The sequence below is a fragment of the Lissotriton helveticus genome, chromosome 7, assembly GCF_964261635.1.
Source record: "Lissotriton helveticus chromosome 7, aLisHel1.1, whole genome shotgun sequence".
In the NCBI taxonomy this organism is placed as follows: Eukaryota; Metazoa; Chordata; class Amphibia; order Caudata; family Salamandridae; genus Lissotriton; species Lissotriton helveticus.
This window is the reverse complement of record NC_136068.1, coordinates 1,764,838,405-1,764,982,583: the sequence shown is the minus strand read 5'-3', so window position 1 is coordinate 1,764,982,583 and position 144,179 is coordinate 1,764,838,405. Positions and strand designations below refer to the sequence as shown.

The 144,179-nt window shown below is 46.2% G+C and overlaps 1 protein-coding gene across 3 annotated transcripts; it reads left to right on the top strand.

Moving 5' to 3' along the window:
- The first annotated feature begins 45,384 nt into the window (after positions 1-45,384).
- Positions 45,385-85,226, top strand: LOC144770744 (chemerin-like receptor 1). Of its 3 annotated transcripts, none has more exons than XM_078655487.1 (2): positions 45,385-45,744; positions 81,536-85,226. In XM_078655487.1, exon 2 carries the CDS (start codon positions 81,562-81,564, stop codon positions 82,672-82,674), a length of 1,113 nt encoding a protein of 370 aa, XP_078511613.1. In that variant the 5' UTR covers positions 45,385-45,744; positions 81,536-81,561; the 3' UTR covers positions 82,675-85,226. The 3 variants fall into 3 exon arrangements, with proteins under 3 accessions (XP_078511613.1, XP_078511612.1, XP_078511614.1); XM_078655486.1 differs by having other exon boundaries at positions 45,387-45,661; XM_078655488.1 differs by having other exon boundaries at positions 45,652-45,781.
- The last annotated feature ends 58,953 nt before the right edge of the window (positions 85,227-144,179 follow it).

The following is a 144,179-nucleotide window of genomic DNA, read 5'->3' as shown; positions in this document are numbered from 1 at the left end:
GCGATCAAAGAGATAGCCAAAATGGTGGGGGAGGGATATTTACCCTCCCCCAAGTCCTGGACGCCAGGAAGTGATGCCCCCTCTGCGCCGCTACGAGGCAGGAGAGGGGGGACTCCAACCAGAGTCCCTGTCCCTGAAGAGGGTAGGGGGTATGGGGTGCCCAGGCGACACTAGAGAGCTGACCTCTCTCTTGGCCACCGGTGTGTGTCTCGGCCAGCTGCAAAGGTCCTTGGCAGATGTTGGGGTGAGAATGCCCACTGCCTGGTTGGTGGAGCACAGACCCCTGCCCTTTAACAGGAAGTCCCTGTCGTTTTTTGATGTTTCACCCCAGCGCACGTGAACGTCAGGTGTGGAAGCTCTGGTCCTGTAGAAAAATGGATGGAGTCGGGAGGCCCGAAGTGGAGTGGGAGAGGGGTCTTCTTTGGTGTAAAAGGACACACATGTGCACTTCTCCTTTGCTGAGAATGATCTCTGCCATCCCACAGGACTGAAAAGAATTGACAGATTATGTTAGGAGGAGTCAGCCTTTTCCCCATTAACTTCAATGGGATAGTTGTCTAATGGCATCCACCCTTTAAAAAGGTCTGTGAGTGAATTTCAACCATATAATTCCCTATGTCCAGATGGGACATGCAAGGCACATGCATGTTTGCTATGTAAAGGATTATGTGTTCCATGTTTGTCTGAACAGAGACAGGAATCTGCGGGCCGACTTGTATTTTGCTGTTTCTGTCATTACATCCAGATATATGACACAACAAGTAACATCATACCTACAAGTTAGGACTATTGGCTTTGTCAATGGTTGTTAGAGCGCAACAAGTGATGAATTCAAGAAAAGCAAAAGCGCAACTAGTGACTAATACCAGAAAAGCAAGAGTGCAACAATTGCTGAATACAAGAAAAGCAAGAGCAAAATAGATGATAAATACCAGAAAAGCAAGAGAGGAACACATGATGAATGCAAGAAAAGGAAGAGCGCAACAAGGGATGAGTACAAGAAAAGCAAGAGCGAAATAGTGATGAACACAAGAAACGCACAAATGCAACATTAGGTGAATACAAGAAAAGCAAGAGTGAACAAGTGATGAACACTAGAAAAACAAGAGTACAACAAGTGGTGAATGCAAGCAAAGCAAGAGTGCAGCAAGTAACGAATTCAAGAAAAGCAGGAGAGCAACAAGAGATGATTACAAGAAAAACAAGAGTACTATAAGTGACAAATGACAGAAAAGCAAGAGTGTAACAAGTGGTGGATGCAAGAAAAGCAAGAGTGCAGCAATTGATGAATATTAGAAAAGCAAGAGCACAATAAGTGATGAATACAAGAAAAACAAGAATGTGACAAGTGATGAATGCAAGAAAATCAAGAGAGCAACAAGTGATGAATAAAAGAAAAGCAAGAATGCAATAAGTGATGAATAAAAGAAAAGCAAGATTGCAACAAGTGAAGAATTTCAGAAAAAACAATAGTGCAGCAAGTGACAAATTCAAGAAAAGCAAGAATGCAGCAAGTGGCGAATTCAAGAAAAGCAAGAGTGCAGCAAGTGACAAATTCAAGTAAGACTGCAACAGGTCCTGAACTCAAAAAAATGACGAGCGTAACAAGTGATGAACACAAGATAAGCAAGAGTGCAGCAAGTGTTGAATACAAGAAAAGCAAGAGTGCAATAGGTGATGAATACCAGAAAAGCAAGAGTGCAACAAGTGATGAATGCAAGAAAAGGAAGAGCGCTACAAGTGATGAATACAAGAAAAGCAAGGCGCAACAAGTGATGAGTACAAGAAAAGCAAGAGCAAACAAGTGAAGAATACAAGATAAGCACAAATCCAACAATGGGTGAATACAAGAAAAGCAAGAGTGGACAAGTGATCAGCACAAGAAAAACAAGAGTGCAAGAAAGGCTAGAGTGAACACGTGAAAAATACAAGTAGAGCAAGAGTGCAACAAGTGACAAACACAAGAAAAGCAAGAGTGCTACTGGTGATGAATACAAGAAAAGCAACAGTGCAACAATTGACAAATACGAGAAAAGCAACAATGCAACAAGTGACTAATTCAACAAAAGCAAGAGATCAACCAGTGATGATTAAAAGAAAAGCAAGAGTGCAGCAAGTGACGATTTCAAGAAAAGCGAGTGCAGTAAATGGTGAATTGAAGAAAAGCAAGAGTGCACAAGTGACAAATTGAAGAAAAGCAAGAGTGCAACAAATGACGAATACAAGAAACTAGAGTGCTACAAGTGACAAATTCAAGAAAAGAAAGGGTGCTGCAGGTGATGAATACAAGAAAAGCAAGAGTGCAACTAGTGACGAGTACAACAAAATCAAGATTTCAACAAGTGGCTAATTAAAAAAAGAAAGAGGGCAACAAGTGACGAATAAAAGAAAAGCAAGAGTGCAGTAAAGTGACAAATTCAAGAAAAGAAAGAGTGCAATAAGTGATGATTTACAGAAAAGCAAGAGTGCAACAAGTGCGTAATTCACGTAAGTCTGCAACAAGTGATGAATTTAAGAAAAGCAAGAGAGCAACAAGTGATGAATGAAATAAAAGCAAGAGTGCAACAAATGATGAATGCAAAAAAAGAAAGAGGGCAACAAGTGACGAATAAAAGAAAACCAAGATTGCAGCAATTGAAAAATACAAGAAAAACAATAGTGCAGCAAGTGACGAATTGAAGAAAAGCAAGAGTGCAACAAGTGACAAATAAGAGCAAATGTGCAAAAAGTGCGTAATTCAAGCAAAGCAAGAGGATAACAAGTGATGAATTCAAAAAAAGCAAGAGGGCAACAAGTGATGAATTCAAGAAAAGCAAGAGTGCAACAAGTGCTGAATTCAAGAAAAGCAAGAGTGCAACAAGAGATGAATTCAAGAAAAGCAAGTGCGCAACAAGAGATGAATTCAAGAAAAGCAAGTGCGCAAAGAGTGAAAAATACCAGAAAAGCAAGAGTGCAACGAGTGACGAGTAAAAAGAAAAGCGAGATTGCAACAAGTGACTATTTCAAGTAAATCGAGAGTGCAACAAGTGACGCATAAAAGCAAAGCAAGAATGCAGTAGGTGACAAATTCAAGAAAAGCAAGAGTGCAATATGTGATTAATTAAATAAAAGCAGGGTGTATCAAGTGAGGAATTTAAGAAAGGCAAGAGAGCATCACATGATGAATAAAATAAAAGCAAGAGTGCAGCAATCGATGAATATTAGTAAAAAAAGCGAGAGCACAATAAGTGATGAATACAAGAAAAACAAAGGAGTGCAACAAGTGATGAATGCAAGAAAAGCAAGAGAGCAACAAGTGATGAATAAAGGAAAAGCAAGAATGAAATAAGTGATGAATAAACGAAAAGCAAGAGTGTAACAAGTGAAGAATTCCAGAAAAACAATAGTGCAGCAAGTGACACATTAAAGAAAAGCTAGAGTGCAGCAAGTGACGAATTCAAGAAAAGCAAGAGTGCAGCAAGTGACAAATTCAAGTCAGAGTGCAACAAATGCTGAACTCAAAAAAAGCAAGAGCACAAAAAGTGATGAATTCAAGAAAAGCAAAAGCGGAACTGCAAGAGCAAAATAGATGATAAATACCAGAAAAGCAAGAGAGGAACACATGATGAATGCAAGAAAAGGAAGAGCGCAACAAGGGATGAGTACAAGAAAAGCAAGAGCGAGATAGTGATGAACACAAGAAAAGCACAAATGCAACAATAGGTGAATACAAGAAAAGCAAGAGTGAACAAGTGATGAACACTAGAAAAACAAGAGTGCAACAAGTGGTGAATGCAAAAAAAGCAAGAGTGCAGCAAATGACAAAGGCAAGAAAAGCAGGAGAGCAACGAGAAATGATTACAAGAAAAACAAGAGTGCTACAAGTGACGAATGACAGAAAAGCAAGACTGCAACAAATGGTGAATGCAAGAAAAGCAAGAGTGCAGCAATTGATGAATATTAGAAAAGCAAGAGCAGTATAAGTGATAAATACAAGAAAAGCAAGAGTGCAACAAGTGATGAATGGAAGAAAAGCAAGAGAGCAACAAGTGATGAATAAAAGAAAAGCAAGAATGCAATAAGTGATGAATAAAAGAAAAGAAAGATTGCAACAAGTGAAGAATTCCAGAAAAACAATAGTGCAGCAAGTGACGAATTCAAGAAAAGCAAGAGTGCAGCAAGTGACAAATTCAAGTAAGACTGCAACAAGTCCTGAACTCAAAAAAAGCAAGAGCGCAACAAGTGATGAATTCAAGAAAAGCAAAAGCGCAACTAGTGACAAATACCAGAAAAGCAAGAGTGCAACAATTGCTGAAGACAAGAAAAGCAAGAGCACAATAGATGATGAATACCAGAAATGCAAGAGCGCAACACGTGTTGAATGCAAGAAAAGGAAGAGCGAAAAAGTGATGAACACAAGAAAAGCATGAATGCAAGAATAGGTGAATACAAGAAAAGCAAGAGTGAACAGATGATAAACACTAGAAAAAAAAGAGTGCAACAAGTGGTGAATGCAAGAAAAGCAAGAGTGCAGCAAGTGACAGATACAAGAAAAGCCGGAGAGCAACACGAGATGATTACAAGAAAAACAAGAGTGCAACAAGTGGTGAATGCAAGAAAAGCAAGACTGCAATAGGTGACAAATTCAAATAAGTGGGTGGCAGAGCTTTCATTGCCGTGTACCAGTGGAAGAGTCGCACAGTTTGCCTTGCCAGCAAACAGTTGCAGGATGGCACAGCCAAAAGAGGATTTTTTGCCTCTACATACAAGATCTCACAAATCATGCTATGATTCATGTTTCGAGAAATAGGGATGAGATGGGCAGTCTAGTCAAACCAGGCTTGCTGGCCTGGGTGAGCAGAACACTTACACCAGGACCAGGGACATGAGACGGAGTGGAAGCAGGCACAATGGGCACTGGGACATATATGCATGTGTGTACGTGTGTCTGAGGATTTATAATGTGCAGTCCTAGCTGGGAAGCAGCAGTGCACTGCACATGGGATGGGCCTTGTCTGCCAGATCCCGACTGATGAGCCTGCTGTACGGGGCACAGATTGGTGCTGGAGCCGCTCAAGACCACAGACCTCACCAGCAGCAGAAAAACAGCAAACCACACAAAGAAACTGCCTACTTCCCAAAACATTTATATCGCAGAGGCTCGTTGTGACCACAAAGACAAGCAGAGCTTTGGGCATCAGGCTGGTCCAGGAAAGCAGTTATTCTTAGTGCCCTGAACAAAACAACAACATGGAGAGAAGCAAACAAGGGCCAGGAGAGAAACAGGGGTGGAACCCGCCCACTGCTCCTACTGGTAGACTCGTAATGTTGTTATTGAATATACATGATGTGATGGCACAAAGGGCATTCAGGGTCTGACAACAGCGCACAACAGGGCAGGACATTTACACACTTATTGAAACAACACAATACCGTTACAGCTCTGTACTTTCTATCTCCCAGGCTTCAAAATGTGTCTCAGGCACTGATTAATTTGTGCCAGTGGTTTCAGGTGCTGGGCTCCGGTACTTAATGTCAGCACTGGAGCTTGCCAGACATGCTGCCATAAGGTGGCGCTGTCTGGCTAATTTAAAGATGATCACACTGTTAATTATTAATTCAATGTACATTAAAAATGACTGTTACCTCCCGCCCAAGTCATTCTTATAGGTTTGGAGGCCTAAAATGGACTGAGTTGCCACACTTATAGGAGTGGAACAGTTATTAGTTGTTCTATTACTATCATTGACAGCATAGCTGGGGCAAAGTGTAGTGCAAGTTGCAGTGGTGTCCTGGCGAGACCCCTGGCACTTATTTTTTTCACAAATTAAGCACTGACACCCTGTCTCTAAAATCAAAAGATCCGTCATCTTATGTTGTCAACAAGTATTTGGAAATCCGAAAGGCTTTGCCTTTAAAATGTGAGTGCCTAGCTATTGACTCTGGCAGTTCTTTTGTTCTTTGATATTGCCAAAAATGTAAATTAGAAAATGAACTTTGGCTTCCTTCCGGTGCATTTCGCTGTAGGCACACACATGTGCATCCATCGAAGGCCATCTTGGTACAATAACCCGCTTTTTTGGAATGGGTTCCTCATAGATGGATGCCCGAGCATCTGCATGTGTACACGCATCTTGACAAACTGACTGCAAGTTGTTTGGCACATTTCAATGCTTAATTTACTGTTCTAATATGTCCAACGGTCGTTGTCTATTGGTAACGTGGGGGTCAGCAAAAAGAATAAGCAATGGCACAGCCAATAGGTTTCACCTATGCGAGATCTATTGACTTTGTCAATGTCTTTAGACATGCTATACAGCAGCGTGGCCTGTTGTGCAACATGGCTGAAAGTAAAGAAAATAATAGGGCATGAGGTGGCCAATGTAGGCAGCTTCACACTTGTTTTTATTTACTTTAAGCCAGGTTCCATAGCAACCTGTGCTGCTGTGCAGCATGTGTCAATAATATTGGCAAAGGCAATAGATGTTGCGTAGGAAACACCTGTTGGCTTTGCCAATGCCCGTTTAACTTGTTCCTTGCCACTTCTCAGGTTGAGCATGCACTGAAAGTACCAAAGTACACCAGGGGGCAGATTTTCAAACCTTTTTGCACTAGTTTAGCATCACAAAAGTGTTTTGCTATTTTCTTCCCAGCGCAAAACTTATTTTTGAGCAGGGAAGTACCTTGTAAGTAGCGCAAAGCAGCGCCAAGCAATGCTTTGCGTTCATTTGCGCTGAGGGGGCGACACATGGGTGGTACATCGGCATTCCCATGCATCCACCCATGCCTTTTGAGGCAAAACAATATTTACAAAGATTTGTAAACATGGTTTTGCACCAAAAGTTAACGCCCCTTCAAAGGAGGCACTCGCAGGAGAAATGTTTTCATTTCTCCGTGCTTTTCTGCACTCTGCAGCACGTTTGCAAAGTGGGAAAAGGTTTACATCGTGCCTTGCATAGTGTTTTGTACAGGAAGGGTACCCTTCCTGTACTCAACCTATGCTACACTCATGCACACACCCTAGCGCTGCAGCACTAAGGTGTATGCATGACGCACAGCAGCCCTTGACCCTACAAGGTAGGTTGCTCACCCTGCGCACAGCACCTCCTGTGTGTCCCCTGCCTCAGCTGCCACTGCTGAGGAAGTTCGAGGCCCTCCACCACCCGCAGGCTACCACCTGTGCCTCATCCCTGGTGGCCAGCGGTAGGCCTTAGGTTTGTTTGTCATTTGTCATTCCATTGCATTGCACTCTCTTGTTGTCCATGACTGCTGTTGTCTGTCTCCCCTTCTGAACTTTTTTTCTCCTGTCCCCTTCGCTGCCCCCGTGATTCTGTGCTTTTTAATCCTTCTGTCCCCTTCGCTGCCCCGTGATTCTGTGCCTTTTTTCTGCTTCTGTCCCCTTCGCTGCCCCAGTGATTCTGTGTCTCTTTTCCCCTTCGCTGCCCCCGTGATTCTGTGCCTTTTTTTCTCCTTCTGCCCCATTATTCTGTGCCTTTTTTCTCCTTCTGCCCCCGTAATTCTGTGCCTTTTTTCTCCTTCTACCCCCGTGATTCTGTGCCTTTTTCTCCTTCTGCCCCCGTGATTCTGTGCCTTTTTTCTCCTTCTGCCCCCATGATTCTGTGCTTTTTTCCCCTTTGCTGCCCCCGTGATTCTGTGCCTTTTTTCTCCTTCTGCCCCGTGATTCTGTGCCTTTTTTCTCCTTTTGCCCCTGTGATTCTGTGCCTTTTTTCTCCTTCTGCCCCCGTGATTCTGTGCCTTTTTTTCTCCTTCTATCCCCTTCGTTGCCTCCGTGATTCTGTGCCTTTCTCCATCTCTCCCCATTCGCTGCACCCATGATTCTGTGCCTTTGTCTCCTTCATCCCCTCTGTTGCCCCCGGGATTCTGTGCCCTTGCTTCCATTCCTGCCGCTGTGTCCCCCCGGCCCCACCCCCCTGACTGCCCATTCGCTGCTCCCGCCTCCCAGCTGCTCCTTCCTCCCACCTCCCCATGTAGGCCGGCCGCTGCACGGTGAGGAGAGCAACCCTGTGTGTCCCCTGCCTCAGCTGCGGCTGCTGAGGAATTTTGAGGCCCTCCACCACCCGCAGGCTACCACCTGCGCCTCATCCCTGTTAGCCAGTGGTAGGCCTTATGTTTGTTTGTCATTTGTCATTCCATTGTATTGCACTCTCTTGGTGTCCGTGACTGTTGTTGTCTGTCTCCCCTTCATTTCCCCCGTGATTCTGTGCCTTTTTTCTCCTGTCCCCTTTGCTGCCCCTGTGATTCTGTGCCTTTTTTCTCCTTCTGTCCCCTTCACTGCCCCGTAATTCTGTGCCTTTTTTCTCCTTCTGTGCCCTTCGCTGCCACTGTGATTCTGTGCCTTTTTTCTCCTACTGTCCCCTTTGCTGCTTTCGTAATTCTGTGCCTTTTTTCTCCTTCTGTCCGCTTTGCTGCCCCCGTGATTCTGTGCCTTTTTCTCCTTCTATCCCCTCCGTTGCCCCTGGGATTCTGTGCCCTTGCTTCTGTCCCGCCGCTGCATCCCCCGCAGCCCACCCCCCTGACTGCCCATTCGCTGCCCCCGACTCCTGCCTCCCAGCTGCTCCTCCCTCCCACCTACCCATATATGGCGGCTGCTACTCATCCGCGCTACTGGCGCGCCGAAGGCGTGCCTAAGGCAAGCCCGCCTGTTCCCATCCGCGCCTGGACCGCGCCCAGTGCTAGAACCCCTGATCCCTGCGTCCGCCACGATGACCGCTGCCACTACGATGCCAGCACACTGCACGCCTTCAACCCAGGACGAACCCACACCTGCATCAAGGCCACACCGAAATGCACACATGGTCCCTTCACCTGCCGGAACTGCAGTGACACTAGCCTCAGAGCTGCCAAACCAACTGCCAAGAAAAACCTCAACCACCTCCGATGCATCCTACTGAACACCCGCTCCGCACACAAGCACGTCGTTGAGCTCAGGGACCTGCTTGACACATCATCCCCGGATGTCGCTTTCCTGACAGAGACCTGGATGAATGACTCCTCCGCACCCGACATTGCCATAGCCTTCCCAGACGGCTCCAAGATCGCACGCAGAGATCGCACCAACGGAGTCAGAGGAGGAATCGCCTTCATCCACAAGAACAGTGTCAGGGTCTCGACCAACACCGACGACACTCTCAGCATCGCCAAACACATGCACTTCCAGATCCACACAGACCCCAACACCACCCTCAGAGGTACCCTCATCTACAGACCCCCGGACCCTGACCCCAATTCAGCGACTCCATCGCCGACTTCATCATCATGCACACCCTGACCTCCACCGACTACATCCTCCTCGGAGAACCATCCAGTATACCCCTTACATGTGTAACAATATACAGCAGTTTATCTGATGCCATGAAGAAATCAATAAACAAACACTGGAGAATTATCAACAGCAATAAGAGGATCTGGGAGAAACCACTTTTCTCTTTTAAGAAAGGCAGGAGTCTGAAAGACTCTCTTGTACATACAAGGCCATATTCGACAATGCCCAGCGTACCTACAGATGCTTGGGGCTTACCACCTATCACGGGACACTACCCATGTTCTAATTGTAGTGTGTGTCACTTGACAACACATTCTAAACAACTTTCATTGGAACCTGGTAAGACATGGGTACAAAGGACACACAGTAACTGTAATTCAAACAACATGGTCTACCTGATTACATGCCCTTGCCTAAAAAGATACGTAGGAATGACCACTCGCAAGGTCAAAACACGCATTTGCGAGCATCGTAGTAACATTAGATGTCACAAAACAGTGACAAAAATGAGTGAGCATTTTTTACAACAAAACTACACATCAAATGACCTACACTGGACCATCATTGAAAAAGTTACTACCACTAAAAACACTGCCAGTGTTCTCTTTGAAAAGGAACAGCGTTGGGTCTACAGATTAGGGACCCACCTAACGGGTCTCAACGACCAAATCCCATGGTCTTCCATACTTAAACGCTAGTACCTCTGCCACTCTTTGAACAAATGAACTATTGAGCTTGTCAGCACCAACCTATGTTTAGTCCATCCTCAAGTGTGGCTCATAGGATTGCTAGAATACCATCATTGATCTTTATGAATTTAACTCACACAGCGGACTACAAGTCCAATAGTCATCCTTGTTACACTCAACCTTTGTTATGAACATAGTTCCCATAATTGTTCTTATTGTTCACCCATTTGTAACCTTTTAAACCTAGCCTCTACCATTTAATTGCACCCATCGCACGATGCAACTTGCATCTAGAGAAATGTTTATTATACATTTCTTGTCCGTAACCATGGAAAATCCTAATAAAGCACTTAGGATTCAAGCCTCGCAGCCTTCCGAGACTTTTATAATCCCATACCAGCGCGCATGCGTTCCATGCCTCAGTTTGGCATACGCGAGCATGATTGGCTGTCAATCCAAGCCTCATTCTGGCTCTCTACCGGGATTGGCTGCCGTTTTCCCGACCGCGCCCACGCACCGATCGGCTGCATTCTTTAGCGTTTCCCTACCTGCCGGAGATCATCCACGAGGTCCGGTAGCAGGGAACGCGAGGTGCCAAGCGGGTGCTGGGCGTTGCGGGCGTAAGGACGGCTCCCACATACCTCATAGAGCTAAGTACCCGGTTCTCTCTTTAATAATTGTTAACTCTTTCATATCTCTGTTTCAGGGTGTGCCATTGTCGCCCCACCCACCTCCCGAGACCTATGGGGAGTGGATCGCTTTTCATACAAGTGAGAATTGCCTCATTTTTCAGTGATCTTCTGATACCTGATAAATAGATACCCCTGGGGTATACACTCTCCCACTGGCCCCACCGTTTGGCCGATTGATCGCTATTCACGAGTGCTGTAACCACAGTCTGAATTTTCCTTGCAATCTTGCATGCTCTAAACATCCGCACGGATGATATCAACCAAGCATGCTGTGAGCATAGTCCGATTATCAATCGAACAGTTTTTTCCAGCAACTGTGCATGCTAAAAACATCCTTGTGAGGATATAAACATAGCATGTATGGCACAACGGTCACGCCATCTTGATTAGCCATAAGCACAAATATTCAGAGAGTAATCTTTCAGACAACACCACTGATGAGACTTCTCTAACTCTATGTTTGTCTTTTCTGTTTGTATGTCCCTTTTTTCCAGCCTACACAGGTACCTCTAAACCAGAGGTAATTCCCACTACTTGGTGGTTTGTTAGTTTTTTCTGCACTATTTTACACGACCGATTTTAACTTTCACGTCCTCTGGTAGGGTGGACCTTAGCGCGCCCATACCGCCGAGGTACACATAACATGGTCCTGAAGAAAGCCCAGTAAATCTTACACATAAGGGCTGAAACATGTCGACCCCACTCTAAGTGGAAATAACCAATACATTAATTGGCACATTTCCCTACACATATTTTAAACCTTGTCAGACTGACCATTGAATACATTTTTCTTTCTGGTACAGCTCTTTGACAATTTTAATGCCACATTTTTCACATCACTGTCACAAAAAATCCAGCTCCGCAGTAATCTGGCGTTGTAGCACACCAGGGAGGCATTCGGCTTCTCCTGGTGGGCCCGATGATGAAGCATGTCACCACCCAGGGTGAATTTTACGGGAATATACTGATCTCTGATCATGTGCTAATCTACCTTGTTTTCTTGACACTCTCTTGTTGTTCTACTGAGATAGCCCGGGGACTGAGGGTGTCCCTTTCCCTCTCTCTCATATTGTTACTAAAGCTTTTACTTTTGCCCCAGGCTATTGGCCTTTGCGTGCGTCTTTTTAACACAGACAGCTTGCAATTGGCCAAAGGCAGGCGCATTGCTCCGCCCATGGCCTATTGGTGACGGTTACCTGCAGGGCCGCCATGTGGTTTCAATTATCGTGCCAAGACACAGGCGTGATAATTGAAACCAGATGTCTTGCTGTGGCACGCTAAGCGCACACCACTCACGCACTTGTTTTTTTTTTTATCCGTTTCACAGGTAAGCAACTAAATGAAAGAAGGAAAGAGAGGTTGTGAACCGTTTCTTCAAGTCACGGTTTCTCCACGGAAAAGTTGCGCTCCTACTTTGGTTGCTCACTTGGTCCAACTGGAGGCCAAGATTAATGCTTTCAATCAGCACCAGATACCACTGAAAATAGTTATTTTTCTATGGTGGGTGATTGACTCTCCCCGGGCGGAGCCCACCTGCTTCCTGTCAGCCCCCTCATCAGGCACGTGCGCGCTCGATTCCTCTCTCGCAGCTTATTCCTGCCTGCCTCTGTGTGATCCGCGCTGCATTTTTTTCCCCTCGCAGAAGCTGCCTGGAGAGTCTTTAATGTGCGCAACGAAGGTAAGGTGATATATACAAATAGCCCAAGGTGAGAACAGACAACCTAGTAATGTTTGTGTCAAAACGTAACAGACATCCCTGCTTTACATGTCAGTGTTTTTAGCACAGGTCTCAGACTATTAATTGCCTGGAAAACACAAAAGCATAAGAGGAAACAAGAATGGGATTTGGGTTTTTCTTTTCAGCCTGTTGTATGAGGTATGGGCTATGTGTACCTGAGGAAGTGCAAGTGCTAGTAAAACTCCAGCCTCAATGAAGGGGAGAGCCGGAGAAACAGTGCTCATTGGGGTAAGTCGGGGCATCAATAGTTATATTTCTGAAAAATGGGGTTAACTGCAGTGTTTCTGAACAAGAAATGTGATAAACAGCTCTTCTTACCTGCCTGTTTTCTGTCTCGGGAACTTTACCATTTCTGACACATCCTAACTTGTGGCCGGAAAAAAGCGGCGGGGGTTGCCAGGCGTGTGTTAAGGCTGCTTTGTACAAACCATTCGCAGGACAAGCAGAGCTGCGAAATTGGACACTGCCAGCGTGCAAGCCAACTACAATAAAGGCTGATTTTTAGGTCTCGACCTCTGCCAATGCGCTTGCGCATTGCAGATGCCGAGACATATATAGGTGCAACAGGAAAGCTTACCAAGAGGGCTTTGGCAGGCGGATTACGCATAGTGCATGTGCCCGTGCACGTGCTTGCCATTTGCTCCCAGAGCCGCCTCGCATCATCGCATCAGACCCGCCACAGCAATGCTGAGAGCTTCACACTTCAAAGGAATGCTCCCCCCCGCCCCCCTCTGCGCAATGCCTTGCTCTCATTTGCTCCCCGTCTCTCCGTGCTTACTGCAATGTGTCGCCCCCATAGCGCTGTTTTTGATGCTTCCGACTTCAAAGGCTAACGCTCCCCCGCCCCCCTCTCCCCCGCCACAGCAATGCTGAGGGCTTGTTTTCTCTACCTTCCGGCAATTTGTCTGTTCTCCTTTTTACTGTCTCTTCTTCCTCTTGATGTGCTTTCGCAGGGCCCTGGTCTCTTCTTCTCCTCCTCTGTAAGAGCTCTCAAACTTTCTCTCATGTCTATATTCATGGTCCCTCACCTCTGTCTCTCCCCTTAGGTTTCTTTATCTGTATACTCCCGACTCTTTATTGTTGCTCCCTTTGCATCCGTCCCTTTCACCCCCAGTCTGTTGCTCTTCCTCCCCACCAGGCCCTCTCAATCCCTGGCCTCTCTCCCTGCCGCTCTCTCATCAGTGTATTCCTCCTCCCTCCCTCTCTGTGCCCCTCACACCTCCAGCGCGTTCCCTCCATCTCTATATTTGTTAAGTGAACTAGTAAAGCGCTTACTACAATGTGTTCCCCCCTATCGCGCTGTTTTTGACGCTTCCACAAGTCATTGTTTTTGGTTGTGTTCGAACCCTTACGGTTTAAGGGGGCATCGTATTGGGCTGAGACCCTAAGGTTAGAACCATCTACACCCCACCAATAATTTAAAAACGAGAGAACATCACCCACCTCCGCTAGCTATACTTTCCAACTCGACGTGATACCACCACAAAACTGGGTAACGTAACTAAGGCATTCTTCTGAGGACACACTAAAATCACTATCCAAAAAATACTAACCTTGGTTTCCTGTAGCGTGCTACTCTCCTTAAAGTGCTTCTACGCCTCCTCAGGACAGTAGGCACTATAGAAATGCAATTACACAACAATAGCCAAGTCTATTGTTTCATGATGGGAGTCAGCTTCAGAGTTCCCGACAATCATGCTGCCATATAATGTTAATACATTTAATGCGACCAGCAGGGTGCAAAGAGAGGCTTAAGGGAGAGCGGAGAGGGAAGGAATGTGGATTGGCAGGAGTGCTGGGTGAGAGAAACATAAGATTTTGTAAAATAAACAACTTTTTTGGGGACTTTCAAAAAAGAGATGCGTGTGTGTTTTTGTAGCTTTGTGCATGCACAAATCCCAGGTGAAATCCAACAGGCATCTCACCATAATCGACTGAAAGACCCCTTCCGAAGCTTCGCACTTGGAGATGAATTATACTGGGACACGGGTCGGTTAGATTGTGTTATGAATGACATCCCTCTCTCTGTCCATTTTCTTACCTCCCTGTCCCTATCAGCCTCCCTACCATAGCGCATATTTAATCTATGCCTCTCTCTTCCTCCCTCACCCCTTCACCCTCACCCCCCCGCACCCTCACACCCCCTCACCCTCACACACCCCCTCACCCTCACTCACCCTCTCACCCACCCTCACCCTCTCACCCTCACCCACCCTCTCGCCCTCACCCACACACACCCTCTCACCCACCCTCACAACCCCTCACCCTCACACCCCCTCACACCCCCTCACACACCCCCTCACCCTCACCCCCACACACCCTAACACCCCCACACCCCCCTCAATCTCACACACACCCTCCCCCTCACACCCCCTCACTCCCCCTCACCCTCACTCACCCTCTCACCCTCACACACCCTCTCACCCTCACACCCCCTCACCCTCACATCCCTCACCCTCACACCCCCTCACCCCCTCACCCCTCACACACCCCCTCACACCCCCTCACCCACACCCCCTCACCCTCACTGTCAAACCCCCTCACCCTCACACCCCTCACACCCCCTCACTCACCCTCTCACCCTCACACACCCCCTCACCCTCTCACCTACCTTCACCCACCCTCTCACCCTCACCCACACTCTCACCCTCACCCACCCTCTCACCCTCACACACCCTTTCACCCTCACACACCCTCTCACCCACCCTCACACCCCCTAACTCTCACACCACCTCATCCTCACACCCCCTCACCCTCACACCCCCCCTCACCCTCACACACATCACCCTCACACCCCCTCACCCTCACACACCCTCACCCTCACACACCCTCACACACCCTCACTCACCCTTTCACCCTCACACACCCTCTCACCCTCACACCCCCTCACCCTCACACCCCCTCACCCTCACACCCCCTCACCCTCACACCCCCTCACCCTCACACCCCTCACCCTCACACACCCTCACTCACCCTCACAGACCCTCTCACCCTCACACCACCTCACCCTCACACCCCCTCACCCTCACACACCCCCTCACCCTCACACACATCCCCCTCACACCCCCTCACCCTCACACACCCTCACCCTCACACACCCTCACACACCCTCACTCACCCTTTCACCCTCACACACCCTCTCACCCTCACACCCCCTCACCCTCACACCCCCTCACCCTCACACCCCCTCACCCTCACACCCCCTCACCCTCACACCCCTCACCCTCACACACCCTCACTCACCCTCACAGACCCTCTCACCCTCACACACCCTCTCACTCTCACACCCCCTCCCCCTCACACCGCCTCACACCCCTCACCCTCAAACCCCCTCACACCCTCAACCACCCCCTCACACCCCCTCTCACCATCACACTCTCTCACCCTCACACACCCTCACCCTCACCCTCACACACCCTCACCCCCACACACCCTCTACCCCGTCACCTGCACCCCGTCACCCTCACCCACCTTCACACCCTCACACCCTCACCCTCACACCCCCACACCCTCACAACCCCACACCCTCTCATCACACCCCCTCACCCTCACACCCCCTCACCCTCACTTCCCCTCACCCTCACTCCCCCTCCCCCTCACACACCCCTTCACCCTCACACCCCCTCACCCTCACACACCCTCAACCTCACACACCCTCACCCTCACACACCCTCACACACCCTCACCAGCATAGCATAACAAAACATAGCATAGCATAAAAAAACACAACATAGCATAGCATAACAAAACAAGGCATAGGATAGCAAAACAAAACATAACATAGCATAACAAAACAGCATAACAAAACAAAGCATAGCATAACATAAAGCATAGCAAAACAAAACATAGCATAGTTTACAAAACATAGCATAGCATAACAAAACACAACAAAACATAGCAGAACAAAACATAGCATAACATAACAAAACATAGCATTACATAACATAACATAAAATATAGCATAGCATAACAAAACATAGAATAGCATAACAAAGCATAGCATAGCTAAACACAACTAAACATAGCATAACAAAACACAACAAAACATAGCATAACAAAATAAAGCATAGGATAGGAAAACTAAACATAGTGTTGCATAACAAAACAAAGCATAGGATAGCAAAACACAACAACACATAGCATAACAAAGCATAGCATAGCAAAACACAACAAAACATAGCATAGCAGAACAAAACACAACAAAACATAGCATAGCATAACAAAACACAACAAAACATAGCATAGCATAACAAAATAAACCAAAGGAGAGCAAAACACAACAACACATAGCATAACCATAAATAGCAAACCACATCAAAACATAGCATAGCTTAACAAAACACAACAAAACAGAGCATAGCATAGAAAAACAAAACATAGCATAGCAAAACAAAGCATAGCATAATCAAACACAACAAAACATAGCATAGCATAACAAAAATATATCATAGCATAACCAATCATAGCATAGCAAAACATAGCATAGCATAACAAAACATAGCATAGCATAACAAAACACAGCATAGCATAGCATAACAAATCCAAGCATAGGATAGCAAAACATAGCAAAGCATAACAAAACAAAACATAGGATAGCAAAACAAAACATAGCATAGCATACAGCATCACTCCGCACCACAACAGCATCATTCAGGGGCACCACAGCATCACTATGCACTACCACAGCATCACCGAATGCCACAGCATCACTCGTTCGCCATCACAACATCACTCAGCGCCACCACAGCATCAATCTGTGCAACCATTCAACAACACCTGGTTCAAATATGTTCTCTCAATGTTTCAAGCTTTATTACAAATGTAACAAAAGATGTTATATTTCACTTCTGTTCTTGGATTTTCGTCACAATAAAATACACTGAACATAATCTTCACAAAAGTTATTTACAAAACTTTAAGCTATTGCCATTATAAATTACAATAACTTTTATTTAAGTATTAATTATTGAAAAACAATTAAAAGCCATTGTTATTTGTAATATCAATACATGTAAGTCACTTAAATACAACACATATTGCATTACAAATGCTATAGGTGTCACATTTGCGAAAGTTATAACTATTGACATTGTAAATGTCAAAGCTATTAATTTCGCTATTTTCAAAAACAAAACATAAATAAAAAATGTGTCATTTACAATACCAATAGCTCAAACGTTCCTAATGCGAGACCTATTGCATTGCAAATGCTTGTTATTAGTTAGTGTTTTTTTGGCCTTGCACACTTGTAATGCACAATGGCTGCTCCGGTGCAGGGCCGGACTGGCCGTAGCGGGCACCGGGCAATCCCCCGGTGCACCGCACGGGTGGGGGGCCGGTTTGGGGGTCGTTTTTGTAACAGGGCCGTTTTTGCAGCATAGCTGCAAAATCGGCCCTGTAACAAAATCGGCTGAAAACCAGCCCTGGCAAAGAGCTTGGCGGCACCTCTAACCCTCACCCCCAACCCCCAGTGGGGAGGGGGGGGTCGGCCGAGCACTTTGCCAAGGCCGATGGCTCTCTTCACCTCAGGCCCCCCTCACGCTGGCCCCCCTCTCGCTCCAATCCCCCCTCCCCACTGCCTGGTTCAGCACTCGTGAAATGCTGCATGTAGAAATGGGCTCTAGGATGGCCTTCTTAAGCCACTGGCAATTGTTTTGTGGATATGTGAGCGAGTTAATTGGAAACCGATGGCTCACCCTGGCCCTGGTGAACGCAGCACTTTCACTTCGCTGCAGACCTGGCCACATGCGCCGCGCTTGTCCATCCGTCTTGTTGTCATTTCGAAGACTGGCCAGGACTACCGAAAGATGATACATGGGTTAGATTCAGCATGGTTATGCGCACTTGGAACCTCCACTGCCACTGAAACTTAACTTGCGCCGTCCCCTATTATAGGGTCACAGCCCGCGTGCAAATAAATCATTCCGTCTGCAAAGAAAGCCGAGGCTGGGGCATGTGCACTAGCGCAGACACTTATAAGGTACACTAATTATCGCTACTTGTGGTCACTGTCTGATTGATGTCTCTCCATGAGGCAAGCTCCCTTATTTGCTGGCGTGGTGGGCCACTTGCCTCCAGAGCAATTACTAATTCATCGGCCCCTTCCCGCCAAGGGCTGCCCCTGCGCCCTCGCTCTTCGCCGGCAGCAGTAAGAGCTCCGGCCCGGCTCTTGCCTCTCCAGCCGGGGGTGGAGAGCAGCGGATGAGCAATGAGGGCGCCAGCGCGCGGAGCCACTCCGATATTGTAAGCAAAAACAAAATGGACGAAACTCCAAAGGGCTTTTCAATCACAGCTCTCCGACAAGTCTATGTTTGGTTTACTGCACATTAATCTATGATGAGATGCTAAATTAAATACAACAAACTCCATTGCAGTAATTATTAAAACGACACAGTCAATAAATACCTTCCATTAACGTGATCAATTATGACACCCATCTTGTTTGATCTACGACAGTTTATATCACAACAGAGCCCATCACCTAACTCTGCGGAGCGCCAACCTTCCTGCGCACCTGAGCATACATCGCTGGGCAGTACTGGCACCCCTCCGCCCAGTGCACACGCCCACTTCACTGCTTGACCGCTCCTTTCTGCAGTACGGGGCCTCTCAGCTCCTGCACTGAGTTAAGCTGAGTTTCGGTCCGGACATCCCAGTCTGCTCTTAGGGGCCTATCCGCGTTCACGGATTCTCTTCCCTCAGGTCAGCTGAATGAAGTACAAGCATTTACAATGCAACGGTCTCGCCTTTGCAAAAGTTAGAGCTATTGGCATTGTAAATGACAATATTTTTATTTATGTGTTGGTTTTGAAAACAAATAAATAAAGGGCATTGTCATTTACAATGCCAATAGCTTAATCTCTCGCAAATGCGAGACCTATTGCATTTGCACCCACACACACACACACACACACACACACACAGAGCCACACACACACACACACACACAGAGCCACACACACACACTCATTCTGAGCCACACACACACAGAGCCACACACACACACACACACACACACAGCCACACACAGACACTGCTCTGAGAACAAACACTCTTTATGGGGCATTTATGTCCTCGAACTGAGGTCCTTTAAATAATCCTTAGGCAGGAACGAGGGCATAAATGAAAGCAGATAATCTCCCTTGTTTTAGTACATAGCATGCGTTTTTTCTTGAGCTATTTGATTGTGGACTCCTACTGGGGGCAATGTACTCCAAGATCCCCTTGTCCACAGCACAGGAAGATACCCTTGAACGATATGGGTAAGGGGGCTACACCTGTGAACCAACATTATTCCTGGCATCCATTCCGGACACATATTTTTGACCTCCAATTGCATCTGGACAGAAATAGCAAGATTACTCAAATCACTAGGGGAAACAATTATTATGCACCATTTGTTTTTTTTTCGTTCACCATTTTCAGAGATCTCCTTTGTGACGTTGACTGACAGGAATACAGGCTTCTGGGATTCCATGTCCAAATTGCAGCAGAGGGCAGTTAATTATCTGAATAGATCTTTTAAGTACGGTCTTTTCTGGAACATACATTCACGCCCTAATCCACATTTTCCAGGTTGTCCAGATGGCATTTCTCCCAATTACCGCAGAAGTGTAACACTCATAGTACCAGATGTACACAAGTATTCGCAGATAATCAACCAAACAATGACCCTTCACATTTCCTCAGCCCTATCAATGGAAAAACGCCTCGACTCTCAAACCACCCTAATGTGTTCATATATCATGTTCCCCTTTAAGCAAGTCTTCAAATGACGAGGAGCTAAAATCAACACTTTGCGGACACATCTCAATCATATTCTTAAAAAACCTGTGCAAAAATGAGAAAAAGAAACACCCTGCGAACGATGAGCCTGAAATATCAAACAAGCACAGCCTGGGGGTAGGAGAGCTAGCACAGCCAGGGGGCAGGAGAGCAAGCACAACCAGGGGGCAGGAGAGCAAGCACAGCCAAGGGGTCGGAGAGCAAGCACAGCTAGGGGGCAGGAGAGCAAGCCCTCCGCCGGGCTGGCTCCTCCTGATGGGGCGAGGGAGGCGCCAGTTGGGCCAAGGGAGTGATTACCGGGGCGGTGGGTCTGCGGTCGGGCGGCACTTCCTCCTCCTCCGATGGGGCCGAAGGCTGCGGCCTTTCCGGGGCTTCTTACTCCCAAGACGGCTTCCATTTCATCTCTTCTTCCCAAGCTGGCTTCTTCCCCTCCTCCTCCTTTAAAGACGGTGCTCGGGGCGGCACTTCAGCCCCGGGAAGTAAACTGTGAAGGGCGGGTGTGAGTAGTCACCAGCCCCGCCTGTTAGGTCCAGCACCTCGTTGTCCCCGAAGTCATCCTCCTCCCAGGGCCTTCTCTCGGCCGGGTCCTCGTCCTCCTCATCCTGTGGCTCCCGGTGCACAGGTGGCGGCGGTTGGGCATGCTCCCCGGTGTCAAGGAAGCCGCCGCTGAAGGAAATTGAATGGGGACTCAGTGGGGGGCCGCTCTTCCATGGCCGAGGTGGCGGTTGGAGGGACTCTGAGGCCAGGCGGGTGACTGGAGCCTGCTTCTGCTGCCAGGGCCGGTGGGGGAGTGGTTCCATGCACGACCGGCTCACAGTGCGAAAAGGGAGGGAGAGAGACACTAGGGAGGAGGGAGAGCAATCACGCCCCGGTGACTCAAACAAAACCATGGCAGAGACCAGCTGGGAGGCACCGGGACACCACCAAGTTTCTCCGAGGCGAGGAAAAAATGCCTCGGAGAAACACAGCATCATTTTTGGATTTGGGGGCGTGTTTTCCTTCTCTTCTCTTCCCATTGGCTCGAATGTAAAATTCCAGCTAATGGGAAGAGGAGAGAAAGAAAACAGAAAGAAGCTAAACCCCCCCCCCCCGAATCCGGGCTTGAACGGAGTGATGCCCCTCTCCTCCAATGGCTGGCCTCCGTTTAGGAAGCCAGCCAATGGAGAAGAGGGGCGGGTTCAAGCCGCCACACTGTAAACATAAGATCTCCCCCTGCGAGACTGCGCAAGCGCAGCCTACGCAAGTCTCGACCTAAAAAAACACAAAAATGGCATATGTTGCAGAGCGTGCGTGTTGTGTTGTTACTTTAAGCATTGCTAGGCAACTAGCAATGTTCCATCTTGGAATTTGTTATTGTGTAAAAAATGTACTGTTAAGCGGCACTTGAGGAACCGGTGCAGAACAGCTGGAAGGAGGATTAACTGCTTCAGACATTAAACTTGTGCAAACTCTATCAGCCTTGGGTATTTGTACACAAGAAATTGGCGACGATAGTCTGGAGCTGAGCCTACGTTATTAAGGGAACTCGACTGCCGTCAAGAAACAATTTAAAGGAATTTTGGGAGCTGAGGAGTTGAATACTTCTTCATTCACTGATGAAATCTGTGATGAGACAGGGAAGGTAGATAAGGTAGCTTCCTAGGAGGATGGTGATCTGTGTAGTTTGATGTGTTTAAAGGTTCAGATGCATTGACACGGGAAAGTAGACCTGGGCGGAGTTCGCGGAGTTACGCGAAGTGACCAAAAAAATTAGCCGCGCTACTCGGAGCTTCGCAAGTGTCAGAGTGCTTTAGGGCACGCCATTCATGCTGATTTTTAGTGCTGCTGTTTCTCCTGCGCTGGTAAACCAGCACGAGCGGCACCATGTGCAGCGCAAGAGGGCGCTGCTTCTTTCTGCAGCTCGAGTAGATTGTCTGCTCGAGCAGCAGCTTCCTCAATGCAAACAGATGTTTCTCAATGCGAGCGGACACAACCATACGCAAGCGCCCCCATTGAGAAATATCGTTGGGAGGTGGTCTAGCATGGATTTTGTCTGCTCGCCAACTAAAGGTTGGTGAGCGTGAGCAAGTAAAAAACTCTGCTCCACTTTGCAAGCAGAGTTTTATGGAACTCCACTTGTGCCGCTTACCATGTAAAATGCCACAAACTCCATGAATTGAGCCTAGAGAAAAGACAGATTTTGAACGCAGAGATGCAGGTGCCAACAGTTGCAACTTAGCTGGGTGGCCACATTACCTACAGACGTACAGGCCACCTGTGTCTTCCATTGTAAAATGCTAAAAAAAAAATAGAAATGAAGACAAAAACAAAAATTGATGGATTTGGCAGGTTGTGCAATAATTACACATATCAAGTTGAACTGCAGACATCAGCAGCGCGACCTAACGGATGTATGTGAGTCGCCAGGCATAGTGATCAAGAATTTCTTTCATAAATCATTGTCAGAGCCACCTCATCCCAAATGGTCCAAGTAAGGGGAGCTGAAACAACTCTCATAATTCATGGACTAGAAGTGCATTATCCAGGTGGCATGGAGGTACTGCAGGATGTGTTGTGATGGGGCTCTCGCTACATTGGGACACGTGACAAAATATTTACAAGCCTGTGAAAATTCTAAATTCCTGCAACAAGAATTGTCCAGACACCTTTGAAGTCAAATTGGAGGAGTTCAAGTGCACAGCTGTAGACTGGCCACCGGTCATGAAGGTGGCATGCGGCCCCCCTAAAACTCCACCAGCATCACCACAAAGCTTGCTGGGGCTTGTGGGCACGCAATTGAATAATTAATTTGAAAACAGAAATGACGAGTCCAGGTATGTTTTGAGCTGTTTCCTGAATCCCAGGACTGGTTGAAAGATACTCTTATGACATAGATCAGTTAACAGCTCCAAAGCATTTTCTGCATTCTGCTACCTGTGGTCTTTTATTCAAAAGCAAGACTCATCTATGACAGAATACAGAGTAACCCATAATGGATAGGCTGCTGACGTAAATCCCACATTACTTCTGACTACGGGTTTGTTGAACACCCTTGCATTGATGAAGAACAAAATACATGACAACATCTAAGTTGTTGATCAATACAATTAGTGCTCTATTAGGGCCTGTTTGGAAGAATCAAAGGGTTAAAAATAATAATAATAAATACATACATAAATAGCAGAAGTTTACAGTCTTCAATTTATTTTTAAATCTCAATTCCTCAGAATCATTTTTTAACAGACTTCTTTTACAGGTCTCCCTAATTCCTAATTCCCTCCCTCTACTCCCTGTGGCGAGATGGGAACTCCTACATACAAGCGGCGGGGATTTGTTATATGTTTTACTCTCAAAATGTAACAAGCTCTGGCAAAGCCAATAGGTCTTAATTTATCATTGTTTTTGGCTTCCTGGGCAAGCACTAGTAAAGACAATAACCGCAGGTAGCCATCTTGGATTGTTATTTTTGTTATACTCCAACTTGCAAGATGACCAAAATGCTATGTCATGATGCCATATGGCAACCATCTTGGACGTATAGAAAATAATGATCCAACATTGCCAAACAATATTTTCTATCCACAAGCTACTTCAGGCCCCAGGGACGCTATACCCTTGGGCCTTTGATTTTATTAAGGGGAGAAGGCATAGATCCTCCCTCCCGAGCCAGTAATGGCCCCGGGGATCTCATCTCTGGGACCTATTTGTAGGTCGAGCCTAAGGCATTGCTTAAGCAATGCTTGTTGGTGAGATTATAGTCAGGCTTTCAAAAGTGTACACAAAGTGCGGATTGGGTACAGTGCATGTGAGCACAACCACGTGCATTGTGAACAGTTACCATTTGCTACCAGACACTTCGTGCGCGCGCGCCACGCTCTGCCTCTGCTGCCACTTCAGCTCACCAGGCTGCACACCCCCTCACCTCGCCAATGTCCCTCTCACCCTACCTTTGATCTCCCCTCCCCCGCCCCCACCACGCAATGCCACACCATCAGACTTCAAAGGAAGATGCTCCCCCGTCCCCACCACGCAATGCCGAGAGTTTGTTTCATCTGCCCCCACTCCACCACCCGTGTTCGGTAGCAGCTGCTACTGAGGTGGCCTGCACAGATACACGCAGCGTTCTTGCAGCGTTTTTGTTTTCTTCTAAAGATTAAAGTGTTGTGGCCACTCACATAGTAAAGCGACACTTACCTCTTGCTGTTCACCCTGGCGTCCTCAGTTATTTCTTCCTCATTACCTCGCTCTCATCAACACCATAGAGCGTGAAATCGCTCTCAGAGACAGTATTTCTTATTAAACACTGCCACCCTGAGGCTACCACTGGCATTTAGTTTTCAATTGTTCACCCTATTGCTCTCCAGAGATTTAATCTCAACACTCTTTCCTAATTATTGTTCGCCATTGGCTTTGCACTTCCCTTCAAAATTTAAATGTACATGGATAACATACAGGTGCTTACCCACAAAAACCACTTGCTTGTTTATCCCCAAAACTCTACCTGTCCGGAGAATCCGTCTAGGTTGGCTCGCAGTCAGACTCTGCCTAAATTACAAATCCCCAGACCTAGGATTCTAGCAGTGTTTTTCTCCTATTCTGTTCATCTCCGGCCTAGAACAGTTCAGATTTTGTTAACTGGTAACAACTATTTGTCAGACATTATTTTAAAAGTGATATTTTTAGGGCTTTTGTATTGTTTTATAGTTTTATTGCACTTTAATTTGTGGTCAAATGTAACGCTTTTTCGTACAACTGTTGGAGTTTTAGTGCACAGAATCCCTGCTACCGCTCGAGGGGACAGTGTGCTTTTTGATAGTCATGAATAAAATACCTGAATAAATATGGTGATAGTGAGTATGTAACCGTCAATTTGTACACATGGGCTGGGTGTTTAGCCTTGATCTGCAGCAGAATGGTACAGAGAACTCACCCCTAGTGGACAGGTTACTTCTGGAAACAGGCACATCTGTGAAATGTGTTGCAGTCTTCATATGATGCTAAACTGGGGCTCAAAATGCTGAAGGGATCTTTAGAATATGAAACGCTGTTGGACATCTTTTTCAATCTGGCCCTTTTTAGGTCAGGCTTGTTTCCTTTATTTTCATTCCCCTTCTCCTTTCAGGCCGTCTCATCCATTTTTGCCTCTTCACCATCACTCCTCTATCCTGCTGGTCATTCCTATTTTTCCACTCCCCTCTTTGCTATTTTCTTTCATATTTCTGCCCCCTCTCACTACTGCGTTTACGGTTTCTAGTTGTCCTCTAGCCTCTATTTCAGTTACGCACCTCATCCCCCGCCTCTCCCATATCCCACGCATCCTCCCCTGACGTCTCCCCCTTTTCCTCACATCCCCTTCACACTTCATCCTCTGACTGGCTGTGTCCCCACTATCTATCTATCTATCTATCTATCTATCTATCTATCTATCTATCTATCTATCTATCTATCTATCTATCTATCTATCTATCTATCTATCTATCTATCTATCTATCTATCTATCTATCTATCTATCTATCTATCTATCTATCTATCTATCTGTCTATCTGTCTATCTGTCTATCTGTCTGTCTGTCTGTCTGTCTGTCTGTCTGTCTGTCTGTCTGTCTGTCTGTCTGTCTGTCTGTCTGTCTGTCTGTCTGTCTGTCTATCTGTCTGTCTGTCTGTCTGTCTGTCTGTCTGTCTGTCTGTCTGTCTGTCTGTCTATCTATCTATCTGTCTGTCTGTCTGTCTGTCTGTCTGTCTGTCTGTCTGTCTGTCTGTCTATCTATCTATCTATCTATCTATCTCTCGCCCTCACTCTATCTATCTATCGCATCACCACAGCATCACTCAGCACCACCACAGCATCACTCAGGGGCACCACAACATCTCTATGCGCTACCACTGCATCATTGAATGCCACAGTATCACTCGTCGCCACCACAACATCACTCAGCGCCACCACAGCATCAATCTGTACTACCATTCAACAACAACTGGTTCAAATATGTTCTCTCAATGTTTCAAGCTTTATTACAAATGTCACAAAAAGATGTTAATATTTCACGTCTGTTCTTGGATTTTCGTCACAATAAAATACACTGAACATAATCTTCACAAAAGTTATTTACAAAAGTTTAAGCTATTGCCATTATAAATTACAATAACTTTTCTTTAAGTATTAATTATTTTTAAAAAATAAGTCATTTTTATTTGTAATATCAATACATCTAAGTCGCGTGAATACAACACATATTGCATTACAAATGCTATAGGTGTCACATTTGCGAAAGTTAAAACTATTGGCATTGTAAATGACAAAGCTATTATTTTGCTATTTTCAAAAGCAACACATAAATAAAAAAATTGTCATTTACAATACCAATAGCTCAAACGTTCCTAATGCGAGACCTATTGCATTGCAAATGCGTGTTTATTAAGGGGAGGGTGGGTGCAGGTCCCCTTCCTGAGCCCCCAAGTGGACCCAATCCTCCAGGGCCTTTTTTTTTAATTAAGGGGAGAGGGTTCACAGACCCCATCCCCCAGGGTTAAAAGATTTTTTGTAAGGGTAAGGTGCCCTTGGCCACCCCTCCCCAAGCCTAAAGGGGCGTGGGGACTTTATGGACCAACATCAAGCTGCTTCCCAAAATTAAAGTTCCGTTCAGCAGTTATTGCAGTAGCACTGTTCAAAAAAGCCTGTGCAAAATACATGGGGATTTTGCATTTGGGACCTAGCCTTTTTCTTGACCCCCACTTACCCATTTGCCCCAAAATATTCCACAATTAAACTAGGCAAAAAAGAGAAACATTTTGGAAAGCTTTGGGAAGACATTTTCTATGGAAAAGCTGACCTAACTATAACTACCCTGGGTAGATTGGAGTTGTGTACAGTGGAATGGTGTAAAATTGATTGGCATAGAGTGGAGTGCTGCACAGTAGAGTGGCACAGAATGGAGTGGCATAGACTGGAAAGGCGTAGAGTGGTGTGATGTACAGTAGAGTGGCATAGAGTGGAGAGGCATAGAGTGGAGTGGCTTCAAGTGAAGTGTCATAGAATGCAATAGGGTTCAGTGGAGTGGCAGAAAATAGAGTGATGTAGAGTGGAGTGGCGTACTATGGAGCATTGTATAGTAGAGTGGTGTAGAGTGAAGTGGCTTACAGTGGAATACTGTAGGATGGAGAGGTGTAGAGTGACATATACTGGAGTGGCGTAAAGTTTATTGGCATAGAGTGGAGTGGTGTACAGTAGAGTGGCGTAGAGTTGAATACAGCCAAATACTGTAGAGTGGAGTGGCATAGAGTGGAATAGCATAGAGTGGAGTGGCATATAGTGGAGTGGTGAACGGTGCAGTGGTGTAGAGTAGAGTGACATAGAGTGGAAGAGCATAGAGCGGAGTGGTGGACAGTGGAGTGGTATAGAGTAGAGTGGCATACGGTATAGTGGCACAGTGGAGCGGCGAAGTGTGGAATAGCCTACAGTGGAGTTGTGTAGAGTGGAATGGCATAGAGTGAAATAGTGGGGTGGCACAGAGTGCTATAGCATGGAGTGACGTAGATTGGAGTGGCATATAGTGAAACAGCACAGGGTGGAGTGGCATGGAGTGGTGTAGAATGAGTGGCATAGAGTGGAATGGCTTAAAGTAAAGTAGCACCCTGGAGTGGGGTTTATATAGTGGCATAAAGTCAAGTGCAGTAGAGTGGAATAGATTAGAGTAGAGTGGTATTTAGTGGAGTAGCGTAGAGTGGAGTATAGTGGTATAGAATGGAGTGGCAGTGAGTCAAATATCATAGAGTGGAGTGGCACAGAGTGTAGTGGAGTAAAGTGCAGTTGTGTAGAGTAGAATAGCATGCAGTTGAGTGGCGTAGACTGGAATGGCATACAGTGGAATAGTGTAGAGTGGAGTGGCATAGAGTGGTGTATAGTGGAGTAGCGTACAGTGCGCTAGCTTTGAATGGAGTAGTACCATAGAGTGGAGTGCCATAGAGTGGTATAGGGTCAAGTGTCATAGAGTAGAATTAATTAGAATAGAGAGAGCGAAGTAGCATAGAGTGGAGTGGTGCAGAGTGCAGTGGCTTAGAATGTAGTGGTGTAGAGTAGAGCAGCGTGCAGTGGAGTGTTGTGCAGTGGAATAGCGTAGAGTGGAGTGGCTAGAGTGGCGTACAGTCAAGTGGCATAAAATGGAATAGATTAGAGTACAGTGGTGTATAGTGGAGTGGTGTAGAATACATTTGCATAGTGTTAAGTGGAATATATTAGAATAGCTAAGAGTGGAGTGGCGCAGAGTTGAGTGACGTAGAGTGGAACTGCATACAGTAGAGTGGCGAAGAGTAAAGTGGCCTAGAGTGGAATAGTGTAGAGAGTAGAGTGGGGTAGAGTGGAGTGGTATAGAGTGGAATGGCATAGAGTGTCGAAGAGTGGAGTTGTGTACAGCGGTGGGGCATAGAGTGGGTGGCATACAGTGGAATAGTGTAGAGTGGCATACAGTAGAATGGGGTAGATTTGAGTGGCATAGAATAGACTAGTGTGGAGTGGCATAGAGGGGAGATGCATACAGTATAGTGGTGTAGAGTGAAGTGGTAGAGTTGTGTAGCGTAAAATAAAGTGGCATAGACTTGAGTGGCATAGAGTTGAATAGGGTAGACTGAAGGGGCATTAAGTGGAGTGGTATACAGTAGAGTGAAAAAGAGAGGGGTGGCATTGAGTGAAATTGCATAGAGTGGAGTGGCGTAAAAGGAAATTTCAAAGATGGAGTTGTGTACAGTAGAGTGGCGTATAGTGGAGTGGTATATAGTGGAATAGCGTAGATTGTAGTCACGTAGAGTTAAGTGGGGTAGAGTGGAATTACGTTAAGTGGAGTGGTGTAGAGTGGCATAGAGTGGAGTGGGTATACTGGAATTCCAAGGGGTAATGGAGTGGCGTAGACTGGCATAGAGTGGGGTGGTGTATAGTGGAATAACATAGAGTAGAATAGTGTAGAGGGGTGTGGCATACCATAGAGTGAATTGGTGTAGGGTAGAATGACATAGAGTGTAGTGCCATAGAGTTGTGTGACATAGATTGGAATAGCATAGTGTGGAGTGGCATAAAGTAGAGTGGGGTGGAGTAGAGTAGCGTACTCTAGAGTGGCATAGAGTGGAATAGTGTACAGTGGAGTGGCTTAGAGTGAAATAGTGTAAAGTGAAGAAGCTTACATTGGAGTGGCGTAAAGTGAATTGGTGTACAGTGGAGTTATGTAGAGTAGAGTTATGTAGAGTGACGTGGCATACGGAGGAGTTGCATAGAGTGGAGTGGCATACAGTGGAATAGTGTAGAGTGAAGTGTCATAGAGTGATGTATATTCGAGTGCCATTGAGTGGATTGGCTGTGCTGCAGTGGAGTGGCATGTGGTAGAGAAGAATAGTGATATGTTGTAGATTGCAGGGGCATGTAGTCAGGTGGAGTGACATGGAGCATGATAGAGTGTAGAGCATAGATTGGAGTGGCATAGAGTGGAATAGTGTACATTGGAGTTGAACAGAGTGGTGTGACGTAGAGTGGAGTTGCGTAGACTGGAATAATGTAGAGCAAGGTGGTGTATACTGGAGTAGTGTAAGTGCAATACTGTAGAGTGAAGTGGGGTAGAGAGGCATAGAGTGGTGTAGAGTGGAGTGGCATACAGTACAGTGGTGTAGAGTGAAGTGGCATGGAGTTGAACAGCGTAGAGTGAGTGGCATAGAGCAGAGTACCATAGAGTGTAGTGGCACAGAATTGAATAGTGTACAGTGGAGTGACATAGAGTGGACTGGCAGAGAGTGGAATACCACAGAGTGGAGTGTCATAGATTGGCCTATAGTTGAGTGGAGTAGTGTGGAATAGCGTAGAGTTAAATGGTGTCGAATGAAAAGGTGTAGAGTGGAATGGAGTACCGTATGGTGGTGTAGAATGGAGTGGAGGGGTGTTGAGTCAACTAGCGTAGAGTGTAGTGGCGTAGAGTATAGTGGCATAGAGTAGAATAGTGTGGAGTGGCATAGACTTGAGTGGTCAAGAGTGGAATAAAAGCAAGTGGAGTGGCGTAGAGTGGAGTGGCGTACAGTGGAGTGGCGTACAGTGGAGTGGCATACAGTAGAGTGGAGTAGTGTGTGGTTGACTGCAGTGGCAAGTCATAGAGTGGAGTGGTGTGAGGTGCCATTGAGCTGATTCGACAGTCATAGTGTGGAATGGTATGTATTAGAGTAGAGTGATGTGTGACACAGTGGAGTGGCCTGGAATGCTGTGTCGTGGAGTGTTGTTTAAACAGACATAGTATGAAAATGGCTGAATGGATGTAGATGGAATGTGTCTGGAAAATACATTATTGGTTGTAAAGGGTCGTTTTTGGTAGTAGATGGTAATTTTAAACCCACTTCCCAATTCACCACTGTCTCCATATAGACGGTTGACCTCCAGGAAGAAGGATGGCTTTTCACTTGGAGAACGGGACACTCAAGTGAAGGAGACCCTGTGATGATGCTATCCACGAAATCAACCCCAGCGGAGATAAGCGTACCGATTTGAGGCTGAACACATGGATGAGGGTCTTGAATGAAGTCCTCAGTACACTTACTGAGAACTTCCAGGCAGCCTCATCATAAAAAAATGTTTCTATGGTGCCATAGCTAAAGAGGGGCAAAGGAAGGAAGGAAGGGCTGGACTATCCCCAAGCTATGTGTGTCTTGTACTAGGCTCTACATTCCCAAGACTCGACCCTGGAGGGCCTCGGCGGCTCCTCTGGCAAAGCACCTGTGCTCTTGGGCAGACACTGCTGGAGCCCTTGTGAAGGATACATGGCACATTTTCCCACCTGTTTCCCTCTAGGATTTGCATGAGCCAACAGACTGGGGTATTATTTTAATTGTAATGCTGGTTCTTGGTGGACTGACCCTGCCCCGTCCTGCATGCCTCTGCAGAGCCCCTGCCCGTCATGGAATACTCTGGTTCCCCCCATGGACCAGCCTGCCCTTGGGGGGGGGAGTGTGCGTCTTGCCTCCGGCTGAGATATATAAGCAGAAAGGAGGCAGGTTACAGAGATGGATGGGAGAGCCTGGCTCATGACTCCTACCCTGCTGGCACGGAGTGGGCGTGTGTGGGCACCAGAGCCCTGGCGCCCGGTATTGCTCATCATAGACTCATAGATAAGGGCCAACCTTGGACAAGATGTTTATTTCAACTTTCATCAGAATGGAGTCTTCCTCGTAAGCTTTCCTCCATTCATCTCCTGGTACCAATGGCGCGCTCTGAAGTGCGTCACGTGCCGCTTCCACGCATTCTTCTTCTGTGTCATCTCTTACACCCCGCCACCGCACGGAGGACTGGTTTAAACTTAGTTTACGCGGATGAGAAGAGTTCCGGTGGAAGCTGGGCAACAGTGGGGTGGTGTGATCGGTGCCAGCGCACCGTCGCTGACTTTGGGGGGAGGGGATGGTGGGGGGTGCTGCTGTGTTTTCAAGTACAAAATGGTTTTAAAAGCACCTGCTGTCCAGTTCTTTGCCTCCAGCATTATTCAGGCAACCATAAAAATGTCAAGATAACTCAGGTGATTTATGGATCCGCTGTAGAGAGATCGGAGTTTTGTCCAGTGGAAGTTTTGACTTATCATAAAGTAGTGCAGGGGGTTAAAATGCCCACTGCATATCACGTGTACCATGCCGAGCAGAAAGTACATATAATATAAATAGGTCAGTGTGTTACTGCTTCTGTCAGAGAGCCTCCTTTGTTACTTGCAGTTTATAAGTTTAAATCCTAATATGTGACAGTTTACTATCATCAAAGAGCTGTATGTAAACTGCAAGATATAGATCAAAACGGTATGATTTTATCATTATCTTTCAAAAAGTGTTAACTTGGGTGGAAATCAATTCTTATTAGTAAAGTCAAACCCCAACCATGGTGTTACGTTCTAAATTCTGAGTTTGTGCTTCTTCAGACCAAGCACACTTAAACTAACTATACTGTCTACCAGTAGGGATCACTTGTGACTCCTACACCTTGTAGTTCTGTGTCTGATGTAACATTTCCTATGCACTGCTTTACACACTTATGATTCATTGTCTCTGTGTAATGTGTAGTAAAGTGCTGTGACCTTACACAGGTATGAGTGGCGCTATAAAACAAAAGAAAGGCATGAGAGAGAGAGTGGTTATGGAGACCTGAGGGACACTGTTAAAGGGTGGTAGTGAGGGAATCAGTGGAGAAGGAGGTAATTAGGGCACCAACAAACATTTTCGCACCAGGTGCCACCGGCGCTAAAGCTGGCCCTGGGTGGGGGCACTGAAGAGCAGGGCATCCATGCAGCCAGGAAACTCCCTCTCCAACAGAGAACAGGCTGGAAGTCAAGGCTCCCACAAGATGTCTCTCCCCAGAACATTCATGACACAGAGAATAAACATTCTCACATGTTTTAAATATTTTTTTTTAAGTTAACTTACCTCAGCCCGCCCGCTCCTGCGTCGTCCTGCGTTGTTTCTGCTCCTCACAGGGAGCAGGCAGCCTCCCTCCCTCCCCTAAGCCAATCACATTGCTGCAACGGCAGCGCTGTGATTGGCTGGGACTCCGGCCACACAACGTCTGTGGGGAGGCCACTTTCTCCATGTAGGCTGCATGCTACAGTGGAGTGGCAAAAAGTATTATGACGTAGAGTGGAGTGGCATACAGGGGAGCATTATATAGTAGAGTGGTGTAGAGTGAAGTGTAGTACAGTGGAATACTGTAGGATGGAGAGGTGTAGAGTGACATATATTGGAGTGATGTAAAGTGTATTGGCATAGAGTGGAATGGTGTACACTAGAGTGGCATAGAGTAGAGTGGCATACAGCCAAATACTGTAGAGTAGAGTGGAGCGACACTCCTCCGCCCACATGGAGAAGCCCCCCCTGCCTTGGAGGGGTCCTTTCCATGTGGGTCCAGGGTTTTCTCAGAGGCTGGAATTGGAGTCATCACACAAGGATGTGTTGTGTTTATTGTGTTCTGGCCCCTCCCAAACACAGTGCTCTGTCCAATGTGTTGAGAGAAGCTTTATAGATTACGTCGTCAGTTAAATAATTACTTAAAAACACTTAGCTGGAGTTTTACATATACCCAGTCTCTGACCTCATTCACTTCAGGGGAGTCTCACTCATTCCCCAGTCACTGGTCTCAGACATGTCAGTGAAGTGTCACTCATTCCCATAGCCTGGCCTCATACACTTCAGTGGTTTATCACTCAATCTCACACTCACTACTTGTACACTTCAGTATGGTCTCACTCTTTCCCACACTCTGGACTCCTTCACATTAGTGGAGTCTCACTCTTTCCCACACTCTACACTCATACCCTTCAGTGGAGTCTCACTCATTTCCACACTCTATACTCGAACACTTCAGTGGAGTCTCACTCGTTTCCACACTATGGCTTCAAACACTTCAGTAGGGTATCACTCATCCCCACACTCACTCATTTCCACACTATGGCTTCAAACACTTCAGTGCAGCCTCTCTCATTCCCATAATCTTGTTTCATTCACTTCAGTGGAGCCTCGCTCACCACCAGTCACTGGTCTCAGACACGACAGTGCAGCCACACTCATTCCCACATTTAGGCCTCATACACTTCAGTAGAGTATCACTCATTCCCACACTCGCTACTGGTACACTATAGTACGGTCTCACTCATTCCCACACTCTTGACTCCTTTACATCAGTGGAGTCTCACTCTTTCCCACACTCAGGCCTCATACACTTCAGTGGAGTCTCACTTATTTCCACACTTTCTACTGGTACACTATAGTGTGGTCTCACTCATTCCCACACTCTTGACTCCTACACACCAGTGGAGTCTCACTCTTTCCCACACTCAGGCCTCATACACTTCAGTGGAGTCTCACTCATTTCCACACTTTCTACTGGTACACTATAGTGTGGTCTCACTCATTCCCACACTCTTGACTCCTTTACATCGGTGGAGTCTCACTCTTTCCCACACTCAGGCCTCATACACTTCAGTGGAGTCTCACTCATTTCCACACTTTCTACTGGTACACTATAGTGTGGTCTCACTCATTCCCACACTCTTGGCTCCTTTACATCAGTGGAGTCTCACTCTTTCCCACACTCAGGCCTCATACACTTCAGTGGAGTCTCACTTATTTCCACACTTTCTACTGGTACACTATAGTGTGGTCTCACTCATTCCCACACTTTTGACACCTACACACCAGTGTGGTCTCACTCTTTCCCACACTCAGGCCTCATACACTTCAGTGGAGTCTCACTCATTTCCACACTTTCTACTGGTACACTATAGTACGGTCTCACTCATTCCCACACTCTTGACTCCTTTACATCGGTGGAGTCTCACTCTTTCCCACACTCAGGCCTCATACTCTTCAGTGGAGTCTCACTCATTTCTACACTTTCTACTGGTACACTATAGTGTGGTCTCACTCATTCCCACACTCTTGACTCCTACACACCAGTGGAGTCTCACTCTTTCCCACACTCAGGCCTCATACACTTCAGTGGAGTCTCACTCATTTCCACACTTTCTACTGGTACACTATAGTGTGGTCTCACTCATTCCAACACTCTTGACTCCTTTACATCGGTGGAGTCTCACTCTTTCCCACACTCAGGCCTCATACACTTCAGTGGAGTCTCACTCATTTCCACACTTTCTACTGGTACACTATAGTGTGGTCTCACTCATTCCCACACTCTTGACTCCTTTACATCGGTGGAGTCTCACTCTTTCCCACACTCAGGCCTCATACACTTCAGTGGAGTCTCACTCATTTCCACACTTTCTACTGGTACACTATAGTGTTGTCTCACTCATTCCCACACTCTTGGCTACTTTACATCGGTGGAGTCTCACTCTTTCCCACACTCAGGCCTCATACACTTCAGTGGAGTCTCACTCATTTCCACACTTTCTACTGGTACACTATAGTGTGGTCTCACTCATTCCCACACTCTTGACTCCTTTACATCGGTGGAGTCTCACTCTTTCCCACACTCAGGCCTCATACACTTCAGTGGAGTCTCACTTATTTCCACACTTTCTACTGGTACACTATAGTGTGGTCTCACTCATTCCCACACTCTTGACTCATACACACCAGTGGAGTCTCACTCTTTCCCACACTCAGGCCTCATACACTTCAGTGGAGTCTCACTTATTTCCACACTTTCTACTGGTACACTATAGTGTGGTCTCACTCATTCCCACACTTTTGACTCCTACACACCAGTGTGGTCTCACTCTTTCCCACACTCAGGCCTCATACACTTCAGTGGAGTCTCACTTATTTCCACACTTTCTACTGGTACACTATAGTGTGGTCTCACTCATTCCCACACTCTTGACTCCTACACACCAGTGGAGTCTCACTCTTTCCCACATTCAGGCCTCATACACTTCAGTGGAGTCTCACTCATTTCCACACTTTCTACTGGTACACTATAGTGTGGTCTCACTCATTCCCACACTCTTGACTCCTTTACATCAGTGGAGTCTCACTCTTTCCCACACTCAGGCCTCATACACTTCAGTGGAGTCTCACTCATTTCCACACTTTCTACTGGTACACTATAGTACGGTCTCACTCATTCCCACACTCTTGACTCCTTTACATCAGTGGAGTCTCACTCTTTCCCACACTCAGGCCTCATACACTTCAGTGGAGTCTCACTCATTTCCACACTTTCTACTGGTACACTATAGTGTGGTCTCACTCATTCCCACACTCTTGACTCCTTTACATCGGTGGAGTCTCACTCTTTCCCACACTCAGGCCTCATACACTTCAGTGGAGTCTCACTTATTTCCACACTTTCTACTGGTACACTATAGTGTGGTCTCACTCATTCCCACACTTTTGACTCCTATACACCAGTGTGGTCTCACTCTTTCCCACACTCAGGCCTCATACACTTCAGTGGAGTCTCACTCATTTCCACACTTTCTACTGGTACACTATAGTACGGTCTCACTCATTCCCACACTCTTGACTCCTTTACATCAGTGGAGTCTCACTCTTTCCCACACTCAGGCCTCATACACTTCAGTGGAGTCTCACTCATTTCCACACTTTCTACTGGTACACTATAGTGTGGTCTCACTCATTCCCACACTCTTGACTCCTACACACCAGTGGAGTCTCACTCTTTCCCACACTCAGGCCTCATCCACTTCAGTGGAGTCTCACTCATTTCCACACTTTCTACTGGTACACTATAGTACGGTCTCACTCATTCCCACACTCTTGACTCCTACACACCAGTGGAGTCTCACTCTTTCCCACACTCAGGCCTCATACACTTCAGTGGAGTCTCACTCATTTCCACACTTTCTACTGGTACACTATAGTGTGGTCTCACTCATTCCCACACTCTTGACTCCTTTACATCAGTGAAGTCTCACTCTTTCCCACACTCAGGCCTCATACACTTCAGTGGAGTCTCACTCATTTCCACACTTTCTACTGATACACTATAGTACGGTCTCACTCATTCCCACACTCTTGACTCCTTTACATCAGTGGAGTCTCACTCTTTCCCACACTCAGGCCTCATACACTTCAGTGGAGTCTCACTCATTTCCACACTTTCTACTGGTACACTATAGTGTGGTCTCACTCATTCCCACACTCTTGACTCCTACACACCAGTGGAGTCTCACTCTTTCCCACACTCAGGCCTCATACACTTCAGTGGAGTCTCACTCATTTCCACACTTTCTACTGGTACACTATAGTGTGGTCTCACTCATTCCCACACTCTTGGCTCCTTTACATCAGTGGAGTCTCACTCTTTCCCACACTCAGGCCTCATACACTTCAGTGGAGTTTCACTCATTTCCACACTTTCTACTGGTACACTATAGTGTGGTCTCACTCATTCCCACACTCTTGACTCCTTTACATCGGTGGAGTCTCACTCTTTCCCACACTCAGGCCTCATACACTTCAGTGGAGTCTCACTCATTTCCACACTTTCTACTGGTACACTATAGTACGGTCTCACTCATTCCCACACTCTTGACTCCTTTACATCAGTGGAGTCTCACTCTTTCCCACACTCAGGCCTCATACACTTCAGTGGAGTCTCACTCATTTCCACACTTTCTACTGGTACACTATAGTGTGGTCTCACTCATTCCCACACTCTTGACTCCTACACACCAGTGGAGTCTCACTCTTTCCCACACTCAGGCCTCATACACTTCAGTGGAGTCTCACTCATTTCCACACTTTCTACTGGTACACTATATTGTGGTCTCACTCATTCCCACACTCTTGGCTCCTTTACTTCAGTGGAGTCTCACTCTTTCCCACACTCAGGCCTCATACACTTCAGTGGAGTCTCACTCATTTCCACACTTTCTACTGGTACACTATAGTGTGGTCTCACTCATTCCCACACTCTTGACTCCTTTACATCGGTGGAGTCTCACTCTTTCCCATACTCAGGCCTCATACACTTCAGTGGAGTCTCACTCATTTCCACACTTTCTACTGGTACACTATAGTGTGGTCTCACTCATTCCCACACTCTTGACTCCTTAACATCAGTGGAGTCTCACTCTTTCCCACACTCAGGCCTCATACACTTCAGTGGAGTCTCACTCATTTCCACACTTTCTACTGGTACACTATAGTGTGGTCTCACTCATTCCCACACTCTTGACTCCTACACATCAGTGGAGTCTCACTCTTTCCCACACTCAGGCCTCATACACTTCAGTGGAGTCTCACTTATTTCCACACTTTCTACTGGTACACTATAGTGTGGTCTCACTCATTCCCACACTCTTGACTCCTACACACCAGTGTGGTCTCACTCTTTCCCACACTCAGGCCTCGTACACTTCAGTGGAGTCTCACTTATTTCCACACTTTCTACTGGTACACTATAGTACGGTCTCACTCATTCCCACACTCTTGACTCCTACACACCAGTGGAGTCTCACTCTTTCCCACACTCAGGCCTCATACACTTCAGTGGAGTCTCACTCATTTCCACACTTTCTACTGGTACACTATAGTGTGGTCTCACTCATTCCCACACTCTTGACTCCTTTACATCAGTGGAGTCTCACTCTTTCCCACACTCAGGCCTCATACACTTCAGTGGAGTCTCACTCATTTCCACACTTTCTACTGGTACACTATAGTGTGGTCTCACTCATTCCCACACTCTTGACTCCTTTACATCAGTGGAGTCTCACTCTTTCCCACACTCAGGCCTCATACACTTCAGTGGAGTCTCACTCATTTCCACACTTTCTACTGGTACACTATAGTGTGGTCTCACTCATTCCCACACTTTTGACTCCTTTACATCAGTGGAGTCTCACTCTTTCCCACACTCAGGCCTCATACACTTCAGTGGAGTCTCACTCATTTCCACACTTTCTACTGGTACACTATAGTGTGGTCTCACTCATTCCCACACTCTTGACTCCTTTACATCGGTGGAGTCTCACTCTTTCCCACACTCAGGCCTCATACACTTCAGTGGAGTCTCACTCATTTCCACACTTTCTACTGGTACACTATAGTGTGGTCTCACTCATTCCCACACTCTTGACTCCTTTAAATCAGTGGAGTCTCACTCTTTCCCACACTCAGGCCTCATACACTTCAGTGGAGTCTCACTCATTTCCACACTTTCTACTGGTACACTATAGTGTGGTCTCACTCATTCCCACACTCTTGACTCCTTTACATCGGTGGAGTCTCACTCTTTCCCACACTCAGGCCTCATACACTTCAGTGGAGTCTCACTCATTTCCACACTTTCTACTGGTACACTATAGTGTGGTCTCACTCATTCCCACACTCTTGACTCCTTTACATCAGTGGAGTCTCACTCTTTCCCACACTCAGGCCTCATACACTTCAGTGGAGTCTCACTCATTTCCACACTTTCTACTGGTACACTATAGTTTGGTCTCACTCATTCCCACACTCTTGACTCCTACACACCAGTGGAGTCTCACTCTTTCCCACACTCAGGCCTCATACACTTCAGTGGAGTCTCACTCATTTCCACACTTTCTACTGGTACACTATAGTGTGGTCTCACTCATTCCCACACTCTTGGTTCCTTTACTTCAGTGGAGTCTCACTCTTTCCCACACTCAGGCCTCATACACTTCAGTGGAGTCTCACTCATTTCCACACTTTCTACTGGTACACTATAGTGTGGTCTCACTCATTCCCACACTCTTGACTCCTTTACATCGGTGGAGTCTCACTCTTTCCCATACTCAGGCCTCATACACTTCAGTGGAGTCTCACTTATTTCCACACTTTCTACTGGTACACTATAGTGTGGTCTCACTCATTCCCACACTCTTGGCTCCTTTACATCAGTGGAGTCTCACTCTTTCCCACACTCAGGCCTCATACACTTCAGTGGAGTCTCACTCATTCCCACACTCGCTACTGGTACACAATAGTACGGTCTCACTCATTCCCACACTCTTGACTCCTTTACATCGGTGGAGTCTCACTCTTTCCCACACTCAGGCCTCATACACTTCAGTGGAGTCTCACTCATTTCCACACTTTCTACTGGTACACTATAGTGTGGTCTGACTCATTCCCACACTCTTGACTCCTTTACATCAGTGGAGTCTCACTCTTTCCCACACTCAGGCCTCATACACTTCAGTGGAGTCTCACTTATTTCCACACTTTCTACTGGTACACTATAGTACGGTCTCACTCATTCCCACACTCTTGACTCCTACACACCAGTGGACTCTCACTCTTTCCCACACTCAGGCCTCATACACTTCAGTGGAGTCTCACTCATTCCCACACTCGCTACTGGTACACAATAGTACGGTCTCACTCATTCCCACACTCTTGACTCCTACACACCAGTGGAGTCTCACTCTTTCCCACACTCAGGCCTCATACACTTCAGTGGAGTCTCACTTATTTCCACACTTTCTACTGGTACACTATAGTGTGGTCTCACTCATTCCCACACTCTTGACTCCTACACACCAGTGTGGTCTCACTCTTTCCCACACTCAGGCCTCATACACTTCAGTGGAGTCTCACTCATTTCCACACTTTCTACTGGTACACTATAGTGTGGTCTCACTCATTCCCACACTCTTGACTCCTACACACCAGTGGAGTCTCACTCTTTCCCACACTCAGGCCTCATACACTTCAGTGGAGTCTCACTCATTTCCACACTTTCTACTGGTACACTATAGTGTGGTCTCACTCATTCCCACACTCTTGACTCCTTTACATCAGTGGAGTCTCACTCTTTCCCACACTCAGGCCTCATACACTTCAGTGGAGTCTCACTCATTTCCACACTTTCTACTGGTACACTATAGTGTGGTCTCACTCATTCCCACACTCTTGACTCCTTTACATCAGTGGAGTCTCACTCTTTCCCACACTCAGGCCTCATACACTTCAGTGGAGTCTCACTTATTTCCACACTTTCTACTGGTACACTATAGTGTGGTCTCACTCATTCCCACACTCTTGACTCCTTTACATCGGTGGAGTCTCACTCTTTCCCACACTCAGGCCTCATACACTTCAGTGGAGTCTCACTCATTTCCACACTTTCTACTGGTACACTATAGTGTGGTCTCACTCATTCCCACACTCTTGACTCCTTTACATCAGTGGAGTCTCACTCTTTCCCACACTCAGGCCTCATACACTTCAGTGGAGTCTCACTTATTTCCACACTTTCTACTGGTACACTATAGTGTGGTCTCACTCATTCCCACACTCTTGACTCCTACACACCAGTGGAGTCTCACTCTTTCCCACACTCAGGCCTCATACACTTCAGTGGAGTCTCACTCATTCCCACACTCGCTACTGGTACACAATAGTACGGTCTCACTCATTCCCACACTCTTGACTCCTACACACCAGTGGAGTCTCACTCTTTCCCACACTCAGGCCTCATACACTTCAGTGGAGTCTCACTTATTTCCACACTTTCTACTGGTACACTATAGTGTGGTCTCACTCATTCCCACACTCTTGACTCCTACACACCAGTGTGGTCTCACTCTTTCCCACACTCAGGCCTCATACACTTCAGTGGAGTCTCACTCATTTCCACACTTTCTACTGGTACACTATAGTGTGGTCTCACTCATTCCCACACTCTTGACTCCTTTACATCAGTGGAGTCTCACTCTTTCCCACACTCAGGCCTCATACACTTCAGTGGAGTCTCACTCATTTCCACACTTTCTACTGGTACACTATAGTGTGGTCTCACTCATTCCCACACTCTTGACTCCTACACACCAGTGGAGTCTCACTCTTTCCCACACTCAGGCCTCATACACTTCAGTGGAGTCTCACTCATTTCCACACTTTCTACTGGTACACTATAGTGTGGTCTCACTCATTCCCACACTCTTGACTCCTTTACATCAGTGGAGTCTCACTCTTTCCCACACTCAGGCCTCATACACTTCAGTGGAGTCTCACTCATTTCCACACTTTCTACTGGTACACTATAGTGTGGTCTCACTCATTCCCACACTCTTGACTCCTTTACATCAGTGGAGTCTCACTCTTTCCCACACTCAGGCCTCATACACTTCAGTGGAGTCTCACTCATTTCCACACTTTCTACTGGTACACTATAGTGTGGTCTCACTCTTTCCCACACTCTTGACTCCTTAACACCAGTGGAGTCTCACTCTTTCCCACACTCAGGCCTCATACACTTCAGTGGAGTCTCACTCATTTCCACACTTTCTACTGGTACACTATAGTGTGGTCTCACTCATTCCCACACTCTTGACTCCTTTACATCAGTGGAGTCTCACTCTTTCCCACACTCAGGCCTCATACACTTCAGTGGAGTCTCACTCATTTCCACACTTTCTACTGGTACACTATAGTGTGGTCTCACTCTTTCCCACACTCTTGACTCCTTAACACCAGTGGAGTCTCACTCTTTCCCACACTCAGGCCTCATACACTTCAGTGGAGTCTCACTCATTTCCACACTTTCTACTGGTACACTATAGTGTGGTCTCACTCATTCCCACACTCTTGACTCCTTTACATCAGTGGAGTCTCACTCTTTCCCACACTCAGGCCTCATACACTTCAGTGGAGTCTCACTCATTTCCACACTTTCTACTGGTACACTATAGTGTGGTCTCACTCTTTCCCACACTCTTGACTCCTTAACACCAGTGGAGTCTCATTCTTTCCCACAATCTATACTCATACACTTCAGTGAAGTCTCACACATTCTCACACTCTGACCTCACACAGTTCAATGAAGTTTCCCTTATTCCTCATCGTTAGCATCATACACATCAGTCTGGTCTCACTCATGCCCTCTTCAGTACCCTAGTATGTCTCAACTGATTTCCCTTCAGTCTGTATCACTGTCCTCATGTACGTCTAAGGAGATTCACTCATTCCTTTGACTGACTGAAAACACTTCAATGGTGGCTCACTCACTCACTCACTCACTCACATATAAACGTTTGCAGACTGTTCTCAGCCCCTGTAAGGTGACACTGCTGCAGGCTGACAGTAATCCAGGGAGGGTGCAGCTCTGGTGGACACCCCTTGTGCACCTTATCTGTGCTTCACACATGTCCCCCGGGATTGGGGCTGGGTCAGCTAAGAGGCGTTGGGTGGGGCTGAGCTCTGCAAGGAAAACATAAACACTGGGCCTGATTCACAAACTGCACTTATTAGTCAGTTTACACTTTTGAATACGTTTACTATTTTTCAGGATTCACGAACTGCACTTTTGTAGTAATTTACACTTTTGTAGCAATTGCAGCACTACACATGGCCAACCACTGGTACAGCAACACTGTCCCATAGAAAATGATCGAGGTAGGGACTTTAAATAAAACCCCACAGGAAATAATGTTAAATCAAAATAGTTCATTGTTTAAAATAGGTTAAAATATAAGGAAATATAAATTAATGATATAAAAATATCAAAATAGTACATATTTATTATTTCATTATAAAATATTTAATAGCCTACTGGTTGCTAAATATTTTACAATGAAATAATAAACATGTACTATTTGTATATATTTGGTTTATTGAAGACAACACTCCTGTTTAGAGGTGCACAGCCAACACATGATTCGTTCCGTACAGTCATCAGCTTTGGGGCTTCTTAAGGGCTCCTATTTGAGAATGATTGTATCAGTAGTGGACCGTCATTTTGTAAGAAGGGTTAAGGGAAATGTTCACGGTTTTCATCTTGGCCTGATGTTGTAGCTTGCTTCTCCAGAAGTGAACCTATGAGCTTGTGGGTACCGGTAATCCTACTCTCTGCGGGTGTTAAATACTCTGCGGTCTGGGTCTGGGCCAAGGTGAACAGGGGATGAGGAAAGCAGTTCAAGCACCAACAGGTTTTACAGAATTCAGCTATCCTGACATGTGGTTGACCCGTCCCCATTCCTACTGGCAGTGCTTGAAATGGAATTAAAGAAGTGTGGGTGCACATTGCCCCAAAGTACATGTGTGCTGATGAGAAGTACCAGCACTCTTCTATGAAAAGGATTGAACCTGCACTGAGAAGTGCATGCACTCTCTGGTTAAAATGAAAGAAGTGCAGATACTCAGTACCTGTGAGCACCTGCCCATATAAAGCATTGTCCTACTGGCGTATCAGCGGTGATCCTGAGATGTGACTAGTTCTACCCAAAGTCCACATGCCTTTCAGTTCCAGTGCTCCGGACTGACTCTGCACCAGACCTACCGGTCTTTCAGAAATTATCCTAAAATGTGGCCATCTGTGTCCACCGTCTTCCATCTATTCATATACAGACAAGGCTTGTGACTGACTCAACCCCAGCCTTGACAGCTATTCAGAGGTCAGCTTGAACTACGACTGGTTTCGTTGTGGCCCTCGCCTCTTTCCATAAGTGGGCTTGCCTTGTGACCAACTTCTTCCATCCATTCATATACAGACGTGGCTTGTGACTGACTCAGCCCCGACATTGCCACCCTTTCAAGGGCTGACTCAGCCCCTGGTCCTACCATCTCTTGGACGCAGATCTAGCACTGGTAACCTTTCAGCAGTAGCCCTGACAAGTGGCTGATTCTATCCCAGCCCCACCGACCTCCCAGAGACCCTTGCCCGTTGGAAGGTCTGTAGATAGGACTGTAGTTCAGGTGCCCAGTACCAGGCTCTGGCTGGGCTTGGACTGTGTTTCACAGTGAGGCAGGCTGATGTACACGCCGCCCTCGGCTGCCCGGGTGAAGATGCGCACAGTGCACCGGAGCCTGGGGTGTCAGCCTGGCTGGAATGGGAGTCTGGCCTGTCTGCTGGCAGCGCTGGCATCGGGTGCACCGAGCCCGGGGCGTGAGTCTGCCTGGTAGGGGAGTCTGGCCTCTCTGCTGGCAGCGCTGGCACCGGGTCCACCAGAGCCTGCGGTGTCAGCCTGCCTGGGATGGGAGCCTGGCCTCTCTGCTGACAGCGCAGCGCTGGCATCGGGTGCACCGAGCCCGGGGCGTGAGTCTGCCTGGTAGTGGTAGGGGAGTCTGGCCTCTCTGCTGGCAGCGCTGGCACCGGGTCCACCAGAGCCTGCGGTGTCAGCCTGCCTGGGATGGGAGCCTGGCCTCTCTGCTGACAGCGGGAGCGCTGGCATCGGGTGCACCGAGCCTGGGATGGGAGCCTGTCTGGGATGGGAGCCTGGCCTCTCTGCTGGCAGCGCTGGCATCGGGTGCACCGAGCCTGGGATGGGAGCCTGTCATGGCCTCTCTGTGAGCAGCGCTGGCACCGGGTGCACCAGAGCCTGCGGTGTCAGCCTGCCTGGTATGGGAGCCTGGCCTCTCTGCGGGCAGCGCTGGCAACAAGTGCACCAGAGCCTGTGGTGTGAGTCTGCCTTGTAGGGGAGCCTGGTCTCTCTGCTGGCAGTGCTGGCACTGGGTACACCAGAGCCTGGCGTGTGAGCCTGCCTGGGATGGGGGCCTGGCCTCTCTGCTGGCAGCTCTGGTACTGGGTGCACCGAGCCTGCGGTGTCAGATTGCCTGGGATGGGACCCTGGCCTCACTGCGGGCAGAGCTAGCAACAAGTGAACCAGAGCCTGTGGTGTGAGCCTGGCTGGGATGGGAGCCTGGCCTCTCTGCTGGCAGCGCTGGAACTGAGTGCACCGAGCCTGGGTTGGGGAGCCTGGCCTCTCTGCGAGCAGCGCTGGCACCGGGTGCACCAGTCTGTCTCCGAGTGCACCAGTCTGTCTCCGAGTGAGAGCGCTGGAGGGGCAGCCCTCCCTCCCTCCCACGGCAGGAGGAGGCTCTGCGAGGGCTTTCTCTCGAGAACAGAGTGGACCAGGGAGCTCTGCCCTCCACGCCCACACCACGGCCGGCATCGAGGCACGAGACACGCAACACGAGCCAGCGCCGCCCCGGGCAAGGATCCGGGAGCTAGACCAGTCACCAGGAGGGATCCGCGAGGCAAAGAGAGCCGCGGGCAGTGATCGGGGTCTGGAGACTCCCCCGCCACCGAGTGGGGTCCATAGAGCGCTGGAGTGCAGCGCGGGCAGGTACGAGGCGCTATACAACTCCCACACAGTGCTTTCAGCATTACACTCGAGAGTGCAAGCTGGAATAGACAGTGCACGTGGAAGTAAGTTTATCCTTACTTCTTCCCGGACGTATTGGAGGTTCGATTTTTTTTTACATTTCTTCTTTCACAAGACGGGGTATGGAATTGGCTGTGATTTCTATATATTTCTTCTCAGAGATGTTGCCTTTGGGTATTAATTCGTATTTCTTCTTTTACATGTTGGTATTTTGTGATGTGTCACTATGACCCCAAATTCGTCTCGGGCATGGTGGGGGGGGGGGGGGGTAGATGTCATCTTAGAATTTCGTATTAGTCGTGTATGAATATTAATGACTAGCTGTTTTATAGCGCTTGGTCACCTAAACCTCGAGGCGCTCCAACAGCAGGTATCCCTGTTACCACACTCAATGATACTTCCTTTGAGATACCATGGAGCTCGGGAGTGACATCCGTGGGGTCTTTTCAAACGTCGGAGTTGCTGCACCCCTACCCCCATCTGGGGGGCAGCTGCATTCTGCTTCCCAGGTGTGCTTGGTTCTTCTATTAAAGGGCCATGCTCCATATTTCGTGTCGGCATGTAAGGACTTTCGGTGTCTAGTCAATGTTTCAATGTTTCTTGTCAAGCATGTTGAGGCTGGGTGTAATCTCCTCAATTCTTCTTAGGGTATCTGTTCTTCCCTCCGTTTTCCCTTCTTTCTTTCTTTCTTTCTTTCTTTCTTTCTTTCTTTCTTTCTTTCTTTCTTTCTTTCTTTCTTTCTTTCTTTCTTTCTTTCTTTCTTTCTTTCCTTCTTTCTTTCTTTCTTTCTTTCCTCATTACATTTCTCTTCCACGTCCTTCCATCATTTCACCCTTCCCCCCTGTCGCCCTCTATGTCACCCCCTTCATTCCCACAGCCCTTCTTTTCTCATTCCCCTTAAATTATGTTCTTTATCTTCCTCTCTTTCTCTCCCTTTCCATCTATCCTGCATCACATATTTCTCCTTCTTCTCTTTCTCCCTTCTCCATCCCTTTCTTCTTCCCTCTATGCAGGTTCGTTTAGTATTTATTTAGTGCAATGCTTAGCTGCGGAGTGAATGAACGCTACATATCATGGGACTACGAGGCGCTAGATTATGAACATGTAGCACACTTTTACAGTTTGAAGTGCACAATAACATAACAGCCCCTGTTTGCATTTCACAAACTTGCACGTTTAGGCACAAGGGTGGTTTTCCCAGAATTCTAAGATGCGTAGTCAAGTGCCAAAGAGTGGATTGAAACTCAGGACCGCAGTTCTAGCCTCGCTACAAGAGCACACGTTCTCCTTCGCTTCCCTTCCTTCTGTCAGTCCTTCCTTCCTTCTTTTTACATGCCCTTCTTTCTCTTTAGCTCTCGTCCATCCCCCCATCTTCCTTCCTTTCCTGTCTCTTTTCCTTCCATCCACATGATTCCATTCCTTGTGTTGTTGTTCCTCCTCTTTTTCCCTCCCTTCCTTCCTGTTCTCCGTTCTTGCTTTCTTTAATCCTCCCATTTTCTTATCCCTTTGTTCATTCTTCACCTTCTTTATTTGCCCCCTCTTTCCTTATTCCTTCTCCCCTACTTCCTCTCATCCGACTAGTTCTTCCAGACCTCCTTTCCTCAGTTTATTCACTCTCCACCTCCTGTCCCCACCCTTCATTTCTGCCGACTCTCACTTCTTCCACCAACCTTATTTAATTCCTTCTTTCAGATCCCATTTCCTCAGTCTATTCTTCCTCGACCTCCTGCCGTCCAGCCTTCGTTCTTTCTGCCCCTTACTTCTTCCCTCCGTCCTTATTTCATTCCTCCTTCCAGATCTCCTTCAATCAGTTTGATTCCCTCTCCACCTCCTGCCCTCCACCCTTCATTCCTACTGCTCCTCACGCCTTCCCTCCATCCTTCTTTCATTCCTTTTCCAGACCACCTTCTCTTCCTTTTTCTCTACCACCACCTGCCCTCCACCCTTCTTTCCTTCTGGTCCTCACTTCCACCCCCTGACCTCCTTTCATTCCTTCTCCTGCTTTATTACCTCTTTCATTTCTCAACATCCAACCTTCATTCCTTCTGATCTTCATTTCTTCCTTCCGTCTTTCTTACATCCTTACTTCTAGACCTCCTTCCCTCAGTTTATTCCTTCTCTTCCTCCCACCTGCATTCCTTCTCCGCCGCACTTCTTCCCATTGTCCTTCTTCCAGGCCTCGCTCTCCTCCTCTTTCCTCTGTTTATTCCCTCTCCACGTCCTGCCCTCTGCCTTTCACACCTTCTGCTGTTTCTTCCATGCCTTGTTTTCCTGCTTTACATGCTCTTTCCCTTCCTGTCCTACTCCCTTCATTCCTTCTGCTCCTTATGTCTTCCCTCCGTCCTTCTTTGATTCCGTCTTCCGGTTCTACTTCCCTTGCTTTAATCCTTTTTCCTCCCCTTGCCTTCCACCCTTTATACCATCTGATCCTCACTTCTTCCCTCTCTCCTTCTTCCATTCCTTCTTGCAGACCTCCTTCCCTTTGTTTATTCCATCTCTACCTCATGTCCTCCACCCTTCATTCCTTCTGATCCTCAATTCTTCCTTCTGTCTTTCTTTAATTTTTACTTCTAGCCCCCCTTCCCTCAGTTTATTCCTTCGCTTCCCCCACCCTTCATTGCTTTTGCTCCTCACTTCTTCCCTCCTTCCTTCTTTCATTGCATCTTTCTGTTCTCCTTCACTTGCTTTATTCCTTTTTCCTCCCCCTGCCCTCCACCCTTTTTCGATTAGGACACAATACAACGCAAACTTTTACAACGCATGCCTTTACAATGTGGTTTTTACATCGCAACATCCATTACAACACATGATTTTACAACACATGCTATCACAGCGCATTTTTAGAAACTACACTTACAACGCATTCCATTACAACGTATACCATTAAAACGCATAATACTTTTAGGGCAATAGTAGTGTAAGTGATGGATAGTGTAAGGGTAAACATTTCTATTCCCACTCCAGTGAGTGCAACAGTAGGGTAAGTGTTGGATAGTGGGGGGGTATTAATTTCTATTCCTACTTTAGTGATTGCAACAGTAGGGTAAGTGTTGGATAGTGGAGGGGTATTAATTACTGTTCCTACTTCAGGGATTATAACAGTAGGGTAAGTGTTGGATAGTGTAGGGATAAAAATGACTGTTTCCCATTACTTACCTTATTATGCGTTGTAATGGCATGTGTTGTAGTGACATGCGTTGTAATGGTTGCGCTGTAATGGCATGCAACGTAAAGCATGTTGTGTTGCGTTGTAATGACTGCATTGTAATGACTGCGTTGTAAAGGTAGTGCGCTGTAATGACTGTGTTGAAATGGTTGTTTCCCTTATACCTTCTCTATCTCATGCCCTCCACCCTTCATTCCTACTCATCCTCATTTCTTCCTTCCTTCTTTCTTTCATCCCTACTTCTAGACCTCCTTTCCTCGGTTTATTCTGTCCCTTCCTCCCCCTGTACTCCCCCTTTCATTCCTTCTGCTCCTCACTTCTTTCCTTCGTCTTTCTTTCATTCCTTCTTCCAGACCTCCTTCTGTTATTTTATTCCCTCTCCTGGTCTTGCCCTCCACCTTTCATTCCTTCTGCTCCTCTGCCAGTCCTTGTTCTCCTGCTTTACACCCTCTTCTCCTTCCTGTTCTCCTCCTTTCTGCTTCTCACTTCTTCTGTTCGTCCTTCTTTCATTCCTTCTTCAAGACCTGCTTCCCTTTGTTTATTCCTTCTCTACCTCATGCCCTTCACCCTTCATTCCTTCTGCTCCTCATTTCTTCCTTCCGACCTTTTTTCATTGTCTTCCTGTTCTCCTTCCCTTGATTTATTACTGCTTCCTTCCCCTGCCCTCCACCCTCCAGCCTTCATTCTTTCTGATCCTCACTTTTTCCCTCTCTCAATCCTACTTCCACACCTCCTGACCTTGCTTTATACCTCCTTCCCTACTTCCTCCTGCTCCTCATTTCCGTCCTCCCTCCTCCTTTCATTCCTCCCCCACTTCTCGTGTCTTTATTTCCCTCCTTTTCTCCTCCTAAAGTTAAGTGAACCAAACCTTGCCTGACCCGCAGCATGAACGGCTTCCAACGAACATTGGCCTCAGTGCTGTTCCCTCATATGTGGCAGGAAGCGTCAAACCGCTGCCTTCAATTTCACACTCCAAAATAAGTTTTATTCAACACCTACTTTCGGTCCTCTTGGCAGAATTCATATTTTAAAGTGAACCTGTCAAATCCACCACAGAATATTTTATGGGCTCCTCCAGGGGGCGCCAGTTAAGTACTAGGACATCCCTGTAGCTAAAATGCCAGTCAAACACAGTGGGATTTTATCTTTTTATATTTTCTTGTGCTTTCATCCGGGAAGGGACTTGACAGATGTTACAAAACCCAATTTAATAAAACTCTTTTCATCTATGAAGGATAAAAGGCTGAGCCAGGCTTTCAGAATCAAAAGAGCAGGTTGCAAGTTTCATCTAAATGACTGCAGGAACTTCGTGTCACAACAAACACACCATGACCATGATTTAGCGTAAAAGGCTGTTTATTAGGACACAGTTGCAAATATGTATTGAACTTTTAATCAACATTTAACATTAACTTTGCAATTAAGGACCTTCCCATACATCCTGCGACCACTCACACCTCATGCCAACTTTTAATCCCCTAAGCCATCATATCTTGTTCCATGCTTCCCTGTTGCACTCCTTGGGCTCTTGCCATCTTTTTTTTTATTTTAGAGTATATAGCGTGAACTAGACCCGAAGATATCAGGTATCAGACAGGGCCGGACTGGGAACCAAAACCGGCCCTGGCAAAGTGCTTGGCTGGACCCCCTCCCCCCAGGGGAGCTTTAGGGGTGGACCGCGCTCTTTGCCAGGGCCGGTTTTCGGGCGATTTTGTTACAGGGCCGCTGCAAAAAACGGCCCTGTAACAAACAAGCATTGAAAATGCAATAGGTCTCGCAATAACGCGAGTCTGAACTATTAGCATTGTAAATGATTATGCCCTTTATTTTTGCGTTCTGGTTTTTGGAACATAAATAAAAGGCTTTGCCATTTACAAGGCCTATAGATTAAATTTGCGTTAAAACGAGACCTATTGCATTGCAATGGTGGTGGTGCTGCTGAGTTTTCTCTGAATCTGCACCCACAATCTGCACCCGTGTGTGAGTGGCGTTGCGTGTGTGAGTGGCGTTGCGTGTGTGAGTGGCGTTGCGTGTGTGAGTGGCGTTGCATGTGTGAGTGGCGTTGCGTGTGTCAGTGGCGTTGCGCGTGTCAGTGGCGTTGCGCGTGTCAGTGGCGTTGCGTGTGTGAGTGGCGTTGCGTGTGTGAGTGGCGTTGCGTGTGTGAGTGGCGTTGCGTGTGTGAGTGGCGTTGCATGTGTGAGTGGCGTTGCGTGTGTGAGTTGCGTTGCGTGGCTGAGTGGCGTTGCGTGGCTGAGTGGCGTTGCGTATGTGAGTGGCGTTGCGTGTGTGAGTGGCGTTGCGTGTGTGAGTGGCGTTGCGTGTGTGAGTGGCGTTGCGTGTGTGAGTGGAGTTGTGTGTGTGAGTGGCGTTGCGTGTGTGAGTGGCGTTGCGTGGGTGAGTTGTGTGTGCGTGTGTGAGTGGTGTTGCTTGGGTGAGTGGCGTTGCGTGGATGAGTGGCGTTGCGTGGATGAGTGGGGTTGCGTGGATGAGTATGAGTGGGGTTGCGTGGATGAGTGGCGTTGCGTGTGTGAGTGGTGTTGCTTGGGTGAGTGGCGTTGCGTGGGTGAGTGTGGTGTTGCGTGGATGATAGTGGGCTTGCGTGGGTGTGAGTGGCGTTGTGTGTCTGTAAGTGTTGCTGTGTGGGTGAAAGTGGCACAGAACCTTTGATGTGACATTTCAGGTGCAGAGCATGAGATTGATGCAAGGAGCAGGCATGGGAAACAAAACCTTCCTGATGTGAGAGACGATAACGGGTGCATATGCATAGGAGGAGAATACAGGTATATGGCATGTGAAGATATCAGGTGGAAAGATTGGGTAGGGAAGATAATAGGTTCAGGGCTTGCAAGGCATGAGTAGAGTAAAGCATGACAAAATGGTGCAAGGCATGAAAAGAAACTAATGCCAGGTGTGGAAATTGAGGAGTAAAAATAACGATACGGCATGAGATGTCCAGCAAGAGAATATAAAATGTGTGCCAAATTCAGGTGGCATGGGTAGGTAATCTAGTTCAAGCAACTGTGATATAAGTGACATCACAGGCTTTGGTGTGCAAGGCTAGCGAAGGGCCGTCACTGATGTAAGGCTTAGGAAGAGAACATAAAACGTCGAAAACAAGGACAGCGAACAAGATAGCTGTCTGACCGTAGCTGATCCGAAAGTTGCCTTGTTTGCTATGATTACAAGTGCAAAGAATGTCCCGAGAAGGTAGGGAGTGCAAGGCATGATACAGGAAATTATGTGTGCCTTAAACCATGGTAATGTAAGCAAACTGATACAAGTTGATCGGCCGGGAAGCGGCCAGGAAACACAAGTACGGCCGGCCACATAATTAGGGGAGGAGAAGCCGCACAGCACACGCTGGGAGAAGCCCTTTGATGTGCTGTGCGGCCGCGATGCGCGCTCTGTGCTGGGGGAGGAGGGAGGGCCATTAGGAACAGGAACAGATGGCCATGAAAGTGTATGGCCGCAATGGAAAAGGACGAGACCTAAAAAGGCCCCCTGGGACCGAAAACCGGCCCCCACCCATGCGGCCGACCGGGGGATTGCCCGGTGCCCGCAACGGCCAGTCTGGGCCTGTTATCAGAGGGCATTACATGAGCACCAGTTTCTTTACAGATGGACACATTGATTTTTGATAGACACAGGGAGATTTGACCAGAATCACAGGAAGCTTGAGCGTCATTGCCGAGACTCGAACCCAGTTAACTAGTTTCAAGGTCGATCGCTCTAGCCATCAGTGTACATCCTCTCCTTCCTTTTTCTCCCAAAAACTCTTTCCTCGCTCGACAACAAACCGCAAACTATCTTATGTCACCAGTACTCCGTTCTTCTCTCCCCCACTCTGGGTATGCATAGGCTTGCATGTGACTCTCCACCCCCAAAAGACCGCCACCTAGAAAAATCCGGGAGGGCGTTTTTCTGCCCCTCTCCCTTGCTCCACTTCCACAAATCACATAATTGGGGATTTCGTCTGCACCAGGTATTTTCATGCCATAAGCAGCTAACCACATCACACAATTCCGTCATATAATATGCATCCCCCTTTTGTGAAAGATGTACCCCGTCACCCCAAAAAGACAAACCTCTTCCTCTTTTATGCCCGGGATCACAATGATGTTCATGTTTCCACAAAAAACACTCATAGCTCTGTTGAGCTTACGTCAAGCTTTGTCAATTGGCCCATGCAGGCCGGACTGGCCATAGTGGGCACCGGATGTTTTCCTGCTGGGCCGGAAGGGTGTTTTGGACCAGTGGGGAAGTTTTTGTTACTTTGGGTCGGTTTCGCTACAGCGCTGTAATATTGTCCCCCTGTAACAAAAGCAGCATGGAGTCTTTACTGCCCACAAACAAAAATCATCCAGATAGTGAAACACCTCCAGATGGCCACAGGATTTCATGAAGACCGATTGCAAGAAAGTACTGAAAGTTTTAGAGTAAGGCACAGGAAATGGCACACCCCATCGGCAAAACCTTGTCAACAGAGATGGCCCCCCAGAACTGCATGCCCTGTAATGGAAAATCTGTAGGATGAATCGGTAGCAAATGGAAAGCCAACTTAAGGTCACATTTCGCCATCTCTGCTCCTTGGCCGCACTGTCGCACCAGGTAAACATCGTTTGGGGGTCGGGGAGCAGAAGCAGAGTAGAGCCGTCTGTAGGTGTTGGAAATGGGGTCATTGGCATGGGTAAGGATAAGGGACCTGCAAAGGGAAAAGAGACACCCAAGCAATCTAGTAGCAAAAAAACTGTGGAGGGGAAAAGGGGTCAGTCAGATAGTTCAGAGGAGTCTGAGGGGGCAACATTATGCATTAAATTCTGTTTGGTTTCTGTCCAACTCGGTTTTCTGTATTTCCTGAACCCAACTTTTGAGGCTGAGCTTTGTGTACCCATGCCCATACATTTGGGATCCTCTACCACATGATTTACAATTGGTATTTGTGAGACTTGGCATCTTTGGTGTGGTTTCCCCAGACTTTTTGCCTCTTCCTCCTGTATTTTTGGTGCTGTGCTGGATTTCGTTTTGCTGGTTTAGATGCTTTGGACACTTTGCCACTGCTGATCGGTGTCAAAGTGCAAGTGCTCCCAGTTGAAAGTGTTGTAACAATTGGTTCTCCCTGATTGGCTTATTTGATTTACTTGTAAGCCCCTAATTAAGTGCACTAAGTGCGCCAGGGCCTGTAAATCAAATGCTACTAGTGTGCCTGCAGCACTGATTGTGCCATCCACACGAGTAGCCCTGAAAAGCTAACTCAGACCTGCCAGTACAGTGCACCCACTTGCCAGACTCTAACCACCCCTTTTCTTACATGTAAGGCACCCCTATAGTATGCCCAAGCTACCCCTTCTGGGCAGGGTGCAGTGTATGTGAAAGGTAGGACATGAACTGGTGTGTGTAGCATGTCCTGATAGTGAAATACTGCTAATGTTGTGTTTCACTATTAGGGCCTTACTCCCTACCAATACTAACACCCTGGCCATCTGTTCAAAATGTCAGGGATCTGAATTATAGGGCCTTGGTAGCAAAGCAATCTGCGTTATGTACTGGGGCAGAGGGGTGCATCTCACCCCTTCCTATCCTCTAAAAAGACATGCCCCGACGTTACAGCTGCCCGCGCTTCTGCGGTGAGATGTGGAGCACAAACAGGTCCCGCCACTATTGTGCCTCTGGAGTCTAATTCGGGGACTCCTAGAACAATGCCCCTTCAGAACGGGGCATCTGCACTGGGCCTCAACTTGGTTAAAAAAGAACTCAGCCCTGGCACCAAATGTGCCCAACTTGGACTCTTCTTGGAGGCTCCGTTTCTCAATGCGGGGGAAGCTCGGCACTGGGAGCTCTCGAGGTTCCTCTGTTGGCAGCGTCAGGCCCTCTCGACGGACACGGTGGGGGCGGGTCACGGAGGGACGTCTCTGCCGATGTCGTCCCCGCTGCTTCTGTGCCTCAGCCACAGGGCTTACTCTGCCACGGAAGTCCCGCCTTCAAACAGGCACAAGCACGCCTGACTTCCTCTGGTCGGGCAGCTTCTCTTCTTCGCTGTGCTCGCGGAGGCAGGGTAGGCTCCCGCCCTCCTTCTGGGAACAGCTCCGCCCCAGATCAGGCAACCTCTACCTGATTGCTGGCCCGGGTCATGGTGGACACGAATACACAATTGCAGGGTGGGCTACCACTACTGAATCAGCATAAATGCGGGGTGGGCTCCCGCAACCAGGAGCGCACTAATAGCGGGGTAGGCTTCCGCTTTTGTAAGCCCACAAACAGCGGGGTGGGCTCCCGTTTAGAGGAGCACAAATGCGGGGTGGGCTCCTGCTTCTTAATGAGCCCTAATGTGGGGTAGGCTCCCGCTTGACTCTACAGCAACACGGGGGAGTCCCCACGCTGGGACTCTCCCTGACAGTGATCACGCAGCACAGCACTGCCGGTCCCATGAACCCCGGGGCACCCTTCGGGCCGAGTGCATCTCCCAGCACGCCCAGGTCAAAATCATCAGGGGCAGAGCTGGGCACAGGCAGGCCAGCATGCAGGGACCCCCAGAAAGCTGTAGCTGGGTCCCACAACGGTTACTCCTTGCCCAGCAGTCCTTCGGCCTCACAGCTCCAGATAAGTACTTTGCATGGGGTCACAGCCCCAACATTTGTATAGCATTTCTTTTGTTTGCCCTGGCACAGTGCTTGGGGAAACCAGTCCTAACTGGTTCTGGGGAGTGTGGAGCACTTTGTTTACAGGGCTCCTCTCCCCTTTGTCAGGTTGGGGCTCTGTCATCAGACGCACCACAGGGGGGGCAGAGCCAGCATTCACATAGGCAGGCACAGACCAATTCAGGGTCAGGGGACTACTCCAAATGCAGATGTCCTAATTAGCCTAGTGCTGACTCACCCTGCCCCTCCTGGAGTCACACACAACTCACCAGCACTTGTCACTCCAAAGCCAGACGTGCAATCCACATCAGGCAGGCAGACACATAGCACACAGAAATGGCAACTTATAAAAGTGACATTTCTAAAATAGTTATAATAAATCTGCGCACGTCATTACGTAGCATTTATTATTACTATTCCAAACATACCAAACTTGACCACGCTGCTCCTCTCATATCAGGAATTACCACTGAAACACTTATCAGGGAATCCCCAATGCATTCCTATGGGAGGGCAGCCTCACAGTAGTGAGAAACCAAAATGGCTGTTTGTCACTTCCAGGTCATGTCACACACTTAAGGCACATGTTCTTCCTTTTACCAACAATGCATCCTGCCCATAGGGCTCGCTAGGGCCTAACTTAGGGGTGACTGACATGTAGTAAAAGGGGGGTCACAGACATGGCACACAGTTTAGGTGCCATGTGAAAGCGGCAGTAATACTGCGCGCACAGGTCCTGCAATGGCAGAGGCCTGAGACAGGTTTTCAAAGATACTTTGGTGGGTGGCGCAATCAGCGCTGCAAGCCCACCAGTACATTTAATTTACCAGTCCCGGGTATATGAGATACCACTTTACAAGGGACTGACAGGTGAACTAAATATGCCAAACCGGTGTAGACCATTCTTACCGAATTTACCACAGCGAGCACATGCACTTTACACTCAACTGCAGTGCTAACGTGCCAGAGTCCTAAAACCACCAACAACATGTCAGAAAAAAGGCTAGGAGTAAGGCAAAAAGTGTATGGAGGACCCTGCTAAAAGGGCCAAGTCCCACACTGCCCTACTACAGCTTTAAGAGCTAGCAACTTGCACTTTTTGACAATTCCCCCTTGGAAAAAACAAAGGATGGGAGGGCGTAGGTTTGTCGTTATTGCCCCTCGAGTATGGAATAGCCTGTCTTTGGACCTTAGGTCCTCTTTGGATCTTGCTACATTTAGCCTGAAAACACTGCTTTTCAAACAGGCTAACCACTAAGTGAAGTTGAAGTTTGATTGGCTACCTAGCATCAAGAGACCATCTAGTGTACGTACTCTTTATAAATGGACAGTTACATAACATAACAAACCATATCTGGCAACCAAGCACCAAGAGATGTCTGCTCTGGAGAATGCAAATAGAAACAGAAACAAGGTAAGCTCACAGGCATGTTGATGCACCTACACCAATTAACATACTATTGGGCACCCACTAAGAAATGCTTACACACCCACCATCACACACTCACACAACCACCATCATACACCCAACAACCACCATTATAAATACAATACACAACAACCACCATTATACACCCACACAACCACCATCATACACCCACACAACCACCATGACATACACCCACACAGCCACCATCATACACCAACTCACAAGCGAGTGTATACCATGTAATGTGTGAATGTGCACTTAATATGGAACATGTGTACAAAACGTGTATGAAGTATAATATATTTGTGCTGTCACAAACTCAGGCTAAGCTGCAATTTTCTCAAATTTTCACTTCTCAGTAATGTTAACAAATATATATTTCAAACTTCTGTGAATATATCTATCATCTGACACATGCACTAGGTCCTTCATTTTTGCGTTATATCTCTGAAACCTCTATGCACAATTTCACAAAACCAAGAAAAGGCACAAAGGACTGTTAATCTGTTGTGCCATTAAAAAATGTCAGACATCTGTTCATGAGTTTCCCAGATACATGCGAAGAAAAAAAGCCTGTGGCATATCCCATTGTATTAGTTACGGATTATTTTAAAATCCCATGTTATAAATTGAAGTTATGCCTGACTTTGGATCAGATTCATCAAAAGGAGAGAAATGTTTGAAGGGCCCAAAAATCGGATTTCCCAAGGAGTGCTGTGCCTACTACTCTACACCCAGAAGTGCAGAGTGTAAAATGTTATTTATGACCAGTGTTGAGGGTTGGGACAGGCCATGACTCACAAAAAGTAACGTTTCAATTTGGTTATGGTGCACCTCTCTTAACAAAGGTAATAAACAGAATATAATATTTGACATATCTGTACATGTGGTTAATGCTCTGCTGTTCTTCCATGCCCATTAGCTATTGAAGCAGAACCAGAACACCATCTGACTGCATAGGTTCATAGAGTGAGCAGTAAAATCCTTATTATTAAATGGTGGCAAGTTTACTGTGGTAAGAATACGGTATTTGATCTCTGCACTACAGCAATGAGTTGCTACACTTGCTCCACATAATGTTTTCTATGGCTTCATTTATTTACATGTATGTAGATGTGAGAATCCCTGTGATAGGCAAATCTTATATCATCTCCCAATACTTTAATCACTGTACAACACACCATTAGTCTCCTGCTGGTTCACTTTATATAAATACCATCACAAATACAGCATCCCTCCAGTTCAATCAATCAATCAAAGTAGATTTATAGAGCGCTAATTATCACCTGTGAGGGTATTCAGGGGCTGGGAGTGGGGGAATGGGAATATCACAACTCCGGGCTATCTATTGAATAGAAGTTTTCAGTTTCTTCCTGATCTCCTGAGGGGTTGGGGCTGTTCAGAGGTGGAGGTTGTTCCAATGTTTAGTGTCCAAGTGGGAGAAGAAGCCGCAGCCACTTCTGTTTCTGAGGCGGTGCGAAGTGTGGGCAAGATGGTGAGACGCAGAGCGTAGTTGTCTAGTGGGTTGGTGGAAGTTCACTCTGTGGTTGAGGTAGGTTGTGACGGTATTGTGGGGGGCTTTGTAGGTGTGAGTGAGGAGTTTGAACTGGCATCAATTGTTAACGGGGAGCCAGTGCAGTGGTAGACAGGGCTTTACCCCAAAAATGTATGCCTCTTCTAAACGGTTGTAACTTGCATGTGTGATGTAGGACACGACACACATACAGGTTTAACAAAGTTTAATCTGTATTTATGCATCGTATTTAGGAGAGGCAGGGTACCCTCCCCATTCAAAACCTATGGTAGACTGCAAGCACACACCCTTGCATAATGTGGTGTGCATAGCACAATGTAGCCCAGAGGGCTCCAGTGCAGGGGAAGAGGAATACAGCAGCATATGTCAGTAGACATGGCACTGTTCTGCTGTCTTCCTTTTAATCCAGGGCAGTGTAGAAACTCTGGTTCCTGGGCTTCATTGTATACAAATGGGTACATTTAGCCTTAACTCTCCAGGTGCAAAGGGACTCTGACTCCAGTAAACCAGCCCGTGCCTCCTCTCAGCTCACGTGCTCCTTCTCCATCACAGTTCTTCAGATGCCAAGCACATGGAGGGGGTATCTGGGCACCCCTGGCCCTGGACTCTGGAGTACCATGGACCTCTCAGCCTGAGGGCAGAGTGCAAACCCCACAGGCTCTGAAACCCCCTGAGGACGCTTGTTTCCAGGAAGCCATTCTGCTGAACACAGCAGTTACTCACACCTGGCGTTAAATATTGCTTTTGCTGATTTTACACTGAAACGGTATCCTGTATCTGCAACATTCTCTCAGCCTGGCCTGCATCCAAACACTACTGAGCTTCACAGGGGTCTCGGGCTCCCCCTGACCCGGTCACCCAGCTGGAAAACATGCCAGTGGAACCGCATGAGCCTTTCATAGGATGTCACCCGCTGTGGCAAACTAGTCCCTGTGGCGTTCAGGGATGTTACCGCAGCTGGCGAGCTGCCTGCAGGACGTCTGTACAGGCCATTAGGACTATCAGCTCAATTTAGCTTTTGCGAGTTGCTCTGCAGCGAGGCCAGTGATTGAATGGGCGTGGCAGTGCCGGCCTCCAGCTTAACCCATAGTATTAGGAGTTGCAGGGAGGCGGGGTGCTAGGAGCTCACTCAGCTGCTCTCTGCCTTGAACATCTGCTGAAGGTGAGTCAGAGAGGCCGCTCTAAACCTCTGAATAAGCAAATTCGTAATTCACATGTTTTTGTTTGGAAAGAAGTGACCTCAGGCCTCGTGCTCAAAGTCTGGTGGTAAACAAAGGTCGAGGGTGTATTTGTGTATGACGTCGGGGAAAATGAACACAGCTGCCCTCATAATCTCCATGCTGGCCACACTAATGCTCCTCCCCCACCCTCCGCCTGTGTGTACCATTCGACCCTTTACGCCCTCATTGTTCGACCCTTTACTCCCTCATTGGTCAGTCAGTGGCTGGAAGGTAACGAAGGAGTGTGGTAATCGGTGTTGTTGTAGGTTAACAGCCCCCTCACACATGCTCATCCCGTCCACCTATTTCCCTGCATCTTTGTTCACAGAGCACATTGTTTACCAGCTTTACCTCTGCTTTCTCATTAACATTCCTGACGTCAAACAGCTTTGTTTTACTCCTGTTTCTTTTAACTCTACTGCTTCTGGTTTTAGGCTCGCCCTCCTCAAGTTTATCTTTATTCTACGGAAATGTGGCCTCCAGATCACGTTACAACAGCCCAGATGTGGCATTCAGAGTGTACTATCACAGCCCAGATGTGACCTTTACAATGTACTACAACATCCCAGATGTGTCTTTTTGACAGTGCAGCGAAACAGTCCGAATATGCCCTTTAGAGTGTTCTACAGTAGCCCAGATGTGTCCTCAGGATGTACTAAAATAGCCCAGATGTGTCCTTAGAGTGTAATACAGAATCCCAAATGTGGCCTTCTTCAGGAGGCCACAATTTACCAGGTTAAACCAGCAGCTCAAGGCACCATAATACGCCCCAAACCTTCAAACTAAGGGGCATATTTATCAAGGTTTTTATTCTGCCCTTGGGCGAAGCATGGGGGCGCAGAATGAGGCAAAACCTATAATGAGATTTACCAAGCCACGCATGGCCACCACCGTGCACGGCACTGTGTCGATTGGTAAATTTGGAGTAACGCAAAGCATTCCAAGTCCCTAGCTTGTGTTAGTTTACCCCAGGGAGGAGTTCAATGGGTGCAGCGTGGTTGTTCCCACTTATCCATCCATTAGGCATTCCCAGATTCACAATACTGGTAGACCTGGGAATGCGTCAGAAGGCTATTCCCTCCCAGGGAAGATGTAACAACGAGAAATATCTTTAAAAAAGCCTCAGAGAATTGTTTTTTTGTGCAGGAAGGTGTCCCTCCATGCACAAAAACATTCCTGCCAGTAATGAGTCACCCTTGGTGCAAAGGTGCCTGCGTTGGTGCTGGGCAGCAGATTGTGTGCCAGCGCAGGCAGAGAGTAGGAAGGAATGCACGGAACTTGATAGATTTGTCGCATTTCTGTCCTTTCCATTTCATGCAGCGCAGCAATGTCTCTTGCTTAATGGCGTGTGTGAAATAATGATAAATGTGGTCCTAAATTTCATGCCAAACGTGAACTCTGCAGCAATATAGAAGACTTGAAATGACATCTGGCTACTACTCCCCAGATAAGCTTCTAAAGGGTGATGCAATTTCCAAGATGTATTATGTAAAAAATAAGTGCCAGTGCCCTTGTCAGAAGGGCACTGAACCTGCACCACCCATTGCCCCTGCCAAAGCTGCTAATGACAGAACTAACAAAACAACAAACAATCACACTCCTATAAGTGTGACAGTTCAGGCTACTCCAGGCCACCCAAAACTATAGGAATGGCCTGGGACACCAGAATTAGTCAATTTTAATGTATATTCAATTATTAAATAACTGTTGTTATGCTGAACCCAAAATTAGACAAAGATTGCCACCATGTGAAGGACTATCATAAGTGTTGGCCGCTACTGCTCGAACAGCCAGGTCTTCAGCTTCTTCCTGAAGGAGAGGTGGTCTTGGGTCAGGCGCAGGTCGGTCGGGAGGGAGTTCCAGGTCTTGGCGGCCAGGTAGGAGAAGGACCTTCCTCCTGTAGTCGCTCTTCGGATGCGGGGGACGGCGGCGAGGGCGTGGTTGGCTGATCGGAGGTGGCGTTTGGGAGCGTAGAAGTTGATCCGGCTGTTGAGGTAGCTCGGGCCTTGGTCGTGTAGGGATTTGTGTGCGTGGGTGAGGAGGCGGAAGGTGATTCTTTTGTTGACGGGGAGCCAGTGAAGGTCTCTCAGATGTCCGGTGATGTGGCTGGTTCGTGGGATGTCGAGGATGAGTCTGGCTGAGGCGTTCTGGATCCGCTGGAGTCTCTTCTGGAGCTTGGCGGTGGTACCGGCGTAGAGGGCGTTGCCGTAGTCCAGTCGGCTGGTGACGAGGGCCTGGGTGACGGTCTTCCTGGTCTCGGTGGGGATCCACCGGAAGATCTTCCGTAGCATGCGTAGGATGTTGAAGCACGCCGAGGAGACGTTGTTGACTTGCCTGGTCATGGAGAGGGAGGAGTCCAGGATGAAGCCCAGGTTGCGTGCATGGTCTGTCGGTTTGGGTGCGGTGCCCAGGGCGGGAGGCCACCAGGAGTCGTCCCAGGCGGAGGGGGAAGAGCCCAGGATGAGGACCTCCGTCTTGTCAGAGTTCAGTTTCAGGCGGCTGGTCGTCATCCACTCGGCTACCTCTTTCATCCCTTCGTGCAGGTTGGCTCTGGCGGAGGCGGGGTCGTTGGTCAGGGAGAGGATCAGCTGGGTGTCGTCGGCGTAGGAGATTATGCTGAGGTTGTGTTTGCGTACGATGGCCGCGAGGGGGCTCATGTAGACGTTGAAGAGGGTGGGGCTCAGAGATGATCCTTGAGGGACGCCGCAGATGACTTCGGAGGCCTCTGACTTGTACGGTGGTAGGCGGACTCTCTGTGTTCTCCCGCCGAGGAAGGAGATGATCCATTCCAGCGCCTTGTCCTGGATTCCGATGTTGCTGAGGCGCTGTACTAGGGTGCGGTGGCAGACCGTGTCGAAAGCCGCGGAGAGGTCTAGGAGGATGAGGGCCGCTGTTTCCCCATTGTCCATCAGGGCTCGGATGTCATCGGTGGCGGCGATGAGGGCGGTCTCGGTGCTGTGATTGGCTCGGAAGCCGGACTGTGAGGGGTCGAGGGATCCGTTCGTCTCGAGGAAGGCGGCCATCTGCTTGTTGACGGTCTTCTCGATGACTTTGGCAGGAAACGGGAGGAGCGAGATGGGGCGGTAGTTCTTGAGTTCGGTGGGGTCCGCTGTTGGTTTCTTGAGTAGGGCGCTGAGTTCGGCGTGTTTCCAGCTCTCAGGGAAGGTGGCGGTGTCGAATGATGTGTTGATGATGTCTCGCAGGTGGGGTGCGATGACAGCGTCGGCCTTGTTGAAGACGTGGTGAGGGCAGGGGTCAGTCGGTGATCCGGAGTGGATGGAGTTCATCGTGCGGATGGTGTCTTCGGTGCTGACCGGGGTCCAGGCGTGGAGGGCGGTGGTGGGGGGTGGCTGTTCGGTCATGGTGTGCGTAGGTTGGTTGTTGAAGCTGTTGTGTATGTCCGCGATCTTGTTGTGGAAGTATGAAGCGAGAGAGTTGCAGAGGTCTTGCGATGGGGTGATGTCGTTGTTTCCTGCGCTGGGGTTGGAAAGCTCTTTCACGATGTTGAAGAGTTCCTTGCAGTTGTGTGCGTTGTTGTCCAGCCGTTCCTTGAATGCTGTTTTCTTGGCGGCGCGGATCAGCTGGTGGTGCTTCCGGGTGGCGAGTTTGAAGGAGGTCCTGTTGTCCGGTGTAGGTTCCCTTCTCCAGACTTTCTCGAGGGCTCGGCAGTTCTTCTTGGAGCTCCTGAGTTCGTCGGTGAACCACGGGGCTTTCTTGCTTCCGGGTCTGCTGGGCGGGGTCCTCAGCGGGGCGAGCTCGTCCGCGCAGATGCTGATCCACTTCGTGAGGTTGTCGGCGGCCTGGCTGGGGTTCGCTGAGCTGGCAGGGGGGTGCTGGCTCAGGGAGGTGGCGAGCTGGTCTGCTGTGACCTTGTTCCAGCTTCTGCGGGCGGCCTGTTGCTGGTGGTGGTGGGTCGTCGTTCTCTTGAAGGTGAAGTGGACGCAGCTGTGGTCCGTCCATTGAAGCTCTGTGGCGTGGCTGAAGTCGATGTCTGTGCTGGAAGAGAAGACTGCGTCGAGTGTGTGTCCGGCGAGGTGGGTGGGGGTGGACACCAGTTGCTTGAGTCCCAGGTTGGCGAGGTTGTCCAGCAGGGTGGTGGTGTTGCGGTCGTTGTTGTTCTCCAGGTGGAAGTTGAGGTCCCCCAGGAGGATGTAGTCAGCGGAGGGGAGGGCATGCGGGCTGACGAAGTCGGCGATGTCCTCGCTGAATTGTGTGCGTGGTCCAGGGGGTCGGTAGATCAGGGTGCCTCTGAGGGTGGTGTTCGGGTTGGTGTGGATCTGGAAATGCAGGTGTTCGGCGGTGGTCAGGGTGTTGTCGGTGCTGGTCGTGAGACGGATGGTGTTCTTGTGGATGATGGCGATGCCTCCTCCCATCTGGTTGGCGTTGCGGTCCCTCCGGACGATCTTGTAGCCCTCCGGGATAGCGATGGCGATGTCGGGAGCTGATGTGGCATTCATCCAGGTCTCCGTGAGGAAGGCAACGTCAGGGGCTGTGGCGTCTAGGAGGTTCCAGAGTTCCACGGCGTGTCTGTGGACGGAGCGGGTGTTGAGCAGGATGCACTTGAGGTGGGTGCTGCTGGTGTTCGGCTTGGCGGGTGCTGTTGTGAGGCAGGTCCGGATGCAGGTGAACTTGCAGGCGTGGCAGCTGAAAGGTCCGTGGGTGCGTCGTGGTGTGGCTTGATGGCAATCTGGGAGTCGGCCGGAGTTGAGGGCGATGAGGGTGGCGGTGGAGTACGTCAGGCGGGTCGGTCGGGGTCTTCGTGGGCCAGGGGTCCTGGCGCTGGGCGCGATCCGGTCGCGGACGGGCGCAGATGGGCTTACCTTTGGCGCGCCTTCGGCGCACAATCGGCGCGCCCGCTGCGCGTGACCGCTGCGCGTTCGCGCGGTCGCCATTTAAAGGCGAAGTGCGCGGGTGGGCGGAGCAGCTGGGAGGCGGGAGCGGGGAGGGAACAGAAGGAAAAAGGGGCGGGGTCTGCGGTGGTGGCGGGAAGCGGGGAGCGGGGAGGGAATACGGAGGGCGGCGAGGTAGGCGGCCAAACAGGAAGGACACAAGCTGAAAAGGGTGAAAAAATAAACAGGCACTAAAGGAAAAGAAACGCTAACACGGGCAAGAAAAGCAGTATAATACAAAACAGTATGACAAGCACAAATGTCGGACAAAACAATTTAAAAACAAACGACAGCAGAGTCAGCCGGCGGCGAGGCAGGCAGCGCGGCAGGGACAAGGCTAAGGGGCACACGCAGCAGCTGGTGGCCGTGCGGCGCGGGGGTGTCCCACAAGTGGGTCACACTTACCTGTGTCGCACGGTCGCCATTTAAAGGCCAAGTGCGCGGGTGGGCGGAGCAGCTGGGAGGCGGGAGCGGGGAGGGAACAGAAGGAAAAAAGGGGCGGGGTCTGCGGTGGTGGCGGGAAGCGGGGAGTGGGGAGGGAATACGGAGGGCGGCGAGGTAGGCGGCCAAACAGGAAGGACACAAGCTGAAAAGGGTGAAAAAATAAACAGGCACTAAAGGAAAAGAAACGCTAACACGGGCAAGAAAAGCAGTATAATACAAAACAGTATGACAAGCACAAATGTCGGACAAAACAATTTAAAAACAAACGACAGCAGAGTCAGCCGGCGGCGAGGCAGGCAGCGCGGCAGGGACAAGGCTAAGGGGCACACGCAGCAGCTGGTGGCCGTGCGGCGCGGGGGTGTCCCACAAGTCCTGATCATTCTCGCCTCGGTGCCTATTCCAATCATGGAGTCCCACTCTGCAACTCTGGGCAATAGCTTGCTTAATCTCCACAACGGCCCCCACAACGCTAAGGATGCCTGGCCTCCACCTTGGGGGTGCCCAGGAGTGGACACCTCACAGGGAAAGCCAGGATGGGTTCCACAGCAGTGTTCGTACAAGCGCCGAGAGACCCCTAGGGGTGATTTGTGCACTATACAAGTATCCCCACATCACATCACACAACGTGCTTAGAAAATTAAATTTTATTAACAGATTAATAAAGTGTATATACCTAAAGAAGGAAAATGTACTATTGAAATCTTTAATTTGTTCTGTAAATTTGAAGGAATTTGAAATAGGACTAATTAGTATGCCCAGATTTTTATGAGGGAACAGAGAGAATATGGTATGGATGATGATTGGCCTCAATTAAATTTAGAAATGCTCCATCCTTCTGATTAAAATAATTAGATGTTTTTTATATTTGTTTGAAAATTAAATAAAATAGTTAAACATTTGTGTATGTTTGATGAATGCTTGTTTCTGTATTTTTTGTGCATTGTTCTGCAGTTAAAATCAACAAAAAAGCCTTATCCAGGGTCCCAGGCTTCCAGTAATGATTCAGTGGTTAAGAATCATTGGTATGCATGATGGTACACAATACTCCAACATGTGGGATACATGATTGTGTAGAAAATGTCAACATGTGATATAAATGATTGCAAACAATACTCCCCCACGTGGTGTACATGATTTGACACAATCCTCCAGATGTGGAATATGTGGTTGTACACTGTACCACACATGTGGTAAACATGTTCGTACACACCAATTCATATGTGGTATATATGATTGTACACAATCCTCTACTTGTGCTATATGGATGATTTTACACAATACTCTTCATGTATTATACATGATTGTACACAGTACTCCACATGTGGTATACATGACTATACATAATACTTCAAATGTGGTGTGCATGATTGTACACCACGTGATTGTATACAATACTCCAATATGTGGTAGACATGATTGTAAACAATACTCCACCATGTGGTTTATATATAAGTACACAATACTCCACATGTAGTACACATGATTGTATACAATACTCCAACATGTGGTATACATGATTGTAAACTATACTCCCCCATACAGTATACATGATTGGACGCAATACCCCACGATGTGGTATACGTGATTGTAAACAATACTCCATCACGTGGTATTCATGATTGTACATAGTGCTCCACATGTAGTATATATGATTGAATACAATACTCCAACATGTGGTATACATGATTGTAAACAATACTCCCAATGTGGCATACATGATTTGACCCAATGCTCCAATATGTGGTATATATGAATGTACAAAATATTCCCCAATGTAGTATACATGATTGGACCCAATGCTCCAACATGTGGTATTCATGATTGTACACAATATTCCCCCATGTGGTATACATCATTGGAAACAATGCTCCACCATGTGGTATACATGATTGTAAACAATACCCCACCATGTGGTATACATAATTGTACACAGTACTCCACATGTAGTATACATGATTGTAAACAATACTCCCCCATGCGGTATACATGATTGGACAAAATGCTCCACTAAGTGGTGTACATGATTGGACACAATACTCCCCCATGTGGCATACATGATTGGACACAATACTCCACCATGTGGTGTACATGATTGTACACAAGACTCCACATGTGGTGTACATGATTGTACATAATAGTTCTGATGGGGCCCCTTGAACTGTACAAAATTTACCTCGAGAACAGGGCACAAAATACATATGTTGTCTTCAGAAAAGAATGCAAAACTAACCCTGGGCATAGTACTACGCTACCCTCACGGAGCGTGCGTAGTTTGCGCTACTACGCACTAGGCAAATTGCACATAGCACAATGCAAAAATGCGTAGCGGGCATTTTTTGCTTGCTCGCGGTCCTCAATGTCAAGTTGGCGACCGCAAGCGAGCAAAATCAACATCGGGCAAGACTTTTTCCTTGTTCGCGATCAGCAACATTGAGTTGCCGATCGCGAGCATGGAAAAAAAACCTCCCCACGAGATTCTCAACGCGGGGAGGTCAGGTTTCTCATTGCGAGTGTCGCGTATACTCGGATGAGAAACTACTAGTCTGTGTTGAGAAAGCTGCCGCTAAAGTACAAATCTACTCGAGCTCAGAAAATGACCGCTTGCACTGTGCAAGATGCCGTTTGCAATGATTGCACAGTGCGGACGAGCTTCCGACACTGTGCAATCAGCGCAAACAGCATTTTAACTACTGCACTACGCAGTTCCCGTAGCTACACGTAGCGTGCGTACTGCGAAGTGCACTTCGGGTAGCTACGCGCAGGGCTACTACGCAAACTACGCCCAGGGTTATGCGAAACTCCACATGTGGCATTCAGCGGCAGATGTAACACTCCAAGCGAGCTTCAGAAACTGAGAAGATATTCTACACGTGACGTTCAGAGGATGATCTAAGACTCCACATGTGACATTCAGAGGCTGGTGTGATGCTCCACATGTGACATTCAGAGGCTGGTGTGATACTCTACATGTGGCTTCAAAAGCCTTCCACAATGTTCCAGAGGTGGCCTCCAGATGAGAACAGAATCCTCTAGATATGGCCTCCAAAACAGGACACAATGCTGCAGATAAGACCTCCACAAAATACAATTACACATGCAACCCCCCTCCCTCCCCCTCTCTGAACTGGAAGCAAGGCTAGTCGAAACAGGCATTGTCAAGGAGGACAGCATAGGAGCAGTTTACACTGTTGAAAGTTAGGGTGGCTTGAGAATGACTGAGCAAATCTACGGTCTACCCACAAGAAAGGAGCAATGAGTGAATGAATAGATGTGGAATATTTATAGAGCGCACTATTTACCCTCCAGAAAGGCATGTCCTGGCGCTGAGCCGTTCCCCTTTGTGTCAATGCTCGCCCAATTGAAGGGCCCCCTTCACGGCTATGGCGATTTCATCAAAGGGTTGAAAAAAGGAGACCACTCCTCCCACCAAAGCCCCCCCAAAAAAAACCTTCTTTGGGAGCACCTCCTGAGTGACATCACATTCAGCACCTGCTGCTTCATACGCAAAGCGCAAACACAACACAAGGAGTGAACTGGAACTTCAATCTAGGTGAAGATGGGTCTAGCTCCTCAGCTGTGGCGACCTCCTGAGGCAAAGCTTAGCATCACTCGGCCTCTGATCCCCTCTTGTGAGAAATACAGCCAGGAAGGCCTGGGTTGCTGGCCCGAGGCACCTATGTTGGTCACACATCCAAACAGGTGCGCCCACTGGCATACAGGTCTGCCCTTATAGCTGGGTGTCACCTACCAGTGGGCATCTGAATACCACCCATTTCATATCTTCACGTGACCTGTCCCTTTTGGATGAGAATTTAGGGCAAGGCTTGACAGTGCCCAGCTGTTTGGAGGTGGCAGTGCACGCACTCACCTGTCTGTCTATAAACATCTGTTATTCAGTGCCAAGATATCCTTTCTGGGTTAACGTGTGCATCACAAGTGCATGGAGCATGGATAGAATGGTTCTACACAAGGAAGTCAATGTTCCCCAGTTGCAGTCGTTGCCCCACTGTATGAGTCAAGTGACCCCCAGGAGGTCATCTAGACCCACAGTTGTACCCTGTTGGATCAAAGATTACTATACTGCATGAGTATTTTGTTCTTGCATTGATATGACGTTGTGGTATGTTTATCTCAATTCTGTACACGTTTATATTGTAAAGCGTTATCCATGCCAGGTACTGTTTATCCTTTCTGTCCTTTCCCCATAAGGAGATGTGTTGTAATCTCACTTGGTCCCTTCCTATCCCACCCTCGTTGCCAGTGTTATAAAATGACGAAGTACACTGAAGTTGAACAGCAATCTTCTTTATTGCAACTTAACACCATCACAGGTTCCAGTCAGCTGAAGGCAGCTGTGGAATGTTCATGCATTACTGTGTGGGCAATACCAACGGCGGGCTGGGGACGGGGGGGGGGGGGAAGGAAGGGACCAAGTGAGATTACAACATTATGTTATATAATGTCTATAAAACAGGAACTCCTTTTCACATATTATTACTTATATTTTTTAAGCTTTCTAAGATTCAGTTTTGTTGAAGCTGACAACGATTTCACAAGCACTGGCCGAGCAAAGGAAATATATCTGAATGTTAGCTATCACTCGTTTGACTTTGCCATTGATTACCTCGTTTTTGCAAACTTTGTTGTTGTTGAAACTGCCATGCCCCTGACAGTCTAAAACATTGTCTAAAAGAAGACAAAAAATGTGATCTAAAAAAGTACACATACCCATAGTAGTCATTGGCACCGAAGGCAACTACTTTGCGTATGGGTGTCGTGTGCCACTTGTGAAAGGTCAGGATGCTGTCACTCATTGTGACGTAGCCAATGTCTTTTATGAGCTGACTCATTGATATATACTGTTTATTTTAGTGTGCAGAAACAAAAGGTGAATGACACAACAATCGAGCAATGAATGAAGAGGACCGGCTGAAAGCCCCAATAAGTATGCTTTATATAATTTAAAAAAAATAAAAAGGCCTTGTCCAGTGGCGTAGTCAGTGTGTCATGGGCCCTAGTGTACGGATTGAAATATGCCCCCTGGCTGCTGTTTGAACTGTCAAATACAGTAATAATCAGGCTTCAGTGGACCCTTCAGTCCTCTGGGTCCTGGTGCCACTGTACTAGCGGCACCAACTGAAGCTAGGCTCCTGATCTCGGCTACAGCCTGATGCTAAAATGACAAGAATTTCCAGATGCTCGTCTTCAAAATTTCACATACCCCTAGTCATGACATCAGAAAACATGGCAATATCAAATGACAAAGCTAATAGTTCCATGCAATAGCGTATGACATATCAGAACTATTGGTCTTCTCAGTGCTTGTTGTTGGTAGTAGTGGTGATAATGGTGTGGTATTGGTAGCTTTGGTGGTAGTGTTGCTAATGGTACTGGAGTTAGAATTGCAATTGGTAGTGGTATCGATTATGCTGGTTTTAGCTGTGGTAATGGTGGTTTGATATTGTTGGTGGTATTGCTGGTGGTATTGTTGCAGGGATTCTGCTCTGGAACGGAATTATCAGTATGTAGGGACTGAGTCACCATACCACCTCAGTCTCTATGAGTCTGTGCCTCACTTGCAGCCCCGGACTGGCCGATGCGGGCACCGGGCAATCCCCCGGTGCGCTGCACGGGTGGGGACCGGTTTTGGCCCCCTGGGGGCCGTTTTTGTCACAGGGCCGTTTTGCTGCAAAAACGGCCCTGTAACAAAATCGGCCGAAAACCGGCCCTGGCAAAGAGCGTGGTCGCACCCCCTCCCCCCTAGGGGGTGGGGGGGCCGGCCGAGCACTTTGCCAGGGCCGGTTTTGGTTCCCAGTCCGGCCCTGCTCACTTGGCCTCCTAACCTTACCAGAGAAGCAAGTGAATTGGCACTCCAGAACACAACACTCTCAACCCTCTCAGGGATCGCAGTAACAGGACACACCCTTTCACTCTTTCAATCGTTCTTGTCCACAATATAACCAAGAGACATGAAGAAAGTTTAGAATATTTATTTGAACTATCGTGCTCTGAAATGCAGTATACGTGCCACAATTAGAAAACAAATGCATAAGAAAAATACTGTTAGAATGGTTAATAATCCATATACCATGAAAAGCGATGTCATTGGTTAGCAAAGAGTGACCTAACCCTCCTCTCCTGCTACTAAAGCTAAATGATTATATGAAAGTTCTCTAGGATTACCGGCAGACCCGGTACCTTAGCATACACAGATGGATGCTCTACATCTCAGCAAATGCAATGCTCTTGTCTCAGAACTCTCGTTTGATGTGGCTCATGTCCTCATCTGTATGATAGGACATGTGTGCACATAAACAACAACCGCATTCTTGTGTTATATCTTGGTGCTAGTGTCAGGCCAGAAAGAATAATAAGCGACATTGTTGTTTGACCATGTCGGTGGTGCTCAGACTAAATCACAGGATAAGAAGAGAAAGTGAAAATATATGCAGGTTCCATGTGAAAGTACAATGTGGCACAGAGGCAAGCGTGCTTATATAGTGACGTGTGCAAAGGAAAATTAGGCCTACAATGTGTTCAGTTAGGTTAACATAGGGAAAACTACAATGGGCCATGCAGGAAACACATGACCCTTTTGTGGTGCTCTAATGGTATTATTATTGGTTTTGGTAAGGGTGGTGGCGTTTTAATGCTTATGACACTGGTCTTGTTGGTATTGCTGAAATTATTGTTGGTGGTGGTAATGATACTGATCGTGGTGATATTAATGGTGTTGACATTGAAAGTATTAGTGGTTAACGGTACTGGTGCTGTTGCCACTAGTGGTGTTTGTGGTTGTAGTGGTGGAATTGGTGGTAAGAGCACTGAATGTGCTATTGGTAGTTGTGGTATACTTGGTGATATTGTTTTTTAAATTGGTGGTGTCTGGGGTGATGGCATTATAGGTATCAGTGATGGTTTTAATTGTTGTAGAATAGGTGGTGGTGATATTAGTGGTAGTGTTAGTGTTATTTTATGGTGGTGGAGGTGCCAGTGGTGTGTGTAGTGGTATTGATGATATTGGTGGTGGTGATACTGATGGTGGTGGTATTGGTGTTCGTGGTATACTTGGTAGTGGTCTTGAGTTTACTGATGGTGTTTGGCAGTGGAATATGTATTGGTTTTGGAATTGGTAGCATTGGTTGTGGTAATATAGGTGTTATTGATGGTGGTATTGATAGTGAAATTGGGGATGGTCATATTGGTTGTGCATTATTGGCAGCGGTCTTGTTAGTAGTGGTTTTCATAGTGAAATTGGTCATACACTGCAGAACAACCCTTATCACATCATGAAAAACCTACTCAGTGACACCCATGGATACCCCATAAAGTTCCTATGTCAACCAGCATGAACACATCTCTTCCAGCCCTTACAACTGTGCACAGGCTTGATGCATGCAGTGCTCCACTGCTCACTGTTGAGGTTTGCTCTTGTGAAATACTTAGGGGCAGTTTTACAAGCCCCTTGTGCTGCCAGTATGCAACTTTTTGTGACGCACTGGGAGAACATTTCTCTGCCCCATATTTGCAAGGACAGGAAAAGCCACCCTGTGTGGCTTTTTCTGACCTTGTAAATGTGGCCCCTTCACATGCAGCGCTTTGCATGACAGGGGCGTTCCTTGGGTGTTGCTGTGGGTGTTCCCACACAACACTCATGAAACCAGACACATTTACAGATTTAAAGAGGAATCATAAACCTGGAAATGCGTCAGTATGCTACCATAGGGGTGGCGTATCGAGGCGCAACGAGGAGAAATGTTTTTATTTCTCCTTGTTGTTTTCCTTTTCAATGCGTGCTTCATTCTACAGCACGCATTGAAAGAGGAAAATGTCTGTAGGGATTGTTTTCGTGCAGCAAGGTGCCCATTCCTGCACAAAAACAATCTCCCATGACCGCAGGCATCCTTGCACCGGTGCATGCTGCTGTTTGTGCGCCAGCGCAGCGGAGAGCGTAGAAATGCAACGTATCATTCTAAATATGTTGCATTCTTGTGCTCTGAAAGTGCCGCAGCGTGGCGCAGCCAAAGGTCTTGCGGTGCACCGCTGTGGCACTTTCTTGTAGATCCTGCTCCTTTGTGCCCTGTATGAGGCTCCTGTTCAAACTGATTGCTAACACAGCACCATTTGATAAAGATATATTCTTATCCAAAATGAAAATTCAAAAAATCCTTTATTACGTCTTCTTTTCAAATCATCACAAAGAGTCAACACGAGCTTGGAGAAAACTGTTTGTCAAGGCGCTGGATAAAATGTATACAAACACCATAATAGGTTTCATTGGAATAGTAAAAAATCATTACTTAAATATAAAAGAACTGACAAATAGCACGAATTCCTATTATATGAAAAATATTTTTAAAACATTCCAGTTCTCAATTGTAAGACTTACAGATCCCCAAAACTATCCAGCAAACATTCCATTGATATTTACTCAGTGTAAAGGGAAAACACGGATAAAAGACAAAAAGAAGATTTCCAACTCCGAATGGATCTGAGATAACAAAAAAGTAAAGACCGAGATCACAGAAGAGAGAAAGGAGGAAGAAAAGGAAAGAGTTTGTAAACATGAACCTTCTTTAAGGTTCATAACTTGAACACACACCATGGGGTAATAAATAATCCCTACATCCCGTCCTAGCTGACGTTTACTGGTGCCAAACACCACCGCAGACATACTTGCAAACATATAGGCATAGATACACTTACACAGGTGAGACACCTCTGTCAGCAGTCTTTCCAAGCGCTAAAACTTTCTTGTTGATAATAACAGCCTGCCCTGCTGACACGATTACAGCCTGTGTACATCACAGGATGTCACACGTGTGTAATGATGCGGTTTACATTACACGGAGCAGGTTGAGGCATCATTTCACGGAGAGGTAATGAGAGACTTCTGGGAGCTGTAATCACACAGTGAGGTGTCCCCCCAGGTGTCCTGGCACGCAGCTAATTGAGGGTAATGCGCTCTAATGAGTCAGCGCCTCTTTGCTGCCAGGGCTTAGCTGCCCGCCACCGGCTATGCTTTCCCTCGGAGCGAGCTCTTCCTGTAAATACCTTTGTTTTTGATGGGCAAAGCGAGGGTGAGGCACCCCTCCCGCTCGAGGAAGGTTCAACCGAGGGGCGCGCGGCGGCAGCAGGCGCCGGTAACACCAGGCATTACACCCAACGGATTTGCAAGACAGCTCATAGGAGCGACGCCCAAACACATTGTCGTTCGTGCTTTCCAGAAAGGAGGGGGTAGGGATGAGGGGGGTAAACTGATGATGGAGCATTAACAGGACCCAGGTTGGGTGCATCTCAAGGATTTTAGGGGCCCTGGACCAAACACATCTTGGGGCCCCCTGTTCGGAACACCTTTGAATTTATTAACCAGTTACAGACCTTTCAGGCCCTCTTTGGCCAGGTCACTGAGTGCACAGACACACTGGGGCACATTCTAAATGGACCAGGTCTGTGACTGCGGGTGAATGGTTTGCCCTATGGGGGAAGGGTGCCCAGACGTGGGTCCCGTGCTCACAAAGCCACTGGAGTCAAGCTATCCTGGCTGAAGACGGCTGATAGCCAGAAACCGGTCCGAGGGTGATTGATTTCCGTCCAGGGAAGGCATGGCTTGGCAGTTCAGGCTGGACTGTTCCCATGAGGCACAGGGTCAAGACTGATTTGCATATGGCCATGCCTAAACTGGTGTGGCTTGGTGAGCAAAATAACAATGGATTAAACCCAAATCTGTGACTGGGGGTGAATGTTTTGCCAATGTGCAACATTCCGTCCATCACCTTGTGTGAAAACCACATTAGGCCCTGATGACTTTGTACATTAATGAGAAATCACTCACCTACCCTTCATTGGCAAGATCTGTGAAAACGCAGTCTGTACAACTCCCAGATCTCATCAGTGCCAAAGTGCATAGCTGCCAATCCAGTTTCAAATCAACTGCAGCCTGGATACAGCTGCATTACAAACCATAAATAATGTCAACTTATCATAAATAAAGATGATCCCTGCCTCTTGCATTGAGGCATTTCTCAGCTGCCTTTGACCTTTTGACCTTGACATTTCAAATGGCAGTCTGTGGCATCATCATCCTTAGTTTATTCACAGAATATCCCTATCACCTGTGCTTTCCACTAGGTTCCATCTTGTCCCCTGACATCTTCAACCTATAGCGGGAGCCCCTTGTACTCTAGGCACTGATAACAGCATCAACCTTCATTAATATGTTGCCAAAAGTCTTCTTTGCTCTAGTATCCAGCACCTCAAGCGCAACCTGCATTTCAACAAGATGTGGATGTTTCGCATCTAGCTGCAATTTAAAGCCATCAATTACAGGTATTTACCAAGAACAGCAAGAAACAGCTAGTCCAAACTTGTCTCAACAACTTGAGCCTGGATGGCTTTGAACCCATGCTTTCACCCAATGCCAGACTGATGTCTCTTGTAACCGCTCCACTGAGCTGTGCGGAGGTCCAGGCATGTGCGACCCAAAGCAGATGTTCATTTAGGAAGTTATTTATGTAGTAATATTTATGAAGTGCAAACCTAGATCTAAAGCAATAGAGCGCTGTACATGGGCCAGGTAATAAAGTGCATCAGTGGTGGGATAAGGTTAACTTGCTTCAGATGGGTAGGTCTTCAGGTGCTTCCTGATGAGGAGGACAGAGGGCTATTGGACCTTGGCGGGTAAGGGGACCATTCTTCAACATAATCGGAGTAGTACAAAAAGACATGTATTTGGTTCTTTTCTTCCTCTTTTGCTGGGTGGAAGGTCCAGCTATGAATCTGAACCATGCCAAAATGGATTAGAAATGTGTCTCTCTACATAAGAGAGGCCACTAGTCTGCATGCCAGCAAATGGAATCCCTCCATCTGTGGCTATCCGCTACTCTTCACTAGGCCTGCGGTGCTGCAATTTATCAACCACAACTAGCAGTCTAAAATATACTTTAATTTCAAGTTTGTACAATGCCCTTACTCTAAATGAGAAGGCATGCAGAAAGTGACAGATAGATTGCTTGAATTAATCTCAGCCACTGGTAATTACTCGGGACCACATCCCAGTCCATCATTAACTACTTAGGACCCAATCATATGCAAATCAGTCTTGACCCTGCTCCAGTGGGAACAGTTCAGCCCGTACTGCCAGGCCAGGTCGTCTCTGAACTGGAACACAAGCAACAAAGGAGCAGTTCCACCCTTATTAAGGTTCATCAGCCAGGTAAAGCTTGGTTACAGTGGCACAGCATGCATGGGCACATGTCTGGGCATAACCATCCCATTTACGACATCACACTAAAGCATACAAAAAAGTGATGGATGAAATGCACACAATTCCACCTCAGTTTGGATCCAGCCAATGCAAATCAGTTTTGACCTTGCTCCAATGGGAAAACACTCTAGTCCAAACTACCAGGCCAGGTCCTCCCTCAACCCCACGGCCGATTTTGTCTTAATATGGCAGGCAAAAGAATGATGGTTTGGACTGGTATCCCTAGCGACTGCCAGTGGCTAGACAAATGGCAAGCATTCCTCACATCACCTTTTGTGTGTTTGAAATACTGCCTGAAGTGGTAAGGGTATGCCTAGATGCGGCTCACTGCGCCACCGGAAATAAGCTACGCCAGACTGAAAAGCACCAATAAGGGCAAAACTGGTCTTGGATTGCTTGTGTTCTGGTTCAAGAGGACCTGGCGTGGCAGCTAGGGCTGGACTGTTCCAGTTGGACTAGTGTCAAGAGTGACTAGCCTATGTCTGGGTCCAATCTGAGGTAGCATGGTGGGAAAAAGTTCATTGGGTTGGAATCCTGCCTGAGTGTTTGACAGTGGTTAGACAAATTGAAAGCATTTCTCCCATCAGTTTTTGTGTGCTTGACATACTCTAAGCAAGGGCTGGCTGAACTCCCAGTGACCTGTCACAAGATATTGAGTATAATAGTGTTTGGCGTGCAACTTCATAGGCCTTTATAACGTCAGTACCTTGCAAGAACAATATTTTTAAAAATAATGAAATCAATTAGGAGAAGAGATAAATTGCATTTTATTTTTATTTGAAATCTAAGATCTTGGCTTGCCATAACATACAGGGAATAGAATCCTGAAATCCAAAGTTGGCCCTAAGAAATATACCATGCCTATGCTTTCATAAAGTAGTAGCCTGTTGTGAATCTGGTGTCGCTCCATTGACCTCAAAGAGAAAAACATTCAACACAGCTGAACAATCGGCAGCTCTCCATGGTGTCGAATTCTTCATGTGATAACATGGGCAATTACAATCTATGGGTGCTGCGTTGATGAAATATACAAAACAATCATTGGCAAAGCCAATACGTCTTGCTTATGCAAGAGCTATTGGCTATGCCAATGTGTTTTAGCCATGGTGTACACCAGTGTGTCTGCTGTTCAGCATGGCTTAAAGTTAGTGACAAAGAGGAGAGTGTTGTAGACTGGAAAGGTGAAGAATGGAGTAGAGTGTTGTAGAGTGGAATGGAGGGAGAGTGTCATCCATTGGAGTGGCATAGTGTGGAGTCACTTTGCATGGCATTCACTGGAGTCTCATGGAGTAGAGTGGACTGGTGTAGAGTGTATTGGTGTAGAGTATTGCAGAGTATAGTGGCGTAGACTGCAGAGGCATTGAGTGCAGGGGCAATGAATTCAGTGGCATACAATGCAGTGTCATAGAATGCACTTCTGTAGATTAGAATGGTGCATAGTAGAGTGCAGTGGTGCAGAATGGATTGGTGCAGAGTGGAGTGGTGCAGAGTATAGTAGAGTTGAGTGGTGTAGAGTGCAGTGCAGTAGAGTGCAGAGGTGTACAGTGGAGTGGCATAGCGTGGTGTAGAATAGAGTGACGTAGAGTTGAGTGATCCAGAGGGCAATGGTGCAGAGGAGAGTCAAGTGGCAAAGAGTGCAGTGGAATAGAGTGCAGAGCAGAGTCGAGTGGCAAAGATGCAGTGGCATAGAGTGGTGCAGAGTAGAATAGCATAGAATGGTGCAGAGTGAAGTCGGGTGCCGTAGACCGCTGTAACATAGTGAACAGTGGCATAAAGAGGAGTAGCATAGAGTGGAGTAGTGTAGAGTTGAATGGCGTAGAGTTTACTGGTAGAGAGTACAGCGTTGCAGAGTAGAGTTTCAGAGTGCAGTGGTGTAGAGTAGAGTGGTGTAGAGTTCAGTGGCATAGAGTGGAGTGTTATACAGTGAAGTAGAGTGGCGTAGAATGTAGTGGCATAGGGTAGATTGTTTCAGAGTAGAGGGAAATGATGAAGTGTGGAGAGGTGAGGGTAGAGTGCAGTTCCATAGAGTTACATAGCATATAATTGAATAGAGTAAAGTGGTGTAAAGTACATTAGCATCTAGTGCAGTGGTGCAGCATAGATTAGAATGGCTTACAGTGAATTGGCGTAGAGTGCATAGGCATAGAGTTGAGTGTTACAGAATAAAGTGCATCGGTGTAGATTGTATTGGCATAGAGTGTATTTGCATCGAGTGCAGTGGCATACAATGCAGAGTTGCAGAAAGGCGTAGAGTAGAGTGGCATGGAGTGGAAGTGTACAGAGTAAATAGTTATGGCCTAGACTGAAATAGTGTAGAGTGCAGTGGTGTAGAGTAGAGTGGCCAAGAGTGCATTGGCATAGTGTAGAGTAGTACACAGTAGAGTGAAGAGGCGTAGAGTGCAGTGCTATAGAGTCAAGTGGTGCAGAGTGCAGTGACGTAGAGTGGTGTCGAGTAGAGTGGTGCAGAGTAGAGTGCAGTGCTATAGAGTCAAGTGGTGCAGAGTGCAGTGACGTGGAGTGGTGTACAGTAGAGTGGTGCAGAGTAGAGTGCAGTGGTGTGGAGTGGTGCAAAGAGCACAGAGTGGAGTATTCATGATGTGGTAGCACATTGCCAATACCGACAACACATTTTCAATTGAAATGACCATTACATTTGCACAGACAATTTTACTTATAAAACTATATAGTGCACAGATGAAAATGTGCGGAAATTGCCTCACCTAGTGTGGTGATTTGTTTGATCATGTTAAAATATTTGTTTCCAACACAGTCCAGTAATAATAAAAATGTGCTTTATTTGTGTTCCTAATCCTGATATATTCTGAAATGCTTACTAAGTTCATTTAAATGTTGTTGTGTGCTAGAAAAAACTCTTTCCTACCCCCAGTATTCAGCAAGATTATCACATAAATACTCTCACTTTGAAGTCAAAAAAAGAAAAGTAAACAAGCAGCCTCGGAAGACAGCACCTCACATTTGGCATCGACTTTTGAATGTACAGCAAATGTGACGAGATAAGAACAAGATTTACAGGCCTGTTTAAAAAAGGTAGCACTCAGAATTATACTGTAATGTGGTTTTGGCAAGGGACGGTACAAACTCAAACTGGACAGCATAAAACAAATAAAGCGAGCAAATGGAAATCAAGAAAACATGAGTTACAAACAACAAAGCCAGTGGCAAACAACGGGCAGAATGCATTCCTAGGTCAACTTTCTGTCCAGAAGATGTCTTTAGCAAAGCAAACAGCTACGCTGTCTGGTAGGTTGCGACCTAAAAATGAATTGTGTACTGGCAGGCTAACAGATTTCTAAAAGCTATCACTTCAACTTTTGTATATAATTGTTCATATACTTTCTTACTAAAGGGAGTGCTAATGGGTTATTCCCTTTAAGCAGTCAGTGACGTCCTTTTCTCAGTACAATTAAATAAAGTAACAAACATCTCTTTATAATTAAATCAGAAATTAAAAAGTGATGGAGGGAGCAGTCAGATAAGCTAAAAGGTTATGTTTCAAGATGTCACTAAGGGTAGTGTAAGAGGATGGCTTATGTCAAAATAAAAAGGAAAAGGTGGCGGTTTACAGAGTACACCTACTAAAAAGGAAAAAAAAACACAAAACAAAAAATACAGAATGCCTACATATATATATACATATATATATATATATATATATATATATATATATATATATATATATATATATATATATATATATATATATATATATATATAGGCATTCTGTATTTTTTGTTTTGTGTTTTTTTATATATATATATATTAAAGGGTAATGGATGAAAAATTAAGACGGAAAAGATATACATTAATGAAAGTTGATACAGGCGTTGCCCCATAAAAAACGGAGAAAGGGAACTGTGAAATGTAACTAGTAAATATAAAAAATACCCAAGATAAATACAAAATATTAAATATACCCCTGTAATACTAATTGTTCCAAGATTTATTACCCGTGGTTATGTCAAAACCAAACTCCCGAGAAAAGTACATGAAACCAGAGTGATAACATTGAGTGAACATTGGTCTTTATTCTGTATAATAATACATTTGAGTTATGCTTTAGTTAGCTCCTCTTCTCCTCTCCTTAGCTAGACCTTGACTGCTCAATCAGCTGCCTAGAGACTCAACAAAGCCCTGTAGATTATGCAGTCATGGTGGGCAGCCGACTGCAGGGAGGACTGACCCTCGAGAGATTTTGGGGAATAGAGCAGCCAGGTTACTGCTTCATCTTTGGTCTGTTTCATAGCCCTGGCGCAATATAGGGCTCCAATTTAGGGACCAGTGACCTTTTTGTATGGTAACATAGTGGCAGGTCAGTAGGTCTTGGTTGACAGCAGCAATGCAATCTGAAAAAGAAGAGGTAAATAAACTCACTCAAATTGGACAAGGTGGGAACTTGAAGGTTCATTAGGAAGCTAAGTTAGTTACAGTCGAATAGATCTTGTGAAAATATAGGGGAAGTTAAACATCTCAATTGCTGAAGATCAGCCCAGGAGGAGGTAGTGATATGCAGGTTTAAGTTTTGTGGGGGGAGGGACTTTTAGGGGCGGGGGTGGCTTAACATAGGTAACATATTTTGTATAGTGAGTTTGTAGTTTTATAAGGCATTAGGCCAAGTGTTTTTAATTGTGATGTGCACCTGTTTCAATAAAAGTGGCGCTTTTCACACTATCTCGGTTTCAGTGGTCTGTGCTGCTCCCCATATTCTCCAATCGATTGCATAGCAATAACCATTTGGAGAATGGAACAGGACTGGGTATTTGTTTTAAATATTTTTTGCTTGTGATAAGAGGAAGCAAATCCCAAGGTGAATCTGCTTCTCAGGAGTTAAACTTTCACTTACAGCAGGCTGAAAAAAATACCCCGAAGAACTCCACCCATAGATCAACCACAAAAGAAAAACATCACTTCTATTTTATACCTCTATTAACCTTCTGAAGTTATTTGAGACAGCTTCACTCACTTGTGTACTTCAAAACACCTAAATCATTGTTATTTAGCATCTAGATCTCATCATTGTGCCCTGTCCCCTGTTGTCTTGGCTTGTAGCATAATAAACTGATACCCACTGCCTATATAATCTTTGTCCGCATAAGACACCATATAAATACAGTCAAACGTCATTGATTCCTCATGCTAAATCTGTGAAAATGATGTCACATCAGATTCTACACAACACTGAACATCACTGATGGCAGTGGTTCATTTCTTAAATTGTTCTTTGTTTCTTTCAGGTGTCTTGCCTCATCATTCACTGAAGATGAATAATGTCACCGGTGCCCCTATTTCCACCTCTGGTGATCCTGTTTTGGACACAAGCCCATGGTACGAGTACTATGAGGATGACGAGGAAGCCAACCATAACCTTCAGACGTCCTTGCATGTGCTATCCATGGTGTTCTACAGTGTGGCGTTCCTGCTAGGAGTGACGGGTAATGGCCTGGTCATCTGGATCGCCGGCTTCAAGATGAAGAAAACTGTCAACACGGTGTGGTTCCTGAACTTGTCTATTGCCGATTTCATATTCACCTTCTTCCTGCCACTCAGCATAGCCTACACGGCCATGGACTTTCACTGGCCCTTTGGCACATTCCTGTGCAAACTGAACAGCACGGTGGCCTTCCTCAATATGTTTGCTAGCATCTTTCTTTTGATGGCTATCAGCATTGACCGCTGCTTTTGTGTGGTGTCACCAGTGTGGTCACAGAACCACAGGACACCATGGCTGGCCACCAGAGTGGCTATTGCCATCTGGATCATGGCTGTTCTCATCAGCTCCCCCTATCTGGCCTTCCGTGACACAGGAACATCTCTGAACGAACAGAATATAACACTTACCCATTGTTATAACAACTTTGCCTTTTCAGACAACTATGATGATGAAGAAATCAACTTCTTGAGAGCCACCAGACATCAAGCTATGATCATTACCCGTTTTGTGTGTGGATTCATCATCCCATTTTCATGTATTATTGCCTGCTACTCCATTATCGCACTGAAACTGAAGAAAAACCACCTTGCGAGGTCCAGTAAACCATTCAAGATCATCATTGCAGTCATTGTGTGCTTCTTCATCTGCTGGTTTCCTTACCATGTTTTCTCTATACTGGAACTTATTATCCACACATCGCAGAGTTTCAGGCTAAGAAAGGCCATGCTGATTGGAATCCCATTGGCGACCAGCTTGGCTTTCCTGAACAGCTGCATCAACCCCATTCTTTATGTCTTCATGGGCCAAGACTTCAAGGAGAAGTTCAAGATGTCAATCCTCTCTGCCTTCGAGAGCGCCTTTAGTGAGGACTCCACTCAGACAAATGTCAGCAAAAACCACAAGTCCAAGTCACTATCTGTCACAGAATCGAACTTTAACTGATAAGTTCTGCTCCGGCATGATCACGGACAGAGTGTGAGCTGAATGAACAGTTTGACTTTGGGTAAAGCAATGCTTTTACACCTGGGTTGAATGCTGGTTTTGGCCAATATTGATAAACTGAGTTTGGTGATCAATGTCAAATGAGTTGGTGAACTTAGCTTAATTTTCCCAGGTGCCAACTCAGTTTGCACTGATTATTCTAAGTATGCCAAGAATTTGTTGGACATAAATTGGCCAACTCTCAAATATTCACCACAGACACCCCATGGGAGAAACAAGGAACAGCATGGAGATTCTACAAGGTTCATAACTTCAATAAGTCTGCTTCTGGAGTAGAGCAGATTAGAACAATATGGGAGATGATTGCTCTCACAATTTGACCGAACAGCTTAATGTGTTACACAACATTAATACATTCCATACATTTGACTGAGAACTCTTAATTTATGATTTCAAATTGTATTATTTCAGGAAGCTTTTGTAGATGTTGCATAATGCTTTGGAACTATATTGCACCTGGAATTGGCTCAAGTCATAAAAAGGCACTACCCAAGTTCATTCAATGCCTCGAAGAATGGTTGACTACTACCTAGCATGGGTGATTCTCTTATATATAAAGGGTGCTAATGACTCAATTTTTAGACTCCAGGTACCAGGAAACAGCCTTTACAATGGGTCATTACCACGCAATACCTTTACCATGCATCCATTACCACGCGTATGCCTTTACGACGCATGCCTTTACTGCACTCAGATCGGGGGTGATGATGGATGGGCAAAATGTTTCCCAGTTTTAAATGACAAAAGTGTACCATTTTGTAGCCTGATTGTTAATTGGTTGAGGTATGAAACATTCCAGCCAATACGTTTTTCCAAAATGATAGAGCACATGAGTCAATTTTGATTATGGGACTTTTAACCAGGCAGCTGGTCTACATTCCTGTTTCTCTCTTGAGATCAGATGCATCCGAGGAAGCTTAATGCACCTTCAGTCCATAGATCAAACCTTGTATGGGTCACATAATCGATTGGACATTGTCTCATCATTTTCTCGTGGCATCTTATGATTTGTCTAATTGCTTCTGCACATGCAGAGCAATCTTAGAATGGCACCCATTAACAGTATGGTCCATGGAAGAATGATCACCACAAACCTTTGGGTGGCTCTTGTTGTTAAAGACAAAAACGATACAATCAAGCACAACAAAATTCAGGTGAACATACATCAATTGTAGGAAAGTGGGATCATAAATTATACAGCAAGAACAGTAGGGATGTGAACACATTCACCTTTCTTTAATGAGTTTGTAATCAACAAAGATAGCTCAAGATCCAAACACTCTTCAGAAGTCCTTCTGCTCTTTCTGGAGCTTGAGTTGAATATGGGTCTGCTGTGATTTTAACAAGTTCCCCATCTAGTGATGAACCACGCCAAAAGCATCCTTGTGCACACATTTAGGGAAGTAGAACTGTGTGCTACTTGGGAGGGTGACAAGGCTAGGATTTTACTTGTGTCTTTTGAGGGCACCGTTGCTTTTCTCAGGAAGTCAGTAGTTTACACAGACATTTTTATTGACTACATTTGTACTGGAAAGCATCATAAGATACAGATTTCACATCTGAGGCATTCACCTTTGTTCTCCATCACTGAATATTTCTTAGAAAGAGTCAAAAAGGTATCGCTTCAGATACAACTCAGTCGCTTCTTTATTGGAAATCATCACAGGATGGCAAACTTCATAATCTGAGGTTTCGCCGCAGTCCTGTGGCTTCTTCTGGGCAAGAGGTGGAAGCCTCCTCAGAATGGATTTTGTTATCCCGGCCATCATTCGAGGCACGTTTTCCTTGTCACACCTAAGAGGATATGTAAATCCCTTTTCAAATATCACCTTTGTTGACTTGCCACATGAACTTGTGTTTTGGCAGCCACCAAAAGAGTATTTAGAAAACTTGGAAAAAAATATTAAAGTAAATTTGAGGTTCTTTCTTGTATAAAAATAAAGTTAGGTGTCAGGTATTTTTATAATTTTATCTGTGCATAGCTATTTTTCCATGAATAAGAGTTACTCGTTTAAAACGTAATTTTGCTCAAAGCTTAATCAATGTTGTAGTTGCTGCTTAGTCTTTCGGATGATAATGTTATATCATTAAACCTTTTGTCTGACAAATCCTCAATTGGGAAGAGTTTGAACATAAAAAATGAGATATAGAGTGTGAAAAACTGTTTCATGAATTTTACAGAAGAAATGTATAGATGAAAAGTAGGGCCCTATAAATCACACTTTCAGAGTATAATCTCTCTATTCTGAATATCAATTTAGAAATACATATGGAGGGCTCAGCACAGCAACCCTCTATTTAAGTTAAGATCAAAGATCCCATTGTCAATGTAAGTTTGGCAGACTTTCAGAACACAGACTCTTAACACATACATATGATATTTGGAACGTTATTTTTGCCACATTTGGGCAAGGACTCCAAGTATGTTTACTTGTTACTTTTCAAGACTGTGCAGTGATGATCTGAAAATGATTAAATGAAGAAGTACAAGATTTTGAAGCTTTTAAGGAATACTAATTTTCTTTCAAATATTGTTTGAATAATTTCACCAAACTTCGAGCTCTACTGGACATGTTCAGGTTTAGAGATGTTTGGAATATTGGATTTAAGTAGCCAGATTTACAGACACACCAAATCGATTCCCAAACTCAGAATATGAGTGACTGAAAGATGATACTGAAAATGCTTTAAAAAGGTAAGGACAACATGCTAACTAACTTTAGGGCTCAGTTTGTTTTCTCTCATGATATTAACATCATGGAAACAAGCATTGGCAAAGCCAATATGTCTGATTTGACAAGCGTTCTATTTTCAAACATTTTTGTATCTCGTGCACAATGTGACTCATCAGACCTTGTTTGCGCTCAGCTACTGGTGCTCTGCATAGGGGCCGGATCATGGCCCAAACAAACAATTTTACACCAAGGATGCGGCACTCCAGACTTGGGTGATGTTCAGCTTAGTTTATTCAGCAACAACTCGAACCAACGCGTTTCAGCCTAACCTCGGCTTTGTTCACGGTAAGTGAGTAATCATCTATGTTTACCTTATATCTCATGTGCCATTAGGGGTCATTATGGGATATGTAGTTTAGTTACATATTTACATTTTATTTACAATTTGGACATTTGGTTGTTTCATGTGCATTTTTTCATTTTTGTTATAGTTTGCTTTTGTATTGTTCATAGGGTGTAGTACCCAGTTCGTTGTGCAATCGGCAGTCTTAATGATGATTTTGATCTTGCATATAGTCCTTGTAATGTCTACTGGATGTTGTGCTGCGCTCTTTCGACAACCAATACATATTTTTCTCATATATATACTAATTTTATTTATTCTTTGTATTCTGTTGGTTTTGTGATTCACTTTAAATTTTATTTGATAAGCTTTCCATTAGCTTATTCTTTCCATTTCAATTTTCTCGGTGTTTTGGGGTATAGTACCCTATCACATCACCGGGAAATCTGTATTCGGATGTTATAGCTGTTCCTTTATCACTCAAGATGTACATAAGGCTCCTCTTCATTGCTCATTCCTCTTGGCACCTTGTTTTTTAATCTGATGATAAGGCGTGACTCTGCTTGTCTTAGCTTTTTCCGTCCATCACCTCCTCGTTTATTAGGTTTTATCATGAAGATTACATAATACCTCATGGCTTTCCAATTGCTGCTTTGACAGGATGCCATGTGTTTAGCAGTTGCATAAGACATGTCTTTGTTCTTTACTGCTCTTATGTGCTCTAATATTCTCTTTTTCAACATGCATGTCGTGCTTCCAATGTATTGCATCTTTCATTTGCATTCGATGATATATACCACATGTGTGGATGTGTAGTTTATTTTCTCTTCTATTGTTGTTACTTTGCCATTTGGTTCTTCAAGCTATTTTTGTTTTGTCCAATTTTACAGGCTTTACATATGTTACATTTTCTGAAGCCTTTTTATTGATTGGTTAGCCAATTCGATTTTTCTTTAGGATTTTTTGTTGCAAAATGGCTTTTGACCAATTGGTCCCGTAATGATTCTGTTTTCCTGTAACTGATCATTGGGCCATCTCCTAGCATATTTCCAATATCCGTATCTCCAGATATAAGATGGCAGTATTTTCTGATTTTCGTGGCAATAATTCCACTTTCTTTGTTGTACGTTGTTATAAATCGTGGTGGATTTTGTGTTTCTTTCTGAGTCTTTGCTTTTGGGTTCAGGATCTCCAATCTCAATTTGTTTGCAACTCGTTTTTTGCTTTTCTCAAGACATCTTTCATTATAGCCTCTTGCCTTTTGTTTCTTCTATTTTTTCTTTCGCATCTGATTCCTTTGAGCAATTTCGCTTCTTGCGAATGAAATCGCCATAGGGTATACTCGCAATTAGTGGTTGTGGGTGGAAACTGGTACCGTGAAGTATACTGTTAGTAGATGTTTTCTTGCGAAGTAAGGTAGAATGGATCTTTTCGTTTTCAATAAAGATTTTCAAATCCAAAAAATCTATTTCTCTTTTGCTCGTCGAGCATGCGAATTCCAAACCCACTTCATTTTGGCAAAGTTTGAAAAAATAGTCATTAAAATCCTGCAGTGTTCCGTTCCAGATTAAAAACAAATCGTCAATGTAACGGACCCATAGAATGATTGTATCTAGGTCCGTTTGATTGATTGGGTTCCACGCAATTGTCTTTTCCCCACCAGCCCATGGCAATGGCTCGTAGTTCGGCGAAAAATAAATGCCCATTGCTGTACCACATTCCTGTTTGTACAGCTGGTGATTAAATAAAAATACATTATGGGTGAGGCAAAGCTCCATCATATCCATGAGCATACATGTATGTTGAAGTTCCTTTATATTCCGTTGTTTGAGGAAATAGCTACAGGCTTTCAAGCCAACTTCATGTTTAATTGATGTGTACAAAGACACTACGTCAATTGTTGCCAGCAAATATTCTTTATTCCACGTGATTTCATTCAAAATCCTTAGAAAATCACCTGTGTCTTTGATATAAGAGCTCATATTTTTTGCAATTGGTGCTAGATAGATGTCAACGTATTGAGAAACATTTTCATAGAGGCTATCACATGATGACACAATTGGCCTTCCCGGGGGATCAATTAGGGTTTTGTGAATTTTGGGTAGGAAGTAGATGGTTGGAATCACTGGAAAATCCTTTGATAGAAACTTAAATTCACCCTCGTTTAGTAGTCCCTTATTGCGCCCAAAAAAAATAAAAAATTATATATATATATATATATATATATATATATATATATATATATCCAATATATCCAGTCAAAGCAAAGGTTTCCCCTTGGTTGTCCCCTTGGAAGAAGGCCACACAGCAGGTAAGTTTGTTCTTAGCTTTAATGTGAGAGCTGCAGTGCCACGTATGGTAAAACGGCATACAAATTGTCAAAGTCCAATTGCCGACGCGTTTCGTGCGCGAAGCGCACTTCTTCATGGGCGGACACTGAAAGGCGCCAAGCAGTCCACGGCACCTGAAATACTTTGGACGGGAAACATCCTTTACAACGAAACTTTTACAATGAACTACCATTACAACGCAACTTTTACAACACAAACTATTACAACGCATTGCTCTGGGGGGCGCTCTAGGATAGGGAATAGGTTAATTTACTATCCAATAACCTTCCCTACTATCCACGGGGACTGGAGTTGGAATAGTAAATTAAACTATTCACTATCCAGCGCCTTTAAGCATTATGCGTTGTAATGGTATGCGTTGTAAAAGTTGCGATGTAAAGGTAGGCGTTGTAAAAGTATGCGTTGTAACGTCATACATCCACTTTGGACACTCAATAGAATGGGCGGGAACAATCGCGCTGCCTTCTGGTCATTCGAGTGCCGTGATGTCAAATTCAAGTGAATTGCTGAAGCGCCCTCAAATTGAAACATAGTGTTGTCCCCAGTGGGTTGATGCACGTTTTTCATATGGGGAACTGCACCTTATGACTCCCACGCAGCTCCTACCTGCCCCAACAGCTGGCGTCGTTTGGTGCCCTCCAGGACTATGCAGGCACAGCGGGGCTTCTTCCGCGGCAGGACCGGCCGCTCAACATCCAGTCAAAGCAAAGGTTTCCCCTTGGTTGTCCCCTTGGAAGAAGGCCACACAGCAGGTAAGTTCGTTCTTAGCTTTAATGTGAGAGCTGCAGTGCCACGTATGGTAAAACGGCATACAAATTGTCAAAGTCCAATTGCCGACGCGTTTCGTGCGCGAAGCGCACTTCTTCATGGGCGGACACTGAAAGGCGCCAAGCAGTCCGCGGCACCTGAAATACTTTGGACACTCATTAGAATGGGCGGGAACAACCGCGCTGCCTTCTGGTCATTCGAGTGCCGTGATGTCAAATTCAAGTGAATTGCTGATGCGCCCTCAGATTGAAACATAGTGTTGTCCCCAGTGGGTTGATGCACGTTTTTCATATGGGGAACTGCACCTTATGACTCCCACGCAGCTCCTACCTGCCCCAACAGCTGGCATCGTTTGGCGCCCTCCAGGACTATGCAGGCACAGCGGGGCTTCTTCCGCGGCAGGACCGGCCGCTCAACATCCAGTCAAAGCAAAGGTTTCCCCTTGGTTGTCCCCTTGGAAGAAGGCCACACAGCAGGTAAGTTCGTTCTTAGCTTTAATGTGCGAGCTGCAGTGCCACGTATGGTATGTCCAAAGTATTTCAGGTGCCGTGGACTGCTTGGCGCCTTTCAGTGTCCGCCCATGAAGAAGTGCGCTTCGCGCAGGAAACGCGTCGGCAATTGGACTTTGACAATTTGTATGCCGTTTTACCATACGTGGCACTGCAGCTCTCACATTAAAGCTAAGAACGAACTTACCTGCTGTGTGGCCTTCTTCCAAGGGGACAACCAAGGGGAAACCTTTGCTTTGACTGGATGTTGAGCGGCCGGTCCTGCAGCGGAAGAAGCCCCGCTGTGCCTGCATAGTCCTGGACGGCGCCAAACGACGCCAGCTGTTGGGGCAGGTAGGAGCTGCGTGGGAGTCATAAGGTGCAGTTCCCCATATGAAAAACGTGCATCAACCCACTGGGGACAACACTATGTTTCAATCTGAGGGCGCATCAGCAATTCACTTGAATTTGACATCACGGCACTCGAATGACCAGAAGGCAGCGCGGTTGTTCCCGCCCATTCTAATGAGTGTCCAAAGTATTTCAGGTGCCGTGGACTGCTTGGCGCCTTTCAGTGTCTGCCCATGAAGAAGTGCGCTTCGCGCACGAAACGCGTCGGCAATTGGACTTTGACAATTTGTATGCCGTTTTACCATACGTGGCACTGCAGCTCTCACATTAAAGCTAAGAACGAACTTACCTGCTGTGTGGCCTTCTTCCAAGGGGACAACCAAGGGGAAACCTTTGCTTTGACTGGATATATATATATATATATATATATATATATATATATATATATATATATATATATATATATATATATATATATATATATATATTCACTGAAAAAACCATAGGTTATACACCATATATAGTTAGGAATTAGCATTTAAAAAACCTTATTTTACTCACACAAAACCATTGAAATTCCATATATAGTTAGTTGCACTAACTATATATCGCGCACCCGCAATCCACTGCTGATCATGTCACATATTACATCATTCATGACATGGTCAGTGACATCACTGATGACATCTCAAATGACATCACTGATGAGATCACTGATGACATCATCCAGTGACTGTGTGTTTCTGTAAAGTTTAAATATGTTTTACATATTGAAGAATGAGTAGATGTATAAGTGTCTGGACGAAGGATTTAGTAGGTGCATGACTGAATGTATGAGTGAGTGATTAAATGTGTCTCACTGAGTGCATGGGTTAGTGACTAAACTGTCTTAATTTGTGCATCATTATGTCTGTTGTTCTGTAAACTGCTGCATGTGTTGATCAGTAGCTATATGATTAACTATATGGGTTATTGATTGATTGTCCAAGTATTTGTATAGGAGACTGAGTGTGTGTGTGGCTGGCTGGGAGGTGTGTGACTCTGTGCAGATCAATGTGTACTTGTATCAATGATTGTATAAGAAAGTAAGTATGTGTTAGTATATGTTTGAAAATGTAAGGTGCTCTATGTTTAACTGTATAGACAAGAAAATGGAAGTGTGATTGATTCTTTACAGGACTGACTAGGTGTGTGAGTAACTCCATGGATGAGTGGCAGAGTGTAAGTGTCTGTATAGGTGTATGAGTGCATATGATAGTGTTGTAAAGATGAGTGATTGTATGTATGAATGATTGTATGGGTGAATGAGTGAATGTGTGTGTAGACGTAGGAATCAGTGAGTACGTATGTAGTAACTAGTATTGGTGTGTCAATGGTTTCAAAAATTATACTCTGTATTTAACACTGGGTGAAACAGAGGTTATATTAAAACGTGAGGAGATGCATTGTATTGTCACATGAATGATATCATCAGTGATGTGGTCATTGATGTCAAATGAGATGTCATCAGTGATCTCATCAGTGATGTCATTTGAGATGTCATCAGTGATGTCACTGACCATGTCATGAATGATGTAATATGTGACATGATCAGCAGTGGATTGCGGGTGCGCGATATATAGTTAGTGCAACTACCTATATATGGAATTTCAATGGTTTTGTGTGAGTAAAATAAGGTTTTTTAAATGCTAATTCCTAACTATATATGGTGTATAACCTATGGTTTTTTCAGTGAATTTTCAAGGTTTTGTAAATGCTAATTCCTAACTATATATGGTCTATAACCTATGGTTTTTTCAGTGAATTTCAATGGTTTTTTAATAGCAAATATCATAAGCTGTCGAATGTGAAGTACGTGGTAAGTAAAAACATTTTCGTGTTTATGCACACTGATCTGCTTTGAATGCTGCCCCCCACCCCTCATTTCTATTAGGAGTACTCTCTCTTTGCAGATAGTGAAGGGTAGTTAACGCAGCCCTTTGCCCCCTTTGTAATCCGTCGTGCCTGCTTCTCTCTCCATTTGATTGATTGTTCTCTTTGGTTCATTCTCTATTTACAAACAAGCACAGAGTCGCAATACTCTGTTTAGTCTTTGCAGATAGCGAAAAATCGTGTAAAAAAACAAAAGGAATCGAGCAAAATCAGTAGGCCACTAATGGGATCTCTTTTTGACCTCGCTAAAATAGAAACATTAGGAACAACCTGTTGAAAATAGCAATGCGTATGTACATAAGCGGCGTTCATTTGTGTTCACAGTACCCCTTGTTGATTGTTTGAATCGAGCATTGAATTGTTCGAAGTTAATTCTCTTAAGGATCTTCTCTGCCTGCAAACGAGGAAGAATAGGAATATTCTCTCTCCCTTTGCAGATAGTGAAGGGTAGGTAACGCAAGCCTTTAACACGTCGTACCTATTTCATTCCTCATTGATTGATTGATTGTCCTAACATTGACTGTTTGGGAATTAGTTCTTTTTGGAGGTATTCCCTGTTTGCAAATAAACGTAGGAAAATCTTTGCAAGTAGTGAAAGGGTACGTAATGCGGACCTTTCTCCCCCGTTGTAATCTGTCATGCCTATCTACGCCCCACTGATTGATGCACCTGTTTCACCCGGACCATTTACTAGAGATACGTCATCTGGCCCGACCAGAGAGCACCCCTAGTGAAAAGGACATATGCAATAATAACGAAGTGATCACTGTATCCTGTTAACAGAAACTTTAGCATGAAACAACCTGGAAAGAAAAGAATAGGAAAACGAAAATCAGTAGGCCACTGATGAACATGAACTTTTATTAAACAACGAACAAAGAAACGATAACATAACGTAATGATAAAACCTATTAATGTCCTAGAAACAAGAAAACGTTAAAATATGCCAGTGGTGAGAGACCAGAAAAACAGTAAGAGAAACCAAATCACCCCTCGCTGTCCCACCGCCTGCCACGCCCAAAAAATCGATAGACTAGGGAAAATGCAAGTCAGTAGAACATCCGCCCCCACTCTGGAAACTTCCAAGGTGGGGCAGGGTTCCGACTACGCCCAGCCGGGAGCAGCCCATATAAGGCAGGTCCTGCTGCCACGCCTCGGCCAGGAGATCCTAACGTAGGGTGTAGCCGGAGGAGAGGCCGAGGCCAGCGGGACCCGGCCAGGGGATTGCCTTTACAACGCTGAACAGTTGCAGGGGGGGGGAATGTCTCCTCGACCCTCCCCTCTCTCTCCCAGTCCGGCCGCGGTGGCCCTTGAGAGTTGCAGGTAGTCCCGCCACATGCTCTTCCGGTCCGGCCACCAACGGTCGGGGGGCCGAGGCCGACGGGATCCGGCTGCAGCCGATAAACCAAGAAACCCGTTCATGGGGCCAGAGCCAGGGGCGTCCGGCCGACATCTACCGGAAGCCCGGCCCGAAGACGGACGGGACACTTCTTCTTTCTTGAATAATGGCTGCGACAACACTGGGGGGGGATGTCTTGCACATGCCTCCGACCCCCCCCCCCTCGTCCTCATCGCCTGGTCCGGCCATAACAAATCTCAAGCGAGACGCCGTGGGGTGCACTGGGAGGGAGAGACGGTGCGAACAGGCCTCTCCCGCCTCCCCAGGTGGAGGCTTCCCAGCTGCACCCTCAGTGCTCCAGGCGCCCGGAAAAGGGTTCTTCCACTGTGGCCATGCTGCAACGTCTCGCCCGGCAGGGTGGAGCCCGTCCGCTCATGTGACCCCGCGATCGCCGGTAGCTGCCGAACTCTCAAAATGGCGGTCGACCTGGCAAGAGCGGGCCCAGCATAAAGAAATGGCCCGGTCACTGGTTGACTCCACCACCGTAGTCCTCCACGACCTTGAAGATTCTAGAGGAGCCGCGGGAGTCTCCGACCCCCGATGGGGAATGACTGCCATGATCGCCCGTGGAGTGACGAAACTGTATCCGCGGGACGTCGGCGCTCCCATGCTGGCGCCAGCCTCACTTTGAATTACTAGAATCCTGCAGACCTCACTTCCGGTGAAAGCACAGTGTGACCCGGTAGGAAAAATTATTGCACCCCCTCCCCTTTTTGACTGATAGTTCAAACCACCGATCCTTTCCTTTGCCCTTTTAACGGAACTTTGGACTGCCTCCCCCTCTTTTACATTTTCTAGAGAAAACAAAACATTAACCACTACATTAGCATAGCAGTTGACACCAGAACTGTTTTCAAATTGAAAACCAACAACATCTTCAACAGAATCCTTTTTGTTTCTGCTGTGACCCTGCTACAGCACAGGCATTGTCCCCAGCAGTAATTCTGCAATGCCGGTAAGAATAGCTGTGGTGCCTACTGGACTCACTCACCCCCGCGGCGCCCCACGCCGTTATTTGCTGGGCGGCAACTTACTAGACATCACCTTCGTGCCATCTAGATTTCAGCGCGTTCTGCTGCCTTGGAACTATTCGCACAACAGACCGCTACTGACAAGAATATTTCATTATTGGTGCTGTCAATTTCAATAAATCTATTGGATAATTCAAAAGAAATTGCCACGGTCTCTTCGTTGTTTAAATGTTTTTACTGTTTTTGTTTTGTTGTATATATTTATATGTTATTAAAGTTTTATATTCCTACTACTTTGTTGGAGTGCTATATATTTTTAATGTGACACATAATTGTAAAAACTTTGATGTACAAAGAGTCATTCCTGGAATCTTCCGCTTCAGGCTCGGTCCCCTCCCCAATCACAATACAGGATGGTTTTCAGATAGTAGGAACACGTGTGGTGTGACGGATCTCATCGGGTGTGGGTCTTGATCTACTATAACTCCTTTGAAGAGGGGTGATTCTTTACAGCTGGGGCCATAAACTACATCTGCAGGGCTAGCTGATAGCCTGGACAATCGGACACAGAGGAAGAGGAGTGTCAGAGGGTGCGGTAGTGAATAGGGCGAAAGGGAGGTGTCGGGCGGGCACAGAGTGTGATTCTCAGGGAAGAGCAGCGCAGATGGGGGGAGGTTTATTGCCCATGCATAAGACAGAGAGCGGTGGTGACCAGTGCCTGGGGAAGATGCTTGCGTGGGTGAGGAGCCATGCTACGAATCGACAGCGTGCAGAGAGTGGGTCTGGTCAAGACATCTAAAATGGCTGCCGTGCACGACAAAAGTGTGGCATTTCAAAAAAGGCAAGATGGCGCAGACAATGTTTTTCAACACTTCCTCATTTCCTTCGAATCGAACGTTAACAGACGTTGGGGCATATTACCAAAGTTAAGCGATATTTATCGCTAACGATGCTTACCAACGAATTTTTTACCACTAAGCATCGTCAGAAATTATCGAAGATAAACCTTGCTATTATCAAGGTTTATCGCAAATGCGATAATACACGGCCGCAATGCATGAATATCGCTAAAAACTCAGCGATATTCATGCATTACCGAGCTAATGCTCTTAGCCATGTTATCCACCTCCCATTGGATAACATGGCTAAGAACTGCTCAGGGCAGGTGTTACTTTTTGGAGATATTCGCGCTTAGCGCGAATATCTCCAAAAGTTGGTAATAGGAGATAGATATCTTGCATGTTGTAATGCAAGTTATTGTGGTATATGGAACTCATACCATAATCTCTCAGGAAAGCAGAAACTGATCCTTTTGGGACCGCCTAAAAAGGCCTAGGGGGTGAGGAGTACTCTACTTTGCCCCCTTTTCACGTTCCGAACTATTTTATTTTACTCTCTTCTGTAATTACACAAAATAGCAGCGATAAGATGCATCGGAGACACACAGTGAGAGAAAGGAGGCCGGAGATGAAGAAGAGATGTCAAATACACATTGGAGATAATATAGTGGCAGAAGGGAAGTAAATATGAGTAAACTTACCATGTAACATAAAAATGTTGCACTCTATACTATAAGTCTCATTTTATACTACAATCACTTCGCTACAACCTCATAAATTAAAAATAAAAATGAATAATGTCTCAAACAATTTTTGATTTCTAAATATAAATTTATTCTTCAGAATTTTCTAAATTTGAAAGAACTAGTAACATGTCCTCATCAGCAATGTCCTCATGAAAAGTCTCCAATGATGATTCTTGTAACTCTATGGTCTCCAAACACTCGATAAATTCGCCATCAAGAGATTGATCAAAAAAATCATTCAAGTCATCTCCTCCTTGTGACAATATTTCATTATTGGTGCTGTCAATTTCAATCAATGTAGTGGAATCATTCAAGTCATCTCCTCGTGACAATATTTCATTATTGGTGCTCTCAATTTCAATCAATGTAGTGGAATCATTCAAGTCATCTCCTCCTTGTGACAATATTTCATTATTGGTGCTGTCCATTTCAATCAATCTAATGGAATCATACAAGTCATCTCCTCCTTGTGACAATATTTCATTATTGGTGCTCTCAATTTCAATCAATGTAGTGGAATCATTCAAGTCATCTCCTTGTGACAATATTTCATTCTTGGTGCTGTCCATTTCAATCAATCTAATGGAATCATACAAGTCATGTCCTCCTTGTGACAATATTTCATTATTGGTGCTCTCAATTTCAATCAATGTAGTGGACAATTCAAAAGAAATTGCCACGGTCTCTTCATTGTGAGCCATTTTATTTTGAAATTGCTTGCTGTAAATTGCAGAAAAAAATAATCACTTTCATTTATCGTTTTTAGTAATACATAATATAAAACTAACTTTATCAAGTATTTAGTATAACAGAAGGACTGCAAATAAATAACAGAAAACATTTTTCAAATTATCTTCAAGTGTACAACATAGTTCCCCTTACAAATTAACAACTCACCTTTTTAAAAGTAGGAGAAGTGTTAGTACTGTGTAAATCAAACACCAGAAATTCACCACCAAAAATTCCTCACAAATGTACCTCAGACAGTAGTATCACAAAATGGCTGTGGTTTCCTCTCATTTGAAATATATACATAACCAATTAACTTTCATCACACACAAATACAAAACCAAAGTAACATTTTAATTGGTTCTAAATTTCAACACTTTCAAATGTGTTTTCCCCATGCAATTTTCCACAGGACATTTACATACGTCTACAGCCTGAATGGCTGAACGGAATTACACCAAACTTGGCAAAATGGTACATCAAACCTAAGAGGTCAGGAAGGATCTACTATGCCCCCTTATGGTCATTTCCCCCTTCGCTTTGGCCTCCTCTTGTCTCTCAATCCTACCGAGAGACAAGATGGCGGCCGCTACGGACTGTTTGGAATGTTGACAGACGCCGGAGAACCAATCAGCTTCGCAAAGCTCCGTAACGCAAAAAGTACGCGAAGCGGAGCGCTGTTACAGATATATATCTTTTTTTGAACGTTAATTTCTCAAAATCCACTGGAGCACATATATTGAGACCTAGCAAAGGCACATCGGGCTACCAGTCCCTAATATTTTGCCAAGTTTCGTGCAAATCCATTCAGCCGTTCGATTATTATTATTATTATTTTTTTTGCCCCGCGGGGCCCTTTTAAAACCTCCACATCAAACCTAGGGGGTCAGCGAGGATCTACTATGCCCCCTTATGGTTATTTCCCCCTTCGTTTTGGCCTCCTCTTCTCTCTAGATCCAACAGAGAGACAAGATGGCGGCCGCTACGGACTTTTTGGAATGTTGACAGACGCCAGAGAACCAATCAGCTTCGCTTCACAAAGCTCCGTTGCGCGAAAAGTACGCGTCCTGGGACGCTTCCCGGTCCGCTGTTACAGATATATATCTTTTTTTAAACGTTAATTTCTCAAAATCCACTGGAGCACATATATTGATACCTACAAAAGGCACATCGGGCTACCAGTCCCTACAATTTTGCCAAGTTTCGTGCAAATCCATTCAGCCGTTCGGGCTAAAAGTGAGGCCAACCGCCCTATGGAAAACTCAATGTTAAAAACACGTTTTGGGACCCCCCTTTTTTCTCAGCCCCCCCTTGACGAACCCCCCCAAATTTTCAAGGGCTGCTCAGAAACAAAATGTGCCATTTTCCTGAAAATTTCAGCCAATTCCGTCCACAAACGCCAAAGTTATTAGACATAGAATTTTCAAAAAACCCATAGAGAAAAAATCCTAACTATATATACCTACTGGCGACCGCCAGTAGGTAATATATATATATCTCCTTTCGAGGGTGCCCCAGATCTTAGAAATGCCACTCCACCAGGGATGATTTAACAAAATCTTTATTGGCAAAGGCACACATTCAGCCCCGACTGGCGACTCTCCCTGCACGTTTCGGTGCACCTCTACCTTAATCATGGAAAGTATCTGGGCCACCCTCGAAAATATATATATATATATATATGGGACCGTGACTCCACGGGGAGGCCCGGAGTATTGCCACGAGCCTCGCAGATTGCGCACACACTGGAGGCTGCAGAAGGCGTTGGGTGGTGCTTGATGGTGACAACAGCCCGGAGAAAACATTTTGTTTGAATTACTGGCAGCGGTTACCGGCATCCAGCCAGAGGGATGCTGGGACATGCAGTTCGATGATGTCCTCCAATGGGAAGGAAGCATTGGACTTTTAGAGCGGAACTGCATGCAGCGCCAGTACAGGGAGTGAAGGCATCTGAAGAGGGACGACTTCCCGAAACGCGTCATGCCACATAAGAACTGTTGTAATAATCTTACCTGAAGCACTGCCCGCTGAGTCCCTCATTGTTTCTTCACGGGTTAGCGACCTGTTTGCGCATGCAAAAACGAATAGGGCCATGTACAATTCCTATTTAGTGAGTCACAATTTATTTGCGAATCGCTAAATAGGAATTTCGACTTGCTATTAGGAAGGGGCCTTTTAAGGGCGTCACTTCTTAATAGCAAATCTCTTCCCCATGTATGAATGTTTTGCAACCGCAATTGCGGTCACAAAACACTCACAATTGACCGCCCTCTTCAAGAGGATGGTAATGCGCTCGTAAATGGGAAGGGGTCCCCAGGCTACCCCTTCCCCTTTACAAATGCAGGGTGAAACTTTGTTTTAGGGGCTGGCAGTGGTCCCAGAGACCAGTACCTGCCCTTTTTTTTTTTTTAAATAAATCTCGTTTTCATTTAAGGAAAACGGGCTGCATTTAAAAAAAAACTGCTTTATTTAAAAGTAGTCCCAGACATGGAAGTCTGCTGAGCCCAGCAGGCCACCATCCCTGGTAGGGCCAGCCAATACCAATGGGGTCGCAAATTGCGAGTGCTTCATGAATATTCATGAGGCATGCAATTTGCGACCCCATTGGGAATCGCAAACAGTGTCTTAGACACTGTTGTACATGGCATTTTGCGACTCGCAATCAAGCGCAATTTGCGAGTTGCAAATTGTCATGGTCGTACATCTGGCCCAAAGAGAGTCACAGTACTTAATTGTAAACAAATAAGTGCCAGGGCTCTCAGCAAGTGGTCCCTGCAGCTTGCATCACACATTGCCCCTGCCATGTTGCCAGTGATGACAACAACATCACTACTAACTTTCACACTCTTATCAGTGGGACAATTCAGACTATTCCAGTCCCCCAAAGCTATAGAAATGGCTTGGATGGCAGGTACTAGTCATTTTTTGTGTATAATAAATTAATAATTAACTGTTGTTGTGTTCACCTCTAAATTAGCTAGGCAGTGCCACCTTGTTCCAGACTGTCACAAGCCCTGGTGTTGACAATTAATTGCAGGTGCCGCGCACCCTAAACCACCGGCTCAAATTAAGCACTAGAGAGGAAGCTTGTGAGTGAGAGGACAGCGTGGGATGGAAGAGTGTGGGGCTCCTTGTTTCGATGCCTAGGATGCCCCCTTCACAGGATGACATATTACCCATCCAAACAACGATTTCGGTTTCAGTGCTAAAGAGTGATATACAGAACCTGCATTCCTCCAACCTGGCATAACATCTATGCTCCGGCCCCAAGTGGTGCAAATGGAACTAGTAGTAGGCGATAGGAGGAATTAAGAGGGGAAGCAGGTAAGTATGTGTCAGAGACTAAGGTGGGAACAAAGAAGAGAAAACGAGGTAGGTGTGACTGAATGAGGTGAGAGAGGTGGGGTTAGAAACGAGAAATGAAATGAATGAATGAAAATCATACTATAGTAAGGTGAGAAAGTATTAAGAAGAGAAAGCCAAAGAGGTGAAGAAAAGCAAGACAGGGAAAGACAGTGGCGTAGAAAAGAGAAGAGAAAGAGAGAGAATAGACAGAGATAGGAAATAGCTAGAGAGAGTAAGAAATATAAAGAATATCAAATAGACACAGAATATAGAAAGCAGAAGGGGCAATGATGGGGGAAAGTATGAATGTGAAGGTGCATTTTGTTTTTCCTCACAGGTAAGCAGCCGTGCACCCTAGTGAGCACCAGTTCAATGCAGCCTGTGAAAGTTTCACTGGAATGTCCTTCATGTGTACTGAGTGCCTCTGGTTATAAGCCCCTCTAGTTACGGTATGCCTGGTTACTAGAGGATAGTTTTCCTGAGACAGACGTATTAGTTTCCCTTACCTCAGGGAAGGGATGCTCTACATTAGTATGTGTTGTGTTTTCATATTGTACTTAAATGTCCCTTCTAGGCACCTACCTGTCTCTTCTGTCTCTTTAACACCACAAGTAGGGAAGGTTTCTGCGCAGGCGTAGCCATGCCTCAGGCTATGAGATCTTAGGTACATAGACACGTGAGCAGCAGCCTTAGGATCTACAGAAGTGACATTAGCAAATCTGCAGGATATGACAACAGTAGAAGCAGCAGCTTTGAGGGCAGGACATAAAGTCATCACAGCAGGACTTCCAGCATGTGGCAGAAACATCAATGACAGTGTTGTAAGTGCAGGAGATGTGAAAGGGTGACAGCAAGAGTGCTGACTTGGAATGTCACCTGAGTGTGAGTGCTGGCAGAAAATATATTCACTGCCTAACCAACTGTACTCTCACCTGCCGGATGTATGTCAATACTTCGCATACCATTACTTCGCATGATTTTAGTGTGATGTTTTTACTTAGCATAAACCATTACTTCACAAGTTTTAACTGCGCATGCATTTATAACACAATTGGTTAGAAATGTACTTTTCATGCTTTTATTCCACATTCTATTCCTACGCATAGCAATACTACGTTTTTTTCCTGTAATGGTTAATGCTAATTAAAAAAACGCACTAAAATAATGCGAAGGGTTTTAGGGTGGGGGAGTTTTTCTTAAAATTGGCTATTAACTAAATAACCGTGAATTATAAAAAAATATTTTTTTTTAAAACTCACATATTTCATACATTTTTCACAATTAATATGTCCTTCGTTCTTTTCAAAATTATTCGTCCAAAAATAATTTTTTTAAATAACTAATTAAATCATTTATTCTGTGTACATAAATCAAACATTCAATGTATTTATCATTATGTATTCGATTGATAACGTCTATATGTTTTTGAATACAATATCTTTTCAAAATTATTCGTACCTCCTCCTGCTATTTCTACACATTCTTGTTAACCCATAAAATCTCATTACTACCCAAACCCTCACACACTACCCTAAACTACTCAAATGTGCTGCTGCCAAGCTGTATCCATCCTGGGAGAGATGGAAAGACACTTCCACTGCTGCTGTTCTGCTGGACCTGTGCTGTGAAGAAGGGGTGTTTCCAGTGCTGTTGCTGCACCTGTACCTGTCCTGTGAGAGGGAAGCTTGTATTGCTTCTGCCAAGCAGTGTACATCCTGTGAGTGAGGGGTGCTTCCACTGCTGCTGCTCTGCCGTACCTGTTCTGTGAAGAAGGGGTGTTTCCACTGCTGTCGCTGCACCTGTGACTATCCTGTGAGAGGAAATGTATATTGCTTCTATCAAGCCATATCCATCCCGTGTCAGAGGGATGCTTCCACTGCTGCTGCTCTGTTGAACATGTTCTATAAAGAAGGGGTGTTTCACTGCTGTTGCTGCACCTGTACCTGTCCAGTGAGAGGAAACCTGCTGCTGCCAAGCACTGTCCATCCTGGGAGAGGAAATATGCTTCCACTGCTGCTGTACCTCTTCCAGGAAGAAAGGGTGTCGCCACACCTATCGTGTTAGAGGGAAGCTTCTACTGCTGCTGCTAAGCCATATCCATCCTGTGAGAAAGGAACACTTCCACTGCTGCTGGTCTGATGTACCTGTGCTATTTAGAAGGGGTGGTTCTACTGCTGTTGCCGCACCTGTACCTATCCTGTGAGAGGCAATTGTGCTGCTGCCAACCAGTATCAATCACGTGAGATAGGGAAGCTCCCATTTTTGCTGTTCTGTTGTACCTGTTCTATGAAGAACCTGTATTCCCACAGCTTTTGCCGCACCTGTCCTACTTTGTGAGTGAGAGAAGCTTGCACCTTTAATGCTAAACTTTTACCTATGCTGTGATGAAGGAAATCTTTCACTTGTCTACCTGTCACATAACTCTTTTGTGCTCGTTACTGATCCGGAACCCACTCCTCCTGCTGCTGCCCTCTGACCCTATTTATTTTTGTATAAGGGAGGCTGCACTGCTGTTGCCCATGCTGTTACTCAAACAAAAGGAATCCTACTCACAGTGGACAGGGAGAGTGTAGACCACGGAAGTGGGGGACACTCAGTGTTTTGTAAAATACCCCTCACACACCAACAGGCCCCTTGGTGTCATGCTTCATCATCGGGGTCTTCGCACCCCTCTAACGGGATGCGGCGTGCTGCGACCTGCGACTACGCGGGAGCACTGAAAGTATAGACTATGTGTGGTGCGTGTGATGGGAGTGGTTGGGTATTTTAAATGTGAGTGGTGGGGTATGGTGAAGGTTAAAAAGTACATGGCTCGTAGGTATCAGGAAAAAAATTTATTCACTACCTCGGGCTGGTACTAATAAAAGAAGTGCAGTATGAGGTAGTTAATTGTCGTAATTATGGACATTACCTCTGGTGTGCGTCGACATGTTTCGGAGCTTGTGCTCCTTCTTCAGGACGGGGGCACAACTTCCCCACCTTACTCACGTTTCTCTATTAAAAGTGTAAATAACTAAAAGTGAAAGATTATTTACAGTGATAAATTAAGGCTATAATGTGCCTACAGCGGCATTGGTCCATGCAGTTGCATGACCTGAAAGAACAAAAGACAGAAAAATAAATTGGTTGCCCCAATTAGGCTGGCTCACACAGGTGCAGTCACCTGGAGCCCCAATGATGTATTGATCCTGTAAAGGAAAAAAGGACATACAAGACACACAACAAAAATGACACACATTGGGTTAAAAGAAGCACTATGGTCATACTCATTATGCAAGGTTTTCTGGCTCCATGAGCAATTCAAGAACGTCGGGGTAGGTTGCTAGATTCGTAATCTATGTGAACAAAAAGATGGTTTCAGTACTTTTTACTCACTGTTTGGGTAGAGAATGGTGATTTTGTTTGTGTACTCAATACTCACAGAATCAGGGCGAGATTACCTCCGTGTTACCCCTTACGCTGCTCCGATGGTAATGGCTAGAGGAGTGCCCCCTATCTTATATATGCTCGAATTCCTTAATTGGTTGACTGGTGATAGGATAATTGTCGGATGCGCACTAAGCCCATACATGGGTGATCCGTTTACTGTCCAATTAAATGTCTCGCCTTATCAGGTATACGCAAGGATTTTACCCGTGTTGTAGCGAGGACGGCTCATGAGGTGCATGCGCGGAAGTTGATTGAACTGCGCACGCGTTATGCCAGACCGTTACTTCAGCATGTAGAGGTCCGCGAGGCGCATGCGTGTTGAGACGTCTCTGTGCCTACTGGTAGCGATCTCTAATGCGCATGCGTTAGTTTTCAATGTGGTTACGCTACTCTTGGTGCAGCGCAAACGTCCCTTTTAGTGAAAGTTCTGTATTCGTTATATTTAAATGGGAAACGATTTAAAAGTGCCTGTGAAGAGTCCTGGGCCTCAACGTGAAAGATGGCTGGTAGTTCTAATGCACTCCGCAGGTGTGCTAATGTACAACACAGGTGTGCTTTGTTTTTAACACTGTAAGGGGAAATGTCAATTTCTGTATATTTTCATATATAAGTGGGGAAGGACAGTCGGGTCCTTTGAGTAACACGTTAGTGATGAGTCAGCAGAGGATATAGGGTTCATGGCCCAGATTACTGTAAATTCGACAATTGGCCCCAGGGAACATCATCATTTAGACCATGGGTATGAGTACCCAGACGGAATACCCATCGTTGTTCTTTCTGGAACAGCCCGGTTTCTGATGGCATGTGTTCGATTATGGTCCATCGCAAATCATTCACACAATGTTGTTTTTCTAGATAATGGGACGCCATTTTGGTGGTTGACTTTTTGCAGCGCACGTTGCTTTTATGTTCTCCCACTCTCGTTTTTACCGGCCTTGTGGTCATGCCTATATACTCTAAACCACATGGGCATGTAATCATGTATACGACATTCTTCGTATTGCAATTAGTGAATTGCCGCTGTTCCCATGTTGTACCATTACTGAATGTTAAGGTGTTGCTTTTCTGTGTAAGGTGGCAACTGCTGCAATTACCACAAGGAAAATGTCCTTGGAGTCCAATTGTGGTCTGCCTAGTTATGGGATTATGTTTGGGTCTCGTGTGGACCAGTATATCCTTGAGGTTTCTTCCTCTACGATGTGCATGCATCGGTTTCTCTACGTCCAGACTGCCACAATTCAGTATCCTCCAGTGTTTGTTAATAATTCTGGACACTTCATTGGACACTGTGGAGTAGGTTGTGACGCATATTGGTCTTTTGTTTTCGTCTTTATCCTGTGGTTTATCTTCCAGGAGTGCATCCCTATGGTTGTTCTTGGCTCTTTTCATCGCCTTATCAATAGTCCTAGTGGGGTATTGTCTTTGTATCAATTTCTTTTTCAAGTCCCCAGCTTGTGTTTTGAACTGACTCAGTTCTGTGCAATTGCGTCTTAGTCGCAAAAATTGTCCATATGGTAGGTTCTCCCTTAGATGTCTGGGATGAAAACTATCATATCGCATCAGGCAGTTCTCGGAAGTCGGTTTGAAGTGTGTGGTGCTCTTAAGTCTGTTATCTTCAGCGTAGATATTAAGATCCAGGAACACCATAGATTGGTTCGAGATGGTGCTTGTAAATTTTAAGTATGCATTTTGGTTGTTTAGCCAGATTACAAAGTTGGAAGCAGTTTTTGAATCACCGTCCCAGATGATGAAGATGTCATCAATATACCTTTTCCAGGTATTGATGTGGGGTCTGTATGGGTTGTCTGTATGCAGTATTTTGTTTTGCTCTAGGTGGTGGACATACAGTCCAGCTAGACTTGGAGCAAATGTACTACCCATACTGGTGCCATGGGTTTGTAGGTAGATAGTCTGGTTATACTGAAAAAAGTTTTGTTGTAGTGCCAGGGAGATGCATTCGAGCACTAAGCCGCGTGGAGTTTGGTACCTCCATGAGTTGGTAAACAGTACTTCCTCTATAATTTGGAGTGTTTCTTCATGTGGAAGACTTGTATATAGACTCTCCATGTCGAGGCTTAGTAGGAGTTGTTTTGTTGGATCAAAAGTTTTCTCCTCAAGTAGTTGTAGGACTGACTTTGTGTCCTTAAGGTAGGTGTTGGTAGACTGCACCAGAGGGCGCAAAAAGGCATCCGCAAACTTTGACAGTGGCTCAAGGATGGAGCCGATCCCTGATACTATGGGTCTTCCCGGCGGGTTGTTGATGTTCTTATGGATCTTGGGGATGCTGTAGAAGTATGGAACTTGTGGTGAGGGTTGTTGTAGAAACTCCGCTTCTTTTCTGGTTTAATTCATCCAGCCTGTTTTTTAGATCCGCTGGGGATATGTATGTGTTAAGTTGTACCTCTATTTTGTTGATCTCAATTTTCAGCTCCTGGGTGACCCTAGCCGCTGTTTTGACTATTAGGACTAGCCAGTCTCTTGAGCAGTGCCAGGAAATCAATGACCACTCTTTCTTAAAAATGAGATCATTTTGAAAGATAAGTGGTTAATTTTTTACAATTAATCCTGGTGGTGCCATTTTATTCCGTAGGTACTCGGTCATGAACAGACCATGGAGGGCTGCTTTTATTTGATTGCGTCTATATGACCAATCAAACCAGAGAGTGCATTTCCCGACACCAAACCGGACTACGTCCCAAAAAGTTCCTACAGTGATGCTGATAGTGACGTTTCGGACAATGGATCTTCGGGTTCGAATTCAAGTGGCAACAAACGATCCAGACAACGGAGAGGAGGATGGGAACAGAGGAGACAACAATTTCCCAGACAACGGGGATGGAGGGGTTATCAATCCCAATCACAACTCCCACAATACATGGGCCCACCACAATTCAACCCCTTCCATTATGGACCCCCACCTGGAGTACCGAACTACCCACAGTGGAACCCTGACTACAATGAGGGATATTACGGCCAACAACAACCTTTTTTAGGCACGCGCCCTGCAGCACGGGGAAGAAACCGGAAAGGCAATACCGTCGCATGGGAGGATCAGGACCAAGCCAACTCCCGAACAACCAGGATGTGGAAAAGTAAATTTTGCCATGTTCTGTGTCCCTACGTGTTCCCCATCTTATGTTATGTGTGCATGATTAATATGCATATGTATTCCCCATGTTTGATTAAAGACGCAATTACAGTTGTGTCCATCCCTAGTATGCCAGTTCCCAGTTCTCGTGAATACTACGAATATTAGGCATATGTAAAGTTACGTTGCCACGTTTTTCAGTGTGCACGTTATTTCATTGTAAAGTCCCCGTTTCTAGGCCTCAAAAGGGCCCGGACACCAGATTCAGCTCCTGTCTCCTGAGCCCTCGCTGAGGAGCGATACAGCCCCCACCTGTATCCTCGACCCTTCACTTACTTCCTGCCTCACAGTGCCCGGCTCAGCCTGGCTCTGCCTGCTAGTCTGCCAAAGAGTATGTTATGATTCTAGTTATCAGTTCAGCCCTCCTTCTCTGCATTCCTAAACTACTGAATCGCATCAATAGTTTCCGTCATCGTCTAGCCCTTACGTCTCCATGTAAGAGAAATACTGTATTTATGGTCATTTAATATTCTTCATCACGCACTACATGTAGAATAATGCATGCTCCAGTCTTAGAGTCTGTTAGCCTCTCCCCTCCTGACTCTTAGTTTATATCAACATGTTCTCTAAACATCAGATACTAGATATTGTTTAAGGCACATGTCGCCCTGACTCTCCAGACTCCAGTCTCTGCTCCTAGTACAGAGTTCATAGCCCCCAGCTTCTCCTAGTGACACGTCATTGTCAGCTTGCGCGCACCATTAGGTTAGAGGTCCCGGCTCCTTAGGTAGCCCCCTCCATGTTTCCGCCCCATTTATGACATATTCTGTTACGTTTACATCACATGTCTATGTATACGCCTCCTGTTACACCCACTTTCACCCTTATCTTTCGCGACTGCTATTGACCACACCCACTGCTCCGCCTATTGTATGTATTGTAGTGCAACTGTTTTAGTATATATGCTTGTGTACTGTTATTAAAGTTAGCGCGCTCATCCCAGATCCAGCCCCGGCAGCTGCCGGGCTCTGCCATCCTATTCCTGTGCAGGTTGTCCTGTTCCTGTCCTTTATGCTGTATTAAACCTGCAAACTCCTACTACCTCGAATCTTGACTCTTATTTATTGAGCTATCTGTTATTGCTATGTCCAGTCAAACCTAGATCCGGTATTATTTATTTATATACCACATAATGGCGCCCGAATAGGGACTTGCCCTTTCCCCACGCGCCGGTGAAGCCACGTATGCCCCCTGATCCTCTGCAGCCGTGACGGAACCATACCGGCCACGTGCAGATATTTCTGCTTCAAGTATCCCTCAGGCCCACGGAGGAGACGGAGGTTGCGGTCCAGCATCCAGACGAGGCGGTGGAGGAACGCGGCGAGTCCCGACCAGAGCCCAAGCCGAGAGTTCAAGGTCCGAGGTATCCGGAGGCCCACCCGTAACAGAAGTCCGAAGTGTGTCCGTCCGGCGTCGAAGCAGTCCAGTCCAGTCCGAGGCCTTCCGTTCTTGCTGCCCGATGAGTACCGTTGCTAGGGTAGTATCTAGACAGGGTCAATCTAATTGTCTCTGGTCCGTGGGGTTTGGTGGTACACAGATCCCAAAACGAAGTGTCCACTTCGGTGGATGCGGGTCCTGACGTGTCTCTTTATGAGACCGGTAAGTTTCGTACTGTTTCAGCAGTGCATCTAGTCTCTGTTCTAGCCAGTTCTGTTCTCGAGAAAATTCATGTATTCTGTTTTCCGTATTCCAGATAGTATTTTGTCAGAACTGTTATTTTAAATGTTCTTCATGTATTTTAATGTCGTGGTATGAGAGTGGTGTAATTATCGTGTTCATTTTGTATTGTATTGTGTCTAGATTACAGTTCAGTCATGCCGTTGTTCTCGAAACTACGTCAGTTAAAAACCAGAAAAGGTCTGTTAGAAGCAGCAGTTCCTGTCCCGCCTAGGGACAGTCCAGGTCATTTTATGTATCAGAAGCATGGCATAAGTGCCATATTATATCTAGATTTATGGGTGGAGTACACCAAACAGTTAGAAGAAAAGTATAGATGGCCCGTATCGGGTACATGGGATGCCGAGTGCATCATGCGAGTAGAAGAAGCATTATGGAAAAAGAAAGCCAGACAGTCACAGAAAGATGCCATCGAGTTATGGCGCAAAGAATCTCATAAAAGAACCGAAAAAGAAATCAGAAAGTCAGAATTAAGTAGAGAATCCTAGAACGAGCCCAAGAAAGGGAATTAATCGAGATAGGTGAACGAGTTAAAACCGAACAGTCAGACAGACAGAGGAATGCCCTCATTAAGGGTATGTATCCTCTTCTTGCCGAGGGCTTGCCAAAAGCGACCCCGGAGGCATCCAGTAATTTTCTGCCACCCTTAGTTCCGACCAAGCTACGTCACAAACCGACCGCAGCTGATATTTTCATCTCGTCCTACTTGGACGACACAGTCCCAGAATATGCAAATCCTGTTCCGTCAGTCCCTATAAATCATGCAATTCCTGCTCCTCCAGACACCGGAGTACCTGCCACGGTACCCCCGGTCCAGCCTACATTACAATTTCCCGCCGCGCCAGTACGAAGAGTATCAGTCGACGATTCCAGTTTAGGGGCCGCAGGAGGAGGTCCTCCTGGTACCCCGCCACCACACCAACGAGTAACGTTAGTCGAGTTACATGAATGTGCGTTACAGCGTACGCCCAAATATAAGTCCGTTGCAGATATCCGACGAGCTCTTACTGAATGCCGCTATGATCCAGTCGCAGGCGATGATAGTACGGTTATATACTCCATACGTGTAAGACGGGTGACCGGGTATTTGGACACCCTACCGAATATGAAAGAAGATCTAGACAGAATATATCGTTTCATCCGTACAGGGGATGATCCAGAAAGTATTGGCGAAGCCATGTCTCAAAGGAAAGCTGAGATCCAGCTCATGCTATTAAAGTTTCTGATTAATTGTTTAATAAGAGAACAAGATTACCCGTCCAAAGATCCGGCCGAAATGAGAATCCTGACAAGGTGGAGTGATAATATAGCCGAGGGTAAACACAGAACTATCAGTAGTATAGAGAGTATGTACAAGAGAATTCGTAAGGAAATAATAAAGTTACACGAACAACGTAAAGCAGCACAAGTAAGCGAGAAAGAGAATGACTCTTCTACTGAAGAGGTAGACGACGAGAATCCCGCCAGAATAGCGTATGTAGGAAAATCGAGATTTCCAGACCGCCATTTACGCCTAGAACACAAGTCAGTTTTTCATCATCCAGCACCAGAACAAGGTTCTCTAGAACAAGTATTTCAAGCTACCGATCAAATTCTGAAATCACGAATCGGTTATAGTAAGTTAAGTACTATGCATGAACAAGAACTAGCCCGATCAGCAGTCCGATGGATTACTGATTCTACCACTTTTCCAGACGAAATAGTGGCACAAATGTTTCTGAAACTGCCCCCAGCCGAGCAACGACTGGTGGGTATGTATATGATCCAGCACCTCATTACTCTGTATGAGGGTCAACATTCTGATCCAGGTCCGTTACACGATGTCCTGAACGAGTTACTCCAGTATAGATGGAAAGGTTTAGGTACCGATTTAATTAGTGTCATTCTAGAACAGCGCTACAAATATAGAACGTTCCTGAAACCGCATTTTGTTCATGTCTCACCTCCAGAAAGTAAACCCTTTTACATAGACAGACAGAATCCGTTACGAGAAGTACACCCAGTCAGGACAGCAGACGGTGAAATGCAACGAGTATTTGTTTACACCCCAATTACAAAGATGGAACTCTTAGAGATGAAGAAATTAATTCCCTGTCATGACAAAGATCCAGCAGGGTTCCACCGAGAATTAAAAGACATGCTCCGTATGGGAGAATACACGTATCCAGATATTATTAAAATGCTAAAGGTCCTGTTGCCCGCAGGGGTATACGAGAAACTCAAGGAAAAAGAATGGGAGGTGGGAGAGAAAAAGATCGATTGGGCAGTTCTAGAAGCTGAAGATAAGATACGAGTACCAGGTACCGGTCTTGGAGAGAAATGTAAAGAATTACCAGAACTGTTAATACAAGTTTTGCCCAGGTTATTAGCCACTAAAAAGGAAGACTGGGATGCAATCTCAGCCTGTAAACAGAAACAAGACGAAGACACTAGTGATTTTTATTCTAGATTTGAGAAATGCTTTATTATAAACAGTGGCTTGAAGACGAGTAGCGAGTCATACCCTCATCTTTTTGTTACTAAATTAGTCGAGAATTCAAGTCCACAAGTTAAGAATCGAGTTTTGAAAGTCGAAAGTACATGGCAAGCTAGTACCCCGTCCCAGATGTTACAGATGCTCCAATATCACCAGAATAGAATCAGAGAAGAGCAAGATCATGAAAGGAAACGTATGAAAGACACGAAAATGAAAGTACTAGTTGCACAATCTGTTCCTCAAGACAGTCAGAAGAGGGGTCCGAATCAAGCCAGTCATCCTGCAGCTCCCGTTAAAGGGACCTGCAATTATTGTAAACAGCCAGGTCATTTCATAAACGAGTGTGCAGTTCTGAAACACAATATAGCTACTGGTAAAACTAAAGAAAGACCACGTCCGCCTAGACAAGAACAAGTTTCACAGACTTCTCAGCCACAGAATGCACAACAGACAGTTCCAGCACCGCAGCCTATTGCTGCAACACAGCATGTTACACAGCAGATGTACCAGTATGCACAGACAGAGTATCCAGAGTATCAACAGTACTCATGAAACAGCCTAGAGAGGGAGGTAGGCTTGCCTCTCATCGAGATTCCTGTAGATCAAGAAGGTCCCTATGTTCATAGTCAGGTACTAGGGAAAGACAGAAAGTTTCTGATTGATACAGGGGCAAGTAGGACCACCATCAGTCACGCCGAAGTTCCAGGGGCTCCGCTCTCAGGCTCTAGAAATGTTTCCCTTGGATTTTCAGGAAAGCCTATTGTAAACGAGATATCTAAGCCAGTTACTCTAGAAGTAGGTCCATTGTCCCGCACTACTGATCTGTTACTTACGAAGTCATGTCCAGAAAATCTGTTAGGTATTAGGACACTGAAAGAATTAGGTGCAATTATTTGCTGTTCCCCCGAGGGAATACGACTGTTTCTACGTGACTTCAAGGGTCACTATGTATTACGAGATTTTGATCCGAGATTGTCTAATGTTCCGCAGCATCTATGGGCGCAAGGTCCAACTGATGTAGGTCTTATGCAAATCACACCCCATCGTGTGACTCTCAAACCAGGTGTAGTGTTACCACGAATCAGACAGTACAGATTGCCACCTAAGGCTGTAGCAGCCTTATCAAAAATTATTGACGAGCTCATCGCTCAAGGAGTAGTTGTAGAAACTACTTCCTATGTATGTAATTCTCCGATCATTCCAGTCATGAAACGTACTGATCCAAATGCACCCCCAGTATATCGATTAGTGATTGACCTTCGAGAACTCAATAAATGTATTATTCCCCAGTACCCAGTTGTCCCAGATATCTCTTCCCTATTGACAGCCATTGATTCCGAAGCCTCATTTTTTACAGTCATAGACCTCAAGAACGCGTTTTTCAGTGTCCCCATTCATCCAGACAGCCAGTTTCTTTTCGGATTTTGTTTAAATGGAAGGAGCTATATGTTCACACGAGCTCCTCAAGGTTTCACAGAAAGTCCTAGCATTTACAGTCAAGCACTTAAGAGACAACTAGACAACATTCACATGCCAACAGACACTGCCCTGCTCCAGTATGTCGATGATCTACTGATCACAGCCCGTTCTGAACGTGCTTGCGAGCGAGCATCACTTACAGTCTTGTATTTCCTTGCCGAGATGGGGCACAAGGTGTCCCCTTCGAAGCTTCAATTCTGTGTCCAGCAAGTGATCTACTTAGGCCACTTACTGTCCAAGTGGGGTAGGCAGTTGACACCAGACCGTATCCAGTTAATAACGAGTCTTCCTCAGCCCAAGACCCAGAAGGAGGTACGTGCTTTTATCGGCCTTACTTCTTACTGCAGACAATGGATTCCTCAGTATGCATTTCTAGCCAAGCCACTGATACAGTTAACGACACAGGAGGCAGCCGTATCGACTGTCCTCCCTTGGACATCTGAACATACACTTAGTTTCAATGAGTTGAAGAAAGCCTTATGCCAAGCTCCAGTTCTAGCTACACCGAACTACAGTAAGCCTTTTACACTTTTCGTCACAGAACGCGAAGGTACAGCATTATCTGTTCTCACACAAGATCAAGCAGGACAATACAAGCCTTGTGCTTATTTTTCGAGCACATTAGATCCTGTAGCCCAGGCTCTGCCTGCGTGCCTCAAGTCAGTTGCAGCCACAGCACTAGCTATCAGACAAAGTGATTCCATAGTATTAGGACATTCCTTGACAGTACAAGTTCCACACTCTGTGGAAGTTCTTTTAAATCGAACACAGACTCAGCACTTGACAATTGCACGTTTAACAGGTTATGAACTGACACTGTTCCAGCCGCACATAGAAATCAGACGCTGCAACGTTCTAAATCCTGCTACACTATTACCGTCAGTTAATTCGAATCCTGCCACACATGACTGTGTGGAAGTAGTTAACACCATGACAAAGCCAAGACAAGATCTGACAGATATTCCATTACCAGATCCCGACCTGACACTTTATGTGGATGGTTCATGTATGAGAACAAGTACAGGAGAACTAGTAGCCGCGTATGCAGTGACTACTGACACTGAAGTTATAGAAACACACCGTATTGACACCCTGTCTGCTCAAGCAGCAGAGCTAGTTGCTCTGACACAAGCCTGCATACACGCTAAGAACCTGAAAGTTAATGTTTATACAGATTCACGCTACGCATTCGGAGTTGTACACGACTTCGGAGTGCTCTGGCAGGAGAGAGGTTTCATGACTTCTCATGGAACCAAGATTCAGCATGGTCTCCTTATTCAAGATCTGTTAGATGCCATACATTTACCGACATCTATTGCTATCATGAAGTGCAAAGCACATACGAAAGTTACTGACATTATTTCTCAAGGTAATGATCTAGCAGATCGCACAGCCAAGCTTACAGCACAGACTCCAGACATTTCAGTTAATCCGACACAGACACATGCTCCAGCTCCGACTACCTGTATGACAGTTAAGGACCCTACTCAAGATGTCATAGATATCCAGTTACATGCTACTCCCGAAGAAATCAAGAAATGGTCCGAACAAGGAGGGGTCCAGACAGATCAGGGATGGGTAACGAAGGGTAGAGCCACATGGTTTCTCCCCGACTCTATGGTTCAAGTCATTATCAATACCGCACATAGTCCAGCACATTTAGGAGAAAAAGCCATGTTAGACAGTATCCAGAACATTTGGTTCAACAAGTATTTACGAGCTGCAGCCAAGCAGAAAGTCCGTACCTGTATGATATGTTGCCAGTTCAATCCAGGTAAAAGTGTCCCGGTGGAACAAGGTGGATTCCAGCCCCCTGACCACCCTTTTGAAGTCCTCCAGATGGATTATATTCAGATGGAGCGATGTCGAGGTTTCAAGTATGTCCTTGTAGTTGTATGCGCTTTGTCCAGGTGGACAGAGGCATATCCAGTCCCAGATTATACAGCCGCGACCACTGCCAAGCAGTTGGTTCGTGAATTCTTCCTCCGTTATGGACTCCCTAGGGTCGTATATTCTGATAACGGCCAGCCATTCTCATCTGAGCTTATGAAACACATCTCCCTTTTGTTAGGGTACCGGTGGAAGTTCCATTGTGTACGCCATCCTGAAGCAGCCGGTCTCGTAGAGAGACATAACCAGACCCTGAAAATCCGCATTGCCAAAATATGTAAAGAGAAAGGTGTAGACTGGCTAGTAGCTCTGCCAGTCGCTCTGTTTTATACGCGCATGGTCGCACATTCCAGATCAGGTCTGTCCCCGTACGAGGTCGTATTCGGCCTCCCCCCTAATATGTGGGGTACACCTAGGCCCCGAAGTATTACCGATGTTTCAAGTAATATGCTGACAGATTACCTAGCTTCCTTGATGTCTGCCCTACACTCTTGTCGTTCACAGGTTTCCGCCGCATTTCCAGACAATACCGAGGTGGCACCGCATGACATCGTTCCCGGAAGTTTGGTCCTTGTGAGGAACTTTGATCGTTCAAGTCCGCTGGAGCCTCGCTGGAAGGAGCCAAAACAGGTCCTCCTGGCCACCCGTACTGCCGTCAAGCTGGAAGGCAGGAAGGGCTGGGTCCACCTGTCTCATGTGAAAAAGTTTTATGGACTAAAGACTGTTTCCAAGAATATTTCCGAGGATTTTAAGGATTGCCAAAGTACTATTCTTAAGGACTGTCCCGCAAAAGACAATGATACAAATCCCTTCCTGTTAGAGAAAACTCCGCAACAGGAGTATAAGCTAAAATTAAGGTCTAGTAAAATAAGTCAGCCAGTTTGATTGTCTAAGTCCTCCCCTAGGTGAAACGGTTAGACCGGTTTCTGACATGTATAAAATAGACCCCCATAGTGAGAGAGTTAGTCAAAACTCAATCCGATGTATCGTTTTTCTAAGTTTCATATTATTTTTCAGCCTCATGATTACCTGCACAGGTTATGCATTTTATTTGTGTTTTCCAGTTTCTCATGTAAATAAGTCTTCTATTGTTACAGTAGAGCACACGTTTAGTGATCTGCCTCCTCATGAACTATCTTATCGTCTTGCTATGCGTAATAATTCCTTTATCCGCATGTTACATTATTCACACCAGACCAGCAATGCCACTAATTGTTGGGTGTGTGGTCGACTCCCCCCTTTCCAGACACCGAAGGGAGTTCTGCCACTTTTTCCTTATCCATTTTCACATAATGGTTCGTGTGGAGCATGGTCCACGTTAACGTCATCCTCAACAGATATGTCTTTTCTTAACAGTACATGTTTTCCAGACAAGCAAGGTCTTCCCCACAGAACAGGGCTAGATCTAGAAAATGAAGTTTATAATTTGGGTAATTATTCTTCGAATTTCATGGTCCTGAATGTTCAGTCTGATACTACTCCAGACTTACCTGCTATGTCAGTACTACCAGTCAAAGGTGAATTATGTGTCCAAAAGAATGGTTCCGTACATGTAGGACATAGTGATTGTACTACTATTGTCAAATATAGTGACAGTGGGAAATCTATTTTTAAAGCTTCACGTCATTCTTATTTTGTTTGTGGTCAGACCGCATATGTCCGTCTGCCCCTCGATTGGGAGGGAACCTGTTACATTGCCTTCCTACTGCCACCAGTTTTTCTAGCCCCACCTGACTACCATAGGAATTCCCACCTAGTACATATCAGACACAAGAGAGACCTCCCGATTGTCGATTATACTGAAACTGCTACAGAACAATATATAGATATCAATAAAGGTGTCTTCCCTTATTTAGGTACTGTTGTGAATAGTAAACTGATACGTAGATTAACCAGAACACTCGAAGCAGTAGTGATTGAGACTACTTCTGCTCTAGGTAATTTAACCGAGGAGCAATCCTTTATGAGAATTGTCGTGCTCCAGAATCGTCTCGTCCTTGACGTCATACTGGCCGATAGGGGCGGGGCATGTAGAGTCATCGGATCTAGTTGCTGCATTTTCATTCCTAATAACGCGCCGTCTGTTTATTCAGCTATAACCAGACTCCATAAAATTGCCCATATGTTACACCAAGATCCAGGCACCTGGACATGGTCCGGTTGGTTCTGGAATATGATTTCCGCCTGGGGATGGAAAGTATTGTCCTTTCTAGGTATTGCAGTAGCGATCATATTCAGTTGTTGCCTTTGTATACAATGTGGCCCTGCGATTTGTGGCATTTGTGCTACCTCTTGTATTCCTAGTCCCAAGTCCCGTTCTAAATCCAGTCCCAAGAAAATTCGAGACGAACAAATGATACTGTATGAAATGATAGATGGTATCATGAATATTGATGTTTCCTGATGGAAACGTAGTGACAAGGAGGGAATGTGGAAAAGTAAATTTTGCCATGTTCTGTGTCCCTACGTGTTCCCCATCTTATGTTATGTGTGCATGATTAATATGCATATGTATTCCCCATGTTTGATTAAAGACGCAATTACAGTTGTGTCCATCCCTAGTATGCCAGTTCCCAGTTCTCGTGAATACTACGAATATTAGGCCTATGTAAAGTTACGTTGCCACGTTTTTCAGTGTGCACGTTATTTCATTGTAAAGTCCCCGTTTCTAGGCCTCAAAAGGGCCCGGACACCAGATTCAGCTCCTGTCTCCTGAGCCCTCGCTGAGGAGCGATACAGCCCCCACCTGTATCCTCGACCCTTCACTTACTTCCTGCCTCACAGTGCCCGGCTCAGCCTGGCTCTGCCTGCTAGTCTGCCAAAGAGTATGTTATGATTCTAGTTATCAGTTCAGCCCTCCTTCTCTGCATTCCTAAACTACTGAATCGCATCAATAGTTTCCGTCATCGTCTAGCCCTTACGTCTCCATGTAAGAGAAATACTGTATTTATGGTCATTTAAAATTCTTCATCACGCACTACATGTAGAATAATGCATGCTCCAGTCTTAGAGTCTGTTAGCCTCTCCCCTCCTGACTCTTAGTTTATATCAACATGTTCTCTAAACATCAGATACTAGATATTGTTTAAGGCACATGTAGCCCTGACTCTCCAGACTCCAGTCTCTGCTCCTAGTACAGAGTTCATAGCCCCCAGCTTCTCCTAGTGACACGTCATTGTCAGCTTGCGCGCACCATTAGGTTAGAGGTCCCGGCTCCTTAGGTAGCCCCCTCCATGTTTCCGCCCCATTTATGACATATTCTGTTACGTTTACATCACATGTCTATGTATACGCCTCCTGTTACACCCACTTTCACCCTTATCTTTCGCGACTGCTATTGACCACACCCACTGCTCCGCCTATTGTATGTATTGTAGTGCAACTGTTTTAGTATATATGCTTGTGTACTGTTATTAAAGTTAGCGCGCTCATCCCAGATCCAGCCCCGGCAGCTGCCGGGCTCTGCCATCCTATTCCTGTGCAGGTTGTCCTGTTCCTGTCCTTTATGCTGTATTAAACCTGCAAACTCCTACTACCTCGAATCTTGACTCTTATTTATTGAGCTATCTGTTATTGCTATGTCCAGTCAAACCTAGATCCGGTATTATTTATTTATATACCACAAGGAGCATGACCGGATCCCTCCCGAACCAGCCATCATCGAGCAAGAGAGGGACTTAGTGGTCAACCTTACCCCCTGGCCCTTGACAGACACACAAAAGAATGTACTAAACAAGGGACTAGGTTTCGTGCCTACACAGAAACCTGATATCTTCAAATTGAACATAGAACTTCAGGACTTCACACGAAAACTAAAATTACAAGCTTTCTTTCAAGATAAACCACCACTCAAAGAAACAACAGATACTGGCTTAAAATTGAAGTCAACATTCACCCCTCCAGACTCTACAATACCAGTGGAAATCCTCACCTTCGAGAAAGCTATCATCACTGAGGTTAACAAAATAAATACGAGGGATAAAAACTTTTTCCACAACACCAGTGGCGACGAACAAAAAGCTATCAGAGAACTAACCAGCAACAAGGAGCTAATCATCAAGCCGGCAGACAAGGGCGGAGCCATTGTTCTACAAACCCTAGACGCTTACAATGCTGAATGTATGCGCCTCCTGTCGGACCCACATAATTACAAAATCCTTTGTAAGACCCCACTGAAAAGTTACGCATCAGGATTGGGGGCATGGTAGAGGAGGGTTTAGCTCACGATTGGTTGAGCAAAAAAGAAGCGGAGTTTCTACAACAACCCTCACCACGAGTTCCATACTTCTACAGCATCCCCAAGATCCATAAGAACATGAACAACCCGCCGGGAAGACCCATAGAATCAGCGATCGGCTCCATCCTTGAGCCACTGTCAAAGTTTGCGGATGCCTTTTTGCGCCCTCTGGTGCAGTCTACCAACACCTACCTTAAGGACACAAAGTCAGTCCTACAACTACTTGAGGAGAAAACTTTTGATCCAACAAAACAACTCCTACTAAGCCTCGACATGGAGAGTCTATATACAAGTCTTCCACATGAAGAAACACTCCAAATTATAGAGGAAGTACTGTTTACCAACTCATGGAGGTACCAAACTCCACGCGGCTTAGTGCTCGAATGCATCTCCCTGGCACTACAACAAAACTTTTTTCAGTATAACCAGACTATCTACCTACAAACCCATGTCACCAGTATGGGTAGTACATTTGCTCCAAGTCTAGCTGGACTGTATGTCCACCACCTAGAGCAAAACAAAATACTGCATACAGACAACCCATACAGACCCCACATCAATACCTGGAAAAGGTATATTGATGACATCTTCATCATCTGGGACGGTGATTCAAAAACTGCTTCCAACTTTGTGATCTGGCTAAACAACCAAAATGCATACTTAAAATTTACAAGCACCATCTCGAACCAATCTATGGTATTCCTGGATCTTAATATCTACGCTGAAGATAACAGACTTAAGAGCACCACACACTTCAAACCGACTTCCAGGAACTGCCTGTTGCGATATGATAGTTTTCATCCCAGACATCTAAGGGAGAACCTACCATATGGACAATTTTTGCGACTAAGACGCAATTGCACAGAACTGAGTCAGTTCAAAACACAAGCTGGGGACTTGAAAAAGAAATTGATACAAAGACAATACCCCACTAGGACTATTGATAAGGCGATGAAAAGAGCCAAGAACAACCATAGGGATGCACTCCTGGAAGATAAACCACAGGATAAAGACGAAAACAAAAGACCAATATGCGTCACAACCTACTCCACAGTGTCCAATGAAGTGTCCAGAATTATTAACAAACACTGGAGGATACTGAATTGTGGCAGTCTGGACGTAGAGAAACCGATGCATGCACATCGTAGAGGAAGAAACCTCAAGGATATACTGGTCCACACGAGACCCAAACATAATCCCATAACTAGGCAGACCACAATTGGACTCCAAGGACATTTTCCTTGTGGTAATTGCAGCAGTTGCCACCTTACACAGAAAAGCAACACCTTAACATTCAGTAATGGTACAACATAGGAACAGCGGCAATTCACTAATTGCAATACGAAGAATGTCGTATACATGATTACATGCCCATGTGGTTTAGAGTATATAAGCATGACCACAAGGCAGGTAAAAACGAGAGTGGGAGAACATAAAAGCAACGTGCGCTGCAAAAAGTCAACCACCAAAATGGCGTCCCATTATCTAGAAAAACAACATTGTGTGAATGATTTGCGATGGACCATAATCGAACACATGCCATCAGAAACCGGGCTGTTCCAGAAAGAACAACGATGGGTATTCCGTCTGGGTACTCATACCCATGGTCTAAATGATGATGTTCCCTGTGGCCAATTGTCGAATTTACAGTAATCTGGGTCATGAACCCTATATCCTCTGCTGACTCATCACTAACGTGTTACTCAAAGGACCCGACTGTCCTTCCCCACTTATATATGAAAATATACAGAAATTGACATTTCCCCTTACAGTGTTAAAAACAAAGCACACCTGGGTGGAACATTAGCACACCTGCGGAGTACATTAGAACTACCAGCCATCTTTCACGTTGTGGCCTAGGACTCTTCACAGGCACTTTTAAATTGTTTCCCATTTAAATATAACGAATACAGAACTTTCACTAAAAGGGACGTTTGCGCTGCACCAAGAGTAGCGTAACCACATTGAAAACTAACGCATGCGCATTAGAGATCGCTACCAGTATACACTGAGACGTCTCAACACGCATGCGCCTCGCGGACCTCTACATGCTGAAGTAACGGTCTGGCATAACGCGTGCGCAGTTCAATCAACTTCGGCGCATGCACCTCACGAGCCGTCCTCGCTACAACACGGGTAAAATCCTTGCGTATACCTGATAAGGCGAGACATTTAATTGGCCAGTAAACGGATCACCCATGTATGGGCTTAGTGCGCATCCGACAATTATCCTATCACCAGTCAACCAATTAAGGAATTCGAGCATATATAAGATAGGGCGCACTCCTCTAGCCATTACCAGCGGAGCAGCGTAATTGGTTACACGGAGGTAATCTCGCCCTGATTCTGTGAGTATTGAGTAAACAAACAAAATCACCATTCTCTACCCAAACAGTGAGTAAAAAGTACTGAAACCATCTTTTTGTTCACATAGATTACGAATCTAGCAACCTACCCCGACGTTCTTGAATTGCTCATGGAGCCAGAAAACCTTGCATAATGAGTATGACCATAGTGCTTCTTTTAACCCAATGTGTGTCATTTTTGTTGTGTGTCTTGTATGTCCTTTTTTCCTTTACAGGATCAATACATCATTGGGGCTCCAGGTGACTGCACCTGTGTGAGCCAGCCTAATTGGGGTAACCAATTTATTTTTCTGTCTTTTGTTCTTTCAGGTCATGGAACTGCATGGACCAATACCGCTGTAGGCACATTATAGCCTTAATTTATCACTGTAAATAATCTTTCACTTTTAGTTATTTACACTTTTAATAGAGAAACGTGAGTAAGGTGGGGAAGTTGTGCCCCCGTCCTGAAGAAGGAGCACAAGCTCCGAAACATGGTCTACACTCTCCCTGTCCACTGTGAGTAGGATTCCTTTTGTTTGAGTAACAGTGCCCGTGGAGTAAGAATCCTATCTCTATACTCTACCTCCCTTCTGTTGTTATTTTGTGTTGCCCATGCTGTAACTGTGCTGCATGCAGGGTGTGACTGGCCGATGGAGAAATCAGGCAGTGCTTGTGGGACTGGTCTCACAAATCAGAATGTAGACAGGTGTTTGGCTGTTTGTGGGACTGTTTTTATGGCCAGGTGGGACAATTTTTGCTGACGATTTCCCATATATATTTCCACAAACAGTGCCTGCTGCAAATACAAACGCATGCAGTTATCTATATCTTCCAAGCACCCAGACAGATTTGTTTGCAAGTTCAAAACTGCTATGATTTGCAGATGTGATCCACGTTTTTAGCTATCTGGTTTCTTTTAGTACCTGGACCTATTTTTTGTCCTATTGCGACCCTGGCTGGGTGGTAGTGAATGTTAGCATAAACATTTTCAATTTTCACAAGCCAAAATGATTAGCAGTGTATTTGCTTGATTTAATGCATGATGTGAATGAAACAGTGAATCTTCACAATATGTGAGTACAGCTTACTTTTGAGTTGGAATATAAAAATGCGTACTTTTTTTAATGGACTAGAGACCACGTCATAAAGTTTTAAAACATAGCTATCAAGTGGCTCTATGTCATCTGTGACATCTTCAATCAGTTCTGGCTTTTCAGCCTATACCACTTTGCATGGTGTGATCGTGTAGCCCGCTACAACATTCTTAAAAGCAAACTACAAGCACCAGAAAGCAACTTGTTGTTGGTTGAAATTTCCGGCCAGGTTGTTAATGTGCCACACAACCACATGGCAGTCTTCAAGACAGAAAAATAAAAGACAGTTTGTGATTGCCTTTTTTTCTAATAGACCATCTAGGGTTACAATCTAGAGGGGTGGGAAACATAAAACCTACCGTGAGTTGGAGAATAATGGTGGATTTTGCTTGATTGAGCCTATTGTACAAGTCAGGGGTATAGATTTGCGCTAAATTCCCCCAGATATTTGTCTTCTCCGCTACTCAAAATGAATCTGCAATGTGTGTCATGTTTATTTAAACCAAAATGCTAAATAAAGTTGTTTAAAAAAGTGTAGCTAGGGAAAGGATGGAGACAGCTTTTCAGGTGTAGATGAGAGAATGCTACTGTTAATGAGACAATATGAACTCTCCTTTAAAACAAAGTGCATGGTAAAAAGACATGCATGAATGCCTACAGGGAGTCTAAGCACTGAACATGGCACTACCTGTAACCCTCACTGCTCAGGGGGTTAAATTAAGGCAGCAGTAGCTAAACAAGAGAGACAAGATAAAAAAACACAAAGTTCTGGTGCTTGTTTCTAAGCTCAGATTTAGCTTTTGAAGTGATTTAAGCGGGTCTCTGGCAGCCCTACTGCGATGTTCTCTGCCTTGAACAGGTACAATGCTGCGGGTCTTGTCCCACAAGGGCCGCCAGACATGTATCTTCTGTCCTATAAGTACAGTGATAGTATGTGACAGATCTGCAGCAGCCATGTTTGCTATAGAGACTGGCGGATGTATCCTTGCCCTTTGGTCTTTTCTTAAGGGCCTGGTCATTAACAGTGGAGGCTCGCATACGTCGTGCTGCAGGGTGGTGAGGTGGGGGCGGGCCAGGTGGTGGAGGTAGTAAATTCGGACATACGTCGGAATGCAGGAGAGTAATAATTACTTTCCTCCGTTCTGTCATATGTACGAGTTTACTACCCCCCACCCGTCCCCTTCCCTGCCCTGCCCTACCGCCCGCAGCACACCCTATGCAAGCTGCCACTGGTCCTTACCCAGCTGGGGATCTCAGAGGTCACCACCTAAGCTCCATGGCTGCACCACTTTTACCCTGTCCTTCAGGCAGCTCCACTTCATGCAGCTGTGCATCCAAATCACTGTGCCCATACTACAGAGGGTCATAGCTAGAAACCTTTTCCTCATGGGTGAAGCAGCCGCGCTCTACAAATCCAGATTAATTGTAGTACAGCTCCCATGCTACAAGTTCATTAGGGTAAGGACCGTGCCTCTGCAAGGTAAGGGCAAAGGGCATTCTGTATGGCATTCTGTACACCTCGAGAAAAACCAAGGGGGGGAAGGTAGAGGGATGTAAACTAGGTTCGGCCTCCAGAACTAATACATGTGTCAAAAAAATCCGAAGTGTCGGATAAGGAACCTAGCTATGCTGTCAGAGTCACTATCATAGATGGATGTGATTTTCAGAAAAAAGGGGGAGGATACCCTTTTTCCTTGAGTCCCCTCACTCACCCGAGTTGCCTCACGGTGACATGCTTCATCATAGGGGCCCTCCCAACCCGCTGCGGGTTGAGGCATGCTACGACTTGCGAAATATATAGGAGCACTATTAGTGCAAGGACCAGTGATTTCCACTCCAAAAAAACGTGAAAATAATGCCTAACAATGAGCATTCAAATGCTATATATACATACGACTCTTCAGAAATACTGTGGTCAATGTATATGAAGGCTTTAATAAGCCTCAAGGTCTCATAAGGGGGGGGGTCCGTGTGGTCCATTTGGTGCGGGCGTACTCCCTGCCGGTAAACCTACTCGCGTCCCTCGCGACCGGTGGAGGGACGCCGAGTAGGTTTACCGAATGCTCATTGTTAGGCATTATTTTCACTTTTTTTTTTGGAGTGGAAATCACGGAGCTGGTCCTTGTGATGTCCTGAGGAAGAGCTCAGGGGTACAGCTCAAAACTAGTTGGCTATCTACTAGGTTTCTGGTCCTACTAGACAACCGGCTTTACCTAGAGACCCACCCCACCTTTTATTATATCTGCTAGGAGCACGAATAAAAGTCTTTTTGCCCACTAGTAAGATATTTTTAATTAACACCACTCTACTTTTTCACATCACACCACACATAGTCCTCACTAATAGTACTCCTACGTATTTTGCAAGTCGTAGCACGCCTCAACCCGCAGCGGGTTGGGAGGGCCCCTATGATGAAGCATGTCACCGTGAGGCAACTCCGGTGAGTGAGGGGACTCAAGGAAAAAGGGTATCCTCCCCCTTTTTTCTGAAAATCACATCCATCTATGATAGTAACTCTAACAGCAGAGCTAGGTTCCTTATCCAACATTTCGGATTTTTTTGACACATTCTGTACACCTCCCCAGTCAACCACCTGGCACACCTACCAATCAGATATTTCACATACACAGTTGGATCCACAGCACTGCTCATTATAGCACTTCTAGGTTTAAAGAAGTCCAAAAACTGAAGACACAGCTGAGATGATGCACCGCACAGTATTGTTGAGTTCTTTTGTGGCACTCCGAGGTGACTGTGACATAAGCTTTCCCCTGCACAGCTTCACGAGACAGCACACCACAACTCTCAAGTCTTTAAGGCCGCATGCAGGGTTTGTGCCGAAATTCTGCAGCGGGTACTTCGTTCTAGGGTCAGCAGCTCTTCTTTGTCCATGTCTTCTTTGTATCCATCAAATATAAAATTCAGGGTCTAGGGGTGTCACCAAAATACTAAATGTAGGGGAGTTGCAGGGGGAGACAGATAGTAGCCAATGGGCTACCTACCTTTAGGATGTACACACCCTCTATGTGACCACTTCCCTGGCCCTAATTTGCTACTTCTTTCTCAACTAAGATAGACACAACTGAAAAGTGGGGTCCACATTACCTGCCCCACCTTAGCGGTGGTGCTGGCTGAATGAGGACTGACCTTCTCATCTAATTAAGGGAAGGGGTTGGCATCCTCCACTAACTGGTTATGCCTGGGTTGCATTTCAAAAGGGGCATCGCCTTTGAAGCTTCCCACCTTGGAATGCCATTCCATCCTGGAGGAGACGTGAAGCACCCCCTCCCAGAGCAGGCTTCGTTCCTGGCCTCTGAGAGCGCAGGCTCTCACCCCTTGAGGTCAGAAACCTGTCTGGTGGAGGCAGGCTGGCTAAGACTAATCAGAGACCACACAAATGTTTGATAGGTGTTCAGGGGACCCTCTAAGGTGTCCTTTGTGTGCATGTATTAATAATTCCAACACTGGCAGTAGTGAGGATTTATTAAGACAAGATGTTTTTATTTGGGAAAGGAGGGCAGTGGGATATGGGGAGTCTGTCAGTTGTGCATTAACAAATAAATTCAAGTATTATAGACGTTTTACTTGGATTAATACAATTAAGCATTCGTGTGATAATGTACGCAAGAATACCTGTGCAATCTTACATGCATTTCAAGAACTGTATTAGTGATGTACTTCCATGTAAGATAAAATCACTGATTCCTGTTTAACCGCAGTGTGCATGTTAAATATTCAGTTAGAAGAGGGTAATGCAGGAACTTTCTTTAGAGTGTAAGGAACAGGGCTCGAGTCGGGGTACAACGCGGGTGGACGGCGTCCCCCCACTTATTTTACCAGCTGGAGCAAATGGGCCACACATTTACTCTTTGGCCTCTCTGGGGCGGGATCAGAGCCTATACAGAACGCTGCTCACACGCTGGCTTCTCTGATGCAATCGCATCTAAGGGGTGAGCGAGGGGAGGCAATGAGTCTGTTGGTGCAAGCTACCTGTCGTGACGTCACTTCCTGTTGTGACGTCAGCGTCCCCCCACTTCTTTTTTTAGGACTCGTGCCCTGGTAAGGAAGTGCAGTGTTCTAAGAGAAGCCTAATGAAGGCCCAGGGAGATCCTGTCTCTGGGCTGAAACATCGACTCTCATAGTGTAAGGTACTTGATGGGTGGGGAGAGGAGCTAAGTCAGTATCATGTTCAGGGTGTCCACGCGGATGTCACAGTTCACCAGGTGGTGGTAAACCCAGGCTTCTAAGAAGTAACGTGGGATGAATCCCTGGGCCTGCTCCACAGACAAGACACCAGGCCTCATTGGCTGTCTACTGGTGGAAGGCCATTTAGGGCAGAATATTCCACTTCTGAAACTCCTGGGGGTTCCCTGCTACTTCTATACTAAGTGTTCTTCCGAGAAGCAGATGCCAAAAGGTTTTTTTGAACGCACCAACTTCAAACAAGGTCAGACGAGTATCGATGGACACTTTGGCTGGTTTCGACTCACGCACCCTTGTGCCAGCGTTTGTTTTTGAACTTCTGCCACCTCTCCGAAGCTTGGCACTCAGAGACACATTTCTGCTGCATCAGAGGTGCACGTAGCTCTGCTCTAAGCTGTTTGTTCTCAGACACTCACAAAGTATCAGCACTCTTGCTGCCAAGCATGCACTTATAAACTCCAGATGCGCCTTTGGCAGCGGGGGCGCCCTCAGCTTGGGTGGCACCCTGGCACTGCGGGCCTCGCGAGCGGCAGCTGAGGGGGAGCTCGAGGTCGGACCTGCTGTCGCCGTGTGAAGATGACACCTCGTCGTCATCTTGCATCAGGGCCAGCAACGTCGTGGTTGCGACTACCCTGTACCGTGTACCTACGTGGGTTCTGCTGACGTCACGATGCTTTATGTCGCAGCTTCCGGTCCAGGCCTCTCTGCACAGAACCAGTCGCCTCAGACAGTCCCAGGCTCCATCAGCTCTGCGGCTACCAGCACTTAACTTGTCTCCGGACTAAAACTCCTCAAGGACTGAACCATGCAATTTGCTGCTGACATGTGGCTGCTTTGAATTCAGCCTTCTCGAGCCCTGCACAGAAGCAGGCCCCTCAGACAGCAGCTCTTCCAGCTCGTACGTCTCTTTTCCATTTCTGTGGTAAAATGGAGCAGACAGCTGTTCACAGCAAACCCCCAGAGCTCCTTACTAGGCGAACAGTAACAGAAAGCATGGCGTAATATTCATACTGTATTACAACAATAGCCACAAGATTAACCACTGGCTTGGGTTCCGGAGTAGCGTGCTACTCGCTGTAAAGCCATTCAACGCCTCGTCAGGGGTAGAAGCGCTATATAAATACAGTTAAAGCTACACGAGCATCGGCAATCAGACAGTAAATTTAGCTTCAAGATAGAACAATGACACAAAGTGATGGAATGTAGGCTGGTCTAGTTGTTCCAGAGGGGCAGGGTGGGTCTTCATCAGTTTATGGTGACGTTGACAGGTCGCACAGTCGACGCTAGTTTCTCCATGGCGAAGATTAACCAAACCTTGCCCTCAACATATTTACTGGAGGGGGAGGGCGGTTTGATTGTTTCCACATCTGAGCAACAGACAGGAGCCTTTTGCCCAGATGTGGAAACAATCAAACCGCCCCCCCCCCCTCCAGCAGCCTTCAAGCAAAAGATGAGAGATTAGCTTTCCCAGAGGGGTGGTGAGCAAGAAGATGTTGTATTCACCCACATCTCCCAACAAAAGGACCATAGGCCAGAGCGGTAGGGCCACTCCTGTAATAGCATTTATACAGGACATCAATTCACACCCAAAAGCTTTTATTTGTCTGCATGCCCACCGTACATGGATAATGTAAATTTAATAGCAGTGAGGTTGATTATGACTGAATCAAACCTAAGAATGGATTAATGAAAATCATTCAGGACTTTCCAACGCCAGAGAACAGCGAGCATTTAGTTACGTTTTTAGGGATGGCCAAATTTTACAATAGTTTTGCTTGAAACTTTGCTGACAAAACTAAAACCATGAATAATAACTTTCTGAATATAGCTTTATAGCCCAACATAGTGGGTTAAGGGTCCGCTCCAGCGTTAAAGACCCATACCGAAGGGCGAGGGCCTTCAACAAGGGAACAAGACTTTAATGGCCGGTATAGCCCAGCTACAAAGGGCTTTAAGGCTATTAGATCATTCTGCCATTACGGGGCAGAATGTTCTAACAAATAAAACAAAGGCCTCTCAAAGCCCAAGGGGGTTTAAATCCCCTCAGGCTCAGAGAGACCTTTGTTCACAGAAACAGCTGTGAACAAAAACAAAGTGGAATGTTACTCTGTGGGCTTTTACCGGCTGTAGAAGCACGGAGCACTCCATTGGATTCAATGGCGTGACGGAGCACTCCATTGAATTCAATGACATGACGGAGCACTCCATTGCATTCAACGGAGTGCTTCACATTCCAAAGTTCTAATAAAAGAGTATGGACCACATGCACCAAACTGTGCATTTGCGATTCCTAAATTGTGATTTTTAAGAAATCTCAATTTAGGAATCGCAAATGCTTATGGCTGTAGTAATTGCAATAACATTTTGCGAATCCTACATGTTACTTATTTGTGACTCGCAAATTGCAAATCACAAATAAGGAATTGCTTCCCATTCATTTCTATTGGGCATAGAGGCCCATAGGAATCAATAGGAATTTCATGCACAATTTGCAAATACCAACTAGGTACTCGCAAATTGTGCATGTATTTTCAAGGGTGCAAGGGTACCAAAAGGACACCCTGATGCACTCCCGAAATTGCAATTGCATCACATGTTGCACACACACATGCCTCAAGGGCATATGTGTGCAAAATAGAAATCACAAATTACCATCAACTTTGAATTTTTGTGTTTCTTAATTGCAAATTCGCAATTTTGTTGTTGTTGTTGCATTGCATTTAGGGAATCGCAATTTACGATTCCCTAAATGCATTCACAATTTAAGTAATCGCAAATTTAGCGATTACTTAAATAGTGATTTTTGCATTTGGGATGATGCAATCCAAGTGCAAAAATAGCGGTCGCAAAGGGGCAGAGTGCAACCCACTATTTTTGATGATGCATGTGGCCCTATATTTTTATGGAGCAAACAATGTGAAAGCATGTACAGATTTAAAGAGGGGATTGCCGGATGCACCATATTTACATAACTTTGATACAAGGATGAAATCAATGAAAATGGACACCAGCGCGAAAGGTGTAGGGGCTGTTATATGAGTGTAAGAAATGTCTCATAGAAGTGTCATGTAGAACTGAGAATTTCGGGTTTGCCTGTGCTCTGAGTTCTTGTTGTAAAGCTATCGTTACGAGGATATCAGTTGGAGTCTGACTGGCTGAGGGATAGCTACGCTTAAGTTGTAGGGAAAGCTAATAAATAAATGTACTTACCTCTCCTTGGTGTATTTTCGATATGGTGTGCAAGAGGGCCCTCTTTGTTGAAGGTGATAGGAAGTCTGAGGGGACCATTCATTTAATTTCACTGTGCTTAACAGTGGCAGAGGTTAACCAATTTGTGAATGAAAAGGTGGCGTTGGTGATAAATTGTCCTGTGAATAAATTAAAAAATAATATTTAGGATAATGTGTTTATATTAAAAATGGGCAAAAAATCGCTTAATTGGGTTCATGCTGCAGGAGTTTGAGTGTGATGTTGTGCATGTTCCAGGAGAAAGGGATTGTGTCTGCGATTCACAAACAAGGTTCAGCCACTGAATACATCAAAGAGGAAGAAGAGGATGAAGCGAGAGGGATTGGGCAGTTCAAGGTTTGTGAAACATTGGATGAGATCATTCGAGAAGTGTTGTGGAAGGAGGGAGAAAAATGGAATGCAGTGTTAAAGGAGGTTAGAAAGAAAATGAAAGAGGGCTGGAGGAAGACAGAAAGTTGTATCAAAGCGTGTATAAAGATTTGGGGGCATATTATCAAGAACGGCGGTAAAAATTAGCGCCAGTTTAGCGGCATTAAAACTGCCACTAAAGTGGCGATAACGGGCTTGATAATATGCCCTTGAGAATTCCAATAGAAGTCCATGTTCTGGTGTGAACATGGGCTTCTATTGGAATTCTCCAGGGCATATTATCAAACCCATTATCGCCACTTTAGTGGCAGTTTTCTGCCGCTAAACTGGCAATAATTTTAACGCCGTTCTTGATAATATGCCCCTAGAGGAGTTAGGGATGAACACAATGGAAGAGAGGTTAACCTTTAGAAAAACTAGATTAGTTCACATGGAAGATTTAAGAAACTGTCTCTTCAGCAAAGGTCACAAAGGACACATGGGTATTTGTAAGACCAAAGAGAGGTTGAGGACTGACGCTTAGTAACCAGGTCTGGACAGGCAGAGAGGCCGGCCAGGGACTGTTCGGCGTGTTTGAAAGATACCTAAAAACAGAGTGCAACCCATAGTAGTGTGTAGAACCATAAGAGAACGCATGGGAAGGTATTGCACTGGATATTGTAGGTGCGCTGTACGGAGACAAGAGCCTACAATATATCATAGTGTCTCTGTACTCTAGACAGCCTGAGGTCGGACTGTTCGATTGATTTTGTTGTGTTGTGTACCTTTAAGAATTATTCTCGTGTTCATTCACGAGCTTTGCATGCACTTGTTGTAGAATGTTATTATTCGATGGTGTATTCTATTTCCTTCGGTTGTTCTCATTGAATGCACTGCGGTTTCTGAAGCAGCTGTTCAAGAGGAAGGACTGAGGAAAGGAAGCTCCGTTGGTATCCTGTATCTTAATAAATGATTCAAATCCATCATTCTTCTGGATCTTTACTTAACAGTTTTCTTGAATTAAATGTTTAATAGAGCAGCGCAGCCCACAACCATTCTGACAGATAATGGAGTACAACTGGTGTCCCGAGAGATGAAAACATTTCTGAAAGAGTGAAGGAATAAACACACAAAAATTTGCTTTTTACAGTCAAAGTGTCAATGGAATGGATTAGAGACTTAATTTGATTCACAAAGAAACAATAGGGGAGGCAAAATCAATGTGAAAAATTGATAATAGGAATTACTCCCCAAGGTGGAGAGGTGCACACTACACACTATAACTGGAAGGTTGCCTATCAAGTTCTTCAGGGATGCCTAATTCTCGCATGTGAATGATAATAGGATTGGCGAAGATGTTGACAATATAAAAGAGGAAAACGTGGTTTGATAGGAGAAAGGTGGCAAATTCCACTGAGGTAGGAGTGGGTGACTTAGTCGAAACAAAAATCCAGAATACATGCGTAGTTAGTTCATGTTAAATATGTGTAAAGAATGATCATCAAAGTGTAGCAGTTAAAGTAGTCTTTAATGGATAACAAGCAGGTACATCTTCTCCATGTCAGTCTCTCCCTTCAACTAACTTACAACCACACATTCTAGAATCTAGCAGCAATGCATCATCCCGTTACCATGGAACCTGGCAACTAGAAAGATGCATTACGCAAGACTATGCTAATAGAATTTATTAGGTTGTTTTCCTATACAATCAAGAGAGAGGACTGGAGAATCTGGAGACTCAGTAGTGTGGTGGTGGCAAATGAAATGGAGGTACCATGATTGAAAGGAGTGCAGAGGTTTGAGCACTCAGAGTCAGGAAGGTAAAAGTGCAAAGGGACAAATGGCTCTTTAAGTGGTGGGTTCTCCTCTTGGCAGTGACCCCTCCCTTTGCACAGGTACTGTGTTGTGTGGTTGATGGAGGCAATGAAACTCTGCATGGGGTGCACTTGAGCATACCCCACAAATTGGTAATGCCAAAGTGGTCACAGTCAATAAAAGGCTTAGGGGTGTGCTTGATGCCAAGTTGGGAGTGCGTCTCCTCCATATCTTACAGGTGTACTTGGTGCCAGGCTGGGAGTGTTGAGAGTAAACAGTGCCAGAACCTGGTGAAAGAAGGTTGCACCTTGGCAGCACTGCTCATGGTCCGGTAGAGCTTGCTTCCTAGGATCTTTGTTAGGCCCAATCAGGAGCATAGCACCCAAAAAAATAGGAATCTACTCTGTGATGTATTTGTGAAATGTTGTTCAAGGTCCCTTCAAGCCATGGGTGACACCGTCCCCTTGGCACAGTATCTTATATGATACCCTTGCTCATCAATGACGGTAGACAAATCTGTTTGAGGTTCTTCTAAACACTTCGTATTTTGAGTAGAGATCCCATGAAGTTCATTTGCATAGTACCCTACAAACATGACCACTCAAGCTTCAGTCTGCACTCTGAGGTTACGCAGGGCTTCCTGTGTGTGGAGTCATGTAGATTCTTCCCTGTGTTGCAGTCCTCCACTTCAGTTCATCCTGCCTCAGTACTTTCGCTTTCTCCCCTCTTCTAGACAATGTTTTCATCATGCAAGAGCACCTTCAATGCCTCTCCGAAGCAGTAGGGGTGGTTGGTAAACTCTGCTCCGCCGGTGTAGTTCACAGAGTTTGCCCAGTCTGTACTCCACCTGGTGTGCAGTCCACTTGGGGTGTGGAATTCCAGATAAACTCCTCTAACCGACCTGCAGAAGAGTTTTCTTGAGTGTAGCTCACCAACACTAAGTTGGGGAGAGTGGCCAAGAAAATGTGAGCGCTAGGACAAGTCCCGGCATCATTTCTCAATGCGGGTGGTTGCGGTAGGTCACTACTATTCATGTTGAGAATGATGTCTCTTGAGTAGAAAATCTACTCAAGGAGAAGAAAGAAGCAGCGCCCTGTGGCGAGGCACATTGCGCCATGTTACAGCATGGAGCAATCTCTCTGCGTTGAGTTTGAGTTTAAAATATTTATAAAAGCGTACTTTCACCAGCGGTTTCATGGCGCTGCAACAAACAAATCCCCAGGGGGGAAGACAGAAAATAACTAAAAAAGAAAAGGAACAGAACAAAGGCCAACCTAGTTAAAAGCTTGAGCGAATAGATGGGCTTTAAGTTTCTTACGGAACTGAGGGTAATGAGTCAGAGATCTAAGCTCTAGAGGCAGGGAATTCCACATGACTGGGGCAAGGGTCGCGAACTTTGATCCTCCCCATTTCTTCCTCCGAAAACGGGAGACTGATAACAAGGATTGTGTGGATGATCGTAGATCCCTAGTAGGAACATAGGGAACGATCTCCGATGTGATAAAGGCCGGAGCCGCGCCCAGTCGAGCTTGAAAGGTGATGGAAGCGAGCTTAAACTGGACGCGTTCACGGATAGGGAGCCAGTGCAGGGATTTGAGAAGGGGTGTAACGTGGTGAGATTTTGGGAGATTGAACACCAGCCATGCCGCCTGGTTCTGGATCAGCTGTAAGCGCTTTAGACAGTATGCAGGAATACCTGCATACAGGGCGTTGCCGTAATCCAGGCGGGAAATGACCATCGCCAAGATGATCAGTTTCAAGGCATCAAAAGAAAAAAAAACAGATACCTTGCGGATGGTGCGTAGTGACAAAAAGGAAGAGGAGACCACAGAACTAACCTGGGAGTGGAGAGTAAGCTGGGAGTTAAGTTTAATACCTAGGGTTTTAACCGAGGTAGAAGGGGCCGGGGGAGAGCCTAGGGAAGGGGGCCAGAAAAGAGAAGACCAGGGACTGGAGCAACCACCCGTCAACACCAACTCAGTTTTATCCGGGTTGAGCTTCAGGTGGTTGCAACTCATCCAGTCCCGGATAAAAATCATAATAGACTGAAAGTTTGAAATGGAAACAGAGGAAGAAGACAGATTGAAAACAAGTTGGAGGTCATCCGCATAATTGTACACGTTGACCTCCATTTGCTGTAAAGAAAAAATAAGGGGGGCGATATAGAGGTTAAACAAAAGAGGTGAGAGGGAAGAGCCTTGGGGGACCCCGCACTGGACTTTCCGGAAGTCCGCGGAAAAATCACCCAGGCGAACAGCCTGGGTGCGGTCCCTCAGGAAGGAGAACAACCATAGCAGAGCGGTGCCCCCGATCCCCGCCGCCCCGACACAGGAGAGTAAGATGGTATGGTCAACCGTGTCAAAGGCGGCTGAGAGATCGAGGAGAACCAAGGCCTGGGCCTGGTTGGTATCCATTCCCTCCCTGAGGTTGTCGAGGACCGAGAGAACTACGGACTCCGTAGAGTGTGCGGGGCGGAAGCCGGCCTGGCGGGAAACCAAAGCCCCATGTTCCTCAACAAAAGTGCTCAAAAACTTGGTGACATGGCGTTCGAGCACCTTAGCCAGGAATGGTAGGAGAGAGATGGGGCGATAATTGGCAGGGACCAAGGGGTCTGCGCCAGGCTTCTTTAACATGGGGATAATGACAGCTGTCTTCAGTGAGTTGGGTACGACTCCCTGGGAAAGAGAACTGTTAAGGAAGTGAAGGGGGGGGTCTGGACAGGTTGTGTAAATATGATGAAGAATGTGCGCGGGGCAAACATCCAATGGGGACCCAGATTTGACCAAGGGAATAATCGAGGTCAAAGATTCTTTAGTAAGGAGGGGAAGGGCATCGAGTTGTCCCTTAGGTGGTGGACGTTGAGGGTCAACAAAAGTCGGGGAAGGTAAAGGAATGTTGGCTTTAATAGTTGCAATCTTCTCAATAAAAAAATTATTTAGGGAATGACAAAGGTCCTGGGAGGGGGAGGGCTTGAGAGATGTCCTGTCAGAGAAGGCCAAACTATGGACTATCGAGAAGATTTCCCTCGGCCGATTCTCAGCTGTGAGGATTTTAGAGGAGAAATAGGTAGTTTTTGCCTCCAGAATGGCCTTTTTATATTGGGCCAAGAGAGTGGTAAACTCAGATTTGAGTATGGGGCAATATTTCCTCCTCCACGCACGCTCTGCTCGGCGCACCGCCAGTTTGGTGGTCTTAAGATCATTACTGAACCACAAGTTGGCATCCTTCTCTCACTTTGACGTTACCCGTTTCAGCGGGGCGATGGAATCACAGCCTGAGAGAAGCCAGTGTTCGATAGCCGAGGCCTGAGAAAGAGTGGATAGGCCTTGTAGGGTAGGATGGGAGGAAATTAATAGTGCAGATAAATTCTCCGGATCCACTCGGCTCCATGAGCGGACCCAAACATTCTTTGGGAGCGGGGGTCTAACAGGAGAATTAATGGGAAGGGTAAACGAGATCAAGTGATGGTCAGACCAGGTGCAGGGTAAGATGGACAGGGAGCCTACCGGACAGTTCAGGGACCAAATCTGATCTAAGATGTGTCCTTTGACGTGAGTGGGAGAATGAACGTGTGACACAAAATTAAGAGATTGAAGCGTGTCTGAAAACTGTTTAGAAGATGAACATTCCGCTGGGTCTGAGGGCCAGAAGTTAAAGTCTCCCAATAGTAGGATGGAAGAATTATTAACCGTAAGTGTAGCGAGTATCTCTTGAAAATCAGAATGAAAGAGTAAAGGTGACTGGGGAGGCCGGTAAGTGAGAAAACAGGTAAGAGGGGGAGTGGTCGATGTGGTACGGATGACAAGGTACTCTGTAGTAGCGATATCTGGCAGGGGTAGAAGTTGGAAGGGGAGGTCGGTCCGGGTGATGACCGCCATGCCGCCCCCAGTCCTACCGGTAGAACGGTCTGCTCGTAGAGCATAATATGGAGCGGGAAGAGTGGCCAGAAGAGTAGGGAGAGAATCGTCAGTAAACCAAGTCTCGGTTAGAAAGAGAAGAGCAGGTGCGTAGAAATCCAACAGCACCGACAGTTCGTGTGAATGGGCCACTGCTGACCGGGTGTTAAGGTAGTAGGCCGAGAGGGTCCTAGGAGCGCCTGGGCTGATTTCCCCTCTGGAGAGCTGGAGGGGAGTGGAGGGAGCGGCAGGAAGGGAAGGGGAGGAAATAGGGGTCAGATCATGTAAAGATATGATGGAACAAGTAGAGGTGGGCAAAGGCCACGGGCCATGAAGAGTACGGAGTTGAGAAGAAGTGTAAGTAATAATTTGTGCAGAGTGACATGCCCCTGGCCCCGGTCGGTCGCGGACGGGCGCAGACGGGCTTGCCTTAGGTGCGCCTTCGGCGCGCCATCGTCGCGCCCGCTGCGCCCGTCCGCTGCGCTTCCGGCCCATACACATCGTTTTATAGGGGCGTTAGAGGGAGTGGGGAGAAGAAAAGGGGGCGTGGCCGGCGAAGTGGGCGGGGCTAGCTCGCTCGGTGTGGATGGCGCAGCGAGGAAGGATTCCCCGTGACAGCGTCAAGATCGGCTGTCCGGGGGTTAAAGAATCAAGGCTGGAATCCTAGCTTTAGTGCAGGTAGGTAAAATCACACAGATATCACAAGTTTAAAAATACAATTTTGCTGCGCTCCCGGCTTTCCGCCTCAGGAGATTTGTTCAAGTGGCCGCGTTAGCAGTCAGCGCGCCCTTTTAGCCTGGGAGAAGGGGGCGTGGCCGGCGAAGTGGGCGGGGCTAGCTCGCTCGGTGTGGATGGCGGCAGCGAGGAAGGATTCCCCGTGACAGCGTCAAGATCGGCTGTCCGGGGGTTAAAGAATCAAGGCTGGAATCCTAGCTTTAGTGCAGGTAGGTAAAATCACACAGATATCACAAGTTTAAAAATAACATTTTGCTGCGCTCCCGGCTTTCCGCCTCAGGAGATTTGTTCAAGTGGCCGCGCTAGCAGTCAGCGCGCCCTTTTAGCCTGGGAGAAGGGGGCGTGGCCGGCGAAGTGGGCGGGGCTAGCTCGCTCGGTGTGGATGGCGGCAGCGAGGAAGGATTCCCCGTGACAGCGTCAAGATCGGCTGTCCGGGGGTTAAAGAATCAAGGCTGGAATCCTAGCTTTAGTGCAGGTAGGTAAAATCACACAGATATCACAAGTTTAAAAATACAATTTTGCTGCGCTCCCGGCTTTCCGCCTCAGGAGATTTGTTCAAGCGCTAAAAATCAGTATGAACAGCGCGACGTACCAAAATTCTGCTGCTTGTGGAACTCTGTGATTTCTCGCAGAGTTTTATGTAACTCTGCCGGGTTCTCTTCCCAGCAGCTCCGTGTGAAAGTGCTGTTTCTGAGCCCCCCTCTCTGCCTTCAAGGTTCGCGCCACAAAAGGGGATGATGGATGGAGCGTTTGAGCAAATCAAACACTCACCCCCAGTCAACTGATCTGGGTTTAATCCATCACCATTCTTTAGCCCACTCAGCCACCCCATTTCTGACATGGCTGTATGCAAATCAGTCTGACCCTGTGCCTCATGGGAACAGTCCAGCCCGAACTGCCAAGCCATGTCTTCCATGGACCGGAAACAAGCATCCCGGGACCGGTTTCGGATTCATAATCCTCATCAGCCAGGCTATCTTGAATCCAGTGGCCAAGTGAGCAAGGGACTCACGTCTGAGCAAACCCTGCCACACTTAGGGCGAACAAAGCGATACAAAAGGGGATGATGGATGGAGCGTTTGAGCAAATCAAACACTCACCCCCAGTTAACTGATCTGGGTTTAATCCATCACCATTCTTTAGCCCACACAGCCACCCCATTTCAGACATGGCTATATGCAAATCAGTCTGACCCTGTGCCTCATGGGAACAGTCCAGCCCGAACTGCCAAGCCATGTCTTCCATGGACCGGAAACAAGCATCCTGTGACCGGTTTCGGATTCATAATCCTCATCAGCCAGGCTATCTTGAATCCAGTGGCCAAGTGAGCAAGGGACTCACGTCTGAGCATACCCTGCCACACTTAGGGTGAACAAAGCGATACAAAAGGGGATGATGGATGGAGCGTTTGAGCAAATCAAACACTCACCCCCAGTCAACTGATCTGGGTTTAATCCATCACCATTCTTTAGCCCACTCAGCCACCCCATTTCAGACATGGCTGTATGCAAATCAGTCTGACCTTGTGCCTCATGGGAACAGTCCAGCCCGAACTGCCAAGCCATGTCTTCCATGGACCGGAAACAAGCATCCTGGGACCGGTTTCGGATTCATAATCCTCATCAGCCAGGCTATCTTGAATCCAGTGGCCAAGTGAGCAAGGGACTCACGTCTGAGCAAACCCTGCCACACTTAGGGCGAACAAAGCGATAAAAAAGGGGATGATGGATGGAGCATTTGAGCAAATCAAACACTCACCCCCAGTCAACTGATCTGGGTTTAATCCATCACCATTCTTTAGCCCACTCAGCCACCCCATTTCAGACATGGCTATATGCAAATCAGTCTGACCCTGTGCCTCATTGGAACAGTCCAGCCCGAACTGCCAAGCCATGTCTTCCATGGACCGGAAACAAGCATCCTGGGACCGGTTTCGGATTCATAATCCTCATCAGCCAGGCTATCTTGAATCCAATGGCCAAGTGAGCAAGGGACTCACGTCTGAGCATACCCTGCCACACTTAGGGCGAACAAAGCGATACAAAAGGGGATGATGGATGGAGCGTTTGAGCAAATCAAACACTGACCCCCAGTCAATTAATCTGGGTTTAATCCATCACCATTCTTTAGCCCACTCAGCCACCCCATTTCAGACATGGCTATATGCAAATCAGTCTGACCCTGTGCCTCATGGGAACATTCCAGCCCGAACTGCCAAGCCATGTCTTCCATGGACCGGAAACAAGCATCCTGGGACCGGTTTCGAATTCATAATCCTCATCAGCCAGGCTATCTTGAATCCAGTGGCCAAGTGAGCAAGGGACTCACTCACCAGTGATTGAGCACTGAAGAAGGCAAAGGTGCCGAAATGCATTTGCTCTACTGAATAAACAGTAGACCCAAGAGTGCTTGTGCCTGTCTTTGGAGCTGTTATTTTTTTCTGTTATTCACCCACGCTTTTGCAGGAGACAGCACCCACCCAGAGTTTGGCAGATAGGGTGAACTTGGAGCATTCATTAATTACTGCCTGACTCGCCGAGGACACAAGCTATATTTCCTACTGACCTGAAAGGTCGCCAATTATTGAATTGGTGGTTTATTGTCATACAGATGATAACCTGGGTTAATGCACGCTATTTGGATCCTCAGCAGCGGCGAGGGACTGTTCAAACCATCAAGATGGCACCAGTTGACCTGTTCTCAGGCCAGGTCGCTCCCCCACCGATCCAGCGCTCCCTGCTAGTGCTGTACCCTCCGCCTGCTGACCCTCACCCTGCTGGAAGTTCGAGGCCCTCCTCCACCCGCAGGCCCTGGCCTGCGCCTCATCCCTGGTGGCCCAGTGGTGGGCGGTAAGTATTTAGTCTGACCTTTTTCCTCCGTCTGTTTTCTTTCTCCTTGATTTCCTTTTGTATCTTGCCACCTGCTTCTCTGCCTGTACTGTAGCTGTATTCTGCCTTTAGTCTTTGATTTGTGTTTCTCTTTGCCTTGTTTTTCTCACTGCCTGTTTGTTTTCTAGTGCCCGTCTCTCCCTGCCTTTTCTCCCCCCTCCCGCCCCCCCGTATCGCTTTCCCGCCGCTGCCTCCCCTGCGGCCCCGCCCCCATCCTCTCCCATTCGCCTCCGGCCACCCGCCTCCCAGCTACTCCTCCCTCCCTCCACCCTTCTTAATGCAGACCGTTGTGTGGCCGCGCTGCTGGCGCGCCAGAGGCAAGCCTGTCTACGCCCGTCTGCTCCTGGACCGCGCCCAGCGCCAGAACCCCTGGCCCCCGCGCACCCCACCGCACCGGACCCAAACACAGTTACGACGCCGACTCCCTCCGCGCTCTCAACACCGGCCGAGACCAACAATGCATCCAGGCCGCCCCAAAATGCACCCACGGACCCTTCTCCTGCCGCAAATGCAGCTTCACCTGCAACAGAACCACCAAACCATCAAGGACCAGACCCAATCACCTGCGCTGCATACTCCTCAACACCCGCTCCGCACGCAAACACGCCGTCGAACTCTGGGACCTACTCGACAACACCACCCCGGACATAGCCTTCCTGACTGAGACGTGGTGGAACGACTCCTCAGCTCCAGACATCGCCATTGCCATCCCAGACAGCTACAAGATCACCCGCAGGGACCGCGCCAACGGCATCGGAGGAGGAATTGCCATTATCCACAAATCCACCCTCAAGGTCACCACCCACGCAGATGACACCCTCAACACTGCCGAACACCTGCACTTCCAGATCCACACCGACCCCAACACCACCCTAAGAGGGACGCTCGTCTACAGACCCCCTGGACCCCGGGTCCAGTTCAGCGACTCCATCGCCGACCTCGCCAGCACCCACGCTCTCGCCTCCACGGACTACATCCTCCTCGGGGATCTGAACTTCCACCTCGAGAACAACAACGATGCCAACTCCGCCACACTGATCGCCAACCTCGCCAACCTAGGCCTCAGACAATTAGTCACCACACCCACCCACGCCGCCGGCCACACGCTGGATGCTGTCTTCACCACAAGCACCCACGTCTCCTTCAACCACACCACCGAACCACACTGGACAGACCACCGCTGCATTCACTTCACCTTCAAAAAACCTGCCACGCACCACTGCACCCAACAGCTGCCTTGCCGCTGCTGGAGCAAAATAACCGAAGACCAGACAACCACCACCCTCTCCCTGAACTAACCCAAGCCCACCAACCCGGACACCGCAGCCCACAACCTCAGACAGTGGATCGAAGACTGTGCCAACACCCTCGCCCCAATGAAGAAACCCCCCAACAACCACGCCAGCAAGAGAGCCTCCTGGTTCACGACGAGTTCCTGGCCTCCAAGCGCGCATGCCGGAAACTGGAGAAGAGATGGCTCCACTTCCGCACACCGGACAACCACGCAGCCCACAAGGACGCCACCCGCAGACACCACCACCTCATCAGATCAGCCAAGAGCTCCTCCTTCAAAGACCGACTGGACAACAATGCACACGACAGCAAAGAGCTCTTCCGCATCGTAAAAGAACTCTCCAACCCCAGCGCCAACGACAACGACATCCCACCCTCACAGAAACTCTGCGACTCCCTCGCCAACTTCTTCCATCGAAAGATCGCTGACATCCACTACAGCTACAACGCCACGACCGACCCGACCGCACCAGATCCTGGCTGTCATTAGGAAGACGGCCATCCCGGTCGTGAGGAACAGCCCACTGCAGTTGCGGTGCGGGAAAGAATAAAATCTGGCGTTCTGCAGGGGGATGCCAGTGACGCTTCCTAATGACAGCCATAAAGCGGGGCAGGTGTCCGCCCGAACTTTCCTTTGACCCACTTGGGATGCAATTTTGGTTACTCAAAGACATGAGAGACACCCACTGAGGCAATATCAAGTAACGCACTGCATATCCCAAAAGGCCACAGTGAAGGCCACCCCCACCATGGCAGGGATATAACTATGAACAGGTGTGCGAACAAACGACTTTCATCTCTTTCACAAGCACGCCGCTGACGAAGGGAGCAGTCCCGAAATGCGTTTGACGTTTGATTTTCAAAGCAGACTTCGGAATGTGACCCTGTTTGCAAGCTGCCATTAAAATTGAGTTGAAGCAGAAATGGACTTCCTGTGGCTTTCCTCAAATGAGTTCCTGTATTTGTTGGAGATATATATATATGTACATATATTTGTTGGAGATATATATATATATATATATATATTCACTGAAAAAACCATAGGTTATAGACCATATATAGTTAGGAATTAGCATTTACAAAACCTTGAAAATTCACTGAAAAAACCATAGGTTATAGACCATATATCGTTAGGAATTAGCATTTAAAAAACCTTATTTTACTCACACAAAACCATTGAAATTCCATATATAGTTAGTTGCACTAACTATATATCGCGCACCCGCAATCCACTGCTGATGATGTCACATATTACATCATTCATGACATGGTCAGTGACATCACTGATGACATCACTGATGACATCTCAAATGACATCACTGATGACATCTCATTTGACATCAATGACCACATCACTGATGATATCATTCATGTGACAATACAATGCATCTCCTCACATTTTAATATAACCTCTGTTTCACCCAGTGTTAAATACAGAATATAATTTTTGAAACCATTGACACACCAATACTAGTTACTACATACGCACTCACTGATTCCTACGTCTACACACACCTTCACTCATTCACCCATACAATCATTCATACATACAATCACTCATCTTTACAACACTATCATATGCACTCATACACCTATACAGACACTCACAGTCTGCCACACATCCATGGAGTTACTCACACACCTAGTCAGTCCTGTAAAGAATCAATGACACTTCCATTTTCTTGTCTATACAGTTAAACATAGAGCACCTTACATTTTCAAACATATACTAACACATACTTACCTTGTTATACAATCATTGATACAAGTACACGTTGATCTGCACAGAGTCACACACCTCCCAGCCAGCCACACATACACTCAGTCTCCCATACAAATACTTGGACAATCAATCAGTAACCCATATAGTTAATCATATAGCTACTGATCAAAACATGCAGCAGTTTACAGAAAACAGACATAATGATGCACAAATTAAGACACTTTAGTCACTAACCCATGCACTCAGTGAGACACATTTAATCACTCACTCATACATTCAGTCATGCACCTACTAAATCCTTTGTCCAGACACTTATACTTCCACTCATTCTTCAATATGTAAGACACATTTTAACTTTACAGAAACATACAGTCACTGGATGTTGTCATCAGTGATGTCATCAGTGATGTCACTGACCATGTCATGAATGATGTAATATGTGACATCATCAGCAGTGGATTGCGGGTGCGCGATATATAGTTAGTGCAACTAACTATATATGGAATTTCAATGGTTTTGTGTGAGTAAAATAAGGTTTTTTAAATGCTAATTCCTAACGATATATGGTCTATAACCTATGGTTTTTTCAGTGAATTTTCAAGGTTTTGTAAATGCTAATTCCTAACTATATATGGTCTATAACCTATGGTTTTTTCAGTGAATTTTCAAGGTTTTGTAAATGCTAATTCCTAACTATATATGGTCTATAACCTATGGTTTTTTCAGTAAATTTCAATGTTTTTTTAATAGCAAATATCATAAGCTGTCGAATGTCAAGTACGTGGTAAGTAAAAACATTTTCGTGTTTATGCACACTGATCTGCTTTGAATGCTGCCCCCCACCCCTCATTTCTATTAGGAGTACTCTCTCTTTGCAGATAGTGAAGGGTAGTTAACGCAGGCCTTTGCCCCCGTTGTAATCCGTCGTGCCTGCTTCTCTCTCCATTTGATTGATTGTTCTCTTTGGTTCATTCTCTATTTACAAACAAGCACAGAGTCGCAATACTCTGTTTAGTCTTTGCAGATAGCGAAAAATCGTGTAAAAAAACAAAAGGAATCGAGCAAAATCAGTAGGCCACTAATGGGATCTCTTTTTGACCTCGCTAAAATAAAAACATTAGGAACAACCTGTTGAAAATAGCAATGTGTATGTACATAAGCGGCGTTCATTTGTGTTCACAGTACCCCTTGTTGATTGTTTGAATCGAGCATTGAATTGTTCGAAGTTGGTTCTCTTAAGGATCTTCTCTGCCTGCAAACGAGGAAGAATAGGAATATTCTCTCTCCCTTTGCAGATAGTGAAGGGTAGGTAACGCAAGCCTTTAACACGTCGTACCTATTTCATTCCTCATTGATTGATTGATTGTCCGAACATTGACTGTTTGGGAATTAGTTCTTTTTGGAGGTATTCCCTGTTTGCAAATAAACGTAGGAAAATCTTTGCAAGTAGTGAAAGGGTACGTAATGCGGACCTTTCTCCCCCGTTGTAATCTGTCATGCCTATCTACTCCCCACTGATTGATGCACCTGTTTCACACGGACCATTTACTAGAGATAGGTCATCTGGCCCGACCAGAGAGCACCCCTAGTGAAAAGGACATATGCAATAATAACGAAGTGATCACTGTATCCTGTTAACAGAAACTTTAGCATGAAACAACCTGGAAAGAAAAGAATAGGAAAACGAAAATCAGTAGGCCACTGATGAACTTTTTATTAAATAACAAACAAAGAAATGATAACAATACGTAATGATAAAACCTATTATTGTCCTAGAAACAAGAAACGTTAGAAGTAAGCCCGTAATAAGAAACCTGAAAACATCGCCCCTCACTGCCCCAAAACGTGTCTGTCCCACCGCCTGCCACGGCCAAATAACGGCAAACTGGGAAAGATAGAAGTCAGCAGACATCCGCCCCATTCTAGAAACTTCCAAAGGGCAACAGGTTTTCGGCTACGCCCAGCCGGAAGCAACACATATAAGGCGGGTCCTGCTGCCACGCCTCGGCTAGGAGATCATCACGTAGGGTGTAGCCGGAGGAGAGGCCGAGGCCAGCGGGACCCGGCCAGGGGGATTGACAACACTGGAGAGTTTCAGGGGGGGGGATGTCCGTGTCCTCGACCCTCCCCTCTCTCTCCCAGTCCGGCCGCGGTGGCCCTTGAGAGTTGCAGGTTGTCCCTCCACACTCTCTCCCGGTCCGGCCACCAACGGCCGGGGGCTGGGGCCGACGGGATCCGGCTGCAGCCGATGAGCCAAGGAACCCGTTCATGGGGCCAGAGCAAAGGGCGTCCGGCCGCCATCCACCGGAGGTCCGGCCCAAAGATGGGCAGGACATTTCTTCTTTCTTGAATAATTGCTGCAACAACCCTGGGGGGGGATGTCTTGCACATGCCTCCGACCCCCCCCCCTCTCGTCCTCATCGCCTGGTCCGGCCATAAGAAATCTCAAGCGAGACGCCGTGGGGTGCACTGGGAGGGAGAGACGGTGCGAACAGGCCTCTCCCGCCTCCCCAGGTGGAGGCTTCCCAGCTGCACCCTCAGCGCTCCAGGCGCCCGGAAAAGGGTTCTTCCACTGTGGCG

Coding starts and splice junctions, on each gene's coding strand:
- LOC144770744 (XM_078655487.1), top strand. CDS start 81,562: ATGAATAATGTCACCGGTGCCCCTATTTCCACCTCTGGTGATCCTGTT.